The following is a 108,533-nucleotide window of genomic DNA, read 5'->3' as shown; positions in this document are numbered from 1 at the left end:
ACTTAGGTAATTCTTTTTTATATAGGTAATTTTCAATATGATTAGCTCGACAACTGTTAAGAAAAACAATCAATTATGTAAAAAAACAGTAATTGAGGAAGGTCATTTAATTGCAAACAACACGCAGTGGTGTATAAATCCCTAAAATAAATGGTTCGGTAGGACTTCGACAATAATGCTGACCTCATTAGTTTCACTGAACATACGTAGCTGAAGGCTCTGGTTCATGCATCCACACCCACTCGCGAGTAGGTACCACGCATCCCTTGCAACTACTAGCTTGATTGGATCGAACGCTCCTCGTGAATTTGATAGATTTTCAAATATATACCACTTCATTTCTGATTTCTCATTTGACTGGGTTGGTATATTGCGATTATAAAGGTGTCACGTGTAAAGGTGTTGTTGAAATTCAAATAGCTGTGGCATCTTTAGTGGTGAGATCGACATGATCTGGTACATTAATTCGTAAACTGTATGTCTGTACCTTGTTGGAACATTGGATATCACTTTTTAATTTTTATTTTTACAGATTGTGATATTGTTCTCATGTTTTCGGATATTCCCTTTCTCGTTCATTGCTGTATTATATCTTCATCATGGTTAAACAGACATCTTAATTACTTGGGATTAAACTTCTTTCGTGTCTGACACTTCAGTTAAAGCTATTGCGACCTGCCAATATAGTAGCCCGGTTCTGCTACGCAGAAGTTGACTTCCACGAGCACGGAGTGACAGACCTACGTGCACACTTTTTCACAGTTGTGAAGGCATTACCGTGCTATTTCGATGGGTACTTCATATATAGTATGTTCCCCAGTGATGTTTTGGAACCTTCCGACACTTTGAAGAACGCTATGCTTTAATGTGGATACCTATCCAACCGACAACGTTTAGACCAACTTTTCCACAACACCGAATCACAACATGGCTCACAGACAGAAATGATACTACTCGTACAAGCTTCCCTAACACGTGCAGGCAATCCTTGTATCATTAAAAAATGAAGTCGTAGACGGACTTGCTGCATCTGCCGGACAGTAGACTTCACTAAAACCCCACAACGTCGAGGTTTGCTCTGTCAAAGAAAAGTCTCAAACAACACAAAGTGACGTTACGAACCTCTGTCATACTCTCACTTTTACTTACTTATGTACGCGTCTTACCCTTCAAGGAGAAGCATAGACCGTCCACCAGCATTCTCCATCCAACTCTGTTCTAGGCAATACTGTCCAGTTCTTTCCAGTTGCTATTCATCCTTTTCATGTCTGCTCCAATTCTCGACATAGTGTGTCCTTCGGCCTTCCTATTTTTCGTTTCCCTTCACGATTACATGTTAGCGCATATATCGTGATGCAGTTTGCTGATTTGTTCAATTTGTGTCTTATCCACTTCCAACGTCTTTTCCTAATTTCATTCTCAGCTAGAAGTTGGTTTGTTCTCTCCCACAGTAGGCTGTTTCTGGTGGTATTTGGCTAACGGTCATTCAGTATCTGACGTAGATAAATGTTTATAAATACTCGAACATTTTTGATTGTGGTTTTGGTGGTTCTCTAATTTCCAGCTCCTAAGGTAGAACTGTCTTTACGTTCGTACTGAAGATTCTGACTTTGATATTAGCTGACAGTATTTTACAGTTCCATATGTTCTTTGACTATAGGAATGTTTTCCTGATGTGCCAATCCTCGAATTCACGTCTGCATCAAATCCTTCACGTCCATCTACGATGCTATGCAGGTGAATGAAACTTTCCAACTCTTACAGGGTTTCTCAATCACGTGTGATTGGGTTGCTGTTCTCTATCTTGAATTTGAGGATCGGACACGAAAAGCACTTCGGAGAACTTCCCTTCCGGCACGCGTTAAAGCCAACCATAGCTGGTGAACATAGCCGTCTGTAATGCATCACTGACGTATTTACTCGATAGTTCACGCCGGTTATACATTATGTAGAAGGAAAAAATTGATATTACAGACACCCGTTGAAGGATATCACTCAACATCTTTAGCTCTCTTTAGATTGACTGTACTTTCGGCTGTACATATATAACAAATTAATAGTTACCCATGGTATTATTTTTTTCGACGACTCTTTTTGTTTTCAGTGAACCACACAGTGACGTTGCTAAAGTGCGATGTAATATTTTAAGGAAAAATTCAAAGGATACATGCTAAAGGTCGTGATACATAATGCTTTTAGGACCGAGCACAACATAGCATACGCGGAAATAAAAGACACTGCTATTGGGCCCGAATACAATCGCGATGTTAGGTGTTGGTCGTGAAGAGATATCGGATACTCAGTATTTGACAGCATAACCGCTTTAATCTCCATCAACTAAACGACCTTAAGGCGAACGGAACCAAGAGTTGCGAAAGAAAGATATATTTGAATCACTGGTAAGGATATCATGGCATACACGCTCTGGTCTAGCTAATTATTATAGGAGATGCTTTGCATAGCGTGTTGAAAAGTGGTTTTCTAAGCATCCTTGGCCAACTGCGTTCGAACAATGCTGTATTCAACAAAATCAATGTGGTCAGTGTCGACGTCAAAATTTTGTGAGGCTATTTATCTTTAGGACTTGTTGACCACCATTTTCGCAAACATCGGTCGCAAATCAAAACGTTATGATTCACTGATAGGAAATTTCTTTACTCTGTTCCTTCCGTATCTCCATTCCAATATTGTGATTTATCCTTATCGATATTATTCAGTCATTAACTTCGTCACGCTATTTCAAGTAAATTTTATGCATACAAACAAATTCACAATTTAGTTAATGGCCGTCTATCTTATAAAGATCTCAGCAGAAGCGATAGCCATAAGACCGATAGAAAATTAAGTTTGCCGTTTTGGTACTACCATGGTTCTCTACACTGATAGAAGTAAATTTCGGAACTCGCATTTTTCATCGGCTTACTGAGCGCTTAGGGACTGAAGGAGACCCTGCAACAGTCTGTCGTCTCATACGTGGTGGGAGGACGAGAGGCTCACATCGTTGATTTAAACCCCTCAGCGAATATGCAGACTGACAATAGGTGGTAAAACCCTCTTTGTTTATAACTGAGACCAGAACGACAATAAAGGATGATAATGAGTGTTGCTTGACGGAATTGGCCTACAAAACTAAACTACCACCGATTGGATATTTTTCTGTTTCAAACGGGGGCTCCGCACATACCCCATCTGGCCACATGTAACGTTTTGACAGGCACGTTATCCGACTAATGACATCACTTCCTAAACGTTAAACACGGCGAACAATATTTTGCGTAGCCGTTAACTGAGGATTCACGTAATTTTATTACAATGGACAGTGTCTAACGATGGCAGAAATGAGCATACTACAGCCATCCCAGAGGTGTCAACAAAGGTTATAGAAATAATACCTGGGACGAATTTAATAAAACAAATATTATCAATGCCGTTAGGGTTAAATCGTCTTTCTTTAACAGTGTTTATACTGAAAGTAGAGACATTTTCTTGTTTGAAAACCTGCTTCACAACATGTACTAACTCAGACGTCCGTCGCTACACCTGAAAGAATAATTAGACAGTTAAGATATGCCCAATTTACAAAACAGTATTTTGATTTAATTATACTCCCCCATACTGTTAATTCATCCACTAACTAGGGGTAACTTCGTACTATAATGCCGTGGCGTATGGCACTAGCCAGCAATTATCTTCATGTGTACAAACCAGGATTATACTTGAAAGTGTGCATTTCCGAGTTTTCTCTATGTTACTAAAGAGTAATTAATTAATTTTTCATTCTTTATTCAGACAACGTACACAACCAAATCAGAATTAAGGAATGAAGGGGATTGAAGATACATTTAGAAGACAGTAGGTGTATAGAGAAGTGTGTGATCTAAGCTGGTTAGTTGTGATAGATGCGCAGCACGAGACACTCACTGATGATCCAGTGTGGATGGGTGACCGGGAGCTTCAGCTAAGGTATGTTCGGTAAAAGTAAACATGTCGGCATCAGTGTCAAAGACCCACAGAACTATTTATTTCAGAGCTTTGTTCGAGGCTGCTTATATAATTTGAATCTCAAATGAGTTCCGGAACGATTTTACAGCAAAGTCAGAGTATGCGATACAAGTAATTTCATTGACCTAAAACAAACGCGTATATCTAACCACCAAATCCACGAATGCTCATTCGAATGGCGAAAATCACGTGGTTGGTTGACTATGAAGAGTGAAAACGTTGCATGAATGACTGCGAAGAATCACCCTGTTTAAATTATTTGGTCGAATATTTCTCCAGTAACTTCATTTCAATCCGCAGCCGAAACCCTATAGCCTTAATATGAAGCTTCTTTTTTGTGTAGATTAATCAAGCTTAGAGAACGCAGATATAACCCTGCATTTCAAGAGTTTTGATTTGTCTTCACTATTCAATTTTTGACATTTGTCTTAGCGAGATCTAGTGACCGAGCGGAGGAGCGCTATATACAATGTGGGAGTTACAGGAGTTTATCGGAGACGGTACTTCCCTAAATATCTTGTTACAGATTTTAGTGCTCAATAAGACCTTCGTTATCAGCCAACCAGGTGTTATTAAGTTTGGTGGTTCAGGATGTGACGTTGACTTGCGGCCGGCTGTGTGCAGTGAGGTGGCTAATATGTTTGTTATCGGTACTGATACTAATTGTGTGGTATGCTTGTCCTGTTTTAATAAACACAGTAGAACGGTTTACAGTTTAATTTGTCGGAAAATGTTCAGGGACAATCTTTAGTCAATGGCGTGTTGTCAAAAGAATACCAGCTCATAAAGTCAGGAGACATGGTACAATTTCGTTCCGTATCGAACAAGAAGTTTATGTATGTTATCAGCTTATTAATTTTCGAAGGTTGATCTACAAAGAAATCAATATACTTTTTTCTTCGATGGAGAGGAATATACGAAAAAAAGCTAAAACAGTCGCCAACCTCATTCATGCAAAAGTTTTAAGCGATTGGTCAAACGAATGCAATGTTCTTGTTATGCAATCTCTGATTGTTACTTCGAAAGTGATAGTTTCTAATATCGTCCTATTTTTAGCAGGTTATATGTGCATTACTTAGCTGTATTCCTATTGTTACACCGGACTACTTGGAAGAAATCAAGAAAATCCAAGGCTACACATTCGCAACGAAACCTGATCCAGTAACACATAATTCTTGACTTTTAACCCTCTAGAAAGACTTTTTGCCGATTATGAAGGAGGAAAAACTGACACAGAATGACGCCTCGAAGTTTCTCCCCAATGATTTGCGACGTCTTTTATTTAGTGGAAAGGTATTCTTTGTTCTAAATAAAGACAAGGTTAGTCGTAGATCTGACTATAAACTATTCGTGGTTGTAGTACAATATTCTGTCGGAGATAATCCGTTTGGGGAACGGGAGTTCATGTTTACTTGATTCTCCCGATGCTCTACTTACCTCCAATTCAAACAATAAAGTGCATGTGACTGGACATATTGCTGTAGATGATCTCCTTCGTGATATTTTATCGAAACCAGAGTCGTGCGTCGTTCATTTTCATCCCACATCTGTAACCGAATCATGGCAGCGAAAAGTTTATTCTGTATTGCGTAGTCTACGCCGCAGACCCATTCTAGAATCAGAACTGGGTTTCGCTGTTGTATATTGCTCGACAAAGTTATATTGCAATCCAGATAAACGCTGCCGTAAGCAATTATCAGTATCTTCTGTTTTTAGACGTGTAATTGTTTTTTCATGTCATTGAAAATTTTCGGCAATCGTTTTTTATCTTATACTAAAGTGACGTGTAGTCAGTGAAGAGATAAACTGAGTATTTAAGATTCCATTCCGTTAACATGCCGTGTGTCATTGTTTGACCTATTAATTTCAAGCGAATTGACCATTTGTTATGTTGTTTATGAAGAAATAATGTTAATCTTTACACAATTTTGTATGAAAATTAGATTGTGTTGATTGTAATTCGTTCCATACTAGAGTCGTTTCATGAAATCGTGATTCCTGGCAACGAATATCTAGGATGATCTTAAAGATTGAATAGTTTTGTAAAACTCCGATTTGTAAATTAAATCGGCAAAAGCAGTATATGTTGCTTTCAACAACCATGAAACCGATGTTAGGGTCCGCGTGACTGTCGTAACTAATGGTTGGAGACTCTGGTTGACATGGCTCAGAATCGATCACGGTAGCGTCGGTGTATACACTCTCTGTCTTCCCTTGAACTATGAGATTAAAATCGCTTAATATCTTTCTTTCTATCTACGTACTAAAACATTCTTCCTGTACTACATCCTTATATGCAATCTTTCTTATACATATTACCACCATTGAATTAATTACTCCTATGAATCCGGTGTTTATCTTGTTGTGCTAATGCGGTATGGCAACTTGGACCGATGCATATACGTGCCTGGTCTTACGTTGTAGCTGACTGACTGAAACTAATGTTAGAAGTGTCGAAATTATTGAGAAGGGTTTCCCTAAAAATAAAGAATTAGCGGCTGGAACTTATAATTTATCGTTAAACCTTACTGCGTTTAGCAGAAAGTAAGGCTTAACTACTCATCCAATTTGTATCAATTATTCAAACAAATAACTAATCTGTTCATATCTGATAGTATTAATACACAAGTATAACTCTACCTTTTTTACACTTACAATCACTCACATACTGCACATGAGTATATCTCACATAATTACCTAAACCTGAGCGAAATAACATTATGACCAAACTAGTTTTGAATGTACTAAATATCTTACTTTGATCCCTTTGTGCTGTATTAAATTGTACTCATTTAATCACAGTTGTTTACTCATCCTTTGAAGAAGTGACTTGCAGTAAGTCGCGGAACTCTGACCGTTGCTGCTACCTTAACGTGATTGTCGGGCTTACTTGTCGTAATGAACCAATAGAAATACATTGGTTGGAACAATCGTTCCTCAAGGTCCTACCATGTCAAACAGGTCGGTTGAAGAATAGTAAGACTGCTAACAGTACAGAGGTGTAATGGCAGTAAGATATTTCCTTCAGACACCAAGCATAACAGCGATGCAGACTTCCCACAAGGAAGGGTGGGGTTAGAAAAGGTCGACCCCCAAAGTGCACACCTCACCTTATCCTACAGATTCCTATCTCTGGCCGTAAGGCCCCAACAAGTACGGAGCTAACACGAAAATTACTCACAAAAGGTTGTGTGTGACCGGTCTCAAGCGGTTGTCACTTGGGCAATCGTTTATTTCTGACAAGCACTATTTTTAAGCATAAGGAGAGACATCGTCTGATATAGCGACCCCATGCACCAAACCAGCGATGAACTCAAATAGACCATATCGCCATCAGTCATCGTTGGAGGGGCTCGATAGAAGACTGCCACCCGTTCTCGAGTACATGTTTAGACTCTGATCATACTCTAATACGAGCACGCATTTGCTTGCGCCTCACTGGACACAGAAAAATCACATTAAGAAGACCCATGAAAGTTGAACTCAGTGACGAAAAGTTAAGAGTAGATTCCGGGAACAAATGAGGACACACTTAGGTAGTTCCGAAAACTAGGCTAACCTAGATGTTGATTAGAAAGATATACGAACATCTGTGGAAACAGCTGCGACAACTATTGCACTGATAGATTTTCGTGAACTTAGCCGATCAGGCTCCGAACGCGATGAAAGCGAAAACAAATAAGATATAAGCTAGTCAAAAGCCTGCGGAACGATCGTCATCAGTCGCAGGCAACGAAAGCAAGGGATGGAAAAGGCAGCGGCTGTAGGTAACATCAGACATCTTTTCAGACTAATAAAGGAAACCGGAATTAAAAAGTCGTGTGAAACAGTTTTGGAAAAAAGACACCCTTATCTGCTCTCAGTTTAGAGATTTAGAACGATAAACGGAACACTTCAAGGAGCAATTTGAATTAAGCTCCTCGACACTGATTGAAGTTCAAAAGCTATAGCAGATGGATTAACTCTAGATGTCTTTAAGGATGGTGGTTCAGTTTTAGCGATTAGGTTGACAAATATTTTCGCTAAAATCTGGGAATAGGACGTAATCTCATGTGACTGGTCGCAACCACTGATCGTCTAAATATATAAGAAGGGGTCGAGGTCATCCTGTGCTAACCATAAAGGGATTAGTTTAACCAATATGACATCTAAAATACTAGCCTCAATAATTATCGGACGCCTTAAAAAGACTCGTGAACTGCAAACACGAGAAAATCAGGTTGGCTTCAGATCTAGTCGTGGCTGCGTCGACCACATATTCACCGCTCATCAGATTTTAGAACACAACCATGCCCATTCTTGCCCGACAATGGTAGTTTTTTTAAATTTAGAAGCAGCATTTGACTCTGTAGACCGAGAGGTTCTGTGGCAGTGACTGTCGTTGAAAGGTGTACCTCAGAAGTATATAAACCTTGTGAATGTTCTTTACTCGAACACTACCAGTCTAATCAGAGCTTATTGAGAACTGTCATTTGATTTTGCAATCTCAAGTGGTGTCCGCCAAGACTGTCCACTATCTCTATTTCTGTTCAATTTCGTCATAGACCTACTGCTGGAAATAATGTCGTCGTTTACTGCATTTTCAGGCACTGATCCCTTACCAGGAGGTTCACTTATTGACTTAGGATACGCAGGTGACATAGTCATGTTTGATGAAGCTGATAAAATGCAGTCTTTTGGTAGCACTCAGCAACAATGCCAGAATGTTTGAGATTCATTTCTGCTCTAAATGTTGCTTCAGGACTTGCCTACATCAATACCCTGGACCAAGGATAGGGAGTGAAGTAGTCGAACGCGTGGACAACACTTATCTTGGAAGTCTGATCAGCCCTAGTGGGTTGGTGTCTGATGAAATCTCAGCATGGATTCAAAAAGCTCGTTTGGCTTTTACCAAATTACGTGACCTATGGTGAAGGAGAAATTTCCATCCACTACTCAAGGAACGAGTATGCTGCTCAGCAATTTGTTCTGTTCTACTTTACGGCTGCCAAACGTGGCCATTAAGAGTTGAAGATACTCGTAAGTTACTAGTACGCGATTGCAGATGTCTTAGAAATATTGCTGGGATCACCAGGTAGGTAATGGTGAGGTTAGACGTGTAGGGTATCAGGGAACGATGGCAAACCAGTTGATGAGGTTGTGAATTTTCATCAGCTGAGTCACCTGTTACGTATGCCTGAACGCTGATTACCATGACGCGCAATGCTGACTAGTGTTGGAGACGTATGGAAGTTAGGGGCGGCCAAACCAGAACGTGGCATCAGTCCATTAGGTCACTAACTTCTGGTCTGATCCACGTTGGTGGATGCAGACCATTTGGTTGGGGTCTGTGTAACTATCATTACCAAGGGTTGGAGACTGGGTGACATGGCTCAAGATCAGTCACGTTGGCGTAGGTGTACACATTCTTTGTCTTCCCTTAAACCGTGAGATTAAAACTACTTTATACCTTTCTTTCTACGAACTAATTCTTTCCCTCTGTATCATATCATTATGTGCAATTTTTCTTTTTTATATTACTACCATTGAAGTAACTGCTTCTATGAATTCGGTGTCCATCTTGTTGTGCTAATGTGGTATGGCAACTTGGACCGATGCATATATGTGTCTGGTCGTGCGTTGTAGATGACTGACTGAAGTCACGAAACATCAGAAGATCAATTTTCTACTCGTTGGGATATTAATAATATTTTAATTATTTCTTTTTTTGCTTAGCTGATGGATTATACCAAGAAATTGATATATCTGGTACATTCTCGGTGAATCCGTTTCAAATAGACTCGGAAGTTGTCTCATCAGAACTTAGTCAATCATCTACTACAGTGGTTGGCGCGAAAATTCCTGACTCTACTCATAGGAAGTTTGTCCCTACTGTTTCTTTCCGATCGCATCATTGTTTTAGTTTTTTTGTTTAATTTTTTACTTTTCCTAGGAAAATTCACAATATCGCAAGAACGAAAACTCTAAACATTTAATCCGTTAGGTCTTTGACCACCTCTTTAATGAAATCGCCGGTTTGAACCAGCACTATTAGCTTCGTTTTACTTGTTTGCAAATAATACAGTAATCGATTTTATATGTATCAAATTGTTTGCTTCGGAAAACACTTCAAAAATTGAACTTGATGTCTGTGAATCTCAACAAAGGAAAAGCAAATGCGCCTTTCCTCTTGAAGACATGAGGCGACTATAATTTTATTAATTTTCTAGAGGATATTTAGGGATAATCTTAGTTTCAATCTTTGTTTTCACTTTAGATTGACTATTTGTCTTTTCATATCAGAAGAGTTTTTGTGGATATTATAGTAATTTCAATTTGTCTTTTCACAATTTTTCTATCTTATTTCTTGTTTGATTTTCAGTCATTTGGGTTTGGGCGTCTGTCATCATTTCTGTGAATTTAGTCAACAGAATTGGTTGTAAATCATTTTCCAAGCAGTGGTATAAACTCAGATTATTATTCGCATAAAAATCAGGGTTATTAGCCAGCAACACAAACCAAAATTAGTAGTGCAAAGTTTGAACATGTTATCTGCTTGTTAGAATTTGAGTGTGTTAACCTCTAAGGGGATACAACAGTGACTCTTGGTTCTGAAATTGTGCTTCGCCTAACTCTATCTCTCCACACTATATACTATAATTGATAGACTTGTAAATTCATACCCATGGAATTCAACCAACTTCATTTGTCCAAAATAATGTTCGCTTTTGTCATAGAAGATAATGTTTCTGTCTCTTTCAGCTGTCGCATTGATCTTCAGATAAAAATTACAAGAATCTCTCGTGGCTTTTAACGATAGTTGGGTTTGGTAATGGTTGCTCTAGGGTTTTCATACGTTAAAATCTGGTATCATTGGCTGATATAATCTATTAACGTAATGTATTTTTGGAGCATTCACCACTTATCACCTATGTTTTCTGCGTTTTAAGATGAAACGGGGTCTCTGCAGTTTGTTTTATCTAAGTAATCAGATCTATGGTGTTTATTTTTTATTTGCCTTTTTATTGTTTCATACCCAATATTTATGTGTACAATATTCTCTTAGTTTTTCATCTAAAATGAAGAATACCGAATCAGACTCTGGACTCAAATCAAGATCATATCAAACTGCAAGGTTATGTGAACGTAAATTTGGGTCTATATCTAAAATTGTTCCTGTGAAAACTGTTAGTGTTCTAATTTTAAATGTTCATCTGATTTGGTGTCTAATTAATCTCTCACTGTAACTGATTTTCTTGGTATAGTCTGTGTTTTAACCAAACTGCCCATTTTAGGATGTTTGATACTATGTGGCTACCCAAACCAAATAAAATTCCAGTGGCCTTAGGTCTGACAATCGTTATAGCTGAATTAAGCAATGACTTTCCTGATTAATTACTTTTTGATTAAGCGAAACGTTTATTGCATTATGCAACTTTGATTTCAACTTAATTATATACGATTCATCATTGAAACAAATACTACACTTAAATCGTCTGATTAAGTCAGTATATCATAGTTATTCCACTGCTCGTAACCTATTGTGGTTGTTTAAGATTTTCCGTGGTGTAGCTTACTAATGAAACCGGTTAAATATGGTAGAAACTGGCATCTTCGAAGTTGAAAATAAATCTATCTCACAGCTTAACAATGTTCATATTTAGCTACGGATTATAACAATTGAATGCAAATTTATGCGTGACAATTCAAATTTTTTTGAAAAACATCTCAGCGAATTGGAACACTAAATTTTGATATCATTTCAAGATAGAAAAGCAGACTGTTATACTTTTTTGCCTTGACTAAGTGTAAAAATTCCGTCTAGTTGATTGTGTTTACATGAAAAGAGAATTGTTTGGAAAAGTTTATCATAAATTTGTCGTCCTCCTTCTGGTTGATAGTTTTAAATTTCAGGATTTTTCTCATCATCAATCATTTTCATTCAAAATCCGCTATTAACTAAGTGATCAGTAGTTTGATGGTTAAGGAGTTCGACCTTGGACCACTAGGTCTCATGATCGGGTTCTGTTCCACCTACTAGGCAGTACCACTAATCCTCGTACATAAGGTATGGCTTGAAGTCGAGTATAATAATCTGTATTTGGCGAGTTGCATTGATCTTTTTCTTTCAATTTGCTCTGAAACAATTCCTCAAAACTACCAGCCTTCAATATTCTTGTAAATAAGCATTTCCTGTAAGTTTTGTGGTCGAGTAGCAAATAATTCTAATATTTAAGTTACTATGTATATAGAAATTGGCTTCATTCAGCCGAATTATTGTTTACTATACTATATATAATTTTGTGATATGTTATATCTTCACTTTTTGTGTTAAGTAAAAATTCGGATCTCTAGTTGTTTGTTTTTCTTAATAGCCTGAGCGTATAACTGTGGGAAGCGTTTTAGCATATGACTCAGAGCCTTTAGTAAGTCAAAATTTTGTTGATTCACCACAAACTGCACATTTGGATTTGGAAAATCAAGAGCCTTGTAAACTTGAAGCAATCTTGAAAAACAGTATCTCTACTTCAACCTTCGGTAATTGATTTTTTCAATAATTCATTTGAATTTAGATATAAGAATTTGGTTTATCACCCATTTTAGACAGAATAATCTCTTATAATTCCTTTGCATTTGATTAACTGATTGCTTTCTTACAAATTTTTTTCACTCGTGTTACTTGCAACTTTACTATGAATAGGGTCTTTTATTTCATCTGTTGCTCATTTCGTAAACACATTATATTTTGATTGAGATCATAAACCGATTGATGTTAGACCACCATTGAAAACATGATCTAACATCAATCTGTTCATGATCTCAATCAAAAACTTAATAATCTCCACAACCCCTATACTGACACTTATTTTAGACTGAGAAATTTAACTGTGGTTTATTGTTATAAGTTGCTTTGATATATTTCTGTCCTATTGTCTGAGGAAAATCATTTTTAGATACAGTTATTCACAAATAACGTAGAACTTGACATAATGCTGTGCCGTCCCATTTCGCCACACTCAGGAAGAAATTCACAAGATGAAGAACTAGCGAATCAAAAACAATATTAATGGCGATAAAAAATGGAGGTAGAAAATATAAATGAACTGGATCACAGTCCAATAGTAATAGTTCTAAAATAAAATTAAATTTACTATTTAGATAAGGATAATGAATAAGTACATCTGCGCAATTGCAACTACTTTCATCTGAATTCTCTTAAACTTTAGCAGGAAGTTTCATCTCTTAAGACAACTCATCCATGGTCAATTTCCTAATAGATTGCTACTTTATCTTAGTCCGGTCGTTTTATCCTAATTCCAGAATACTTCTCTAAGCACCATTGCATATTGGAGTATGTGGTAGCTCTGCTTTGATTTCCAATCCACCTTAGTCAATAAAATTGCTAAGTCTCGTCAACCAACATACTATTTTTATCTAGTGTTTTACTCTAAAATTCAGTACCGCACGAGTAATTCAAAAAAGATTTCAACATTTAGGGGGCTCCGACAGAGATCTATCCTTCATTAATTTAAACTGTTTTACGAATAACTTCGTCTTCTATTTTTGCCTGTTCATAATCATTTTTTCTATGTTCATACTTTAAATTACATGTCGTTTCCGTTGTATTTTTCGCAGAATTGTCATTAATTCATCAACCTTTAGGATGCACTGATAAGAATGATTTGTTAAACACATTAAACAATATGCCTTCACTTCTTCAAACAAAAATTAAGCAAGGTACGTTGCTCGAGTCTAACGTCAATAATAGGAAGAATACAACTCAGCTCTCACCATCATTGTCTAACAAAAGTTTTGACAGTATCAAACCGGAAATCCCTAAGTATGAATTATTATTGGAAAATGATGCAAATTCATCTGTTGTAACTGGATCGAATTCATGTAGCCTCGATTTAAATAATGGTCATTCATTTCCATCTAATAATGAAAATCGTCGATCAGGAAGTTGGCTCCGAAAACATCCAGCTGATAACGGTGCTGATGTTGTTGATACAGTAAGTTTTATTACCTTCTATGGATTAATATTTCCAGTATAACACGGCCCGGAGTACAAGGACTAATTACTTCAGTAAAGATGTTAACCACAATACAATAGTCCTTTGCTTAAACTTACTAATATCGGAAGTTGTACAAACGAGGACCAACAAATGGAAAGTCTTTCAAGTGATATTGTAAGAGCTAAGTGAAAGGGATGATTTAATTTGTTTATTCTGGTTAGTGTTTTTTTAGCAAGATTGTTTCTACAGGATAAGGTTGCTGACATTATGCCCAACCCTCGTCTTTACCCGGGCTTGGGACTGGCAGTAACCATAGAAAAGCTATAGGCTGAGTGGAAAAGTGACAGGACCTGATTATATACCAGCTGAAGCACTGGAGTCAGACATATGATCAACTCCAAACATGCTCCACGTTCCATTCAAAAAGATTTGGGAGGAAGAACAAGTGCCGATAGACTGAAAGGAAGGATATCCCATCACAATACAAAAGAAAGGAGATCTGAGCAAGTGTGAGAACTACAGAGGCATCACACTACTGTCGATGCCACGGAAAGTCTTCAACAGAGTGTTGCTGAACCGGATGAAAGATTCAGTTGACACCCAACTTTGAGATCAACAGACCGGATTACGTAAGGATCGGTCGTGCACAAACCAGATCGCGACACTACGGATCACCATTGAACAGTCGATTGGATTGATTTCGTCACTATACATCAACTTCTTTGACTATGAGAAGGCGTTTGAGAGAACGAATAGGAGAACCTTATGTGACCTTCGACACTAGGGTGTACGTGAGAAGATCGTCAACACCATCCGGAATCCATAGAACGGACTACACTGCAAAGTTGTGTATGGAGGACAGCTGACAGACACATTCCAAATAATGACCGGAGTCAGACAAGGTTGTTTACTCCCCGCCTTCTTTTTCTTCTGGTGTTTGACCTGATTATGAATACCTTCACATCTGACTGGAAGCACCAAATGCAATGGATAGCTTGGATGCAACTAGATGTTTTGGACCTCGCTGATAACCTAGCTCTTCTATCCGATAGGATACGCAAGGTACCCAATTTTCGTTGGGCGGATACCATCAGCAACAGGGTACTGTGGAAGAGAACTAACCAGCTTCGATTTGGAGAAGAAATTAAGAAAAGACGCTGGAGGTGGATAGGACGTATATTGTGGAAGTCATCAAACTGCTCCACGAAGCAAGCCCTAACTCGGAATCATGAGGGGAAACGGAGAAGAGTAAAACCAAAGAACAAATTGCACCGAGAATTGGAAGCAGATATGAAAAGGGTGAATAGCAACTGGAACGGACAGAGTTGGATGGAGAATGCAAGTGGTTGGTCAATACTCCTCCACGAAGTGTAACATGTGTAAGTAAGTAAGTGGACGGGATATGTTATCTCTTCTTTTACTAGAGCGAAAAATACTGAGTGTTTATAAAATAGTCATCCCACGGATCATTTTTGGCTTTCTTGCATATCGTAGTGAAGAAGCTTATACGTCTCAGTCTTCAGTCAGTCTGTAACAACGTAGGACTTCGTACGTACGTACATCAGTTCGAGTTGCCACACCACATTAGCATAGAGATGCAGTGGTCGATTCAAATCCCGTAGTGGTAGAGGTAACAAGAGTATAAGCAATAATCGGGAAGATTAGTGTTTGGAGATGTTACTTAAAGAGTATAATACAGTGAAATAAATTTGAGAGGAGAAAAAAAAGAGACAAGGAGGAATAAGGAGATCAAAATTTGGGAGAACACAAAGAGTGAATGCACCTGCGCCATTGCAGACGATTTTCAGCCATATCATTCAGGGTCTCTAACCATCGGTTGCTATCATCTCGCGGTCCCCAACCAGGTAGTCTACACCTAACAACATGACTCAGTCCACTTGTCAGTGACTTCATGGACTTGTGCCATGTTTTGGTTTGGCCGCCTCTAGCTTTCTTCCAACCTACTCCTACACCAGAAAACATCGCACTTTGGGGCAGTCGGTGGTTGGGCATACGTAACACGTGTCCCAGCCATCTCAACTGATGAAGTTTCACTGCGTCATCAGTTGATTTGCCATCCTTACCTAGTACCCGTTCCCTAACAACTGCATTGCTTACTCGATGGTCCCAGGATATACGAGCAATATTTCGAAGACATCTATGATCAAATACTAGTAACCTACGAATATCCTCTACTCTTACCGGCCATGTTTCACTGCCATAAAGTAGGATGGAACGAACTGCTGCGCAGTAAACACGTCATTTGGTTGATAGACGGATATCTCGCTTACGCCATAAATGACGCAAATTGGTTAAAGCTAGTCAAGCCTTCTGTATCCGTGCTGAGATTTCGTCATACACCAGACCACAAGGGATGATGAGACTTCCAAGATAAGTGAAGGGATCGACACGCTCAATTACTTCACTTCCTATCATTAGTTCGGGTGTCAATGCAACCCAATCCTGAAGCAACATTTTGCATTTCGAGGGGGAGAATCGCATCCCGAACATGCTTGCATTGTTGCTTAGAGTGGTCAGAAGACTCTGCATTTTGTCAGCGTCTTCGCCAAATAAAACTATGTCATCAGCATATTCTAAGTCAACAAGTGAACCTCCTGGTAGAAGTTCAACCCCTGGAAATTTAGACGAGGAAAACGTTATCTCTAAAAGTACGTCGACGACAAAGTTGAACAAGAATGGAGAGAGTGTGCAGCCCTGATGAACACCACTTGAGGTAATCAATTCTGATGACAGTTCGCCATAAGCTCTCACTCAATCAGTTGTGTTCGAGTAGAGAGTCTTTACAAGGTTAATGTACTTCTTTGGTACTCCTTTCAGTGACAAACACTGCCATAGAACCTCACGATCAACAGAGTCGAATGCTGCCTTAAGGTCGAGAAGTACTACGATTGTGAAGCGTCTGGGTGTGTGTCTATGTTCTAGGACCTGACGTGAATATCTGGTCTATACAACCACGTCCAGGTCGAAAACCAGCCTGATTTTCTCTAGTCTGTTCTTCACGAGCTTTGGTTAGGCGTCGAAGTATTATTGAAGCTAATATTTTAGACACTATATTTGTCAAACTGATTCCTCTGTGATTGTCACAAGAGGACTTTTGTCCTTTTTTATAGACTGGCACAATCAGTGATTGAGACCAGTCAGATGGGATTACGTCCAGCTCCCGGATTCTGCCTAAGACCTCAGTCGATCTCACTGCTAATACTGAACCACCATTCTTAAAAATCTCAGGAGTAAACCTGTCAGGGCCTGCTGTTCTCCCACGCTTCAGACTTTCTATAGATTTTTCAACTTCGTAAAGAGTCGGAGGACTTACGTTAACTTGCCATTCAGGTAAACTAGAGATCGTGGTAAACCGAAGTGTGGCTGAGGGCCAGTTGAACTGATCCCTAAAGTGTTCTGCCCATCGATCCAATCTCCTGGATTGAGAATGTATAATATGTCCATCTTTCTCTGAGAGTGTTTCGGTAACAGTCGGTTTCCTAATACCGGTTTCCTTAACAAGTCTGAACAATTGTCTGCTATTACCTATTGCCGCTGCCTTTTCCATCTCTCTTGCTTTCGCTACCCACACTGTTCGCGATCATTGCCTAGACTTCTTGTCAGCTTGCGCTTAAGCTGACTCCGCTCTTCGTTATGTTCAGGGCCAGATGGAATGAGTTTCCGAGCACCTATCAGTGTGGTAGATGCTGCTGAGATCCAGTGTTTCTCCCTAACCTTACGCTTTACCGTACTAGCAGATATCAATGCTGTTTCCACAGCTTTTCGGATGTCATTCCATGCTGCCTCGGGGTGGGCATCACATACATGGCTGCCTAACTGTTTTTCTAGTTGTTCCTGAAATATACTCTTAGCTTGACCATCATTAAGTAGGTCCATGAGAGGCTTCCTTACAGCGTCTTTCCTACGTGAGGTAAGACGCAGACAAATACGGGCTCGCACTAGAGCATGATCTGAATCTAAGCATGTACTCCAGAATAAGCGATACGTCTAAGCAACTCAGATTGTCAGTTTAAAAATTATCAAGATTGTTTGTACTAAATCTGTGTGTGTTAAATACTATCTTCTGGGTAAGTTTTCGAAAGCAGACTTTTCTGCAGTCACACCGAATTAACTAGACAACTCGGAGGTCTCATTTGTTATACTTCCAAGCCTTAGTTTTCAAAGTATTGGGATTTTCTGTAGCGAGAAATACATGTCCCTTCCACTAGGCACCCAGGCTGTATCACAGCCCACAAACAAATCAAGTGAATTATGTGGCGCATACGTATTCGGTGCCCCTTTGTACCAATATTTGTGTTCAAATAAATAAATAAGTCCCTGCCACTTTGTTCCCTTTTATTTTGAGGTTTTGTATAGTTACATACATAGTGATCACTGGTTTCTCCTTAAATCATTTCACTCACTGGACTTAAAAGGTGTACATTCCTCAACCATGTTTGCTAGTTGAATTCACTGTCATTGGCAAACCATTATTTTTATCATAGTGCAGTCAATGGAATTCTTTAATTAACAATAATGATTGCATAAATTGAATTGTCGATTTAGTGTTGAGATTTCTATCTAAGGTTAAAAGGAATACTAATTTTGCAATTTATCAAAACATACCAAAGTAATATAAAATTACTACGCTTGAATTAACTTATATATAACTGATGTTTGGTGAGTAGATTATTATATTGTCCAGGTGTTTTTTTGAAAAAATGATTTATTCTGAAGAACTAAACAGATGAATAAGACTACTAAGTTAGTTTCTTCGAGTTTTTTCCCCGGACACATTAGGCACAGCGAATTAAATAACGGTAGTAAGTAATGCTGTATAATATGGTGAACAGGAATAGCATATTAAAATATTAGTTTAGGGACTTGTAGTTTGTTCTTTACAACTAATCTATGAAATCTTATTACACTCAAGTGTTTTCTTCCGTGATAATAGGTTATCTGTTCCAATCTGTTTGTCTTCTCAAATTTAAATGTTCTGGCGTAAAAAAGCTGAAACTTATTTTCTCCAAATGTTCATTTGTATTTCTAATTAGTTAAATCAAACAAACTTGGTAATTCTTGCCCCTATAACTATCCCTCAGAAAGTTCCACAACTCCACAGTGACGAACAGTTAAATAAGGTCAACTTTAAAAACTTTATCAAAGTAAGTAATTATTGTTGTTGCTATTTTAACATTTTTAACACGTATATATGCACGAATCTGTATATGGAGTTTGAGGATGTGTGCTATTTTCACGTCTTTTAATTGAATGATATGATTTTGTCAGTGCCAGTTATAAGGAGTTTAACATTTTGTTGGCCTTACGGCTGACGAGATGTATTTCGTTGAAAGCTAGTCGATCCTTAAGAAATAACATGGCTGCTTATAGTAGTCTATTTAGTTATTTACTCTATCACGATGTATCCATAAATATCGCTAAACACTTTTCGCTAGCATTTGACTGGATACGATTATTTGCAAAGTTACTGTAAAATATGTTTGATGGATAAACCATTTGTCCAATTTACTACTAAATATTGCGCCTTGTTGAACCATACATCGACAAATATGGGCCAGGTGACGTATTTAACCAACAACCAGCTATACACTTTGGAAAAAAGTTTATCATGCATGTTGTAATCATGAACGAGATATGTGCACCGACGTGACAACCAGGGTATGAAAAAGGTTTAAAAATCCTATTCAAGATGACTGCGAGAGTGGTCGTCCATACTACAAACCTATTTCTTAATTTACTCAAGCACAGGAAGATGTGTCATAATAAGCCTAACGTTTTGGAAAACAACGTTCAAAACCATAAGAAAAAGTATCAGCAGTAATATTCGAGTTCACAAATTATCACAAATTCATATTCTGTTCATTAGATACCTATACTCCAGTCCTTCGGTTAGTTGATGTTTTACTTAGTCTAGTAAATGAAACCTTTAAATAAATTTACAAAGAATCTAATCGCTTTGTAAATTTTCTGTGACCGTGTGCTATGTCTTTCACTTATCCGTCCTATTTCTTCTTTGTATTGTTTCCTAAATGGAAATATTATCTGTCATTCTAGATCTGGCCACCCTATCTTCCTCGGAACACATTCATAAAACCTTGTGTTCCCAGTTCGTACTTGTCAAAACCTATTCCTCTGACTTCTTATCAACAAACACTAGAAAAATGTGACAGTCGCAAAAGTCTTGTAAAGTCAAAACAACCATTAGATAATGAGCAGGAGCGAATTAACAAACTTTTCGAGTGAGTAGGTCAATCTTTTTTTTCAGTAAACTTTAAATGTACTGATGCATTTATTTCTGTCCAAATCCGTTAAGCATAAAGTTTCGGTGATCTTACTCAGCTATAATGATACCGTAAAGCTAAAAAAGGACTTATCACATGTAGGATATATGTGGGTATATTTGATTTTTAGGCTTTACTTAAATTGTAAACATATTTTGAAATACTGCATTTACATGTACTTATAAAAGATTCAGGAATATCTAGTGTAATTTACTTATATGGAACCCTTACCAACGCAAAATCCTTACATGTAAGCAAATAATTTTTACCTATGTATTAATTAGGTAGTGTTTGTATACACTTTGTTGTTTAAAAATCCGACCGTCTGTAAATTTTACTGGTTCCCCAACTGTAGTGTATTTGGTGTAATTTTCGAGTTTATTGGAATTGTTGGTTAGGGAAGATTATCTTCTGTTTCATCAGCTAATTGTTATTCTAGTGATCCTAGATAAACTATTGAATAAACGTAAATTTATAAAGGGGATTGTGAGGTTTGTATCGTATTCATTTTAAGTAAACAATTGTTTTGATTTCGTAGTTGATGATTTAATCAGATACGTTTATATCGTGGTAGTTTGACTCTTCTAGTACTGTAACCCCAATCAACACCGTGAATTTCAAATGCAAAGTATTCGAAAATAGGCTCTGTTGTAAATCTTCGCAAAGTAAGAAGTATAGGATGATTTTTTGTCCCTAACATTTGGTCGAAATTCGTTTACAGTGGTACAGCCGCAACCTTATTTGTGTAATTGGTTCTTAAGAGAAATCTCAATCTCTTTATTTTCTTGTCCTTAATCACTGAGCTATTTATATTTGTTGTGACTATAAGTCAATCTTATGCCGACTATTGAACTTGTCTTAAACTACTGGTGTTATACAACTCGAGGATTTTTACGTACGGTATGAGATAGTTAGTCATTGTACGTAGTCATATAGAATATGTATGGGAAACAAAAATTGTTGGTTTTTAATTAGAACTTCAACATCTTTTATTCCAATATACCTTAATATATGCATACATGAAAAACCTTAAATCGGTCAGAGCATTTTTTTGATTTAATAACTCAAACAATATAGCCGATCGGGATGAGTAATATTTAAAGATGGTTTGGATTGTCCCGTTAATTTTTTGACTGAGATTTGACTATTCATTGTTGGCATATGGACGTCCTGTGCGGATTGCTCCGATATAGCAGTTATGACAAGTTGACACAGAAGCACACGGTACTGAGTTCGAGTCCTGGAGTGAACATTAACTCTGGGGTCCAGATACACCTAGCTAACTTACCCCGTTAGGGTGAAACGGGCATCCTGGACCCCAACGCTAGGGAGATTCCATCTATTATATATTAACTATCTTTATTGGCATCACATGACTAAACAACACAAAGAGATTTATTGAAGCATAACATGTTCACTACTTTTTAATTTTCAGATGAACTAATAATTGTACTCCAGATGTGTAAATTGTTTACTGAAATTTTGTATTTTTGACTTTCAGAGAATCTTGTAAAGCCCCATCACTCAAAAAGTTCGGGAAACTCACGACTTTTTAATTTATATAACATTTCCTTGGTTTCGGCAATACAAACACATTGTAATCCTTCAAATGATACTTTTCCCCCTCAGTTTGTTTTAGCTAAGTAAAGATGTCTTGAGGGATCTCAGGAGTATTGTTTGTATGTAATCAAAGATAATTTTACTATCACTATTGTGTTCAGAATAGGGTAGTATGGTTCACTCTAAGACCCCTTAATTCGCTTTTAAGTACTCTTTTGTGAATCAGTTCTCACGGCGTTATCGTATTTATTTTTATTTATTTGTTTGAACTCATATACATAGATACAAGGGGGCGCCAATTACATACGCGCCACACAATAACAATGGGGTTGTGAAGAGATAGAGAATATAGAGTGCGTATAATAAAAAAAGAACAACAACCAACAAGAATTAGTGTATGCAAGTAAAATAATAATAATGGGAGGAACAGTTCAGTTAACAAAAATTTAACCAGAAAGAATTCTTTCAATTAGAGTTACGTTCATTTCTTATGAAGTAAAAGAAACAACAGGATTGTCACTGGCTTCTATTCTGAGTCATCTCTAGGACCAGTCTTATTCAACTTCCTATTGTACCATGACACCATGCCATACACTGACCACCTCTTCGCTCTTTCCAACCGCAAGCGATTTTACTCGCCATTTTCATGGCAATGGCAACCAATACTAATATATACTTTTTGGTGAGTGGTAATTAGCCTCAAACCTAGCTCGGTTTGATATTCATTTGCAACAGATGCTGTAACCAGTTTGCCGACTTCGATCCATTTAGGACGACAAATTTGTTGGCCACTGAAACATAAGGGATGATTAGAATCCAAATAGGTACTCCAAAAGGAGCCGCAGTTTTGTGTACAATCACGCCAGCAGTAGTTGATCGCGATGCGATAAGTCTCAGTCCAAACTTGAGATGCAAAGAAAGGACGCCAGGTGAGACATCGGCGATGACTGTGCCGATAGTTAATCCCAACCGGAAACAGGTTGTAGTCTGCGCAGTAGACGGTCCTCTTTATCTGAGCTGCGACCGACAAGTCCTCATTGGTTACCCAAACGACTCTCCTCTGTGCTTAGACGCCTAACACCCACAGTCAAGTCTCCGGTCAGTACGCTTAACTGATAGTGTAACTCATCCTTTGTCGCATCCGAGATGCAATCTGTCGAAATGTAAGCGGAAATGACGAAAAGACGTCGCTTCTCACACTGATTTCTCACTATGATGGAACTTTCTAATCTAACAGCACATAATTGGCTGTTAATGAATATCCAGTCGATCAGTGCTGCCTCAGCTCTAGTGCTTAGTGCGACACAAACGACAGCGAAACTAAATGTAGATGCTACAGGGTCCCTGGATAAACGCATGTGAAACAAGCCCTTCGAAGCGACAGATGGAGAGCGAATTTGCAATGCTTCACTAGAGTCTTGGATAGACAACAAACGTCTATATTAAGACTTTCTAAAGACATAGCCAATCATATATATGTCGTTTGGTCTGCATTAGTGTGTGAACGTTGAAGGAGGCCAGTTTGAATGGCATACGTGGTTTCACAAAGACTGATTCAGTATTCCTAGTCGGTGGTAGCATTCAACTTTCGACCAGTCAGTGACTTGGGATCGTTTATGTAGGACAGGGTTTCCACCATAGGCGAACTGCTGGATAATTTTAAAAATAAAATACGCAAAATGAGAGTAAGGGGGAATACACAAATGACGAGTATTATCATATTATTGTGAATAGGCGTTGAAGCAGGAGCAATTTTTTCAGTAGTAATCATTGATTTGTGCGAGGGCCCTGATACTGTCCGAGCGCCCAGACCAGAGCAAGTGTTTTTCTTAGGGATCAACACTCGGAGCCTTTGGCCTAAAGATATGATCCACAAGGCAGTGGGGCAACGTCAGGAGATGCAGTTCTATGGAAGCCGGTAACCAACAATCGGTTCATAGGCCATTTGTTCCCTCGGGATCCTGGGGTCTGTGTGCACCACCGGCTTGAAACTAAGGTTCTCTATCTCCCCTATGTGAACTCACTGTGCCACTAACCCAGTTAAAGCGCTGAATATTCGCTATCGTGTAGGAGACTCGTGCTGCTATAGATGATATGAGGGAATAGTATAGGTTATAATATAGAAGCTAATATCTATTTTTCGACAGTTCCTAATTATATTTTACAAAAAACACCTAATGAATTTTCATGTAATATTTGTATATAGAATTGATCTTGCGGTGTACACCTATCGTAACATTGTAAGGAGTTCAGATTTTCCGTATTACGAAAAAAACAATGATCCTGACATTTTACAGTACTGAAAGACAAAATGCTGAGAAAACAATCAGCACGGATTTGAAGAACTCGTTTGGCTTTCGCCAACTAACGTCAGCTGTGGCGAAGGCGAGTTATCCGTCTATCAATAAAAGGACGAGTATACTGTGCGGCACTTTTCTCTAAAATCTGGGAATAGGACGTAATCTCATGTGACTGGTCGCAACCACTGATCGTCTAAATATATAAGAAGGGGTCGAGGTCATCCTGTGCTAACCATAAAGGGATTAGTTTAACCAATATGACATCTAAAATACTAGCCTCAATAATTATCGGACGCCTTAAAAGACTCGTGAACTGCAAACACGAGAAAATCAGGTTGGCTTCAGATCTAGTCGTGGCTGCATCGACCACATATTCACCGCTCATCAGATTTTAGAACACAACCATGCCCATTCTTGCCCGACAATGGTAGTTTTTTTAAATTTAGAAACAGCATTTGACTCTGTAGACCGAGAGGTTCTGTGGCAGTGACTGTCGTTGAAAGGTGTACCTCAGAAGTATATAAACCTTGTGAATGTTCTTTACTCGAACACTACCAGTCTAATCAGAGCTTATTGAGAACTGTCATTTGATTTTGCAATCTCAAGTGGTGTCCTCCAAGACTGTCCACTATCTCTATTTCTGTTCAATTTCGTCATAGACCTACTGCTGGAAATAATGTCGTCGTTTACTGCATTTTCAGGCACTGATCCCTTACCAGGAGGTTCACTTATTGACTTAGGATACGCAGGTGACATAGTCATGTTTGATGAAGCTGATAAAATGCAGTCTTTTGGTAGCACTGAGCAACAATGCCAGAATGTTTGAGATTCATTTCTGCTCTAAATGTTGCTTCAGGACTTGCCTACATCAATACCCTGGACCAAGGATAGGAGTGAAGTAGTCGAACGCGTGGACAACACTTATCTTGGAAGTCTGATCAGCCCTAGTGGGTTGGTGTCTGATGAAATCTCAGCATGGATTCAAAAAGCTCGTTTGGCTTTTACCAAATTACGTGACCTATGGTGAAGGAGAAATTTCCATCCACTACTCAAGGAACGAGTATGCTGCTCAGCAATTTGTTCTGTTCTACTTTACGGTTGCCAAACGTGGCCATTAAGAGTTGAAGATACTCGTAAGTTACTAGTACGCGATTGCAGATGTCTTAGAAATATTGCTGGGATCACCAGGTAGGTAATGGTGAGGTTAGACGTGTAGGGTATCAGGGAACGATGGCAAACCAGTTGATGAGGTTGTGAATTTTCATCAGCTGAGTCACCTGTTACGTATGCCTGAACGCTGATTACCATGACGCGCAATGCTGACTAGTGTTGGAGACGTATGGAAGTTAGGGGCGGCCAAACTAAAACGTGGCATCAGTCCATTAGGTCACTAACTTCTGGTCTGATCCACGTTGGTGGATGCAGACCATTTGGTTGGGGTCTGTGTAACTATCGTTACCAAGGGTTGGAGACTGGGTGACATGGCTCAAGATCAGTCACGTTGGCGTAGGTGTACACATTCTTTGTCTTCCCTTAAACCGTGAGATTAAAACTACTTTATACCTTTCTTTCTACGAACTAATTCTTTCCCTCTGTATCATATCATTATGTGCAATCTTTCTTTTTTATATTACTACCATTGAAGTAACTGCTTCTATGAATTCGGTGTCCATCTTGTTGTGTTAATGCGGTATGGCAACTTGGACCGATGCATATATGTGTCTGGTCGTGCGTTGTAGATGACTGACTGAAAAATGATTTCGCATGTCTTTTTATGATGTACACGATGTGAATAATGATGCAATTAATAACCTCTAATCAGAATGCTATTAAAATGAGTCACAAAGTCCCACTCCATCAACTGAGATGTTTTGAGGCCGTTCCCAGTACATCCATTTTGATGGCTAGTATAGAGGGAATTGTCGAATTTATCGTCCTCAAAAAGTAGATCCTAAGCAGTGAATTAGTTCTACGCAAATCGGTTACGTTGTTGTGAAATAAGCCACTTAGGTCTCAAGTAATGGCGTCAGAAGTCTTTTGTGATTATGTAGTTTTCACGTTGATTGTAGAAACCGCTTATGAAACTGGGTTACTAATTTCGTTGATTTTTTTGGATCTCAGAAAATTACGGACGAGCGAACGAAGAAACACTTGATGTCGGTCGACATTAGAGCTTCAGTTAGTTTTTTGTAACTAGCTTTCTCTACATAATTCACAACTAGTAGTAATGTCCTAATTTGATACTTGTTAAAGCAAACAAACATGCTAGGATGTTTGGGATCCGTTTTCCTCCATCTTAATGCAGAATATTGCTTCAGGACTGATCTGCGTCAACGCCTCAACTAATAATCTAGTGTATTTGAGTTTAGTGGTCACTTCATTTATCTTGGAAGTCTCATCGGCTCTGGGAGGTGGTCTGACGAAGTCTCGGAGCAAATTTAGTGAACTCGGTTGACGCTTATGGTGTAGGTGTTAGGTCCCGATAAACATAATGAATGGTAACTTTGGAATCCTTTTATGGACTAATACTAAACGCATATTTTTGTCGTATAATTGTTAAGTAACTAAACTATTCATATTCATGTTCCTCTTATCATAAACTTTATTTTGACCTATGAACCATTATTATACGTTTTATCATTCTTGAGTTATGCCCTGTCTATCAATTACTATCTCCCTTATTCACAGTCACATTCGGCTAAATCTTGTGCAAATGTTATTTCCTATTTTATGGTACGATGTGGTCTGTTTGGTTGGTATATAAACTCAGTATGTTTGAAATATAATGATTCATATTGCAGAGGCTGAGACTGGGGTTCTGGACTTAGCTGGCTGGGCTAGACATGAAGCGAGACTAATCTGGACTCTAGGCTGCTCGCACGTGTTTTATGCGTCCTTGGTCCGAACAATAATTCACTGTCCTCTAATCGGCGGTTATAAGTTATAACAGTAGGTAGCATATTCGTCTGCCATATACAGGATGAGATTACAGTGCAGAAGTCCACTTCATTCTATCTTGTGGTTGTGAAATATGGGCTTTAGGAACAGAGGATGTCCGTAGACTACCAGTATCCGAACACAGGTGTTGCGAACCAGTTCTCTTACATTTTGATAATATCAAGTTAACTGACGTAAGAATAGGTTGGAAGCTAGCAGACGTCATTCTATGAAGACTGATTGTTGAACTGAGCCGTGTAGGTAGATGCAGACTAACTAGTTGTGGTCCGTGTGGTTATCGTAACTAAATGTTAGGTAATTTGAATGACATGACTCAGAACCGTTCACAGAAACCCGGATGCATTCACTATCTTCGCTTAGATCCTAAACTTCCTATAAGTATTATTCTTTTTGTTTCGATAATTCATATTTTCTTGAATCTTACTACCACTGATACTGTTGCTACTGCGGGATTTGCCTTGACAATTCCATCTTGCTGTGCTAATGGAGTATGGAGACTTGGACCGATTTACACTTGTGCCAGATTCCACACTGCGTTTAACTAACTTGAACAACAAAAAAGCAGGTTTTTATAGAAAAGTCAAACTTACTAAGCAAAGGTTTAATTGCTAATAGCATAAGGCAGTTGTTCAGAAGGATGGTGTATTTTTACAGTTTGATCTTGCTTTTTTCGAGAAAAGACTTTGTACATGAAGATAACTGGTAGGTTGATCTCATAAAAAGGTTTTGTCTGAAGAAGTTCAATAGACGTCATCCAATGTCCAAGTCGCTGAATGCACGTAGCAGAGGAAGGTACTATTTACCACTTTTGTCTAGTGATCGATAAGAAATCCCTTTGCTTCGTAAATAGTGCACTATGTCACTAGGAAGAGATCCGTAGACACTGATTGCATAAACACCCGGCGTAAGTTTATCAATCATCTGCCATCTTGCAACCCAACTGTCGTTTGGTGACATCATAGCAAGTAAACCATCAAAGTTAGCAGAAGAACATTCGTATACCTTTTCTCGGTCTCCTTGCATCTTTAGAAAGTCCTCACAGTTTTCGCATCCGTTTAGTTGAAATTGGTTAAGAGTTTTTACTAGACCACATAATAAGCAAGCTCTTAATTGACGTAGTTCTGATGGGATAACGGAATTAACAGCCATTAAAAGGGAAGCCACTTGGAAAGTTCAGTGAGGTTCATCTGTTATGGGGACCAAGACAAGTCATCGAAATAAAATCTTGTTATGCGGCGAATTTAGTAAGAAAAAACAATGGATTATCAGAGACTTACCCTAATGAGCATGGATGGGTACTGGAAGTTGTAAGAGTAAGCGCCTGACTACACCAAACTGGCACTTACCAACGAGTTAAGTGATTTATTTCAGTGAGCGTAATCTTTTCTAGGACCGTACAAGGTTCGATGATTAAAAGTCAAACAGTGTGAATAGTTTTCAGAAAACAGTCGGGAATGGTTCGGACAATAACTTTCAGCCATGCCTGAAGACTGATTACGTCTTGTGATCTAGGCACAGGTCAGAAATATCGCAACCTGTGGAACTAGTGAGATCAGTCACGTATTTCATTATCTGTCGAGTTTTACATATAATGAGAATAAACAACGGAAGTTAGATATATCTGACTCAAAAGTGTACTTATGATTGAATGGACAGAAAGCAACAAACCAAAACTAGCTGGTAAGGTTTAGCATGGTTAAACTATTAGATGCATGGCGTTGGGTGTATCAGCATATGTCCACATATGTACATCGTATCAACAAACTTCCTCGTCATACGTTGAGGAACGCAAACATAACTGTGTTTTCTTGAAGGAGGTGGCCTAAAGATTATATGCATATGCTGTATTATATCCCCAAAAGACAAGTCGTGTGGGATCTAATTATAGATACACAGGTCTTCTGCAAGTCAGTGGTATTTTTCATAAGTGAGCTGTGAAAATGAATTTTATACCAAGTCCAGAAATGTTTAAGTCGTAGATTGAACCAACAAACGCCTGTACTACAAAATCGAATCACCAACAAAGATGCAGAAGACACCACACCTAGTAGCCCAGTAGTTGAAATAGCCGCTCGGGACTCAACGCTTCAGTTTCAGTTTAGCTTGGCCAGTCCAGCATCATACATGAGCTTCGCTATTCTGAGAGTCAGCTTAGTTGCTGTTCCCTGAACCTTTTCCCAAAGATCACTGGCTTTTTTAAACGAGGGCTAGCCGCGTGTATGCAGTACTGAGGTTTAGGACTCACGAACAATGAATCCTAAGTCATTGTGTGTCAGAATAACAGGTAGCTCAATATTGGTCATCGTGTATTTGTACCTTATTGACCGAAATGCATCACAATACACTTGGAAGTATTTATCGGCAACTGTCAGGTTTGAGACCATTCAGATAATTTCTTCAGGTCACTTAGGAGTTCTAACTATCACCTTTACATCGTATTGTTCTCCATATCTTGACATCGTTAGCATATAGCAAGACCGATGATGATAGGAGACGAGGGGGGTCATTTACACACAAGAGCGATAGCACTGGCCCCAAAATTGTACCCTAGGGCGCTCCAGTAAGCACACTTTTCCAGCTAGACAACTTTGAGTCCACTCGTACTGTTTGTTGGCACACAACTAGGAAGTCTTTTATCCACATCAATAGATTGCCTCCGAGTTCGACATTTCTTAGCTTATATAACAGCCAATTGTGCGGAGTTCTGTCAAGAGCTTTGCTTAAATCAATGTAGGCTACGTCTACAGGTAACTTTTGGTCCTTAATAGCTCACCAGCTTTCACGAGCGAGTAATAAGTTAGTGGGACAAGAATAACCTATTCTGAAACTGTGTTATTTCTCCGAAAGGATCCGGTTTTCATCGAGGTACTTAAACAGCTCCTTCCGAATAATCTTTTCCAAGATTTTAACAACCACACTTGTTAGGCTAACGCGCCGGTAACTCTCAGGTTTATGTTTCGTACCTGTTTTGAAGACGGGACCTACTGTGGCGTCCTTCCAGTCTTTCGGTAAACGACTCTGGGTTACGGACAGATTAAAGCATATACCTAAAGTGTTTGCGAAGAAGTTAGCTAATTCATTTAGTAACCTAGGATTCAGTTTATAGGGCCTCGTGCATTTACCTATGTCAAGCTTATTTAGCAGACCAAAAACATCTAGTTCTTTAATGGTCACGCTATCCAGTGTATGTGTGGGGGAATTTGTATGCTCTGACGGGAAGGGCGTTTCCGTGGTGTACACATGTGTAAAGTAAATTGAGAATACCTGAGGTTTACCAAAGTCTGACATGTCACTGTGATCAGTCTTCGATTTCTCGACTACTTTTGGGATGATATGATTTTCTTATATATCGCTATATCGTTTCTTGCCTACGACCTGACTTGGGAAGACAGGTTGTGTTTCCTGCTAGAAAGAGATCGAGCCTTGTGATTGCGACACTCAGGTGTTTCCTGCCGGATACCATTTAGAGGATGGGAGACAGAGGAAACCTCTTCTCTTGAGTTTTAATTTAGGACAGACCTCTTTGAAGATGGTATTTCCTCCTTTGAACGATGTGAGTCAGTTGTTAAAAGATCACTTGGGATGGATCCACATCAGTTTGTGTGTCAACATAGAGTGATCTCTGAAGTGTTCCTGCCTCGCTTTCTGAAGCACTTCTGTGTTTTGTTCACAGAATTTTCAGATGCAGATTTGTACAGTAAAGACAGAAGGCCTACAACCTATGTTATTTCTTTCTTAGTATGCTTTCATGAGTGTCCAGTCTTCACTTGAATGAGTCAATTGAAAGTGAGGACACCACTGCTTCGAGCAACATGTCCTAAGATTCTATGACTCAGAGTGAAAACCTGTATGCTACGGGTATTTTGTTCGTTCATGGCTTTTCTACCAGCCTGCTATGTCCTCTGAGACGTCTCGATCTAATGGGAAGAAAAAGAGAGGATATTGTAGCGGTAAATAAATCCCCAAAATAAATAGCTCTGTAAGTTTACGACACTAGATGCTGACCACATGTTTTAATGGACTCACCTAGCTGAAGGCGCTCGGTCATGCATCCGCACCAGATCACGAGTGGGAACGCTATGCTCAACAAACCTATGCAATCGCTAGCCAGATTAGATCAGACGATTCTCAATATATTGATAGCCTATCAAATATATCTTCGAACCTCCTCGTTTCTGTCTTTTGATTTCTCTTGGTAGGTACAATTCATATTAGGTGTTACTGGTTAAAGCGTTGTCAAACTCCGGATACCTGTGGCATCTTCATTGGTGAGCCTAACGTGATCTGGTACACCAAATTGTAAACTGTGAGTCTGTTCCTTTTTGGAATTCTGTTTATTGTTGTCTTATATTAATTTTTTATATATTGTGATATTTTTTTCCCGTGTTTTTGGATATATATATATATATCCCTCATTCATTCTCGTACTTGAACGCAGTTTTCAAGCTTTGTTCTCAGTGAGGTTGAGTATACTGTAGTGAACATCGTGGTATCTAACTTGGTGAATGGTTGTCTTAAAGCCCAGAGGGTTCTAAATCTCTTAGCTGCAACCTCCCGGCAATGGGCTGTAGTCCGAAGATCATAACTCACTGTCACCCCAAGGTCCTTGTGAGACCATATGTTAGGGTGGGCCGGAGCAACTGTTTGACAGGTCATCTCAGCCATGAACTTGAATAACATGAGTACATGATCATCCTTAGAGATCGGAGGAAAGTTACTTGACTAACATCATCACCGTGTGCGAAGACTAATTTCAAGAAAGACGAGGAACTTCTTAAGTTGTATCTGTTGGAATTTCCAATGTGCTGGAATAAAGCTAAGGCAATTGTGGCTTCTAACAATCTGCAATAAAATGAAGTTATTGGTGACCCTACTTCTAAGTTTACTCAGTTTGTATGCAGTGCATTAATTTCGCCCACCATAAGGCTTTTACCCCTATTACACCAGGACTTAAGTTTGATTAAGAGGAAGTCATCTAGTACACATTCGGGATATTCTACAACCAACTCTTGCCGTCTACATTTTAGCTTCCAACGTACCAGTTTGCATGTCCCTGAATTATGTACAGGTGTCTCAACTGCTAATATAGTTAAAGTGCTTTTCGTGTACAAAATAACACCACCCCACCTACGGTATAATATATCAACCCTACTGGATAAGGAACCAGTCAACTGAGTTTCATTATCGAACACTTCTGACGTTATCCATGTTTCTGAGGCAGCAATAACGTCCGGTTTTCCCATATCCACCATTGTCTTGAGATTGTGGCAGGTACATTCGGCTGCTGTATCATTTGTCTACTCATTGTAACTCAGACACTTAATCCATCATGTTAATTCCTGTGTGCATTTCAGACTCTTAATTCACTATGTTAATTTCGGTGTGTATGGTCGAATGCATGTCTGTACATTAACCCTTAAGCTATCCTCCTATTAGTTGCAATGTGCAGATAATCGATAATTTATCCACACCCGATTAACTCTCAAAAATAAATATGGATTCTCAACACACACTCACTTTGTTTCATCGTGTGCTTGCTCGCTGTACGCTTGCGGATTTTTATTAATTATTGACAATAAATTATCTTTACAACTGGTGTTCAGGCGTTTGAATAATCTCGCGTAAAATCCATAATTCTAACAGGAGATTTAGCCTACATTAAATAGTTAGTTAACGGGATATTATTTATTGGAGTCAGATATTGAAGCTAGAAGCTCCTCCATTTTATTTGGTAAGCTGCGGGCATTTGTGTAGTATATCTTTAATTATGTGGGGAACTTTCCCTTATCACCTAGAATAGTTTGAGAATTGTTTCGCTCTGAACTTTTACAATTTGAAAACTCTTAAGTACGAGGTTTCTTTCTTTGTGTCGGTGGTGCTCATTTATTTTTTCTTCAGCTCGTCTCTCAATATGATCAATCAGGCTGCGATCTCCACGGACGTATATTCCGGATCAAGTCAGATTGCTTAAATTTCGAAGTTTTAGGTTTCTTTCTTCAACTGTAGCAAAGGTAACTTTCAAGAGGCAGCTTTTCTGGGTACTTTCAGAGTCCACCTTTTGTCCGATTCTATAAAGCTTACAGATGCTAACTCCTGAAACTGTTAATGAGAGTAGATTGCTTATCAGGGACCTAATGTTACTGATGTCGTACTCAAGTCTAGCCTTTAGTTCCTTTTCGAAGATTCTCTTAACTTATGAAAAATGACTGACCACTCAGCGATGTCCGCCAGAACACACTGTGGAATTTCGGCGCCTGAACTCCTTTCTTCCTTGCAATGCGATCCCAATTTAGCGTCAAACGCAGTGGTCACATTCTGTTTTCTTACCTTTATCTTCCTAGGTGTGACTGTAAGCCATTCATTTACCATATTTCGTCTATTGATCAACCCTCTACACCACTCAGACATGGTTCCCACGTAGTTTGTTTTGCGTTGATATTTACCGGTTGACACCATAGAGCAAGCGAAACATGGTTTTGCGACCGGTAAAGAAGTGATTATAACAACATTTATTTGCTCTCTCACTCTCTGACTACGTAGCCTCATCAAAGATGATCCACAACCACCCTTGCGGTGAAAAGCACCTGGCAAATAATGATTGATTCAGAAGACTAAATGATAACCAGTGGCAAGCTTTTATACTCATAGCGGAAACTGGGAGTGATACCGAGCAGATTGTTAAGTATGTCGAAGACGATTTCGGAAGGGCAATTACCGTCCATTATATCCATAATTTGAAATACAAAGTTGTCGAACGTAAGTTTTTTCTATCGGTCTATGGATTTTTAGGTTGTGGCAGCCCTTTCAACCTTGCGAACTAGTGGGAATATGTTCGTATGCCATAATGGTGATGCTAACCAAGTGGAGAGAATATTATTCAGTAATTGAGAGGAAATTGAAATGTATAAACGTTTTCCTGCATTAATTTGTCACGATTCGACAACCCCTTAGGTGCAACCCCCCGGTAATGGGCTGTAGTCTTAAGATCATGACTCACTGTCACCGCAAGATCCTTGCGAGACCGGAACATGGGTACCCGCACTGCACCTATGCTGCACCTTTTTACCTTTGTATCCCCAAGGTACATGTAGACACACTTTTTCGCGTTAAATGGCAGCATCCACTCTTTAGACTAGCTTCTACTGTAAAATTCATACAACCCAAGCACTAGTTTGAGAGGAGCTATAGTAGCGAGTCAAACAATAGGTAGTTTCTGAGGATCTTGTGTGTTCGTTATGTTGGTTTCATTGAATGTAATGTACTGGAATATGAACATAGTTACTTATTACTACTCGAAAAACTTAAGGCAGATTCATTCATGTGGTTATAATGGCCGTAGATGAACCGCCTTCAGTATCTGGAAGCACTGGATCACCAACATCTCCAGGTTGGAACCTCGGTATATTTGTTGCAGCAAATAAATAATGTCTTATAAGTGTGCGACATTGAAGCTGACCTCGTTCATTTTAATGGACATATCTAGTTGAAGGCGTTCGGTCACACATTCGCACCCATTCACAAGTGGGTACGCCATGCCACGAAAGCCTTGCAACAACTAGTTGAATGGATCACGAATGGGTACACAGCGTCACACATCTCTCGCGACAGTTAAATAGCCTAGACTAAAAGCTTCTCGATATATAGACTTTCGAGCAAACATCCTCGAAACTCTTCATTTCGAAATTCTGATTTGACTGAATTGATATACGTCGATCATACCTGTGGTATCTTTACTGGTGAAACCGAAGTGATCTGGTACATTAATTCGTAAACTGTGAGTCTGTACATTGCTGGAACATTGTATATCACTTTTAATTTTTTTTGATATTTCTCGTTCATTGCTGTATTATATCTTCATCATGGTTAAACAGACATCTTAATTACATAGGATTAAGCCACTTTCGTGTCCAACTCCTGATTTGTTCTCTCCCAGAGTAGATCGTTGCTGATAGTGTCTGGCCAACGGATAAGAAGTATTTTGCGTAAATAGCTGATAATAAACACTTGTATCTCCTGGATGATGATTTTCGTAGTTATCCAGGTTTCCGCTCAATACAGTAGGAGTGTCTTGACAGTTATGTTGAAAATTCTGACTTCGAGCCCCTTGGAGCCACTGTCGGTCCCAAGCCCGGATAAAGGGGGAGGATCGGGCACAGGGTTAATGACCTCACCCTGTAGAAAACTAACTCGCTAAAAAACTCTAATCAGAAAAACTAATTCAGCATTTACATGCTTCAGTGAAAAGTTTTGCTTAAACATCAAGAACTAGCAAACACAATCTTCAATAAATAAACACTGGCTAGCAATTTATCAAGGACTAGATCGTTATGCGGATTTAATTCTTCATCTTATTTCTTCGCTTGGTATTTCACTTTATTTTAAGCTATGGACTGTCCCAGAATATCTTTTTTCCGATCACTGCCTGCCTGATTTCCAATTTTTGAGTTCCGTTGCTAAACAACAAGGACATTATTACAGAAACATACGTTGGGTCGAGGCAGTGAAACTTCTACAATCTTGGTCTCATTTTAGATGATTCGTATATTGACGCCAGATAGTTGTCTGGACTTTTGGATTTGTACTGAATCAACCAAATGATAAAAACTCAACGGCTTCAAACACCCTGGAATTAGTTGTACTACTGCACACCTGACCTAGTCCATTTTCAGCCTAAACTGTTTGTCGCAATCGGTTTTTCCTTATGCGTCCAATCCATCGGATAATCTAAACTTCTGAACATAATCCAGGCGAGTTTTTATTATCTTGCTTGATGGTTCACTGCTTTGATACTTAGCACGTATATATTTTCACCTAGCCGTATATATTCGCTAAAAACGAAGCCTGCTTAAGACTCCATAAAACTTACAAAAAGGGCTCAAGTGGCCTCCACTAAAAAGGGTGACAGTCATTTGTGTATCAGAATACTGTTTTAAGCACTTTCTTTTATGACTACACATGATCCCATACTATCTACTTCTTTTTGAAACACCTCCATTTGTCAGTTGTTTATCCACTCATACCTTGTTTACACTTATTTTCTTTAGCATATTAGAATGCTCTTGCCTAATAAATACCTTCATAAAAGAGAACTAGACTGAGTGGTTATGCCTTAACTATTTCTTCATGATCACTGTCTGCTCTACTTCTCGTCCTCTCTTTTTCTTTCATTTTTTTGGCCCCCTTCAGATATGCCGCCGAAAACAGACGTGTATCCGGTGGTTTGGTCCTGCACCATCATTAGAGCCTCAGATATTCCAGAGGGATATAAGAGTGCAGTTTCTATAAGCTCCAACTTCAATGGATATATTCTCGACCGTCAGTTGCACTTCGCAACGCAACCTTAATAAAACGCACCGTCATATCTTATAAAATATCAACCTAGCTGGGTAATTTACTACAGTCAAAATCATATCTTTTGTAACAATTTGATCTTGTCTGTAAACTGGCATGCCTCATGTAACAAACTGTTATTTAAGAATAAATTATTATTATTAATGTAATATTTCACACGAAACACCTAAAATGTTTGTTGGCGTAATATGTATTTATTAACTTTATACGACAACATACAACTATGAAAGTGTATTGTTAACAGACGAAGCTTATTAGATCCACAAATTATTTAACATTTATTAATTTCATTTGCCTTTGCCACATGCTTATAAATATCACTAAGCCAACAACAGTAACTTCTTATCAAACGTCTATATTATAACTCGCCATATTCCTAACTGGAGTTCGACAAGTCGTACCAACTTTTAGAACTTGTCTTTTGGCCACGTTTATTTTTAAATTGTTATATTCCGCATCAACCTGCGTGTTAACCTGGTCTGTACATGCGTTGAATTATATCTCTGTGTCTTTTAAACTTAACAATCACTTGGGTCGTCTTTAACACTTTTACTAAACCTGTTATGGTTGTCATTGGTATACGTATTTGGGTTTATGAATTGGACCATCATAGTTGTCTAAAAAGACGTTGGAAATAGTTCAGATAACAACGTCAACGAAATTAGGTTCTATCGTGCTACACTAGTATAACAACTAAACTATCAGACAGTTGCTGATCAACCAGACATTTAAAATCAAAATCAAGGAGCCTGCTATTAAAATTAACACTATATAGAAGAACATTTTTGAATTACAATTTATAATATAACCAGGCAGGTCGGATTTGTTAACCCTACAAACGTCTACTTTTTCAGTATCACATAAACCAGCACTACATATTTTCCACTGGCTATTCCTTGATCAACACTACGACTATATTTCAAACAATTAGTTTTCTACCTTGTGCCAAACTCCATAACTGCAGCAAACTTATATATAACATCAGCCAGAAGGTGTGAATATAAACAATTACTCTATTGCATATCAGAACACTGCGCCTACATCATGTCCCTCACGAATACACTCATGTCTATAGAATTGCTTTTGGCAATTTGTCTAAACTGCACAAAATTATCAATACTTTCACGCAAAGCACTTTTGATAACCGTTCATATGTACTGGTAATATTACCAAATCTTATCACCGTTAAGTAATAATGAGATCGAACAGATCTCCCTGTAACTAAATAAATTAAATTTGACAAACTAACTGAAACACTGGCTGGAATTACTCTTCTCAAAGGTTAAACTTCTGCTCTTTCAGATAGCTTACTAATACAGATGCAATTAAAAATCAACTAATACAGATAGCTTACCGATATGAACGTTATTTTACTCTATGATCTAAACCAGGCTTAATACTATTGTCAGTCAGATAGTCCGCTACAACGTACGACTAGAAACATATATGCATCAGTCCAAGTCTCCATACCTCATTAGCACAACAAAATGAAAACCGAATTCATAGAAGCACTTACTTCAATAGTAGACACCAACCCACTAGGGCTCATCAGACTTCCAAGCTAGGTGTTGTCTACGCCTTCGACTACTTCACTCCCTATCCTTAGTCCAGACATTAATGTAGGCAAGACCTGAAGCAACAATTTGCATTTAGAAGGGAGAGGGGAGACATTCTGGCATTGTTGCTCAGTGCTACCAAAAGACTGCATTTTAACAGCTTCATCAAACATGACTATGTTCCAGATGGCACAGGTATTCAGTGTTTGACAACGCTTTAACCAGTAACACCTAATATGAATTGTACCTACCAAGAGAAATCAAAAGACAGAAACGAGGAGGTTCGAAGATATATTTGATAGGCTATCAATATATTGAGAATCGTCTGATCTAATCTGGCTAGCGATTGCATAGGTTTGTTGAGCATAGCGTTCCCACTCGTGATCTGGTGCGGATGCATGACCGAGCGCCTTCAGCTAGGTGAGTCCATTAAAACATGTGGTCAGCATCTAGTGTCGTAAACTTACAGAGCTATTTATTTTGGGGATTTATTTACCTCTACAGATCGCTCCCCCCTAGTGGAGTAGTGATGACCCTAAGACGTGGCCAGCTAGAAGTTTAAACCCAACGAGTTTCCTCGTTGGTAAACACTCTTCTGATAGCTTGCTAAGTTTAGCAGCGGCTGGTCGTCTTTCTTTAGCATAAGGGATCGTGAAATACAATATAGTAAGAAAATAATGTACAATGACAATTTTGGTTCCTCGTAAAACTTATCGTTCTTTTTATCGTCTTTTGCAGCCGTCCTGGAAAAGGAAAAAAGAATCTGTAAGTGCATGTCGCTTTAAGACACAAAATGGGCGAAGAAGTGAAAATAACGTAAAAGCGATTTTTACAAAATGTTTTTTTTCGTTTTTGTTTTTTCATAAAAAAATTTTAATATGCATATTGGTGACATAATAAATACATATAAATATAGGCATATTAAAAAGAATATTTATATTATATATAATGCCATAGAAAATCGATATGAAGTAAAATGTTAACTGGTGTCTTACTTGTAATAGTCCTTTAAGTGTTCTGGAAATCTTACTCTTCTTCCAGAACGCGTCGTTTTAAGTTTATTTTCAGATACTGACGAAGTATCATCGTGCGTGTTGGTTGTCGGATGAGGTATTATAGGTGTCGGAGTCATGTCGTTCGATTGTACCGAAGGAAAATCGACGTGAATAGGATTTCCTTCTGAATACTCTGCTTTGAGGCGTTCGATGCTGATGCTATCGTTGATTCCGTTCTTACCGATTATATAGCACTTAGGTTCGCGTTGAGGAATTCTGAAAGGTCCTTCGCATGCTGATTCGAAAGGTCGTCGATGCGAGTCTCGGCGTACGAAGACATGTGTGCTATATCGTAATTCAGATTGAACGAAAACATCAGTTGATTGCGGTCGAGTGGAAACAGGTTCAGCTGGACGCATTGTGTTTGTAAACCTGTTCGTGTAGGAGGTTAGATCCATGCTCTTGAAGAGGATGAAGGATCCACGAATTCTCCCCGAAGTCGAAGTATCGTTCCATAAACGAGTTGAGCCGCAGTGTATCCAATGTCAGCTTTCACTGCATTACGGTCTACACAGGTTAAGAGATAAGAGTAAACATTTGAGTGTGGTAAATGTCCTACCAAATCCAGATGAACATGGTCGAAACGAGCATCAGGAGTTTTAAACGAGCCCAAGGGACATTTATTGTGTCTGATAACCTTAGATTTTTGGCAGCTTACACGGGAGCGTGCCCAATCCCTCACGTCTTTATTCATGCCAGGCCAGCGAAGTCGTTCTGCTACGAGCTTGATGGTTGCACGAACACCTGGATGAGAAAGTTTGTGCAACGCACTGAAGACGTTGCGTCGATAACGTTTTGGCACGATTGGACGATCCCCACCTGTAAATGTGTCACAAGGTAAGGTTTCCTTATTTGTTTCCATCTGTCTGATGCATAGCTTGAGTGCTGTAGACGATAACTCGTGCTGAAGATCAGTGTCTTTTTTCGAGCTGGGTGAGTTTGCGAAGGTCGATTCCTTGGAAGCTGTTCAAGGAAGTTACGCGAGACAAAGCGTGACTACATTGTTTGCTCCAGAAATGAGTTGGATTTCTGAAGTAAACTGCGAAATGTAGTCCAGTTGTCGAGACTCACGAGGTGTGTACTTGTCTGAAGAAGAGCTTAAGGAGAAAGTAAGAGGTTCGTGGTCAGTAAAAAGGGTGAATTCACGGCCTTCGACCCGGTGTTGAAAATGTCGTACAGCACAATACATAGCTAGGAGTTCCCTACCGAATGTGCCGTACCTCGATTCGGTGTCTAGCAACCGTCTAGAGAAAAATGCCGAAGTTTGCCAGGAGTTGTCAACTCATTGTTGTAAGACTCCTCCGATAGCTGAGTCGGATGCGTCTACTGCGGTGCTGGATTTCGCATTTCCACGAAGTTGATCGGTAAGAGGCTTCATAAGTAATGCGCATTTCGATATGGAACGTCTATAGAAACTTACCAGGCCGTTAAACGTGCGTAATTGCTTGACGGTGGTCAGTTCTGGGTAATCCAGAATGGCCGCCACTTTGGTCCTAAGTGGTCGAATGCCTTGAACACCTATAATGTGTCCTAGTAAGTCTAATGAGTCAGTTCCGATTCGGCATTTCTGAATGTTTACAGTAATGCCATGTTTTTGTAGTCGGTCAAAAACAAGATCCAGATGCTGGAGATGCGATTCTCTGCCCGGACTTGCCATTAGACAGTGGTCAACATACGTATGTATAAAGTTGAGACTTCGAAAGACGCCGTCTATGATCCTTTGTAAGGCTTGTGCAGCGTTTCTTAGGCAGAAAGGCATTCGCAAAAATTTGTAGAGTCCGAAAGGAGTTATGACGGCGGTTTTCGGAATATCGTCAGTAGCCATATGGATTTGGTTATACGCTTTAACCAAGTCGATTTTCGAAAAGACAATTGTGCCTTTCAAGGTAGCTGTCAAATCGTGGATGTGAGGCAATGGGTCACGGTCGAGAATGATTTTCGCACTCAATCGCCGATAGTCACCAGTTGAACGCCAATCGTTGCTGTCCTTTTTAGGGACAATGTGCGACGGAGATTCCCATGGACTGTTCGACAGTCTCATGATACCTAAGTCTGTCATGTGGTCAAATTCGTTTTCGGCCAACCTTAGCTTTTCTGGAGCTAGTCGGAGTGCTTTCAAGAATACAGGTGGTCCTATTGTCGTGATGTGATTTGTAACGTTGCTGTTTACACATGGCAATTTCGGTTTTGACTGCTATATCCTAGAATACTCATCGAGTAGTGGTTGATAGAATGGATCTATCGTGTGCTTAATTGTGACTGGAGATAATCTTTAACCGGAAAAAGAATTTACGCAAACAGATAAATTAGCTTTCCATCTACTACAACAGACGGCTATGTTCATCGGCTACGGTTGCCGTTAACGCGTTCCGGTTTGGAAGTGTCCTGAGTTGTTTTTCGAGTCGTTCGGTTTTGAGTTGGGAAAATTGCAGGGTTTCCTGCATTTTCCAGAAGACGTTCCATGCTGGTTATGATATCAGCACCAGACGGGATCACCAGTCTCTCGTGGTCTAGAGAAAGAGCGTCCGTGTGAAGTGCTTCTGCGCGGTTGTGTTACCGCTTACGGTCGTTACGAAATTTAAGATAACGTGTAAGTGTATGACATAACTATAATGTCATTCTGAGTCGTTTGAGGCTTTTCTTTCACTGAAAGAGCCTCGGTATTAGAAGATTTCGGGATTTCTAAAATGCGGTCGGCAGATGCAGCTAGCTCGTCTAAGGCGTCGTTGTGGAACGAGACAAGCACAGCTTGCATCTGTTGAGGAAGTTTCGACAAGAACAGTTGTTTGAATAGGCCATCATCGATGGTTCTTTGGCCGATAATCTCTCTCATTCTTTGCAACATATCCGTCGCAGAACCATGTTGCAGGTCCATGTTATTAAGGAGTTGATCTAACCTTTGTCGATCGGTTAGGCCTCCTCGTTTAAGGATAGAACGCTTTAAGGTTTCGTAACGTTCAGAAACATCACTAGTAAACATACTAGGTGTTACGTACCTGTTGAATTCGCGCGGTAGTGCCTTGACTACTGCGAGGAATTGTGCACGTGTGTCGATCACGCTGTGCTCGGAAAAGTCGGCTTCTGCGTAGCAAAACCAGGCTTCGATGTTGTCGGGCCAGAAAGGCATCAGTTGAAACGAAGGCGGGGACAAAGTCTTAAGCTTGAGTACTTTAGGTGTCTGTTCAGTCATGATGAAGTATGAAGTACGATAATGAACGAGGGGAAAATATATATATATCCAAGAAAAAACACGAAAAAAAATCACAATGTTTAAAAAAAATAAAAAAATAAGGCAATGATATATAAAAATCCCAAAAAGGAACAGACTCACAGTTTACAATTTGGTGTACCAGATCACGTTAGGCTCACCAATGAATATGCCACAGGTATTCGGAGTTTGACAACGCTTTAACCAGTAACACCTTCTAATATGAATCGTACCTACCAGGAGAAATCAAAAGGCAGAAACGAGGAGGTTCGAAGATATATTTGACAGGCTATCAGTATATCGAGAATCGTCTGATCTAATCTGGCTAGCGATTGCATAGGTTTGTTGAGCACAGCGTTCCCACTCGTGATCTGGTGCGGATGCATGACCGAGCGCCTTCAGCTAGGTGAGTCCATTAAAACATGTGGTCAGCATCTAGTGTCGAAAACTTACAGAGCTATTTATGTTGGGGATTTATTTACCGCTACAATATCCTCTATTTTCTTCCCATTAGATCGAGACGTCTCAGAGGACATAGCAGGCTAGTAGAAAAGCCATGAACGAACAAAATACCCGTAGCGTACAGGTTTTCACTCTGAGTCATCGAATCTTAGGACATGTTGCTCGAAGCAGTGGTGTCCTCACCTTCAATTGACTCATTCAAGTGAAGACCGGACACTCATGAAGGCATACTAAGAAAGGAATAACATAGGTTGTAGGCCTTCTGTTTTTACTGCACAAATCTGAATCTGACTGTAGTGGTGGAAATGATAATTCCCGCTTCATTCTGATAGGTCGCTATGTTGTGTTTATTCCCATGCTCGTTCAGCCAATGGAGTAGTTGCGCGTGCATATCTCACACGGCTGTCGATAGATCTCATCTGTTTCTGTAAATGAAGACTAAGCGTGTTAAAAACTACAGGAGGACTATTGACTTGTACGATACTCATTTTGGACTGAAAACTAATCCACTTGAAATACTGGTTGACAGTACTTTTGCACGACAAGCATTAGTACAACAGCTTCACATTGAGCAACAATTCAAGTGTACACTTTCGTGCGAATTTATTCTGGTTACATCATCATGTATTATTCTCGAGTGTGAAAAACTAGGTCAGTTGTTTTCCGGTGCACTACAAATTATTCAACAATACAAAGTTCTGAAGTGTACACACAAAGTTCATAAAGACACATCTGCCTTTTCATGCATAAAAAGGAGAATTCTCACTGCACGGTCAAAAAAATGCTCCGAAACTAAGTCTAGAAAGGGTAGTTTGTTATTTGCTCTAGCTTCTAATGACGAGTTACTGCAACAGTATGCCAGGACTGTCCCTGGAATGCCGATATTCTTCATTGCTCACAAGCGAATCAATTTGGAGTCTATTCCTACTCCGGTTTCGTTATTGCTTCAACAAAAGGCTACACGAGCACCGGACTTGACACTTTCAGAGGTGAGTTTTGTTAAAAGTTTCAGGTTTGTCCTAACTTCATTTTATGATGCTTTATTGGGAAATAAAATAGGCACTAGTTTATTTCCCAGTCTTTCTCATCATGCTGGTAAGGTATCAGAATTACTGAATATTTCACTAATTTGCTAGAGTATAGTTGTGTTTTGTATATTTAGGTGTAGTTAAGTGCCGCTGATCCTCAATTCCTAGGATTACAAAGGCGTTACAGTCGCTTCAAATTAATTTAATTGGAGGTCTAACTATCAAATAAATGTCAAGACGTCTCGTTTTTCATAAAATGTGCTGTTTCTTGGCCAATTACTTGTCCAGTTATATCATGTTAGTGTGAACACATTTTCGCGATTACCCAAATTATAATCAGGTAATTTACCCTACATTAGTTTAGTGGAATTGTTCGAAACCATTTTTAGCCTAACAAAAATATTGAGCATATTTACTTTTACCAATTGAGTGAAAATAATTGGTATCTTTTGTAGGTCTGTTTTAGATTATCAGTGAGCATTTTAGTTGCATCTTAGGCATATAATACTTTCAGATGTAAAAGAAAGCCTCTTAAAAATCTGTAATCCTCTTATTTGAAGTATTAAAGGGATAATTTTGATTATTACACTGAAGAAGTTTGGACACGTTTAATAATTGAAGCGGTGGGGTTATTTAAATAGGTGAGATTATTTCCAAAAAGTGTTTTCTTCAATAGTTGAGATCATGAGTCAATTGAAGCTAGACCATCATAAAAAACCTGGAAGCACTGAACGGCCGTTTCGTCCTACTGTGGACTCCTCATTAATAGAAGAGACCGAGCACATAAACACTACGCCATTTACTTATGTAAAGTGAACACTTTATTTTCTTAAATTATCCAAGGATCTCAGTTTTGTTAGATAAACCTGATTTTTGTTAAATATATAGATAAAAGACGCCAAGTTCATGGGATCATTAGTAAGACGTCTCATTGTTTGTCAACATTCACCACTACTTATCTAATATTTCCTGGCACATCGGAATTGATCTTACACTGAAATCTGTCTCGCCATAAAACCAAATTGTATTGTCATTGGATCAACCATCAGCAAAAGCGAGACCATTTTTGACATACTAGTCAAAACTCTTCTGTAGAGTGTTTAAAAGTACTCGTTAATCATCTGACCATTGATTTTTAATACTCTGTTGAAAGTCACTATTCAGGAGAATTTTTATTGGAATAATTATAAGTTAGTAGATCTTAAAATGATCATGTCAGAAAGCACTACATTATGTTGTATCCTGGTTCAGTAGATTCGGATCATCAGCGTTTAAACTTATCTTATTAGAACTTATGTAGCCGCAGTTGTGTCAAGTTGACTAGTAGCCTACAGGTTTTCCTATGCTATTCAAGTAGTAGAGCTTTTTGATCAAAAACGTTACTTGTTGCATCAGTTTGTATTTGTTACTTCCAAACGTCGGGTATGTCACCTTATTTCACTGAACATCGTAGAACATAGAGATAACGGCTTACAAGAGTAATATAGTTCCTGTGTTACCTGTAGTGGTCTAATTATCATTATGCATAACATTGCTTCTGTTGCGGCGTGTTATAATTTATCAACCTCTGAAATTTGTGTCGGAAACATTTAATGATGATGCTAATGAAACAATAGGTATTCAATCGAAGTTTTCCTGCTGAATGACTACTATAAAGGATGAGGAAATTCCGGTTGTGTACTATGATTCCTACTAAACTGACTCAGCAGTTTATATTAGAAAGTGATAAAAGGGTTTCTCATGTTTTGATGTCTATCAGTACGGTGGAAATAGCTACATCCAGACATACTTAAATTTCTTCAGGAGTTTCGTTTCAAGTGTTCACTTGCAACAGTATAAAACAAAAGATATCGTGGGAATAACGTTCAAATCACATGTAGATACACCTAGCAGCGCTGTACAGGAATTTAAACCCGTGACCTTTTTGAGAAATCAAATAACTAAAAAGTTTTATCCAATGAGAAACTGAGCATTTAGTTTAAACTCATAATATATTTTTCCTTAACTTAGTGTCTATATTTATGATTTCAAGGAAAAAGCGTTTTTGCGATCCAAGAGGAAATCAAAACATATACTAATTTATATGATTTGCTATAAAAACTATGTTTTCCGCAAAAGTACCTTATTTTCAATCAAATGTTTCTCATTTTGTTTATTGGTCAGTCGACTGTGGTCACTTTAACTACTGCTACTCTTCGTCCCTTGATGGATCTGGAAATTTGTTTCAGAAAACAATCTCCAGTAGATCCCGATCGTAGTCCCCACCTTCATATGATGGTCGGGTTTGAATATCACCATGCCAGACAGGTCGGGTGAAGAACAGTAAAACTATAATCAGCGAATTAGAGTCCGAGGTCATCTCACTGACTGCAGGGATGTGACCGAAGTGAGGTGTTTTCCTCAGAGAACGAGGATTGTAACCGATGCTGTTTCCTCACCACGGGATGAGTTGGAAAAAGTTGGCCCTGAAAATGTTACACTTCACCCATTTTCCGTTGCCAGTTGTAAAGCCTCTTGAAATACGGAGCTAACACATCAAAAACTTCCCATGAACAGGCCGCATGTGATTGTCTTTGAGCAGCTTTCCCTTGCGTTCTGTGATCGTATTTCGTCTCTGTGACCATTCCTAATCCAGTTTTCTTTTCAAATCCCTTCATAATGCGGGGAACTGAGAGGTGATTACCTAAGACAACAGCACTCGGAACTTCCTATAGATATCATTTAAATATCTCCACTGGGTTTTGTATTAACAGCAGTACCTACTTAGCGCGCTCCTAGTAGAAAGAATAGTCAAGGATAAGCTTGTAGCTGTTTAGTTTGTCTACCGAAACCGTTTATATAGGAGCACGTAATAATTAGATTGTCTTCGCACAAAACTGACCCCAAAACAAACTTGGTTATTGAGACACAGTGAAGTAATTTACAACTGGCAAGGTAATAACTGGGAATGGATCAAGTCAGTACAGCCCCATAGTTTCACTTCATGTAATACTTTCAGTGTCATAAAACCCTGCTAAAGCACTCAGTGGTCCTTCAGTACATTTTTACTCCATATCATAATTCCAAACCAAAGACAAACTGGCTAATTTCTATGTGCATCTCCTTTTTGCAAGATAGTCTGATGACTATTTTACTAGTAAGTCGAGTACACCTAATTTATCGAGTGGGAAGATATCAAACCCATCCACATAATATGTAAGACTCATGAAAATATAAGTGAAGTTTGGGAACATAGTCGTCAACCTGCAGTAACCGATCTTGATGAACTACAAAGAAATCAACAGCCACTGGGGTAGGACAAGATATTTTAAGTACATTTCTGAAACACCATATCAGGTGGTTTCGTTGAATTAGATTATGACGTATGTAAGCCATACAAAGCCGAGTTTTCGTAATAATCGATAGCTTAAAATGAAGATTGTCTAAAGCTACTGCAACTGGGTTTATTTATTTGAGCAACTAGATATTGGCACAAGGGGGCACCGAATACATATGTGCCACACAAGTCACTTGCTTTGTGTATGGGCTCTGATACTTTCCTTAGGGGGCCACACCCGGAGTCTTCCGCCTAAAGGTCTGATCCACAATGCAGCCGAGCAACGTTAGAAGACGCAGTACCATGGTAGCCGGTGGCCAACAACTGGTTCATACGCCATTTGTTTCCTCAGGACCATGGAGCCCATGTACAACATCAATTCGGAGTCAGGGTTTTCCAACTCCCCTAGGTGGAACATCTGTGTCCACTATCCCGATTAGAGCGCCGAATACTCGGTTTTCGTCTTCTCAGTTTCGTAAACACCCCCACCACGAGAATACAGTGAGTAGGACTTTCCTGGCAGTCGATTGTATACGCGCGGCCATGTGAGAGCTGACTCTCTCCACCTGTGGGGCATTTAGTGTTTAATGTAGTTAGCTAGGAAGCTGGTTACTAATTCTAAACACAACCCCCTCCCAAAGTTGTCTGAAAGTTTACCACCCAAAAAAATTTATATTGGTCTACTGAATAACCGTTACTAAATGAGTCCAACCTAGTGAAGTATTGTGACACTAATAAAATACTAGATAGAAACCTTTAAAAGAATCACAATGTGATTATGAAATAAAATGGTAGCAACCGATGGTTAGAGACCCTGAATGACATGGCTGAAAATAGTTTGCAATGACGCAGGTGCATTCACTCTTTGTGTTCTCATGAATTCTAATCTTCTCAATTCTTCATGTCCCTTTTTTCCTCTTTCCAAGTTGATTTCACTGGATTATACTCCTTGAAGAACATCACATCTTAATCTTTCCGATTTCTGCTTATACTCCTACCACCTCTACCAATACGGGATTTGAGTCGACCGCTGCATCTCTGTGCTAATGTGGTGTGGCAACTCGAACTGATGTACGTTGTTACTGACTGACTGACCGCATCCGACCTGATTCGTTTTGTGCAGTTCATGACAACTTGCGATTTTCTATTTCTTCGTATTTTTCTCATTAGTGTAGTAAAATAAAACAATTTTGTGACAGATTTGGTTTTTCCGAAGAAAGTTTTACACGTAGGAAGAAGACCAAAGGACCCAACCCATTATCGTGTAAGCAAAAATTACACAAACCCCACATCCTAAAAAGAACGACAACTAAACGAAAGCGAAAACGTATCAAAATGACATGGGCAATGAAGCAAGTCGTAGAACGTTTGAAAACAGAACAAAGTAGCAAAGATGCGTGAAGTATATTAAACACAGAGTCCCATTTATTATGTATTTTTTTCACCCTTTACTATCAATAAAACCATTCGATATTATATTTTTTCTCAGTAGTGGAGAAAAAAGGTACTTGCGTACACAACCAATCTCATTGCTACACCATAATATGATACATTATCATAAGAATTTTATTTCAGACAAAATCTTATGAAGTAACTATACAATATTGTACAATTTAGATACATTATATTCACAAATATATGTACATCGACGACCAAATAATTGGTTTCTTTTCTTAGTTGAAGATCATGTGTTTTTGGGATGCGTCAAGTTAGAGACTACACGCTGTAACCTAATAACCTGTGCATTGGAATTGGAAATATGATTGGGAATGAGTCGTACAGTGTTCCCGATTCTAACAGTGTTAGTTGGCGTAAGTAGCGCTGAAACCGACTGAGAATTATGTGGATGGGTCACATCATTGTTGATATGATTTATTTCTGAGGAGACCAGTCTTATGATAGGACTTGTTTTGTTAGCGTCACAGTTAATCATTCTTATCACAGGAATGCTCGTTGCACACTTGATGCCATTCGCTGAAAATCGGGGAGGTTGAGAAAAATGCTTTACAGAGGTTGTCATATCCTGTAATCCAGAATCAGGAGACACATTTACATTTACAGTTTTAGCGACTGGTTTCATAACTAACGCGCCCGCGGTAGGAGGATTATTCATCATTGCCGGTCTATAAGTTATTGAAGATTCGGTCGGTAGTTGAGGTTGTCGAATACGATTAGTTTCTAAAAGTGTAGAGGTTCGAGAAGAGATCCCCGACGGTTTTTGTAATCGGTAAACCATGCGTGTAAACTGTGATGGCGGAACAACGGGATGAGTAAAGCGTTGTTGATATATTTCGCCTGCAAGAAAAAAACAATGTTCACTAACCAGTTTTTAAAATTGGTTATCAAAGCAAATACAAATACCAGCTAGAAAACACATCCTGAACATTTATTGTCACGATAAGTATCTCAAAAGCTTCGTAATTTGTAAGTGTACACACAAATGGTAAAGTAATTATATTTGGAAAAAGGACGAGAAAACATTCGATCAACAAGTTCACTACCAAAGATAAAATTGGTCTTGCATTCCTGAGATGGAGTCAGATGTGGATGACTATGAAAGCTAAAGTCCTAAAAGTCACACTAGTGAAATTGATTCCACTTCGGCTGTTGAAAGAATGATAAGGTTTTTACTTACAAACTAGAAAGATCAGCGATCGATACCAATAGTGTAGGATTACGTCCAACTCCAACCACCATTAAAGCCTCTGAAATAAAAATACCAAGGCTGGTTGCGCCTGAATTACGAATAATCATCAGAAACTAAAGAATACACAATAAATCGGTGTTGTTTAAGCTTGCAAAGTGGAAGATGAGAAATCTTAGCAAATATCCATCTTAAAATTTTCAGTGCAGGAAGTATTATCTTCATACGAAGCCATTATGCTTTGACTTAATTTGAAAAAGATAGTTAAAGAGACGTTTATATCCTAAAATATTTCGTGTACATAGGATTTATTTTATGACTAATCACATAACTGATGAGAATTGCCATAAAAACGATGATCATCCTTGTTTGAAAATTCGGAAACAAAGTAGGCATGCATAACTTACCCGAAGGTGTTTTCATTTGGCGTGTAATTACAAACACAGGTTGTCCAGTTGAAGCCAATACTTGTCTTGCTGTTAAGTTCAGATGACTTCCATCGGGAATAGACTGAACAGGAATCATGGGCTCCGGAGGATGCTGAACCGACGGGGTCGTTGGGTTCAACAAACGGAACGGTATATCTGGTGAGTTTTGGTACCTGCTTTGTAAATGTATACCAGGAGTAGTAGTGGTTGATGGTACAACATATTTCGTACATGATATACCAGTAGCACTGAGCCCTTCTGAAGCCTAGACGAAACATCAGAACATCAAAGTGTAAGTGAAGTTTACACACTACAGGAAATACACAACAATAAATAAGGAGAGTTAATATCTGGACAGATACTAGTTTTACTGTTCACAAAATTTATCGTACTTAATCTACGTTTCTTCAGAACATAGGGTAAACAGATCACTAATTGATCCAGAGACAACTCACAGAGACCCCGATGATCAGTAATCATTTGATAGTTAATATATTAGAGTTTAAGTAAAAAAAAATATGGGGTTTGAACTATATGATCTATAACTGAAGAATGTAACTATAAAAAAGTAAGTTTTTGAAACATACTGTTACCAACACACTATTTTCAGATCACACATGTTTTAGACACAATGTATCCCAGATTCTCAGTAACAAATTTCATCTGCAATAATCTGGCTAACAATCATATTTAAGTGAATATGACAAGAGATGTACTTACCGAGATATCATTGTGAAAACCAGGTATTCGGTCGGACTGTAATTTAGTTGAACTCCCCACAGAAACCTCGAATGCGTCTGAGAGGACGTTATTTGACTGTTGATTGAAAGGTAACTCAACTAAATTATTAGCTTCAACAATTTCCTCATGGGCCACATTTTCAGGATCATAGTGGTTGGAAGAAATCACAGAATTCGGTGCATCAAATCGAAACACTTTATCTGGAAGATGACATTCTGTATTTCGTCTGTCTATCCTTTTCTGAGTTTGAGTAGTTGATCTATTGTATTGCGAATGCGATTGATCGAAATGATGGATCTCTTCTGATCCTTTGTAGCTTACATTCTCTTCAGAGAGTTCTGGAATTGGATACGACCGAGATGATAAATAATTCTTTTCGAGTTTACTGGAAGATATTACATCCTGTTGTAAAAATGCACCAGTTTTAGATTGAGGATTATTACTTTGTGAATAGAGATTATTATTTCGAATACCAGACTTATGAAACCTTTTGGTGTGGACCGTCGGTGGAAAATGCATTTTCTCAACAAATGCCTTGATTCCAGTTTTACTACTTTCAGTAATATCAAGTTGTGTTGGCTGATTTGTAGACTTGGCTCTTTTACTAATATCTTGATTGATGTTTATTTCGTCTTTTTCATTGTCACTAACGAATGTGATCTAAAAATCAGAGATTTTAAACACTTTTAGACTTCAGTTAAAGCAAATTATATTTGAAGGGGTTTTTGTGGACATTATAGTAATTTTAATAGTTGAGATCGTGAGTCATTTGAAGCTAGACCACCTTGGAAAACCTGGAAGCACTGGACGGCCGTTTCGTCCTATTGTGGGACTCCTCAACAGTGTGCATCCACGATCCCGCCTCGCGAGATTCAAATCCAGGACCTGCCGGTCTCGCGCACGAACGCTTAACCTCTAGATTAACAGTGTTCATATCTAACTCCAACTAATCCACAAGATTGAGCGACATATCCACCATTGTCTTCAGTGAGTTACTATTCCACAAAAGACCCGATTGGACGTCTCAGTGCTTCTAGGTTCCCCATAGTGGTCCAGCTTCAATTGACTCATGATCTCAACTATTCAAATTATATTTCCGAAACCCGAACTCTTAAGTATAAAACATTTAAGAGAAACAAAGTCGTTAAAGAACCCATTGATATGACAGGAAAAAAAGTGAAAATGTAGTTAGTGACGTTGATTAGATTTGTGTGATATAACTAGTTTTATATTGATTAGACACTTTATACACAGATCAGTTTTTTTCTAAAAAAAAAAAAAGATCACCTGTCAGTCGACCTGTAATCCTATGTTTTTTACACAAATGAGTTCGGAGAACTTACCTTCGATAATTATCAGCTTATTCATGTAGCCATTTATCGTCAGTCATCAGAGTATTTGATTAGACTGGTAGCTTGTAACACATACACTTCGAAGTGTTTTTATTATCCACAAGTTCAGTTACGAAGTGAATGTAAGAACATACTAAGAATAGTTAGTGATATCGATCACCATCTGAAATCTATCTATAAAACAACAATCTATTTACTATCAAATGGCTTACGAAATGAAAATTGATTAAGAAGTGAAAATTATGTGAAAAAACTTACATCTATCGGTTTCTTCGGTTTATCCAACCTTAGTCGTTTAGGCACCTTCCCAACACTAGTAGACCTCGTTGACTTGTTTGTCCGTGAGAGTCGTGGACACACTACCTGTCGAGCTTGGACTTTATGTGCAGTTGAACACGAATCATATGGTCGCTTCCTAGGATATTTAGATCGCCCACTAGAAAATATCTGTCCAGAATCTAAAAGGTTAATCGACGCATCTGCATCATCAGTTTCCTCCATACGGATTCTCTCCAAACGTTCCAATTCAGCTAACTGGCTGGAGAGATCATATTTACCGCAACAGTAAAACATGTCATCATCTTCTAAATCAGCTCGCTGTTCGTCTGCCTCATGTAAGGCTTTCAGTTTTTCAAGATGCCATACCTTTTCGGACTCTATTAATTCGGCCTAAAATCAGAATGAAAAAACAATGATTGAACTACATGAACTGAAAGTATAGCTTTCATGAGAAAGTGACAACGTATCTAGACGACATCATGACAAACACACATAAGCGAGATTTGGGAAATCTTCATTGAATATGTACGAATGTTCCATTTATTTTCTTAAAAATAATCAGTGTTAATATTTCATACGCTTTTTCAGTAGAAACCGTGTAAATTTTATTTATTTTGTTGATAAGAAAACTTATATCAGTCATTCATACTACAATATCCACCGAAACACTACGCTTAATCACTCTTAGATCACTGAAAGTTACTGTTTTTGTCCTAAGTAATTCACTCAAAAGAATGAAAACTGCTCTATAATCGATATGTTAGAATATAACGATAGTACTTTCTTAAAAGCATTTTCCATTAACGTTCAGAATGCAGTAAATGTCAAGTTGATTGAATATTTAAAAAAATGTCTTAGAAATACCCCTTAATTACTTTCCAACCAGTTCAACAAAAATTTATTTTTTCTACATTAAAAAATCCACTGCATTGATTAGAAAAAGTGAAACAAGTACGATGTTTTGTTTCCCGCTAAAATAAGTTAACAAAAGCGAGATCAATAATTCCAAATTACCTATTGCAGTAAAAGAACTTACATAAATACTAACATGAAGGAATAAAGTAAGATCGAGATAAAAATTGTTACACCTATAGAATGATACACAACTAATCTAGGGAAATAATAATCTGTTAATGTATGATTACATGCATTTGAGAAAGCAACAAAAACCTACGTCAGCCATATCTAACTGTTCATTTAGCATATGTTCCCTTTGTTCTTCAACTTGCCGAACTCCAAATCGCTCAACAGGTTTCAACTGGGATTCGAAGCCAAGTAACTCACGTTCCACAATTTGTTCGATTGTTTCCAATGTTTCGTTTGTATTTTGTGATGCAGTATTGTCTTCATCCGATTGCTGTAGACAGTTTCGAAGACGAGAAAATGGTTCTATAACTGCTACAGAAGGAATATTTGAACCATTATTATCATCAGCAATGATAGAATCATTGTTGTCTTCATTGTAAGGTGATTTTTCTTCGAATTCTGCCAAATCTGCCTATTTAATTGGAAAAAGTTATTTATTCGGAATCACTTAAATGATAGTACTGAACAAATTATATTAGAGTGAACCCATGTTTCCAATAACTTCTTCATCGGGCTCTACGGTTATAAATCCATAATTGTCGTGTTACAATAGACTAAATACTAAAGTCGAATCAATCCATCTTATAAAATGAATTTCACATCGACTGAGTCATAAATACTATGAAGTACTAGTATTATATATTATTAGTAATGTAAGACACATATTGCCACAGTTAAGATAAAAACTTTATATCTAAGAATTGATTGCGAAGGTGATAAAGTAAGTGAAATTCTAACACGTCGGTTAGGCAGATCCATTAAAACTATCTTTTATGTCACTAAACACCACTTTCGCAAAGAAGCCAATATTGAAGTAGTAAATTCAGGGTAAAATACCGATGAGTTCTTCTGTGTCTTTATCAATTTAACTATTACACTGATTGTATTCAAAGGTCGTTATCCTTATGTGCTCGTTAACACGTACCGGCATGATAAAATAAATCAATATCGCCATTTTCCCACCTAACTGATTATGGACAAAGCACGAAAATGCTTTGTTATATCTCGTTCCAAGTGATTTACCAAAAGACGCTAAAAAAACACATAGTCTAAACAGTTAAAGGAATTGGGAGAAACTAAAAGAAACCTAACTTATATATACAAAAATGATACATTCGACCCCTTCGTTTATTTTGGTTTATAATACGATTATTCCATTTTTAGTTATGATTTTGTCCGTAAATGTACAGATTATTTCACTTCCCCCTCCATAACATCTTATTCCGAATTACATACTTATGTGTCTTATTTAACCTAATATTCTTCTTCTTATTATTATCTTAACTGCGTTACATTACGTATTTCGTATAAGACGCTTTTACATACGATTTTATTTATTGATTAGAACTACACACTGGAAGACAAGTAATTTTTTATCTCTCGGTGTATAACATTTTCAAACATTACCAATAACTTATTTTGTAGTACTTATGACTCGATCGACGTGAAACTTGCCATTTTCAATCGGTAACACGGATTCGTAACTGTAGAGCCTCCTAAAAATGTTCTCTGAAACAATTATGAGCCCCAATATTCTTTGTTGTTGAATACTTTGTGAAGATTTTTTAATTGCCGAATGATATTAGACATAAGTGTATAAAGCAGTATCGATCAGCTCAACATTTAAATTTGAAACATTATGAGATTATACTGAAGCAAACAACAAACTTTTCAACAGGAGTATGGTGTGGTGCACCTGTTAATCTATTGCATTTACATACACATTTGCAGATGAATAGTGAGGTGTATTCAGTATTTTTATTCTTAAAAGTTTGGAAAATTGAATTTACTAAAAGAATCGCAACTTAAAGAAAAGTTAGACATACTTTTGCTTCATCTAACACTCGTCTGGCGGCAATACGATCACTTTCTTCTTCACAAGCGTCAAGCAGAGCTTCCAACTGTGCTTCAGAATTCGATATAAGACCTGACGATTCATTGGCACTGACACCACGTGGAGAGGCAGATGATGATGTTGACATACAACCATCAGGACGAATTTCTGGGACAAGACGTGTAACTACAACTCGATCTTCAGACTGAGATACACTTCCGAAATTAGAATCCATGCATTTTTTATCAGAATGAGAAAGCGAAGAAGTCTCCATAAGAGTAGCTGATCCTTTCATTTTTGCTAAATCCTGAAGTTACACAGAAAACATGCAAAAATGAAAGGGAAATTTTTACAGATGTGACTTTCGGAAGTTATACATTAACTAAAATACTAAGCTAGAGTTTTTTCAAGAGAAACTGAATAAATATCGTTCTTTGGTTAGAATACACCATAATAGAACGGTAAGAAGTAAAGTAAGATTTAGTACTGTGACCTAGAGTTGTAAAAGGATGTTGATACATACATCCTGAACTTATATATTAGAATCAGAGGCTCAACAAAACATCAGACATTTACATGTAGCATTTAACTAAATTTCATCAAGAAAGCTGCAGATAAGGTAGATTATGACCACACACCACTTGTTAGATTTTCTACAGCGCATCCAATGTCATATAAATCAAAAGACTGCCTTAGCTCTCCAGAATATACATAAGTGGTTCTGCAACAAACAATTAGTTTACGTCAAAATCCCATTAAAGGTAATGTACTAAATGATAGTCCTATCACAGGGCATAAAGACACAAAAGACCAGTTTTATATGACCGAGTCGATAAAATAAGTATCAACTAATAAGAAAACAGTTTGTTTATGGTTAACCATTAAAATACAACGAAAAAGTCCTAGTTATTCATAAGTAGTGTAGTTATAATGCACAAATTCCCGGGCGAATACCTCGAAGTAAAACGTTGGCTAGTGTAGAAGCAGGATGGATGAAAACTAAAGGTGGGGCTTAATCGCAAAGGTGAAGCCAGTTCATGATTCATTGATCACTGTAGGTTCACACTATGTGGTTAGGGTTCGCAACTACTTGTTGAAGATGTTGAATGATTTAGAACCGGTCGCAATGGCTTAGATCCATTTATTCTTCCTGAGTTTTAAAAATTATTCTACACTTTTTATTTCGCGAATTCAGTCCTTATAAGTGATCTCGAAGGAAATCTTTATCATCATTGATACCAGTACTTCGGTGTTTATCTTGAAAATCTCATCTGGATGTGGTATGACAATTTGGCCTGACTCACGTATGTGCCAGGTTTAAAACGTTGCTTATGGCTGACAAAGCGTCTAATGGCTATCTTTACAGAATAGTAACAATGGTACTAAGTTATCTCCCATTTTAAATAGAATTTGAAGCCTTCCCGTACGTTCCCACAGTTTAATAAATAAACCAAATAAAATAACATTGTAAAAATACGAATACAAAAAAGATTGAAATACATTAAGATGAGAGATAGTTTTTTTATAACCTGAAGTCCAGATGGCTCTGCAAATAATTCTGTTATGGTATTTTGTTTGAAAAAAGCTGTGGTGAATTTGCCCCCTTCAATAGCCACGTCACTAAGGAAGCGTTTTTGATTAGCTTTACGTAATATATTTTCTTCCACTGTTCTTTCACTTATCAAGCGATAAATATGAACATCACGAGTTTGTCCGATTCGATGGCACCTAAAATTAGAAATAAATAAACGCTTATTGTACTTACACAATGAAGGAAAATATGTATTCAACAATTTTATCACAATAATCACTGGATTCACCTGTAATAAAGAATCTTTTCTAATTCAGCTGCCCAGAGATAAAACAATAAAACGATTAGTGTAAAGATAGTAAATTATCGTAAAAACCCATGATAAGTGGAATGTGATGACCAAGAAATATTTAATAAAGTGGAATTCCTGTAATATGGGCTTTACATAAACCTTTGTCGGAATTCAGCATTAAAAAGCCTGTTAAATTCCAGAGCTGACTTGATTATATAATTTAACATCGAAGGTCAGATGCTGAATACAACACTGGAAATAAGAAAGGGTACAGACCTTTTGACATTTAAACATGATTCATAAACAATATATCAGATTCTTACACTACTAATCAACTCAAAGCACGCCGTAATTCCTTTAAAAATATCTCCTGTAAACATATTGCTGGAGATCTTTTCATACATTTTGTTTATTTTTGATGAGAATATGCACCCGATAATACAAATTAAATGAAAGCTTATTATATGGCACTAGTCATAACCACAGCAAAATAAGTAATTAGGCATGTCTAATCTAAAATATCTACTACTTTTTCCCAATCTAATCTGAATGGACCTAGTCTTTAGTTGTTTAACTAATCGGGAAATATTGTAATCTCTTTATATTGCAGTCTATTACTAATTCGTTTTGTATGTTTGATTTCGCTTTTTGACTGACTACATTTATTTTATCTCCCTCCTTTAATCATGATAATTTATACCACTGAAAAAAACCGGCTGAAAAGTACGGGAAGCGCGCGAATAAGATGTATATGGGCAAAATAACTACCGGACAGGTCTCCTCCACATATGACGAACTATTATCCACATAATGGGACACATGCAGTATTGTGCCATCATTTAGAATTATCAATCGAGTATTATTATACTGAGCTGAGTAGTCTGCACCTAAAATGTACAATATTCAGTGTGATTTTAGTGATGTTTGTCTTTAACCCTGTCCGGAATACAACCTCTGCTGTTTATGACTTCCTAAAATATTAATTGCGTTGTAACAATTATTCGTTGGACGGTATAAATGCACTAATTCGATTTTAAGAATACAAGACGCTGTTTTACGGACTGTGATACGAAACGGGAAATTAGCTAAACTAGATTCGACAAATGTTTATCTGAGCGAGAGCTACTATCTTGATGAATTGATCAGGCCTGCTCCTAAAAGTCACTCAGCTTAACTATGCTGAGTTCAACAACTGTTTCAAAGATCCCATTTGTTACGAACGTTAAATTACAGATGGAGTTGTTTTATCTTGGAATATTAATATTTTTGACTGTCTTTCTTATTTGCATTAGAAAGAAAGGATCAGAAAAAGTTGACTCTAAAAACTTAATATTCTAGTACTGTCATTTGTGCATCATGCAGCAAATAAAAAGCGAGAATTATGCTATTCTCAATGTGATTTAGTAGTCTCTGTAGTGATGCTTTTTATAGTGGTTTGGGAAATCCAATTAAGAACAAGGAACCTTGGAAAGGATGTTCTGTAGTTTTAAGTCAAAAAACGTTGTGCATTGTTATGTAACGTATTTGGAAAAATCGACATTAACATTTCGTGGTTAAAAAATATAAATACATTGGTCTGATAGAATTACCTATCTTGCGCTTGAGCGTCCATAGTGGGATTCCAATCGGAATCATAAAATATAACTGTGTCAGCTCCAGTTAGGTTGATTCCTAAACCACCAGAACGAGTAGATAGTATAAAAACGAAAATTTGACTATCCTGATTGAAACGCTCCATTAAAACTTGACGCTGTTCCACTTTCGTGGTTCCATCCAGACGTAAATAACGATGTCCATGATATGCCAGAAATTGTTCTAGAATATCTAACATTCGGGCCATTTGAGTGAAAATAAGAACGCGATGATTCCCTGACTTGAGTTCACGTAGCAAACTATGTAGTCGTTGTAGTTTTCCTGTTGAATTAGGGAAAAATACCATAGACACAGATTGCAAATAAAAGCATGAAGTAATCCACCGATATAGGAAACAGTAGTAGAATGAGTAGTCACTATGGATACATGAGCTATACGATGAATGAAACCAATTTCACTGGTGAAAAATACTAACTGATCGTTCATGTTGAAGTAAAATAGGATTTTGGTGCATTACATAATTGTCTCACAAATAATTAATTCCGAAAATTAGATTTGAGCAGTTATTTGTTAGTGCGGTCACTGAAACTTACTCAATTACGCACGTTACACATCGTGAAGGAGCGGAGGCTGATCACCGGTATTCTTTATTCAACTCTGTCCTGGGCTATCCTTCCCAGTTGCTATTCACCCTTTTCATATCTGCTTCCAATTCTCGGTGCAATTTGTTCTTTGGTTTTACTCTTCTCCGTTTCCCCTCATGATTCCGAGTTAGGGCTTGCTTCGTGGAGCAGTTTGATGACTTCCACAATATACGTCCTATCCACCTCCAGCGTCTTTTCTTAATTTCTTCTCCAAATCGAAGCTGGTTAGTTCTCTTCCACAGTACCCTGTTGCTGATGGTATCCGCCCAACGAACATTGGGTACCTTGCGTATCCTATCGGATAGAAGAGCTAGGTTATCAGCGAGGTCCAAAACATCTAGTTGCATCCAAGCTATCCATTGCATTTGGTGCTTCCAGTCAGATGTGAAGGTATTCATAATCAGGTCAAACACCAGAAGAAAAAGAAGGCGGGGAGTAAACAACCTTGTCTGACTCCGGTCATTATTTGGAATGTGTCTGTCAGCTGTCCTCCATACACAACTTTGCAGTGTAGTCCGTTCTATGGATTCCGGATGGTGTTGACGATCTTCTCACGTACACCCTAGTGTCGAAGGTCACATAAGGTTCTCCTATTCGTTCTCTCAAACGCCTTCTCATAGTCAAAGAAGTTGATGTATAGTGACGAAATCAATCCAATCGACTGTTCAATGGTGATCCGTAGTGTCGCGATCTGGTTTGTGCACGACCGATCCTTACGTAATCCGGTCTGTTGATCTCAAAGTTGGGTGTCAACTGAATCTTTCATCCGGTTCAGCAACACTCTGTTGAAGACTTTCCGTGGCATCGACAGTAGTGTGATGTCTCTGTAGTTCTCACACTTGCTCAGATCTCCTTTCTGTGTCTAAATTGAGTGCTTCAGCTGGTTGTCAGGTCCTACTGCTTCCCCACTCTTGATTCACTCGTTGACCTAAAATATACCGATGACATAGTTCTATTTGGTGAAGACGCTGACAAAATGCAGTCTTCTAATCACTATAAGAAACAATACAAGCATGTTCGGCATGCGATTCTCTCCCTCGAAATGCAAAATGTTGCTTCAGGATTGGGTTGTATCGACACCCAAACTAATGGTAGGGAGTGAAGTAGTTGAGCGTGTCGACCGCTTCACTTTCTGGGAAGTCTCATCAGCCCTTGTGGTTTGGTGTGTGACGAAATCTCAGCACGGATACAGAAGGCTCGACTAGCTTTTGCCAACTTGCGTCATTTATGGCGTAAGCGAGATATCCGTCTATCAACCAAAGGACGTGTTTACTGCGCAGCAGTTCGTTCCGTCCTACTTTACGGCAGTGAAACATGGCCGGTAAGGGTAGAGGATATTCGTAGGTTACTAGTATTCGATCATAGGTGTCTTCGAAGCATTGCTCGTATATCATGGGACCATCGAGTAGGTAACACAATTGTTAGGAAACGGGTACTAGGTAAGGATGGCAAATCAATTGATGAAGTAGTGAAACTTCATCAGTTGAGATGGCTGGGACACGTGTTACGTATGCCCAACGACCGACTACCTCGATGTGCTATGTTCAGTGTTATAGGAGTAGGTTGGATGAAAGCTAAGGGCGGCCAGACCAAAACATGGCACAAATTCATGAAGTCACTGACAAGTGAACTGAGTCATGTTGGTAGATGTAGACTACCTGGTTGGGGACCGCGGGATGATAGCAACTGATGGTTAGAGACCCTGAATGACATGGCTGAAAATAGTTTGCAATGGCGCAGGTGCATTCACTCTTTGTGTTCTCCCGAATTCTAATCTTCTCAATTCTTCATGTCCCTTTTTTCCTCTTTCCAAGTTAATTTCACTGGATTATACTCCTTGAATAATATCATATCTTAATCTTTCCGATTACTGCTTATACTCCTACTGTAGTGAAGGAGAACACGGGTAAGGACAACCAAATTGTATTTAGGACAAATTACAGAATTACTTGGTAAAATAGAAAAACCATATAGTAAATCGTTAATTTGCAAAATATTGTTCTATCATATCAAACCGGACTGTTGCTTTTGCAAACCTCAATCCATTGTCTCGCATTTCATTGTTCATGCGATTTCTTACAAATTCCATTGTTTTCTCGCTCTTCTTTTCTTGATCTTCTCCATCTTCTGCTGCCAGACGTTACGTTCTTTTGACTCACGTTATATACTACTTATACCAATATAAGTAGCACGCACCACACTCGTCCCCCCTTTTAACAAGTTGCTGTCGTAGTCTTTCTGATCTCCGTACCGCTGTGTTCTTTGGTGCTTTTCGTGATTCACACCCATGATGATCTTGAAACCATCTCTGTAGTTGACTAGCATTTACGCGCTTCTGCTTGTCTTCTCTCCGGATCGTGTAGACCGAGCCGCGTCTCTCCGTGATAACATACGGTCCTTCCCATTTTGGGGCCAGCTTCCCCGACCCTGCTATGTTACTTTTTCGTTCTCTACACTTTACTAGGTCCCCCACTGCAAAGGGTTTCCACGTTCTCCTCTGTTGTTCTGCCTTCTTTGTGTCTGATATTTGTTTCTTTTCCACGTTCCCTATTGCCTCTCTCCTCTCTTTTCTTAACCTTGTTGTCGTCCACTTCTGTTGTTGTGGCCAGGTCTTATTATGCATTGGAAGTCGTGGTTGTCTGCCATACATGAGCAAGAAAGGTGACTTCTTGGTTGTTCCTTGTGTGGAGGAACGATGTGCCAGCAAAATCAATGGTAACTCTTTCTCCCAATTTCCTCCTTTTGATGCTAACCATTCCTTTAACGTTCGATTGTTTCTCTCTGTAAGCCCGTTTGTCTGAGGATGATACGGTGTAGTTCGTATTCTCTTGATGCCAAACTGCTTTAAACGGGCTTTAAACTCGTCACTTTCAAAACAGGGACCCTGGTCAGTTAATATCATCTTCGGTATTCCGTGACACGCTACAATATGCCGGATTACCACCTCGGTCACTGTCCTTGACCGCTGGTCTGCAATGGGTACGGCATCTACCCAACGTGTAGCATGTTCCGTCATCACTAACAGATACTGGTTACCGCTCGCCGTCTGTGGAAACGGTCCCATCACATCCACCGACCATAGATCACCGACTGCGGTTACTGGGATTGACTGTAATGGCGGTTGTCTGTATCGATCGCTTTTCATTAGCTGACACTGCTGGCAGGTTAACACGTATTCAGCCACATCGTCTCTCATGCTCGGCCAGTATGCACTTTGTCGTAGTAAGTCCGTCGTTCTTGCGATGCCTGTATGTGCTACCTGGTGACACTCGTGTATCACTTTACGCCGCCAGTCTTTCGGGATCACCGCCACCCAATTCTCATCATCGTCCTGCCAGGTCAGGACTCCATATGAGTTCACTCTCAGTCGTTCCTTTTGCCGAAGCAGCGTTATTACCTCCTTGTCCATTGTTCGTTTATCTACGTCTGCTCCCTCTTTTATCACTCTGATTACCTCTCGAAGGTTAGGGTCAGCTTTCTGCTGCCGGACGAGTTCTAATGGGTCTCCCTCTAAACTATTCACCGCGTATGCTGTTAATGGCAGGTCGGCTTCCATGTCTGGTCTTGACAAGTAATCCGCCATTACGTTTTCTTTTCCTGGAACATGGCCGATACTGAAGTCGTATTCTTGTAGGCGTATCATCCATCGCGCCAACTTCCCTCGGGGTCTCTTGCTGTTTTCAACCACTGCAGGGGTTTATGGTCGGTCTCAATGTGAAATCGTCTACCTAAAAGGTACGGTCTCCATTTTTCCACTGCCCACACGATTGCTAAACACTCCTTTTCGATGGTTGAATACTTCTGTTCAGCGGGTGTGAGGACACGACTCGCGTATTCCACCACTCTATCAGCCTGACTCAACACAGCACCTATACCATGATCACTCGCGTCTGTGGCCACTGTAAACAGTCTTCCCGGTTCAGGCAGTCTGAGCGTCATCTGGCGATCGTCTAGCATGTTTTTGATTGGGTTGAACGTTTGTTCGGCAGTCTCAGTCCACGTAAACTTGGTGCTGCTCAATAACTTATATAAGGGTGCTGCTATTTCGTTGAAATTCTTGACAAACCGACTGTAGAACGCCGCTCTTCCCAGGAACTGTCTCAACTTCCTTTTCGAATTAGGTACTGCAATATTTTTTATGGTAAGAATTTTCTCCGGCAATGGTTTTATTTCTCCATTTCCCACTTTATGTCCCAACAATGTGACGCTACTTTTCGCTATCTGCGACTTGTCCTTATTAATCCGAAGTCCAAATTCGTCAATTCGCTTTAAGACCGCTTCCACATGCTTGATGTGATCTGTTTCTGTTTGACTGTACACAACTACATCGTCGCCATATACCTCGACATTATCTAGATTCTTGAGCAGTAGTGTCATTAATCTTCTGAACGTGAACGGTGCACCCGCCAACCCGAACGGCATTCGTTTAAATTGATACTGTTTATCACGTACAGTAAACGCTGTCTTGCTTCGATCACTCTGTTTTATAGGCAGTTGCCAATAACCTGACCGTAAATCCAGCACTGTAAACACCGTGGCATTCTGTAGCCGATCTAATGTTTCCACCACTGTTGGCATTACACAAGGCTTCAGGTCTGTTATATTATTCAATTCTCTGAAGTCGACACAAAATCTATACTTTCCATTTGGTTTCTTTACCAAGAGTACCGGCGAGCTATATGGGCTGTCCGCTTCCTCAATTATACCTTCTTTTAACATTTCCTGGACCTGACGATTTACCTCGGCCTCTAAATGCACCGGGACACGACGTGTTGCAAATATATTTACTCGACTGTTCTTTATCGGTATTTCGTACTTTACTCTGTCACAAAATCCATACGGCTCCCCATCTCCAGTGAATAGTTTCGCATACTTTTTGCATAACTCGTGAATGTTTGGTTTCTTTGACGAGACATCCGCTGCAACTCTTATTTCAGCCACTTCGCTACTTTCGTGTATTGTCAATGAACCATATTTCGTGACCACCTTACCGCTTCTTAAGTCAACTATCGCTTTTACTTCTCTTAGGAAATCTGCTCCTAATATCGGTCTCGATAAGCTTGTGGTTACGACGAACGGAAAATTTATCTCAGCATCCCCCAATTTTACGATACTGTTAGATACGCCAAACACCTCTAACATATGGCCCCCTATCGTGTGGACAGCTAATGTACACGGCTTGATTCTCTTACATTGCTCTTTGTCTATTAACGATACTGCTGCACCTGTATCGATCAGACAAACTAAATCTCGCTCATTTATGTTCACTCTCGTATATACTGCCCCTCTGTCTACTAACGCAACAATCCCCAGATTCCTAGGATAGAAAGAACACTCGTTGTAACTTCTAACATATCTGCGTCTTCGTCTTGTTGGACAGTTTATTTTCCAATGTCCTGTCCATCCACAAGCGTAACACTTATCGTTCCTTTTATGGTTCACTCGTATTTCTGCAGTCTCACGCTCCAGCTCCTCAATCTTCTTCTCGACATTACTCATCTCCTGCTTTTCGCACCCGACCGGAGCTACTGTTCGCGTCATCAGCTGACGAGTCACCTTCGCCAGTTCACTGATATCCATCGGTTGCGCTGCGTTCACCAGTTTCAGATGTTGGGAGACGGTGGCAGGCACACTCTCGATAAACTGTGACGCCAACAACTGTGCCTCCGACTCCTCATCCAGACTCGGCAGCGCACGGCGTAACAATCTGGTAAGCTCCACAGCCAGCACCAGTGGGTCACCATCGACCGGCAACCTCGCCAGCCGGAACTTCTGCAGCGCGTCCTCCCTGTCCACTGGGCTGTCAAACTCCGCCGCCAACCGCTCCGTGACTGTCTCCCATGTCGTCTTCCCGCCAGCACCGTCCAAGCTGTCATACACAGCCTTCGCCCTGCCTCTCAGAAGCGTCCCCAGCACCACCAGCTTCGCCTTCGGCTCCTTCACTCCCACCAGCTCCGCCACGGCCTCAAACTCCTTCAGGAAGCTCAGCACATCTCCGTCCTCAAACTCCTTCGGCCATGGAATCTTCATCCTTAGTGGAGGCAGCGACACCAAATGTAGTGAAGGAGAACACGGGTAAGGACAACCAAATTGTATTTAGGACAAATTACAGAATTACTTGGTAAAATAGAAAAACCATATAGTAAATCGTTAATTTGCAAAATATTGTTCTATCATATCAAACCGGACTGTTGCTTTTGCAAACCTCAATCCATTGTCTCGCATTTCATTGTTCATGCGATTTCTTACAAATTCCATTGTTTTCTCGCTCTTCTTTTCTTGATCTTCTCCATCTTCTGCTGCCAGACGTTACGTTCTTTTGACTCACGTTATATACTACTTATATCAATATAAGTAGCACGCACCACACTACCACCTCTACCACTACGGGATTTGAATCGACAACTGCATCTCTGTACTAATGTGGTATGGCAACTCGAACGGATGTACGTAAGTACGAAGTTCTACGTTGTTACTGACTGACTGACTTTGTCAGATGGTCATCCTGATTTCTTCGATCGTTGGTGGAGTGAAAGCTATAGGAAAGTTTGTAGGTGTTGCTTTTATATCTGGTGGATTCAATGGAGCTGGCCTATTCAAGAGTTCCTCAAAGTATTCTACCCATATGTTCCCCTGTTCATAAATCTCAGTGATTGGCTTACCTTCTTTGTCTTTGTCTTGTCGTTCTGGTTTGCTATATTTCCATGCCAGCTTCTTTGCTGTGTCATATAACTGTCTCACATTTCCTTCTCTTGAAGCTTTCTCTGCTGTCATTGCTAGCTCTTCCATGTATTTCTACTTGTCGGTTCTAATGATCCTCATCACTCCAATGTTTGCTTCTGTGTACCAGGCCTTTCCCTTGAGTTTTTCTGCTCTTATTTGACTGCTGTTAATTTCTGTCTTCTTGTCTTTCCGTACTTGAATACTACTCACGGTTTCGATAGAGGTCCATTCTTTATGATGATGCTTTTTGCGGCCCAGATTTTTTTATTGATATAAATGTGACCAATCTGGTTCAGTGTAGTATGGTTCGGCGAGACCAATGTAGCTTTGTGAGGGAATATAATGTCACATATAACCATCTCATCGTATTCACATAAATTTACAAATCTCCGGCGATTCTCGTTTCCTTCTCCCAGTCCATGTCGTCCCACGATATCTTCATGCCCGATGTTGACCGTTCCAACTTTGGCGTCTAGATCTCCCGCCAGGATGGTCAAGTCCTTTCCTGGACACTTCTCTATAACCGACTGAAGCCTCTCATAAAACTGATCTGTATCGTGTTTGTTGCTTTCATTAGTGGGTTCGTAGTACTGAATGAAATTCATTGTAATCCCCTCCTCGATTTTGAAAGATGACTTGGTAACCCTGGATCCATGAGATTCCCATCTTATGAGTGATCTTCATGCTTCTCTGGAGAGGATCAGTGCAACTAGTTGTGTGAGCAAAACATTCTCTTCATGAGAGCACGGCAGCACCTCTTCCGTAGCTGATCTTTTCTGTCCAACTTGTGCCCAGTGAGTTTCACTTATTACGAGCACCGCCAAGTTGTATCTCCTCATTTCCACGGTTATTTGACTGGTCCTCCCAGTCTCCCACATTATCTGGACATTCCATGTACCTATGTTAATTGTGGCTCTGATTATTAGAAAGGGAGAACGGCCTCGTGGGTTACGAAGAATATCGGCTTTCAACATAAGGCGTCATAATTCCTCTGAATGATGATTCTTCAACTCCCAAGGCAGAGTTTAATTGGTTTGCCATTGAAACTATCGATAACTAATTTGAAGGATGTATTTACTTCATGTACGAGTAGTATATAAACGGAAGTTAAATGATTTAATATGCTCCAAATACGTAATAATGAGTAATATAACTTACTTTGCGAATACCGAATTACGTACTTCGTTACACTTTATATCTTAACACTAAACTCACTATCTAGTTGCTTAAAATTAAGTTGATAACAAATTATATGAAGTAGTTTTTGAAATAACTCTGTTAAGAAGCCTGGTATGCAATGAAATCAGATTAAATATTACTAACTCACCACAGTCGTATTGTATCAGACGTGGATCAGGGAATTGAATACGACAGGACATAACCAACTGATGTAACTTTGATGGCATCAACCACATCTGAGGACTCCAAGTTGTTAAACGGTTCAAGGTTTTTCGCTCATGATACTCAGATGAGTTCATAGGAAAAAACGAAGGATGTAAACACCCTGAGGATAGAAGCATATCTCGAATCCGAATTTCTTGATTGATAAGTTGATGCTCCAGAGCATGGTTGGAAACTTGAAGTGTAAAACCCGATGATATAACAGCAGGCACTACAAAAACGAACCTTTTGGAAAGAAATCAAAGGGCTAACTATTCGATACATAAAACAACAATTTAACAGAATTTAATGTAGATTTAACGTATTCCGACGCTACATAACACAAGGTTAATTACCTTTTCGACAAAATCAAAACATAACATCAAATACGCTATTAACATTGAGAAACCATAGCCGCTTATCCGTATACAAATAACATATGCAAATGCATTAGACTAACAAAAACACAAACGTACAAAACCACTTGAAATACTTAACTGAGAATACAATTTTGTAGTGGTAGATAATAGGTTTATCTTTTGTAATTCGCCAGCTGTTTGCACTAAACACTAACTATTTTATCAACCTATCAATGCAGGTTTATGATCGCGATAATTACCATTATTTTAGCCTAAGTATTCTGGCACTAAATAGTCCCAACGACCATGAAAAGTTAGTGTATAGTGCTTCAATTATAACCTGTGATAAGTGAATATAGGGATTTTGACATTATAGAAAAGAGGGTTGTTCAGTAACGGAGTTCACAAAAAGTGTAGCGAGAAATATAATCTAAATATTACGGTTAATGGAAGGTTACAAAATATTTAACAAAGAGTAACAACATATAAACTATCCATTGTATTATCATGAATAAATATTTGTAAAATTGAACAAATAATTGTACGTATTTTGTTATCGTAAAGTTAATAAGAAGCCAATATGATGAAATAAACGATAAGAAGATTAAATCATTATTATCTTTCTAACTAAATTTCCATTAACTGTAGCTTATGATCACGATGGTCATTTGAGTTTGCAGAGTTGGAACAGCAGTTCAGTTTTTATCAGGAATCCTTTTATCTTTAATATGAGTATAAAAAATTGGGACCTAGTGGATTACAGTATTTACTGGGTTGCGGTTACGTGCGTGACTTAAAAACAATAAAGTCTAATGATGATAAGAACATGAATCCTGATGTCCATCCGAATTTAGTCTTTGTGTGCAAACGCAAAAGTATGAAATGTCGGGATCGCAATCAACATGAACTAAGAAGCAAAGACATTCAGAAATCTTACCTTTTGAGAATTTCGCGTAAGTCATTTAAGTAGTCACCGGGGCTGTGTAACATCTCTCGAAGAGAACGAGATGATCGAAGCCAGGACGTACGTCTAGAGCTAATGGATTCCATACTGAGTGAACTCATTTGATGTATATTACCTTCAAAACAAGATATTTGGTCAACCGTAGAACTTATAATACTGCTTAGAGGAGAGCACTTTACTGGCCAGGTATGCAGGCTTTGTTGACAGTAAACTGCGCCATTAATGAGACCAGGATATATGTGGACATCCTGTAGATTTTCGACAGGTTTTTCAAGCATCAAACGATTAATGAGAAAAATCAAATCTGGTCCAATGTGGGTTCCATGGTCCCAATACGTTCCAATATCATTTGAATGTGATTTGAACGTTAAATCACAACGGCGTTCATTAATTCTACTCATCAACAGCAATCTGTTACATCGTTCAACAAAACGACGACGCAAGCAGGACTTTGGCATACCAATATCCCAAGTATTTTTCGGGAATTCAGCTATGCATAAAGGGATAAAAGAAAGACGAATAACCTGTAAAACAAAATTTAGTATCAGATGTAAAAATTAACACAAAGTAAACCTCAAACAGGTAAAAAAAGAAAAAAACGATAATTTATTTGCTTGCTTATCATGATCAAAAAAGAATATGACAACTGAATGGGTGTAAACTTTTGCACTATATAAAATTCTTTTGTGTACAATACGATCTATAGATTATAACATCATTTGGGCCTTCTTATTATCTGTTTCAGTAATTTTCATTCCTATCATGGAAACATTCATTGAATGAACACATAACAACTCAAATTATTTAGATATACTCCAAACCAATTTCTGTTAGTTGGAACAAACAATACAACCTTTCCAAGCAAAAATATAACATACTAACTCCAATAAGATAAAATTATTGAATGGATATTGGATAAATGTAGTAAAAAAGTTATACCTTTAACTATAGTGGGTTCGAGATTGGTGGGGGACGAAAGCGCAGGATAGTATCCATCAGCTAAATAAAACATTGAAAAAAAATCAAGTTTCGGTAACGGAAAAATATAGAAAAAATCTTGATGCAAAGTTGAATGCTTAAATCAAAATGTCACAAAGTTCGTTTGTTTTCGTTACCACAATAATATAAAGTAGTTACTTCTAACTGGGAAAACTTCATCTACAAGTGTACGTAATTAAAACTGATGTACCTCATTCATTTAAAATTTTAGATTCTATGTCAATTTTATTGAATTGATAGTGCAAAGAATTTTACGAGGGACATCAAAATATGTCTTTAGCGACTCATGGCTTGGTTATATAAAAAAATAGTAGTGCTAATCTGTTTTGCAAATAATAGTTATGTTGTCATCGTAGTTGATAAAGTCGGCATATCAGAAATATTCCCGTGTTAGCATTTTTCGAAAGTGGAAACAATTGTTTTATTGATAACCAAAACGAAAATGCTGTAAATACAGGTATAACATGAACAATATACAACAACGTCCCTACTAAGAAATGAACTGGAAGTACAATAAGGCCGGAAGATACTCAGATCTGACGAAGTCAAGTCAGACAATAGAATTAACACAAGCACTATTCACAATTACCAAAAGTTAGGTAATATAAATAAAATCTATCAATGTCTCAGTCATTTGTAAAAGTTTAAAGCAGCTAATAACAAAAGACCACAAATATAACAAAAAAAGGCAGAGGTTATGTGTAATTTTAATGAACCAGAGATATGAAAACATAAATGAGAGTAACAAGGGGGAATACAGTGATATATAAAACAAGTTGGTAAGTGGAGATATCCAGATGATTTAATTAATGCAAGTGTTATGTATATCCCAACAGTGCCATTGCACAGGTTTGCAAAATATCCAGATTCAAAGAGTTGGGGTCGTTGATTCATAAGCATTTAGCCTACTAAAGCGCCATGAGCATTACTAAAATTTGACAAATCGATAGTAGGTTACACAACGTAGTATACTCTATGATATAAACATAACTTGGAGGAATTGGGAACAAAAATAGTTAGGATAAAAGATATGTTTCAAAAATAAAGAAACAAAAGCAAACACAAAGGTTTACATAAAATATATGGTAATCTAGCACCTAAAGATACCATCGCCAACGCCCATCGGTTTAGAAGAAAGTAATTAGTATTTTCGAATCAAAATGGTATTGAATGAGCTCAACTAATTCCACGAGGTCTGATAAACTATAAAGGTGTCAGTTAAGAGTAACGGATTACTTGCAACTGATGAGTAGCCATATGAAAGCTTGGTAAAAGTGATATGGCCGAAAAAATTATGAAGCAAATATTACTATTCACTCAATGGTGATTTAATACAACGGCAACGGATACTTACAATACACAAAACACTTTGAGTCAAATAAAGGGGATCTGTTCAGATACTCTCCTTGAGATTTTCGGGATTTCTTCAGTTCGTTAAACTGTATTCTCTGAGAAGTGACTACAAGATAAACAACACATATTAACATTAGGAGCAGCGAGATATTATATGTATGTTAAAGATTCAGATGGAAATTCGATATGTTTTAAAGCAGCACTTTAATGTAAGATTTACCTCGAAAGAATAAAGAAATTTGAATTATCTATGAAATATATTTCGAATGCAAGGGACACACATCAAATCTAAGCCAAAACTAATGGCCAATGCCATGACATTCATTGTTTATAACAGTAATATTAATAAGTGAACGTTTCACGGTTTCAAAGTACTGGTTTCAGGATCACTATAAACATTCTGTAAAGACAGTTAGTCAGCTACATAGTAGGACTAGGCAGATATATGCATCGGTTCGGCCGCCCCTAATTTCCATACGTCTCCAACACTATTCAGCATTGCGCGCCGTGGTGATTGGTGTTCAGGCATACGTAACACGTGGCCCAACCATCTCAGTTGACGAAGATTTACAGCCTCATCAACTGATTTACCATCATTCTCTAATACCCTACACGTCTAACCTCACTAATACTTACTCAGTGATCCCAGCAGATGCCAGCAATATTTCTAAGGCACCTGTGGTCAAATACTAGTAGCTTACCAGCACCTTCTACTCTTAATGGCCACAGTCTTAAAGTAGAACAGAACGAACTGCTGAGCAGTATACCCGTCCCTTAATTGATAGACAGATATCTCGCCTTCGCCATAGATGAGGTGAGTTGGCAAAAGCCAAACGAGCTTCTTGAATTCGTGCACAGATTTCGTCAGACACCAACCAATTTGGGCTGATTAGACTTCCAAGATAAGTGAAGTTGTCGACGCGTTCGACTACTTCACTCCCTATCCTTGATTCGGGTGTTGACGTAGATTATTCCTGAAGCAACAACTTGCATTTAGAAGGGGAGAAGCCCACCCCAAACATTCTGGCATTGTTGCTCAGTTCTATCAAAAGACTGCATTTTATCAGCGTCTTCACCAAACATGGCTATGTCATCTGCGTATTCTAAATCGGCAAGTGGACCTCTTGGTAAGAGATCAGTGCCTGAAAATTCAGTCGACGAGAACGTTATTCTTTAAAGTAGGGAGGCGATTTTATGATACCACTAGAGAGGAGACTAACTAAATTATATAGATTACAATTTCGTATTATAGTTAGGTGCTGTTTATCAGATAGTAACTGTAACAATCTTCAATTTAAAAAGAGAAAAATGACAAACTTTCAGTGTCAATATATACTAAGATTTTTGATACTGTATGGAAATCTCGTGTAGCGATTTCCTTAAACTCATTTTATATGATTTATAAACAAACACATAACGACGATGAACTGGTCAATCAGTTAGTCTAACGCAAAGTATAACTTGAAACATAAGTACATCGGTCCGAATTGTCATACCCCACTCGCACAGGGAGATAAAATCTTCGGGCTCAATCTCAGAATAGTAGACGTAATAACACTACCAGTGGAAATAGAAAAGATTAGGTATCGAATATACGATTCAAGAACATATAAATAAATGGAGGAAATTATGAGTTCAGAAAATTACAATCCAAGGGGAGATAAAAATTGTATGGGTCTTCATCGCTCCAAATGATTTTAAGCAATGTCATTCAAATTCTCTAACCATTAATTACGATAATCACACGAACCCCAACCAGGTAGTTTACACCTTTTACAATGGCTAAGTTCAACTGTCAATGATCTCATGGACTGATGCAATGTAGGTAGGCAATAGTTGGGCATACATTCTACATGTCCCAACTACCTCAATTAATGAGGATTTACTACCTCATACATCGATTTTCTATCTTTACCGAATACTCTATCCCTAACCCAAGCACTACCTATTCGGTGGTTTCAAAATATACGAACAATGCTTCGTATAACCTATAAATACTCCTTATCCTTAAAGGCCATGTTTCACACCCAAAAAATAGGACGGAATGAACTAGTGAGCAGTAAACTTGGATATCTCTCCAACGCCACAAGTGACGTAAGTTGGCAAAAGCCAATCGAGCTTTCAGAAATTATGATGAGATTTCGTAAGACACTAGACGATCAGGACTGATGAGACTCTCTATATAGGGAAAGTGGTAGATAGGCTCCACTACTTCCCACCCCTTCATTAATTCAGGTGCTGATGCAAGCTGACACTGATGAACTAGTCGCCTGCATATAACTTACATTACTGCTATGAATTAAATTATGCAAGGAATGCTAATTCTACAGATTAAGAATACGTATGAAATCCACTTGTCTACATGAGATTATTTCTAAGAGGTATGATGTGTACGAAAACCATTTTACTTTTACATTGTATCTGTAGACAGAATACTTAGGAATGAATGAAACGTTTCAATACCATAATAAGAAGGGTTGCAATAGAACATGAAACCACTAGTTCTTTCAGGTTTGTAAGTCTGTATACATCAGGATATTAATGCACAAAGAATAATGAAATGGCGAGAAACAGTATATAGCCTCTATTATCTATGGTCTTTGATTACACAATATTCGAAATGATTTTGCCTTCACAGAATGAGAAAGTCGAATAGTGACCAATGATCATGTTATAAGTTCATCATTATTTCAGTAACTGCTGAAAAATTAATATAGACACTAGTTTGGAGAAGATAGCTTTGTTGATACAATAACTAAAGTACTAGAAATAAATTAGATTAACTTGTTCACTAGGTACATGGGTACGAGCTCCACTCCAAGTGTAAGGTCTAGTGATACTGCCGTGTCGTCCTAACTGAAGTGGGATGGAGTTTGAACTATGAAATTCGTATCGGAAAGTCGAACGTCTTAACTACTAAGCCACCTCTCCTAAAATGAAGCCAAAACGTGGAAGACTTGTGGATGATAGTAAGCAATCAATATCGAGGTACGTTCCAGTGGTTGGTATTAGAAAATACAAGCATAATGGAAAATATTAAACCACGAGAATACTGATTTACTACGCTGTGCCACACAATCTTTGGACTACAAATAGTACTATGTGCAAAGAAACTATGGTACAAATCTGTGAGATTGGTTGGTTAACTAAGTACTCACATACCAATGTGACAAGATCATACTAAAATAGAATCATCAAACAAATATAGAATGATTTTAAAAGTCTTCTACGGAAGTTACCATTTCGAAGTCAGAATTTTTAAGCCTAGTTAGCTTTACTCAAAGTTTAAATCCTACTATAGTCTCTTGAAACAAACCATGCAGACCCAAAATAACGTATTTTCTCACATCAACAGTAAAAATAATGGCGAAAACATCCGATACCTCGTGATTTTAGATCATTGTGGATGATTTGATATAAAAATCAAGGTGACAAATAATTTGCAAATAAAATGCCCATTAATTTCCAAACGAGCACTAATCTTGCATAAGTTATACATTAAGGAATAAAAAGCATCAAACAACACATACGACTCACCATCATCGATTACGTCACTAGAGTCAATAATGGTAATCAAGTTTTCTCGCGCACACAATTGATGACATCGTCTTGCGACAAAGCCTGGTAAATCCCGAGCCATTTCGACTAAATTCATCGTTTGTCCCAAGAGACGAGCAACCAATCCAGCGGTATCCAACCAATCTAAATCAGGATCAGAAAATGCTGAAGCTGATCCGAAAACACTTCGACTACCATTCGAGCTCGGGGCAAATACTAAGAAGGGGTGACTCATAGATACCAGCAATCTTGGAAGAGAATATGTTAAATATGATTCGGCTACCCGAAACGGAGAAATGATTGGTCTAGTTTCAAACAGATTTGGATGATTGCAAACCTTTCGTAGCTGCATAAGTATGTTCATGACTGATAGGAACTGGCCAGATTTTAAGGTTTCCTGAGTGCTATAGAATAAGCAACGAAAAGGTTTTAAACCTCAAGTGAATAAAAAACACAATTTAAAAAAGTTATACAAATAGATAATTAACTAAGAGTTAACTTTTTTCTTGCTATTTCAAAGCCGCACCATGAAGTGTTTTTGAACACATCGGCGCTAATTTCAAAAAGGGCAGTGATTTTTGTACTTGTTGTGATTATACTTGCTTTTGATACTTATTGCACTAAAAAGCATTCTTGGTCTACTTTAACTAATAGTTCTTTGGTTAAAGTTTGAAATTTTTTGCTACATTTTGTCCTGGGTACCTGTTTTTAGTCCTTGACTAACACTTGTGTTCACATTGTTATCATTTTTTGTTTTTAAACCTTTTAAATCGAATTACAATGGTTGGTAAGACTCACAAATGTGGGCAACCAAATTGTTTGTTCTCCGTTGAGGAGGGAATGCAGTGTGACGACTGTAAAAAGTGGTATCACAAAACGTGTACACGACTAAGTCCGACGGCTTACAAAAGATGCTCGAAGCCTAACTCGCATTGGCTTTGTGTGTTCTGCTGTACGGATAAAAAGGTACTAATACAGGAGGCTATGGGCCTATTGGCTTTGGCCTGCAAGAAAAACGATGGCGGAAGCACTGATAACAGGAGCACTGACGATGAAGAGTGTGTCAGTGTAGTAAGTGCTGCTACTGGACCCATTAAACACCTGACTGCGGTTGTCGGGAACGGGAAATCTCCGTTGACATTAACGAGGAATGAGGTGTCGCTTGATATTGACATCGGCAGTCATACACCTCTAGTCGAAATAGAAGATCCGGATAAAACTGTCACCGTTCCACATAGTCCAGGTGTGGCTGTTCTGAGTGGTGACAAATGGACTTCGGTAAGAAGAAAAGTAAAATAAGAAGAAAAAGGCTGTAGGCAAAACGCAGCTGGTCAGCAAGACATTGGAAGGGACTTTATCAGAAGAAAAATCCTCATCGCGTGAAAAGACAGATCTCTCTGAGAGATCAGTCATTTTTCATAAGATAAGAGAATCTTCAGACACTGAACCAAAGGCAAGATTTGAACATGATCTCAATCATATTAAGACATCATTAAGTAAACTACTCCCAGATACAGTTTCAGGAGTTAGTATTTGTAAGCTTTATAGAATAGGAAAAAGGTGGATTCCGAAAGTCCTCAGAAAAACCGCCTCCTAAAGGTTACATTCAACACGGTGGAAGAAAGGAACCTGGTTCTAAGTAATTCACGTAAACTGATTGGATCCGGAATATATGTCCGTGAGGACCTCAGCCTAGCTGATCGTGTTAAGAGAAGAGCTGCAGAAGCGGAAATAAACGAGCGTCGCCGAAACGGTGAAAGAAACCCGTTCTTAAGGGTTTTCAGATTGTAAAAGTTCGGAGCAAAACGATCCCCAAGCCACTCTGGGTGGCAAGGGAAAGCTCTCCACAGACTTAAAAGTGTGCTACACAAATGCTCGCAGCCTACTAAATAAAATGGCGGAGCTGAAGTCAGTGGTGGACAAAGAAAAACCGGACGTTATCGCTGTCTCGGAAACTTGGTTAACGTCAGAAGTATTAGATAGTGAAATCCAATTGACTGGTTTCATAACCAGTAGGGCTGATAGATTAAACCGAAGGGGAGGCGGGGTTATCCTGTACACGAAAAGTACCCTAACCATAAGATTAGCTGAGACAGTAGCACATGTTTCAGGGACATGTGAACTGGTGAGATGTAAGTTGAAATGCCGAAGGCAAGATATTGAAGTAGTTGTAGTTTATCGCAGTCCAGAATGTGTGGCAGATGATTTTCTCCTCAGTAAACTTAAGTCCTGGTGTAACAACGGTAAAAGCCTTGTAGTAGGCGACTTTAATGCACCATATATAAACTGGGTTAACTTAGAAGTAGAGTAATCTATATCGTCGTTCGACTCCAAACTGTTAGAAACCTCGATTGAACTAGCATTATTCCAACACATTAGAGATCCCACAAGATACGACTTAAAAAACTCTCCTTCTATACTATATTTAGTCTTCACACACGGTGATGACGTTGGTCAAATGGCTTTTCTCCCACCACTTGGGAGAAGTGACCATGCAGTCATCTTATTCAAATTCATGGCTGAAATTGCTTCTCAAACAATTGCGCCGGCCCGTCCTAACATATGGAAGGCAGATATGCAGGCAATTAACTCCGCAGCATCGGCTGAGAACTGGGAAATTGACTCAAAGGCATCAGTACAAGAGGCATGGACTCTATTCAGGCAGTTATACAATCGGGTAACTCAACCATATATACCCTGGACTGTCCCAAAGAAAAAGAAGCACGGACATCCCTGGTTAGGGCGAGATATTCGACGCTTACCAAGACAAAAGAAGAAATGCTGGGATGTTGCCATCCGCCTTGGCACAGCAGGTACGATGGAACACTACAGATCGATAAGAAACGAGTGTATAACTAAAATTCGGGAAGCGCAAAGAAAATATGAAATGCAGCTGGCAGAATCTGCACTCAAGCAGCCCAAGAGGATATTCTCGTACATAAACTACAGAACAAGGATTCATCACTGGATTCCCAACCTAATTAAAGTAGGAAGTGAATCTGAAATGATAGAGGAAGATCAGGAAAAAGTAGAGGCTATGGCTGACTATTTTGGGGCAGTTTTCACTCAGGAACCTCCTCTAGAGAAAGAACCAGACCCAATTACAGAGTCAACAAACCAGCTGCTCACCGTGGACTTCGACCAAAACGATGTGCTTAAGGCTCTTAGCACCCTAAACATGGAGAAGTCAACAGGACCAGATGAACTACACCCTAAAATCTTGAGACATATTGCCGAATATATCGCAGCCCCACTGACTGTGATATTCAAAATGTCACTTGACCAAGGTGTGTTACCTATGGACTGGAAGGACGCAATCGTCACTCCCATACATAAAACTGGTCTACGACAAGTTCCATCAAATTACAGACCCGTAAGCCTCACCAGTGTTGTAATTAAAATACTGGGAAGGATAATCAAACGGACCATAACGGCATTTATGGAAACCAATAACTTGCTGAACATGGCACAACATGGTTTTAGAAAGGGTCAATCCTGTACAACGAACCTCCTTATAGCTAGGGAGCTCTGGATTAATGCGCTAGACAATGGAAACTCAGTGGATGTTGTCTACATAGACTTCAGTAAGGCTTTTGACAAGGTGCCAACTAATAGACTGCTATTGAAGTTGGCAAACCTTGGTATTGCCGGACCTCTTTTAAAATGGATTAAGGATTCCCTAGTAGGTCGTAGGCAAAAAGTAAGAATAAATTCCAAGTGCTCCATCTGGAGACCAGTACTTAGTGGAGTACCCCAAGGTTCCGTCCTAGGTCCTTTACTTTTTATAATGTACGTTAATGATCTTACAAGTATAGTACAGTCTCCAATGTTATTATACGCTGACGATGTAAAAATTTGGCGAGTTATAACTGGAGACAAAGACGTATTTACTCTTCAGGCGGACTTAAATAATATGATAAACTGGTCTAAAGAGTGGCTAATGCCTATCAACTCGGAAAAGTGTGTCTACATGCACTTGGGGATTCAAAGGTTAATACGTACAACATAGGGGATGTGTCATTACCAGTAGTCCGGTCTCATAAGGACCTAGGGGTGACAGTGAGCAATGATCTTAAGACGACGGCCCATTGCCGGGAGGTCGCAGTTAAAGGGTTTCGAACCCTCTGGGCTTTAAAAAGGACATTCACTAAGCTTGATACTACCATGTTCACCACATTATACACATCCTTAGTGAGAACTAAGTTAGAGAACTGTGTTCAGGCTGCAAGCCCCTGTTTAAAAGGTGACTCAGACATACTAGAAAAGGTACAGAGGGCAGTTACGCGTGCAATTCCGGAACTCCGGGGTTTATCATATAAAGAGCGGCTTGAAAAACTGAACCTCTTTACTCTGTCCTATCGCAGACTAAGGGGAGATCTAATATTGATGTACAGAATACTAAGAAATGATTTCGGACCTAACTTATTCTCTCTCTTCCTTCCCACTAGATCGGGACACCTCAGAGGACATAGCAGGCGAGTAGAAAAGCCAAGAACGAACAAAATACCCGTGGCATACAGGTTTTCACACCGAGTCATCAATACTTGGAACCTGCTGTCTGAAGCAGTGGTATCTGCACCTTCAATTGACTCTTTCAAGAGAAGACTGGACACTCACAGAAGCATACTAGAAAAGGAATAACATAGGCCGTAGGCCTTCTGTCCTTACTACACAAATCTGAAATCTGAATCTGAATTTCACGACGTTCGCAGTGGTTTAGATACCTCGTAATATGTCAATAAAAATTGTGTAGAGCTTATGAAAAGGAAGGCACTATTACATTCATAAAAAATATTTAGCCTCAATTTATTTCAAAGCGGAACAGACAATATGATGAGTATTCAATAATAAAGAAAAAGCAAATCTTAATAAAGCATACCATTGGTGAATTCTGACACGCGAAGAGACTAAAAGACAATATTTTGTGTAGAAGTAGTTTAGTAATCCCTGTGTTACTACCACTAATCCAAGAAGTTCCGAAGTTGAGAAAATAACAATGGCCTTATTAAGTACGAAGCTAACATAAGTAACTACATCTTGAAATATTTATCGTAACAAATACACTTAAATTCAGATTTAATCAAACGGTTATCTGTAAATATGGATCAAACACCCATCAACATCGAATACATTACAGAAATAGAGAAATGTAATAAAGATAAGATTATTTTAAAACTCAATGCCCACAACCTAATTACATGTTTAAAAGATACGATCGAGAGACTGAAAAAGCAATTTATAAAACAGATTACCTTCCAAGTGACATAAAATCATCATATAAAAACCGTTGTCTTCTTGATAATCTACACATGATAACATGCTCGTACTTCTTTGGAAGTTGACGCTCAACATCCGCTTTGAGACGCCGTAACAAAAAAGGACGAAGAACTTTATGTAGTCTCTGAACCAGTAATTCATTATGGTCAGTATTCCCTTCAATCATCCCTATATGAAACAAAAAAACAAACCTATGTAGACAACAAGCGAAGGTTGAGACGGATTATTGAACGATTCACAAGATTAGTTATATGGTTTATTATAAGGCATGAACAGGAAAGATATTACTGCATGTAAGACATCAGTTATTTCCTTGCTTCTCATAGTGTCTTTTATCCCACTCCACTAGTGAAATTATACCCGTTTTAAATGTATGAATACTGTTGCTAATAAGCACACTTATCGAACATACATTCATGTTGATATTTTTTGCTTTTACATTTTTTAAAACTTATATTGTGAGTTCTTCATGTTATACGTCATTAATCTCGAACCACACTATACTTTGTTATTTTCAGGATATATACACTGATTATTTTAAATAAAATCTATCTAAATATGTACGTTACGAAACACTCAAGCACATCTATGGCGATAAACCTATCAACTTTTTGCTGTTGTTCCATGTTTTCTGCTTTTATTTTCTTTCTGGTTGAAGATCATTACAGGTAACCTATGATGGGACTGGAATCGCCTTCTTCATCATACAATTCATTCACAAACATGACACCTAAAATCTCCTACAAAGAAAATACCAGTTCTATACTATATCATTCCAAAACGCTCACTACATTGTAGCTATGCCACTTTCTCAACGTACTTATTAGTCATCTATCCGCAAATGCCGAGAGCGTGGAGAGTCAGCTCCCCCTTTCGAAATTCTCTTCCATGACCACGCGTATACAGCCGCTGCCAGGGAAGTCCTACTCACTGCCTTCTCGTGGCGGGGGTGTCCTTCACGAAATTGAGAGGACGAAAAACGAATGTCCGGCACTTTAACCGGGATAGTGAGCACGGAGAGTCCACCTAGGGAGTTGGAAAACCCTGATCCCAAACCAAAGGTGTACATGGGCCCCAGTATCTTAAAGGAACAAATGGCGTATGAACCAATTATTGGTCACCGGCTACCATAGGACTGTATCTCCTGACGTTGCTCCACTGTCTTGTGAATCAAACCTCTAGGTCGACGGCTTCGGGTGTGGCTCCCTAAGAAAACCACCTATTTCACTTTGGGCACCACAGAAGTATCCCAAACCTTAAATCAAATGATTTGTGTGGCACGTGCCTATTTGGTGCCTTCTTGTACCAATGTTTATGTTTAGATAAATAAATAAGTAAACATATAAGACTGATGCCTAATACAGTGCACACTTTGATAGCAATGATGTACTCTAAAATGCTATCACCCCTGATTACAAACTTTGCCTCAGATTATTAATATCATTTGTGAACATTTAATAAAACCAGTTTATAAATCACATCTTTTTAAAAAATATATATAACACTTAAACATTCAATATTCATTTTCCATCAACATGATCATGTCTATAAATTGTCGTATGCAGAAAATGAAAGAAATTAAACATTCAACAGAAATTTAGTAAAATTATGTTTGTTCAGTAGGTATATTCTTTCGCACTATAATGGTGTTCATTAAGAGGATATCAAACACATATATAGCAGTAATACAATGGCTTACCTGTAATGGGTGAGGCAAACCATTCTTGAAAATCTCGATGGGATTGAAATATATTTGGCATTAAGAAATGCATCAAGGACCAGAGTTCCATTAAGGAATTTTGTAATGGTGTACCAGTAAGGAGTAAACGCCGCTGACTATTGAAAGTAAGCAGAGTTTGCCAACGTTGAGATTTGAAATTTTTTATGTTTTGAGCCTGAATAAAATACCACGAACAAATTGTGAATGAGTAATCAAATGCAAACCTATGAACCTAGTTAAAAAAGAACACCTGTAAAGTGAATAACAGAGAAAACTTTGGTAGACAAAGGATATCCGCCTGGATAAATGTTAGGGAATAAATGCATACAGACCATCAGCACACAGTACTGAAATGGTATACGATGTGAATAGTTGTCGGAAGTAGATTATTCATTATACACAAACAGCCGCCAGAGTCTTAAAAATACCGTCCTTACCAAATACATAGTTTGACATTACTAAGAAAGTTAATCAAAATACTACGGGCAACAAGTAAAATCTAATGATGAAAAGTTTGAAGTATGGCACTCTGAGATACTAGTTATGATTCTAATTTTCTGCTTTAGAACAGCTAATCGTAATCATAAAATTAAGCAAATACTGTTTGACGTTAACTCCGTATGACCAAAAACGGGTCCTAACGAGCACTGGTAACAGATAGGTGACTTCTGCTCAGAATGTTCCGTGCAAGACTGTGTTAGAGCACGCTGATTAGCCATTTCTCAGCTAATTAGTGCTAGCACCATACTTGGAGAAGACTCCAGAACCTTCTTGTATAAAATTGTGAATATAAAGTTTTTTTATTGTGATTCACTACCACTCAAATTAATTTATTTAAAATATGACTACGTACCTGGCCAAGCCGTGTTCTGATTTTAGGGAATGGTTGGGGTTAAGGATCCGAAGAATACTAAGCAATAGGAGTAACTGAATTAGATGAGAAAGATTTATTACCTTTCCAACTCCAAATCGGAAAACCAACCAGAACATATTTTAGAAATCCATAAAATGTATGGCTGTGTTGACAACTAGCTACATGTCACTTGACTGATTTTTCATAACATCATGCAATCAGAAATAGACCTAATTTTTGAAGTACTGATAAATAGAATAACCGTAAGATGACTGAACTAATAATCTATTAGTATGAAGTGTACGATCATATGCAGCTGTAAAACTTTGCTGCTGCAACAAATACTTATAAAATCGTTTGATAAGTACTCACACTAAAAGTTTTGATTTTCATGATTTCATAGTGTAAAACGATTAAGAGAAAGAAGCTAACACTTTACACAAAATTTGAATCAATTACCTCGTCTAAAATGAGATATTTCCACTTTTTACGTTTAAAAGCGATTGCATCTTGAATAGCTAATCTGTATGATGTTATACATACATGAAAAGCATTTGTTTTCGTCCAACCCTAAAAGCAAATTATAAACTTTGAATATTTCTGAGGTTATCAAAGTTGTTTAACGAGCAAACTGTATGTCTGCAATCATAAACTGACCTTCCTTTTACATTTCCTTTCTTTCATGTTACCGAAATAAGTCAGGATCTTGAAAGACGGACACCAGCGTTTGAATTCCACCTCCCAATTAAGAATAACACTAGTTGGAACAACAATCAAATGAGGCCCCCAAACTCCTCGCTCACAAGCTAGATAGGCGAGTAGTGAAATCGTTTGGATAGTTTTACCTAGACCCATTTCGTCAGCGAGGATTCCATTTAAACGCTTGTCATAAGTGGCGACCAGCCAAGACAAGCCAACTAATTGATATTCCCTAAGATTTCCACCGGAGAGGAGAAAGGGGGAAGATACTGTAGCTAAACCAACTCCTGAGGAAGCGTTCTTTCCTTCATTCGTTGTAGACTGTAAGAAAAGTAATAAAATAGAGGCTTCACTGTTTAGGAAAATAATATACGTAATCACGCAAATCAAGTTTGTGGACGAAAATAGCACAAATCTAGTTATAGATGGGTCCTCCATTTAAGCAATGCTGAGGTTACATCTCACAAAAAATCTAGTGCTTTACATACGTTTCAAACTAAAACATCTGCTACTTTCAAAAGTAGATGCTTTTAGTAGGGAGAGTTTAGGTTACTTAGTTTTTTGCTGTTACATATTAATTCTTTTTTAAGGGATAACCTTGATTACATCGTTCTAATACATATTTCCGTAACGACCTTTTTGTTATCTAGTTGGCTGTTGCCATTTTCAGTTTGCTAATTGTTGTCCTAAAGTCATTGGGTGTTTCTATATAAGCAGAATTGTTCCGTTTTAATTTCTGACTTCTATTTGGAATAAAAAGCTATCCCGCCTTTATCTCAGATTAGCGTGTAAAGCATTAACACTGAAGTGTTGTTGTGTGACACACTCAGTTTATTTAAGTCCCCATTCGTTCGCCTTCTTGTTAGAAGAATTTCCATCGTTCCGTAGTTACCAATTACTGTAGGTTAGTAACGACCTAAGATACAACAGCGTCTAACGACATTTAAGAGTCCTGAAATAGTCGTCATATTAGTCCAATTAACTCAAGAGACGCCTCATGATTCAAATTTAGAGAAATCACGATATATATAGAAGAATGAGATAATTATTAAACTGCACAAGGTTAGTAAATATGAACTTAATCCGAACAGTTACAAAAAAAGATAAATGCCAGTGGAACTGATGAATACAAGCTTAAGAAAGTATCTTAATTAGATGATAGTTGTACGAGAATGTTTTAGACCTGACACTTAACTTTGAAAACAGAAGACCACGACTAGAAACTGTGTACACACATCATAAGTGGAGAATATATTTAGTCTTGAAATAAATACGATTTACACGTAGAATGATAGGTTTTAGTTAATGAAATTAACAAGGAAAGCTGACATAAAGTCACATTTAATCCTAAAACAATTACCTCAATAATTGGTTCACATGCAGATGTTTGACAGGATGACTTTTGTGTTTCTCCGCCTTTATTGTTAGGGAGAACCACATTAGTATTACTTTCAGCTCCCATTACACTAGCATTCACGTCATGGTCCATAACCTTTTTTAGTATTATTTCAGAACCCCTTTTTACTGATGGACACTCGTTTACATTTGAGTTCGCTAGTTCCACTTCATTATCAGTATCTTCAATCTCTTTAGTTAGTAGAGACTGTGAGTTTGATTTTAAATCAAACGTGTTTGAGGCGATTTCGAGGTTGGGTTCGTTCTTATTAGCGAAATTGATCATTGTTTCTTTCACTGATAGACTTACTTCCAATTTAGGCACATCTAGCTCTTTCTTTTCAAAAACAGAAACATTAGCTTCAGACTTAGTTTCTTCACTTTTCTCTGGATACTGACATTCTTTAGGGATTTCAGAAGAGCATGTGATGACCTGACAAACTGCATCAGCTTCTATCCTTTTCCTATTGTATGGTTCGCCAAAATCCTTAACCTGTATGTAAGGATAATAATACAAAATTATAAAACATACACACGAGACCCATTAAACTGAACCGATAATGCGAAAATCAATAATAATATGAGTGATTCATCAGATAAATTTCTACCATCAGTTGAAGTAGCAAAGTAAAAAATTGTTAGTATGCATCCGAAAATAGTAATCCTCATTTATAAACCAGAAAGGAGGACAGAAAACGAATTAGTTCGAAAAATCCAGTGAACGACTTTTCCTTTGAATTGATGGACCGATTTCAATTGGCGGAATACCGTTTTAAACATAAGACTGGGGTGTTCTAGTAATTTAACCTGAACAAAATAAAATAATAATAGTGGCGAAGCGAAAAACAACTGTAACTTAGTTTCATTTTATAGCAAAAGAATAAGAAATTTACACAACTGATAGGGCTAAACAATGTGATGCATAAAAGAATATCATAAAACCTGTTTATTCGTGGATTTTGTAAAGCAATCCATGTCTGTAATATGGGCGAACAATTGCAAATACGAGCATGTGGAAGAAAAACATATAGTCCAGAAAACTAGGTACTGTCTTGAAGATATTTCTATTTTGACTTCACCCAATAAATAAATAAGTTTGAAAGTCATTCCTTCGAGAGAAACACTAACCTCACTGGCTGACGAATGTTGTACTTCTGAAACCACTGGAGAATTTGATGTGATGAATTCGAGATATCCGGGAGGCAAAAGATCTTCCAATGGACAATCGGCATCAGCTGCTAATTGTTCAAGCTCCACAGCTGTAGACGTCTCAGAACCATGTTGATCCTCTATGGCGATTTTTTCTTCCTGCTCTATAGTTTCTTCATCATCAACTTCATTCAAAGCTACTTCATCTACCTGCAAGATAAACAAGTTGAGACGTTTCAAAAATCTCCGTTAATACGAAAAGATGTAGGACATATTGGGTATTGCTGTTTTTTTGCCGAAGGGCAAAAAAATCGGGTAATTATGTCACAAAAATACAAAAACAATCTTATTATAACCAAGATGGGAAATTGAAACAGTCAATGCAGTAACCCATGCCCAAAATAGTTGGTGAGTTATGTGGCAATACAGTAGTACACATACAGAAGCTTTAATGCCTAACCATGTTACAAAGTCGATAATGTGGACTTTTTCAGAAAGATGAAAAACCCAATTACACAGGTAATATATCACTGAAGTATTCAAAAATACGTTGCTTTTCAAAAATCGTAAAATATGCCGAAAATAGACCTCCAAAATTTTCGTTAGGAGACTTTCAAACACGCAGTTATCATCGGTAAGAATGATTATAAAACTCGTTTAGCATTTACTTATTTTTAATTATTCCTTAGTTACTGATGTTTAATATAGATAGGATTTAGAGGTGGACTGAATATATTATCTAATTAATTCTTCAGTCGAAGCGGGTTCTAGCTTCCCACCAGGTAATATAAAGATATTAAACTCAGCAGTTAAAGTGTTCCTTAAAGTAAGCGTAGTGATACGAAGAAAAGTAGACAGTCACCAAAAATGACACTTCATTTTGTCAATGTACCATTAAATATTGCTGAGATTTAGAGTAATCTCACGCAAAATCACTACTCACCTCAGTTAAAAGTAGACTGCACAACATTCTGCTTCATAACTATTTCTGAAACTATACCACATTACATTTAAACCCCTTTAAAGATTTATTCATAAAGCTAACAGTATATATACCGCAAAATAAGGCTTACATTAGCAGTAGTCAGAACGTTAAAATCAAAACTGAAGACGAGAGACAAAGCGTTTTCAAAAAGTAACTCACAGTGAACTCTTCATCGGAGGTGTCGAGTTCCCTTACAGGAGATTTCAGAATACGCTGTCCACTATCTGATACATTTTCGTTTTGATTGTTGCCTCCAGATGACTTAGTACTACTAACAGTAGTTTTCTTTGGTTTAGAACTGGTTATTCCTTCAGTCAACCAACGAGTATACTCCTCAGTTGTTTCAAGTACTTGACCAAGATGTGAACTAATGGCTTGCTGACGCTTAGCAGTTAATCGTACTTGTTGTTTGGCTTGAACAATCTATATAATACAAGTTTGAAAATATTAAGTATCGAGGTCACAAACAGTGAGGTACTTGAAGCAACACTTGAAAAAGCATTATATTTTAGGTTACACGTCACTAGATCATAAAGACTAAGTGTAAAGGCAAAAATAGCTCTTGAAACCGACGGTCACTATTAAAAACTCGTTTGATACACAAATAAGATTACGTAGGATTACTGGTTAGCACGGGAATAGTTAAGTCACCTGATGAGAAGGCTCAGGGATGAATGAAATAGGGGGTTATACTGTTCTGGTTGCTAGAGATAGGACAGCTTGCACGTAATTGAAAGTAACGACAAAGATCTCGTTTTAGATAATACTTCCAAAAGACAATTTTATTCACTTAACACTGCATTAACACTAACGAGAAATATGCGGAAAGCGCTAACCAAAATACTTCAAACGGAGTGTTTACTCAGTAAAAACTTGTAAAAATGAGTTGAAGAATACTAGTCGAATATTAACTTAATGAGATGTAGCAATAAATTATGCAATTTTTCATCGCCTTTGAGTTGCTTTGTACAAATGGCGGCATTATATTCGTTATTTCAAGAGTTTGAACCCACAAACTATCAAAAATGCATTAATGCACTATCCAACTGAATAGGGATGTTAAAACCCGGATAAGGTGACACTACAAAAATGTATAGTACTAAGAATAACTCTCATTGACCAATAGGCTTTGTTAAGGTCTTGATTCCTTTTAGATAACATTGACAGGAAAAACATATCATACACATAGTCCCCTTTATCATCTTAAAAAGAGCAAGAATGAATATTGGTGCAGAATAATATGAGAACCCAACGAAATAAAAATACCTTGCATTTAAGTCAATCTTGGAAAAACTTGTAAGTAACACATACCTTATCCATCTGACGCCACCAATCACGGACCATCCTAGCAATAAATGCACACATCTTCCGAATGCGGACCACCTCCTCCTTTTCTATTTTTAACGCTCGTTCACTCTTGTCCCGACAACATTTGAGGGCGGTTAGGGCAAGCTTGAAAAGTAAAAAGAAGTAATAAGATATTCGAGATAATACTATTGAATGACAACCCACTGAAACTTTAGAATAGCTCTATATGTGAACATATAAAAATAAACATACTTTCTTAGCGGACACTCGTTTCCATTGACGTTCACGCTTAAAATCTTCAGCTAACCAATTAATTTCTGCAAACATATAATCACTGTAAGTACGACATGTTGGCTCAGAAGGTGGAACTAAAGAAATACTAGTTGAGATATCGATACTTCCAGTTTCTGTTGTTCCACAAGATGAATCGTCGATTGACCATAAGCCATCCCGTTTGAGTTCAAGGACACGTTTAAGAATGCTTACTTCATCTACTGCATATTTCAGTAGGGAATTCTCGTCCAGCCGACGCTGCAAGACAATAAGTACCAGATAGATCATATTACGCTGTGAAAAATATGACTGAGAATTTATTAAAAGTTATAGTAAAAGTGGTTGTATCCAATATCTTTCACGATCTTTATTCCTACGATCATGTCGACCAAGCTCAAATAACTGTTGCAAGCTCTCAAAATTCGAGAACCCCTATTTAGGCAATACGACTCATCTAGTAAGATAATGATGTAACTTTCATCGTGATCATATCAAAACTAGTGTTCAACTTTTCTACTAATTTAATTCCGTACCCTTCTAAACCTTTAACTAAGCACGGGAATGTATACCAAGTTCAATAAATCGCCATGCTCTTTGTTTCTGTAAAAATAACCTTTACTTTAGAAAACTTCACCACCTCATTTAGTCAAATCGGATTAAACCATTGCTTCATTTTGGTACGTTAGCCGACTACTATGAGATTCCAACGGCTGTTGAGGTTTATAGCTTAATGTCAGGGTCGATACCAAACTAATGAGATGGGTTGTAACTTATACTTAATATTTTCTGTGAAATTATTTATCAAAGGTATGATAACAATGCGGGACATTAGAATGAGTTAATTGGTAGTGTACACGAATATGATCATACACAAGCGGAAAAGGAACTGGTGCAAGGCACCTGTCGCTTCAATTAGCCAAAACTAATACTGAACCACAGAAACAAACAAGAGGAATAACAGTGAAGGTAAACTGACTTACAATAAATGATAATAACGAGTTATTTGAAAAGAGTAGAATTATTCTGGTGGTAACCTGAACAAACCAATAGACAGAACAAAGCGCATTTTCAATATGAACACCTGTTTTAAGTTCCAAGATCTACCCAAAATCTTGTCAATGTAAACATGCACACTTTTGACGAGAAAAGATTCGAAACGTTGTTTAATAGTGCCTGAAAATAACAACAGTCCATAGTCCGTTCCTCTGTCTTGACACTGAAGATAAATACGAGCTAATGACTGACAATAAGACGATATTTTTGTCCTAACATTTTTATTGGAATATATGGTACAGTAACATACACTCCTACTAGTGTATCACTAAACTGAATAACTGCGGCCACTGAACACACAAATAGGAGACAAGAAAAGAAAGTTTACGAATAGTGTAACTACATAACTCACTTCGTCTTCGTCATCCTCTGAGTCATTATCCAAAGAGACTGGTTGGGAACCCAAACAAGGAGGAAAAGCCCCATTCGGTGGGAAAATAGCATCACTATTGACATGACCCGACATGTAATCACTGACCAAGGAAAGGTCCTCTGGATCAAGATGACCTGAGCAAAGTGCTTGCATTAATTCTTGTGTTTTTTTTCGCCTCCATTCATAAAATTCAATAAGAAGAGAACCACTTTGTATAAAATTTAGTTCGACGACATCTTCATGATAAGATGACTGAACTACACGCATCAGCTCACGGAGGCAGCATACTACTTTGTTTCGCATTTCTAAGTCCGAATGGGGTCCTGTGATTGTTCCGTGAATGTTTACAGCAGAAGGGTCTGAAACCACCTCAAATTTGGTATGATCAGCGTTATCGATTTCAACCATCTTGTCGTTTCATTTGAAAGGCCATTTAGGCTGTTTCTGAAAGGAAGAAAATAACAAGTAGAATCACAGCAACAATAATAAAACCCTTTAAAATGAAGAAGAAATAAAACACGAAGGCATTGTCACTTACAACCAGCAAAATACTGAACAAAATAATCTCAAACATGCAAAAATAAGTTTCCAGACAAAAATACTCCTACTTTGGTCCCAGCAACGATATTACCTTCAGAAAAAACATACTACCAGACTTTTGTAGATAACAAAACAACGAAGAGAAGACAGGTGCCGTCAAACATAAGACGCATTGAAACACTGTATGTTCAATATTAAATAAGATTGTAGGACGTGTTTCATGACAAATTCTAAAACATTCTGAAAATCATGAATAGTTGCGGGAAAGGAACGTTGTCTCTATGAATCGTTGACGTCCCATTAGAAGTTTTATATAACCAATCTGATGGTTTGTGTAATGCTACCAAAGTTTGAGTAACATATATATATATATATATATATATATATATATATATCTACTACTGAACGAGTCCGCATAGGTTAAGTCAACATCACTAATTCAATTGTAATGCCCTGATATAACCAGTTTATATATTTCTACAGTCTCCTAAGTTTTCAAGTTTTTCTTGTCTTGCACATCTTTGAACATGTAGATCAACATGCTGGACCAGTGAAATGGCACTAAGCCCTAGCAAAATCATACTACATTTGGGTCACTGGATGACGAACGATTCATCGATCGTTGTTAAGGTCAGGGAAAACCAACAGGCACCAGTTAATTGCACATCATGGACTGGCTCATGCAGAAGTGGTCGCACTCTGTTCCTTGTACCTACTCTTACCAGTATATTTCTCCGATAACGTCGTTTGTGTTGTACGGTTATAAAAACAGCTACAGTATATGGGTACGACGAAATTGTAATTCACGTTTAGTACTAACCGCGAGGTGTGACTTCGACGTTGGCATGTTGATCCAATTAAAGTAGGCCCCAATTTTCCGACACGGACCATTTACGTTAGAGATGTATACACAGATGAAAACTGGGCGTTTCTCTTATTCTTAAATGCATAACGTTTGATTTGATCAATAGATCTATGACAAACATAATTACTAAGCAGTTCCGCGTATGGTATATTACCCGTAGTAACCCGGTAAAGAAACAAAATGTGATGTGTAAATGTATTTTGCAATTATATCTGTGGTCTGTCAGTGTGGCAGATGGGTAAGCTAGAAAAGGAGTGTATGAGCGGCAATCTATTTGTGAGCAACAGCCAGTGTGTCATAGAGGCAGGAATAAAAAGTACCAGAAAATTTATGTCATGCTCATGCAATACTTTTGTAATCAATAACGACCCTTGTTAAAATTGTGTGGAATTCTGGAAAGCTTGAGTAGTGATGAAAAGTATTTATAAACCAAGGTCAACTTAATCATAGTATCATATTCCCAGTCTTTTTTAAAAACGATATGCAGTGCGGAATGTTAAGGATTTGTGGTCGGATAACCCTCATCTTCAACGGCCTGATGAATAAAGCGCATAAGTAGCTTCATTTAACGTAACAAATGAAACTTTGTTAACGCTTTAGTTACCCTTTATTTTTTGGTGTTCTGGTGGATTAAAAAATCAGTCTGGGAACTAAAGCTACGTTTGCTTTTACTTGTCACCAAAGTAACTTCTGTTCTGGCCATATCACTACTCAGTTTCATGACAGTAAACAGCTTCAAAACTGGTCACCGAAAATTCTGCACTACTAGCAGATTGGTGAGCAAACAGCATTTCATAAATGACTGTTAGGCCTGTAAAGAAGACAACTATAACCTGAGTCTGAATAAGTTATTAAGTTTCATATTTATTCTTAAGGAAGATAAATAAGCCCATCTGGTAAGTCCAATCTTTTTAGTAAGTCGTAAGTAATCTTTCCGACACGTGTGAGGAAATTAGGCATAACCTCATTATATTTAACATCTTTCCTGATTATACTCAAGATTTCAAAACTTTCCACACTCTGTTCGAAGGCTTCAGAATTTTGATGTATATAAACTGTTCTACCACAGACTTCCTTATAATATCTACACGATAATGAGAAGTAATCAAATTCATGTGCTAAAAATTCTAATCAGCCGCAGACTAAAGTACAAAAGCCACACTTATACAGAATCATTGAATAGACACTCCATTTTCGTTCTCTAACTACTGATGTTAAGGGCCAGTAATAAACGATGTTAGCATGCGAATCACAAGATGGCATGATGGGCTTCAAAAAAAGTAATTATCAAAGGACAGCCTCTTAAGTGGACCGTAAAAAAACGAGAAAGTAGTTGTCTTATAAAACAGTATTAAATGTGGCAACCACAAGGAATGAAAATATAAATCAAGCGAATAATGCAAGTATACCGAAGTTACATGTGTAACACAAATTACAAAGATGTCATAAAACGGTAACTCCAGTGGTCTAAATAGTGTAAAAGAATAAAAAGTAGTTTCGGACAACAGTAATTGTGATACGATTAGAGGTTGTCGCGTGTCTCAAACTTTGGGATCACCAATTGTAGCGTGGCGTCGAGTTGAGATTAACTATGAACACCGCTACCAAGAAACACGTGCCAGACAAATCAGAAGGCGAGGATCGAACGTAACCAGATTTATTTCGTTGGCGATCTCGTGGTATTGAACGAATACCGAGATCGTGCCAAGGAATGGTACAAGTGGAAGCAGAAGACAGGAGTACGTGCGAACAGTACCAAAAACCGCGGAACAATGATGGAAGGTAATGGAAGCACAAAATGGCTATAATTAGCACAGTTAAACAAAAGCACATTAAAACAAACACTGGTAAAGTTGGTTATAATAATAATTGTTTTTATTAAACCAGTCGTGTTCTCGTGATAAATGTGAGTCACTACAGGAGCCCCCGCTAGAAAGGGTTTACACTTTCGATAAATAGCGGTTTGAATCGTGGGAGTGATCGGCTGACGAGCGATTGTAGGACGGAAGAATTGGCGAACAGGAAAGCGATCGTTGATCGTCGAGTTGCCAACGAAGGTCGTTTTCGGAGAACGGTACCAGGAGCGATGTGTTGTATTTATTGCTTGAGTTGGCATGCTACACCAGAGTGGTTTGTATCCAGAATCTGAAGAGGGCGTTCGTAGGGGTCCTGACCAGAAACGCTGCAGACGTAGAACGAAACCACGTTGAGCCAAAAGACCAGAAGCGACCGTAACGACCAAGTTCGAGACCAAGCGTATGCCAAGCATTCGAAACCAATATATCGACTGATTACGTTGACAAGAGCGTGGGTGATCAGGCCAGCTTTCGCCAAAGTTGACTGAAGTCGACGGAACCAAACGGAGATGTTCGAAGGCGTGGGCTCAGGAAACAAAAAGAAAATCAAAAAAGAGAAGAGTGTAGCATGCGTGTAGTATAGGAATAATCCTACACCGTATCGGTTATTGACTGTGCGACTATTCGCGGAAGCGTACGGGCAACCGTACTCGGCGACCAGAACGTGAGACGGCAGTCTCGTTCGTATCGCGTGAGCCTGCAATCTCATCCGAGGTCAGAGGCGGCGTGGTCTGCTGATCTGGACGTGAGACTATCGTCTCGTCCGTAGACGGTGCAGATGACGCGTGCTGTTGACCGGGACGTGAGAATGAGGTCTCAGATGTATCTAGCGTGGGACCTGAAGAAGATTTAAGGATCCCGCTAGGTTTAATAGGTCTAGCATTGAATCTCAGGTTACCAGATAGAGCACTGTCATCGACGTGTGCTGGTTTGAGACGATCAATGCTGACGAACTCGACGCGTCCATATCGATCAACCTTGAAGGTCTTTTCGTGACGAGCGATCACGTGAAAAGGGCCTTCGTAAGGTTGTTGCCAAGGTTTGCGTACCGAATCTACTCGTACAAAAACATGTGAACAGGTAGATAACTCTCGAGGGAGAGCGACCTGTCGATGTTGTATTCGAGTTGACACCGGAGACAGCGTTCACATAAATGCAGACAGTCGACGGACGTTGTCTGATTTACCGAAATTAGGTCTGCTCCGTGGTGTGAAGAATTCTCCGGGCAGACGCAATGTCGTGCCGTATACCATTTCAGCGGCGGAACATTGTATATCTGCCTTCAAGCTCGTTCGAATACCTAAGAGGACGAGCGATAAGGTTTCGTACCAGTTGTCGTTCTCGTGTGCTCGTAGAGCACTTTTAAGTTGGCAATGAAACCGTTCAACTTAACCATTTGATACTGGGAGGTAGACGTTAATGCGTATGCGAATGCATTCCGTACCAAGCAGCCGGGTCAGCGAGGAGAATAAATAATAGGGGAAAATTTCTCGAATAAAGCGTGGAATTCATCGTCACGCGAATAAAAAAGTAACAAGGATTCGGTACACATACATGTGAGTCTATTATATTAATACTATTCTTATCGTTATCCGTCATGTCGAGTATATTATATATTAAATATGAAAATATACGACAGACGTGGATAGATAAATCATAGACTCACCGAATTGGCTTCTTTGGAAGATTTGACCAGAAGCAGAGGCGTGTTCCAAAATACGGGTCACCAATTGTCGCGTGTCCCAAACTTTGGGATCACCAATTGTAGCGTGGCGTCGAGTTGAGATTAACTATGAACACCGCTACCAAGAAACACGTGCCAGACAAATCAGAAGGCGAGGATCGAACGTAACCAGATTTATTTCGTTGGCGATCTCGTGGTATTGAACGAATACCGAGATCGTGCCAAGGAATGGTACAAGTGGAAGCAGAAGACAGGAGTACGTGCGAACAGTACCAAAAACCGCGGAACAATGATGGAAGGTAATGGAAGCACAAAATGGCTATAATTAGCACAGTTAAACAAAAGCACATTAAAACAAACACTGGTAAAGTTGGTTATAATAATAATTGTTTTTATTAAACCAGTCGTGTTCTCGTGATAAATGTGAGTCACTACAGGAGCCCCCCGCTAGAAAGGGTTTACACTTTCGATAAATAGCGGTTTGAATCGTGGGACTGATCGGCTGACGAGCGATTGTAGGACGGAAGAATTGGCGAACAGGAAAGCGATCGTTGATCGTCGAGTTGCCAACGAAGGTCGTTTTCGGAGAACGGTACCAGGAGCGATGTGTTGTATTTATTGCTTGAGTTGGCATGCTACACCAGAGTGGTTTGTATCCAGAATCTGAAGAGGGCGTTCGTAGGGGTCCTGACCAGAAACGCTGCAGACGTAGGACGAAACCACGTTGAGCCAAAAGACCAGAAGCGACCGTAACGACCAAGTTCGAGACCAAGCGTATGCCAAGCATTCGAAACCAATATATCGACTGATTACGTTGACAAGAGCGTGGGTGATCAGGCCAGCTTTCGCCAAAGTTGACTGAAGTCGACGGAACCAAACGGAGATGTTCGAAGGCGTGGGCTCAGGAAACAAAAAGAAAATCAAAAAGAGAAGAGTGTAGCATGCGTGTAGTATAGGAATAATCCTACACCGTATCGGTTATTGACTGTGCGACTATTCGCGGAAGCGTACGGGCAACCGTACTCGGCGACCAGAACGTGAGACGGCAGTCTCGTTCGTATCGCGTGAGCCTGCAATCTCATCCGAGGTCAGAGGCGGCGTGGTCTGCTGATCTGGACGTGAGACTATCGTCTCGTCCGTAGACGGTGCAGATGACGCGTGCTGTTGACCGGGACGTGAGAATGAGGTCTCAGATGTATCTAGCATGGGACCTGAAGAAGATTTAAGGATCCCGCTAGGTTTAATAGGTCTAGCATTGAATCTCAGGTTACCAGATAGAGCACTGTCATCGACGTGTGCTGGTTTGAGACGATCAATGCTGACGAACTCGACGCGTCCATATCGATCAACCTTGAAGGTCTTTTCGTGACGAGCGATCACGTGAAAAGGGCCTTCGTAAGGTTGTTGCCAAGGTTTGCGTACCGAATCTACTCGTACAAAAACATGTGAACAGGTAGATAACTCTCGAGGGAGAGCGACCTGTCGATGTTGTATTCGAGTTGACACCGGAGACAGCGTTCACATAAATGCAGACAGTCGACGGACGTTGTCTGATTTACCGAAATTAGGTCTGCTCCGTGGTGTGAAGAATTCTCCGGGCAGACGCAATGTCGTGCCGTATACCATTTCAGCGGCGGAACATTGTATATCTGCCTTCAAGCTCGTTCGAATACCTAAGAGGACGAGCGATAAGGTTTCGTACCAGTTGTCGTTCTCGTGTGCTCGTAGAGCACTTTTAAGTTGGCAATGAAACCGTTCAACTTAACCATTTGATACTGGGAGGTAGACGTTAATGCGTATGCGAATGCATTCCGTACCAAGCAGCCGGGTCAGCGAGGAGAATAAATAATAGGGAAAATTTCTCGAATAAAGCGTGGAATTCATCGTCACGCGAATAAAAAAGTAACAAGGATTCGGTACACATACATGTGAGTCTATTATATTAATACTATTCTTATCGTTATCCGTCATGTCGAGTATATTATATATTAAATATGAAAATATACGACAGACGTGGATAGATAAATCATAGACTCACCGAATTGGCTTCTTTGGAAGATTTGACCAGAAGCAGAGGCGTGTTCCAAAATACGGGTCACCAATTGTCGCGTGTCCCAAACTTTGGGATCACCAATTGTAGCGTGGCGTCGAGTTGAGATTAACTATGAACACCGCTACCAAGAAACACGTGCCAGACAAATCAGAAGGCGAGGATCGAACGTAACCAGATTTATTTCGTTGGCGATCTCGTGGTATTGAACGAATACCGAGATCGTGCCAAGGAATGGTACAAGTGGAAGCAGAAGACAGGAGTACGTGCGAACAGTACCAAAAACCGCGGAACAATGATGGAAGGTAATGGAAGCACAAAATGGCTATAATTAGCACAGTTAAACAAAAGCACATTAAAACAAACACTGGTAAAGTTGGTTATAATAATAATTGTTTTTATTAAACCAGTCGTGTTCTCGTGATAAATGTGAGTCACTACAAGGTTATGGCCTGAAAATCCACAACTAACTTTAACCTTGCTCTCTGCACTACATGGTTAAGATTTTTGAGGTCTATAGATTTATCCTGACGTCAAAGGTGAGTTTTCCGAGTTAGGGCGCACTGCCAATATACTAGTAAAAGTATCGTTCGCCTGACGCCAAAAGCGTAACACCAGGAGGCGGGATACGAAGAGTTGTGGAATAATGTTTTTATAGCGTGAAAAGAGCGAACGAAACATAGGCAACCATACGATTGCCAACGGGCCAGAAAGTATTTTATCGTTGAAACACTGGCCAGACTAGCAAACATAGAGTCGCCAAGGTTTTTTTAGATCGCTGACGTAGATTATCTGTATCGAATGATTGGGTGCATATGTAGTGGCATTGGACAATAGCCACACAGTCCACAAAGCTGTGAACACGAGACTACTCAGAAAATAGATATTCAATATTTAACGCGGAGAAATACCTAACAATGGAGAAGGCGCGATCAATGATTTGAATGGGTTAGAGTTGGTCGTATGGCATGGCTCGGCCATGCAGGCGTGGTCCATCTGAATGTTACCCTATATCTTCTATTCATATTAAATATATTGTTCTTTCTCTAGCCTAACCTTGTTCTACATCATGTATTGGTAATTGATACGATACAGTGAGTTGGTGTAGTCGATGATGTGACTTCCACGTAAGATCTTATGGATTAGGCAGTTATATCATGACAAATGTACAATTTTAGGATTAGGTCTATTATTAGAGCAGTACTAATATCATAGTAGACCATAGTTCTACATTGGTGAGCCCAACTAAAGAAACGCAACCTATTATTGTTAATCCTTATTTGCACCTTAACCTTCTCAATCGGTTTTTATTTTTGTAAACCCAGTATTCTAATAGTCCTTTGATTAATGGTCACATATATTATCGTAATGTTATATCTATTAGTTCACATAAGTTACTAGCTCAATCGATAATAAAAGTTGATCATCTATATCAACTAATTAGCTTTGATGGTTCGTTAACAGGCTTTAATAGCATTTACCTGCTTCAGCGACATAGACTTGTTTAAACATCAAGCTCTTGCAAATATAACCTGTAAATAGAGTAAATATACATTGACTAGCAATGCAATCAAGGACTAAATAGTTATCTGGATCTAATTCTCAGTGTTCCTTCACTTAATACCTCAACCTGTTTCAAACTAAGCACTGTCCTGTAATATCTTTTCTTCCGACCACTGCCTGCCTAATTTCATATTTTCGAGTTCCATTGCCAAACGACAAGGATGACACTTCTCCAAAATAAAAAATACGGTGAGTTCCAGCTATAAGTTTTCTGCAATCATAAGTTCATTTTAGATGGCACACACAATTATCTGGATTCATTCAGTTGTTCTGATCAGAGCGAGTCCCAAAGACCTCAACAGCATCAAGCACCCTGGAAATGATTGCCATACTGTATGTTTTATTCTGGATGCTTTTGGATCATTACTACTCCTCACGAATGGCGTTATATATGTCGTCCACTGAATAATCTAATTTTCAAAAATAATCCAGGCGAGTTCAACTATTTTACTGGATGATTCTTTCTTGTACTTAACATGTATATATTTTCCAGTTGCTTTTGCCACATATTTGTAAGTGTCCCTAGGCTAAATGCAGTAACTTCTTATGTAATGTTTATAACGCGCCATATTCCTGCCTGAAGTTTCATAGGCAGTCTTAACTTTAAAATTATTTTTCTGGTCATGTTCATTATTTTTAAATTTTTATATACGTCAACAACCTGCATGTTAACCTGGCCCGTACATACGTTTTACTATATCTTCATATCTTTCGAATTTAGAAATCATCTGAATCGCCTTTAACATTTATCAATAAACCCATCATAGTCGTTGTTGCTAATCGTATTTGGGTTTATGGATTGGTTTATCATATTAGCAGCCTAAAATGCGAACATAGTTTAGATAATAAGATTAAAAATTTAGGTACTATCAACTGCACTAGTAAAATAAGTAAATCCCCAAGTAGCTGTTGGCTAAACAAACGTTTAAAATCAAAACTCCGTAGCCTACTAGAATTAACACTAAACGAATATTTCTGAATTGAAATTTATAATTAAATTAGGCGTCTCGGATTCTTTAACTTTGTAAATTTCTGATGATTTCGAATCACTTAAAGCAACAATACCTATTTTTCCACTGACTAATCCTCAATCAACACTATAACTAGTTAAATTTAATAGTTTCAGGATATCGTCATAAAGCATTGTCATAACTTGACAATCACGTAATATGACTGATAAAATTAATGAAACTATTAACGAAATCGGTCAACAAATTGACTTATAATTACCATTAAATGGTGTTGTTTTCTTGGTATCTTCATCCATCACAGATGATTACAGTATGTTTCTCTATCAGTTGCTCATTCAGTAAATATCTCAAAACCTTGTCAGTCTAATTGGAGGTTTAGCGACACAATCATGCATGCAAATAATCAGTATAAGCAGTCGAGCAAGTCTACTGCAAACTGAAAATATCAATGTCGAATTTACCTCAACACTAAGGTTCAAGCCATTATCATAGACATGAGTTGGGAGTGTACTCCCCTTGGTTACAACTTATGTTCTACCTGATAATCACATGAGCATCACTCACTATTAATCATCTTGTAAAAACTTATTTAGCCAAATACATCTTGCAGCACCACATCACCTAGTAATGTGACACATAAGCTGATTTCAATAACTTATAACCACTATATCTCAATTAAATCGTATTCCGCCTTATGATAAACTGCATACTTGCAACTAACTTGTATGCATCATCAGCCGTCAGGTATAAATATGTATAAATAGACTACGGCAACTCAGAACATTGAGTCTGAAGCATGTCTTACGAATACACTCAGGTTTAACGATTTGTTCTTAGCTATCTGTCCAAAACTCATAATTATCACTTAAATTTTGTTTTGATAACCATTCATGTGTATTAGTAGTATTACTAAATTCTATCACGGTCAAGTAAAAATGAGGTTGAGAAAATCTCCCCGTAACTAAATAAACCGTATCAAACTAACTGGAACACTAGTTGGAATTCTTCTCCACGGTAATACTTTTGTTCTTTCAGTTAGCCTACTAATACAAATGCAATCGAAAATCAACTCATGGACAACTTACTAGCATGAACGTTATTTGATTTTATAATTTTAACCAAAACTAATACCAATATTAACATTTCTACAATACTAATTGCTTTTAATACTTCTAAACACAAAATACTTACTACCTATACGTTAAGTTATTAACCAACGGCTATTAGCACGCATCGTTTTATTATTATTATTATTGTTATTCCATTCTTTATAGTTCAAATAATCTTCACCCAAATTTTCATTTCAAGCGTTTTAAGCATGAAGACAGATATTTTAAGATTATTACATGTATTTCCCGACCAGATGCTGCCGCTTTCTTTTGATTTATCTTTCAGCTTACCAATATCCGGAGGATTCTTATTATCCTTGGTAACCTCCGAGGCGCCACGATCCCATCCAATTTGGTATCGAACCGACATCACGTTGATTCTGGTGGGAGAGTAGTGTAGTGGCATTGGACAATAGCCACACAGTCCACAAAGCTGTGAACACGAGACTACTCAGAAAATAGATATTCAATATTTAACGCGGAGAAATACCTAACAATGGAGAAGGCGCGATCAATGATTTGAATGGGTTAGAGTTGGTCGTATGGCATGGCTCGGCCATGCAGGCGTGGTCCATCTGAATGTTACCCTATATCTTCTATTCATATTAAATATATTGTTCTTTCTCTAGCCTAACCTTGTTCTACATCATGTATTGGTAATTGATACGATACAGTGAGTTGGTGTAGTCGATGATGTGACTTCCACGTAAGATCTTATGGATTAGGCAGTTATATCATGACAAATGTACAATTTTAGGATTAGGTCTATTATTAGAGCAGTACTAATATCATAGTAGACGATAGTTCTACACATACTCTAGTTGGATCAGCATGCCAACGTCGAAGTCACACCTCGCGGTTAGTACTAAACGTGAATTACAATTTCTTCGTACCCATATACTATAGCTGTTTTTATAACCGTACAACGCAAACGACGTTATCGGAGGAATATACTGGTAAGAGTAGGTACAAGGAATAGAGTGCGACAACGTCTACATTGTAGTGAAAGAGAACACAGATGAGGACAACCGACTACATTTAGCACTTGATAAAATTATAAAAACGATGCTCCGATACTTCATCTGCAAAATGTTCATTAATTGTCTCAGACTTCATTATTCCTCCATTTTAATAGCAGTTTCTTTCTGTTCCCGTTCTTATCTTCTCGATTTTCTCAACCTTCTGCTGCCAGACACTGTATTCCTGACTAGCGTTATAAACTACTTATGCCGATATAAGTAGCACCCATATATATTGATTACCAAGTGAATACAAGGAGGCTTATAATTTTTACGCAAATGTTTCTCATGACTCACCCGAAACAGCTCTATCAATATCAACCCCTACCAGTATTATTTTTTAGTTCAGACGTGATCGATCCATAGTTCTAATCCACCCAAATAAAAGCCTTGTTTTCAGCGTGAGGAATCTAGCCACCTGTCAACCAGATCTGGACACGCATTAGATGAGCTGCTGATCGACATTTATGCATAATTTGAGGGTCTGATTGACCAAGTTCTGAAAAACACCGTAAAATAAGCATCGAGTAGCAGCAATTCAATGTACGTCAGTCTCCTACGAAGAAAGGCTACGTTATTAACTACATCAGGCCCTACTAACAGGAAAGTGGCACAATTTCTACGATATGTGAAACACATGATGATATCACACGAGTTGAATGAGAAGTTATCAAAATAATTGTGGCTTCAGAGAATGCCATACAAAGTACTTAAGGGCGTGTGTAAAATTAGCCATCGCAATCCATGTTTACAAACCTAACCTTTACATTCAAAAGAAATTTGTACAACCACTTTCGCCACCTTGGCCATCGGTATAAGAGTGCTTACAGCAGAACTATTTTTCGCACTTTTTCACTTTGTTTTTTTGTTATTTCTTTCAATTTTGTGATTTTCTCGACATTCATCTCTCGATTCTTACATAACTACTATTCTATTGATCATCCATTGAAATATTCCGTTCCTTCTCTTTTTCATATATTATGCAACGCAGCAAATTCTTGATTTTCGAATAATTACTTTGAATATCATAAGTCCTCTTTCTTCTAATTAATCAGTGTTAATTTATGAACAAAATGTCAATATGTAATTATTACGTAACGTATCCACTCGATGAGTACTATTCCATATTTATAAATCAAATATATATATATATATATATATATATATATATTCTAGTGTAGAGCCATGATGAAAAACTATTGAAAGGAAATTTCTTCGCTTACTTCGTTTTTTCTTTATTTACCAAAGTACTTAAGACCCTGAGTGCATCAGGAAATCTAGTCACCTTTTCCGACTAAGTTATTATGATGAGCAGAGTGACAACGCGTTGAAATCGTTATTATATGAATATTTCAAATGTCAGCCATGACAAACATCTGTAAGTTGACTGCGTTCCAAAAACGACAGCCGATTGATTTATATAACGAATACTCTGCTTTACAAGCAACTATATCCAATATCTACCTGAGGTACATTAGATCATCTTCCAGAGAAAGGCTGTTTTTCAGACCACACTAACGAATATCCATACCAAGAGTAGAAATACGTTGGTGTCAACATACTTATGGATTCAGGGCACTAAAGTGAAAGACGAAGAAACTCAGATAAACTTGTCAGCTGAGCAGTAATGAACGATCTTATGTGAAATTTTTAATAGATACCAGGGAGGAAATTAGCACAGATGTACTGACGTAATCACTCCATCAAAACACTTTGAGCAACAAAATTCTATTCCATACAGCCAACAAAACTACCATCCGTAGGCACGCTATGCATTCGTACATACCAGATCTCGGTCTATGTAAAGGGTTTTCGTAGTGGCACATGCGAAACGACCCACTATTAAGGTTGATTTCCTCAGTGCCTACAATTTTCTGAGGGACACGAATGCATACCTGGTCATGGAAACTCACGCCCATATGTAAACGGTATTGCGACCAACAGTGAGATTCACGGTACCCACTTGGTCAAACCGACAGATAATGTTTACACTGACGTCCTACTTCAATATGACAGTACCAACAGGATCAGTTGTCAAAACGACTGCAATGACATAGCCACGTCTTGCCAAACAAGACCATGCCAAGTACCTCCGTACAAATCCAATAAAATAAAAAAAATCATACGGTTATGCATCACCAGACAGTCGAATAGCCCATGGGCTTCCGCACTACACGTGATACCCGAGAAAGGTTACAGCTGGCCCATATGTGTAGAGAATTGATGTTTAAACAATCAAATCTCAACAAAAAGACACCCAAAACCCTAATTGCACGGTTTTTCATTGACACTTTGCGGTGGGCAGACGTTTTTATCTTTAAGACCTTTTGACAGCTAAACGCCAAATGCCGGTGGAACCTAAAGTCATCGAAAAATAGCTATTATAAAAGTTTTCGATCTAATTTTAAATTTTTGAGGATTCTGCTTCTGCTAAAATGTGCAGACTAGATATTCCAGCGACTTGTGGAAGAAGTTGCTAGAAGACAAGATTTCTTCGCTTGCATATTGGAGATTTTTTGTTTGTAAGCTACTTCAAAGAAGAACGTGTCTGGGACCTATTTATCTTATTTGACCGTTGTGGAGTCAAAATGAGCCCCTCCGTTCATAGCTATAATGATATCTGAACGTCTGAATAAGTCTTTAATCACTGTTTTGGCTTTAATTTTAGTTATTGACACCGCCAATGAAAAACTTGTAGATCTTTGCATGAACTTCAGTAAATAATTAAACTAGTATAATGCATCAACAAGTCCTCTAGATCGATATGAACAAGGGCAAAACACCTATCTAGCTGCGAGAAAATTTGGATGGGCGAGTATTTGTGGCGATTAATCTGTAGCTCGTTGGCACAGCGAACCCTTTGAAATCCACCTTGATAAATCCCATGCAACTTATTCCAGGTATATCTAAAATTGTCAGCTTGGTCGAGGCTCTTATATCAAGGTGACATAAGGAATGAAAATTATTAGATACGAATTTTTTCATAGTATCAGGAAAAAAGGACATAGCAACTCATGTTCAGTGCTGCAGCCAGCAAGTAATTGGTCCCCCGATACATCAGTTATTCTTTTTATCTCTTCTTATGCTTCTAAACACATTTCATTTTTGATTGTCCTTTGAAATTAATTGTGACTTTCATAGCATCATTCCTAATTATTATTGCACACATGTTCATACTAATGTACCGTTTCACTCTGTGTACTATTACATAAATCTACATGTATTTATCAGAGTGCATTGAAAGATTTATTTTATTTTTATAAATTGTTGGTTTCCTTCTAAAGTCAATATTCATTACACAATTATTATTATCGTGGGTGAACCTTTTCACTAGGTACCCACTCCTCTTCTCTCTCTTTTTCCTAAATAAATAAATATCATTCTTGAGATTACGAAGATCGTAATTAAGACGATAACTTATGTTACACTTATATTATCTCAGACTCGTTTTACGTTCACTTTGCATATATGACTCGTACATATTGATATTTCATTATCGTTTCCACTTAAATGATACTTTCATAACATCACTCCAAACTATAACTGCACAAACATTTGTTCTAGCGTCATATCTTGCTGCAGTTAAAAGTTATTTTTCCCAATTATTTTCGATTTTATTTTTGTTGCTAATTTGACCGTATATACATAGTCGTTTATTCGTGTTCTGTGTTCATAACCACGCCTATTAAACTACTTGAGTATTTCACGTCCCCTTCATTTCTATTCCCTTATTTTCCCTCTTTCCTTCTTTAAAATTAATTCAGTATTCTTTTCAATTACACAGAACCTGATTTATTATTAATATTTTATTGTTATTACTCTCTTTTTTCAAATATGATGAATTTAATGCTAACATTATTGAAACTTGTGTATTATTGCATTTTTGAACAAACCCGAAATGGTTTCTTCACAACACTTATTTGCCCATAAGATGTTTGTGAATAATAATAATAATAAAGCTGTTTAATTTTGAGACTATAGTTCTTTGCTGATATTGATGTTGAAACTCCTGTTCTTTCTTGTCTCTCAACTCTTTGAAATTTTTAAATGATTGTTGAATTATACTTGTTTTCAGTTGCCACAATTCATCCAATACCATATTATTTCTGCCAATCACGTGTCATGTATTTTTTCTAAGCTGCAATGCAAATTATAGGTGTCAAACTTTTGGACGAGAATAGTTAGTGTCATCGGGTTTCAATGAATTCTTTGTTTGCCTCAACTTGATTAATATATTTCCTTTGGAGGCACCTGTTGAATCTGGAGTTATTCTGAGCCAAAAATTTCAAAATTGTGTTAAGCGATTCGGTATGATATGACATTTTATTGCGTCCACCTTTTCTTCAGTTGGTGTTAAATGTGCGTCTTTTCCGTTTTGACCAAGTCATTCAAACACAGCTATCACATGCTTCTCGCGGTATTTTAAAGCGAGGATGGCGATTATCGATCCATAGATCCGTGATTTTGAGAAAGGCGTGTAATAATACATATTTACGACAGAGCCGGTACTCCCCATTTTTACAAGTACGGTCAATATTATACGGCAAGGTTTCTAAGAAGGCCCCACATACAGCGTGCCGACCAAGTGAAATTTTTAATAGGCGGCGTTAGTAAATTAGGAAATTTTTACAATGGAGTGTTAATGGAGATTTGTAGTGGTATTGATTCCTGACTACACGATTCTTGAAGCTGAACATGTTATTAATGAGAATGACATTCAACATGTAACACCTAGAGGCGGTTGTAAATGATGAACACAGGGAAATGAACTGAGGATGTTATGAATCAGCCATGAAAACGTGGTTCTTCTGCAAAACCTGTTGAATCTTGTATTAAATATATCATTTTCTGCTCAGCGCAAATGTGTTATTCAGAAATGTTGGACGTCATATAGCTGATTTTTACGATACGATCAGTCAGAATAGACAATGTCGTGGCTTCCACGTAAGATATCAGAGATTAGGTTTTCACATCATGACAAATCTACAATTCTGTGATTAGGCCTATTATTATAGCAATGCTAATATCGAACTAGACCATAATTCTACGGATTCATCAGGTAATTTATTACGTACTGGACTTGTTGATTAAGAGTATGTAGTGGCATTAGGCCATAACCATACAATCCTCAAACCTAAGCACGAGACATCTGAGAAAATAGATATTAAATATTTGATGCGGAGAAAAACCTAAAGTTGGAGGAGGCGGGAACAGCGAATTGAATTAATTCGAGTTGATCGGATGGTATGGCTCGATCTTGCAGACATGGTCCTAGTTGAATGTTACCTTATATCTTCTATTTATATTAAATATATTGTTCTATCTCTAGCCTAAGCTTGTCCTCTGTCATGTATTGGTGATTGTTACGATGGAATTAGTTGGTGTAGACAATGATGTGACTTCCACGTAAGAACTTATAGATTAAGCAGTTACATCATGACAAATCTACAATCTTCGGATTAAGTCTACTATTAGAGTGGAACTAATATCATAGTAGACTATAATTCCACAAGTATACGTGTAAAAGTGTGACAATTGTATGACTTGGTAAAAGCCGTGATCTTGACAGACACGCGCCAGATTTATATTCTTGGTGTAAGACGATGTTCCATGGCTATTCGCTCTGAAATTAGTGCCAAAACATGTAGAAAAGGAGCAGCGAAGCAACTGAGTATAAAACTTCAACAGTGCTTAACAAAATATAAATTTGTGGTGAATTGGTAGATAAAATTCATACTGTCCCTCATAAACAAACTGAATTTTAGTTAGTCTTCAGATAATACAATACAGTAATAATGACTAAGGGGGTGTGGTATTCAAATATACTAATGAAAATAATTGTAAACAATTGTTTACACTCATAACTTAATTTATGAGTGGATAAACAACTGACAAACGGAGATGTTTCAGAAAGAAGCCGAGAGTATGTGATTATGTGTAGCTATAAAATATAGTGCTGAAAACAGTATTTTGACACACAAATGGCTGTCTCCTCTTTTTTGTCGAAGCTACTTGAGACCTTTTTTTAGATTTTATACGGTCTTGAATAGGCTTCGGTTTTAGCGAATTGTTTAGTTTGCCTGCAATAGGATTACTCGGTAGGGAGTGAAACCAAGTCACCGTTCTAAACACGATTTAATGAGGTATTTTGCAGTACCATTAGTTCGTGACGTTGCAGTAGATCATAAGCAGCCGTAATTAAACAAAATGTTCTACCGCACAGACATGGATGGATTGGAGCTGTCTCACCCCCATCGTGTTTGCTGGTCAGTAACGCCATCCTCCCTCCTCTTGTGTCGCTAGGCTCCGTTACGTTTGTGGTTAGTATTCATATTGCTTTAATCAAAGCCCATAGTTGCAATACACTGTCTCTACTAGTTCCATGTTACAAGCAAATCAGATGGTTAAAGCAATTGTATTATGGGTCAGATATCCATTTAGTATATCACAGCGTCATGAAGATAACTAATGGTAAAATTTAAAAAAAGCAGGTTAGATTATGTGTGGTTTAAAGATGGTAAGGAGTGATAGCAAATCAAAGGATATGAAAGAGTATAATATTGCAAAATTTTCAGGGTAAGGAAAATAAAACACTGAGCAACTCATAAGACTTTAGAACATTTTGAGCTTCGTATGATCGGCCTTGGTTGGTCAGGGAATAGTTGAAGCTCTTTAGAGTTTAGTAACAGGGTTATTAGCTTTTTGAATCTGGTAAAAATGTTGCAGTTACCGATAGGTATTGTCAACCTGTTTTACAATAAATTATACAGTACTGTAAAAAACGTACAACGCATTTGTTTTTGGTGTTTTACGGTAAGTAGTGTATATGCGTTGTTTCTTTGTCTATAGGCTGGGTCGTGGATCATAGTCGGGCAGGAGGTTAGAAATGAGTGTCCATATATCGCTTTTTAGAGAAATGTTAAATTGTTCCTTAGCCT

General features: G+C 38.3%; 5 protein-coding genes across 9 annotated transcripts; 2 read left to right on the top strand and 3 right to left on the bottom strand.

Annotated features, from left to right (window-relative positions):
* The first annotated feature begins 4,436 nt into the window (after positions 1–4,436).
* MS3_00008279 (uncharacterized protein) lies at positions 4,437–26,511 on the top strand. Of its 2 annotated transcripts, XM_051216640.1 has the most exons (14): positions 4,437–4,502; positions 4,536–4,672; positions 4,705–4,838; positions 4,868–5,027; positions 5,062–5,163; positions 5,197–5,322; positions 5,363–5,687; positions 9,718–9,862; positions 11,048–11,168; positions 12,357–12,519; positions 13,618–13,994; positions 19,052–19,162; positions 20,073–20,257; positions 21,801–26,511. In XM_051216640.1, exons 1-14 carry the CDS (start codon positions 4,472–4,474, stop codon positions 21,853–21,855), a joined length of 2,172 nt encoding a protein of 723 aa, XP_051073813.1. In that variant the 5' UTR covers positions 4,437–4,471; the 3' UTR covers positions 21,856–26,511. The 2 variants fall into 2 exon arrangements, with proteins under 2 accessions (XP_051073813.1, XP_051073814.1); XM_051216641.1 differs by adding an exon at positions 14,032–14,171 and having other exon boundaries at positions 4,437–4,672; positions 9,718–12,519.
* Positions 26,512–26,563: 52 nt separating this feature from the next.
* SUPT4H1 (Transcription elongation factor SPT4) lies at positions 26,564–29,300 on the bottom strand. Its single transcript, XM_051216629.1, has 2 exons — positions 27,708–29,300; positions 26,564–27,658 (listed from the first exon to the last, which is right to left on the bottom strand). The coding sequence occupies exon 1, from the start codon at positions 28,264–28,266 to the stop codon at positions 27,913–27,915; it is 354 nt and encodes a 117-aa protein (XP_051073812.1). The 5' UTR covers positions 28,267–29,300; the 3' UTR covers positions 26,564–27,658; positions 27,708–27,912.
* A 13,784-nt stretch (positions 29,301–43,084) lies between these two features.
* UTP23_1 (Small subunit processome component) lies at positions 43,085–48,750 on the top strand. 4 transcript variants are annotated; one of them, XM_051216616.1, is made up of 3 exons: positions 43,085–43,556; positions 43,604–43,738; positions 48,264–48,750. In XM_051216616.1, the coding sequence occupies exons 2-3, from the start codon at positions 43,625–43,627 to the stop codon at positions 48,492–48,494; spliced, it is 345 nt and encodes a 114-aa protein (XP_051073809.1). In that variant the 5' UTR covers positions 43,085–43,556; positions 43,604–43,624; the 3' UTR covers positions 48,495–48,750. The 4 variants fall into 4 exon arrangements, with proteins under 4 accessions (XP_051073809.1, XP_051073811.1, XP_051073808.1 ...); XM_051216614.1 differs by adding an exon at positions 43,912–44,117 and having other exon boundaries at positions 43,085–43,738; positions 48,264–48,515; XM_051216615.1 differs by having other exon boundaries at positions 43,085–44,117.
* Positions 48,602–90,626, bottom strand: MS3_00008226 (uncharacterized protein). The gene is made up of 24 exons (XM_051216580.1): positions 90,570–90,626; positions 89,918–90,382; positions 88,492–88,770; positions 88,243–88,383; positions 87,091–87,354; positions 85,926–86,156; positions 84,763–85,290; positions 83,361–83,723; positions 83,163–83,273; positions 81,830–82,025; positions 80,106–80,298; positions 74,833–75,257; positions 71,297–71,401; positions 69,883–69,942; positions 68,917–69,433; positions 67,568–67,866; positions 58,870–59,194; positions 56,987–57,185; positions 55,450–55,764; positions 53,712–54,035; positions 52,517–52,927; positions 50,886–51,566; positions 50,145–50,430; positions 48,602–49,388 (listed from the first exon to the last, which is right to left on the bottom strand). Exons 2-24 carry the CDS (start codon positions 90,344–90,346, stop codon positions 48,778–48,780), a joined length of 7,293 nt encoding a protein of 2,430 aa, XP_051073806.1. The 5' UTR covers positions 90,347–90,382; positions 90,570–90,626; the 3' UTR covers positions 48,602–48,777.
* On the bottom strand, positions 61,314–63,839 carry MS3_00008248 (uncharacterized protein). The gene has a single exon (XM_051216601.1). It carries the CDS (start codon positions 63,158–63,160, stop codon positions 61,685–61,687), a length of 1,476 nt encoding a protein of 491 aa, XP_051073807.1. The 5' UTR covers positions 63,161–63,839; the 3' UTR covers positions 61,314–61,684.
* Positions 90,627–108,533: the final 17,907 nt, after the last annotated feature.

Source organism: Schistosoma haematobium, chromosome 1 (genome assembly GCF_000699445.3).
Source record: "Schistosoma haematobium chromosome 1, whole genome shotgun sequence".
Taxonomy (NCBI): domain Eukaryota; kingdom Metazoa; phylum Platyhelminthes; class Trematoda; order Strigeidida; family Schistosomatidae; genus Schistosoma; species Schistosoma haematobium.
Note: the sequence above shows the minus strand (reverse complement) of the source record. Positions and strands in the feature narration are given on the sequence as shown.

Bases quoted from the DNA above. Each gene is read 5' to 3' on its own strand.
- MS3_00008248 (XM_051216601.1), bottom strand. From the start codon at position 63,160: ATGATACGCCTACAAGAATACGACTTCAGTATCGGCCATGTTCCAGGA.
- UTP23_1 (XM_051216613.1), top strand. From the start codon at position 43,181: ATGAAGACTAAGCGTGTTAAAAACTACAGGAGGACTATTGACTTGTAC. The intron at 43,739-48,263 runs GTGAGTTTTGTT...TTTTCTCATTAG, and splicing joins CGGACTTGACACTTTCAGAG to TGTAGTAAAATAAAACAATT.
- SUPT4H1 (XM_051216629.1), bottom strand. From the start codon at position 28,266: ATGGCTGTTAATTCCGTTATCCCATCAGAACTACGTCAATTAAGAGCT.
- MS3_00008226 (XM_051216580.1), bottom strand. From the start codon at position 90,346: ATGGTTGAAATCGATAACGCTGATCATACCAAATTTGAGGTGGTTTCA. The intron at 80,299-81,829 runs GTAAGCCATTGT...TGTTTCATATAG, and splicing joins GTTTGCCTCACCCATTACAG to GGATGATTGAAGGGAATACT. The intron at 59,195-67,567 runs GTGAGTTAGTAA...CTAATTCAACAG, and splicing joins TCTGATACAATACGACTGTG to GAAAACTACAACGACTACAT.
- MS3_00008279 (XM_051216640.1), top strand. From the start codon at position 4,472: ATGTGGGAGTTACAGGAGTTTATCGGAGACG. The intron at 9,863-11,047 runs GTTTGTCCCTAC...ATATTCTCTTAG, and splicing joins CCTGACTCTACTCATAGGAA to TTTTTCATCTAAAATGAAGA. The intron at 12,520-13,617 runs GTAATTGATTTT...TATTTTTCGCAG, and splicing joins TATCTCTACTTCAACCTTCG to AATTGTCATTAATTCATCAA.